The 144,179-nt window shown below is 38.6% G+C and overlaps 1 protein-coding gene across 2 annotated transcripts; it reads right to left on the bottom strand.

Annotated features, from left to right (window-relative positions):
- Nucleotides 1–24,547: 24,547 nt before the first annotated feature.
- On the bottom strand, nucleotides 24,548–137,477 carry TAB3 (TGF-beta activated kinase 1 (MAP3K7) binding protein 3). Of its 2 annotated transcripts, XM_036839521.1 has the most exons (10): nucleotides 137,241–137,477; nucleotides 93,941–94,046; nucleotides 90,346–90,468; nucleotides 53,374–53,565; nucleotides 47,203–48,664; nucleotides 46,160–46,320; nucleotides 40,353–40,446; nucleotides 36,867–36,950; nucleotides 27,603–27,704; nucleotides 24,548–24,732 (listed from the first exon to the last, which is right to left on the bottom strand). In XM_036839521.1, the coding sequence occupies exons 4-10, from the start codon at nucleotides 53,473–53,475 to the stop codon at nucleotides 24,584–24,586; spliced, it is 2,154 nt and encodes a 717-aa protein (XP_036695416.1). In that variant the 5' UTR covers nucleotides 53,476–53,565; nucleotides 90,346–90,468; nucleotides 93,941–94,046; nucleotides 137,241–137,477; the 3' UTR covers nucleotides 24,548–24,583. The 2 variants fall into 2 exon arrangements, with proteins under 2 accessions (XP_036695416.1, XP_036695417.1); XM_036839522.1 differs by lacking the exons at nucleotides 90,346–90,468; nucleotides 93,941–94,046.
- Nucleotides 137,478–144,179: the final 6,702 nt, after the last annotated feature.

Below are 144,179 nucleotides of genomic sequence, written 5' to 3'. Positions count from 1 at the left end.
CATGTCAACTTAGAAAATATTCACAACCTAAAAGTTGAAAGTTATGTTTTATTCGGTGGGAATTTTTAGCACTTCAAGCCCGGGAGGCAGCATCTCAAGTAACCCTGGGAGAACTACTCCGAGGCGGGGGCGGGAAGGTTATACAGACGTTTTGCAACAAAGGGGCAGGTAGTTGGGAACGTTAAAATATTGTTAAAGAAAAGCAGATATCCCAAGTTAAGGAATTTAGTGCTTTTCTATGTATGGGAAGATGCAAGAATCTGGGCTCACTGAAATCATTCCTTTGATCTGCACCTCAGCTATCTGCAGCCAGTATCCTGTGTTTTCACAGCCTGAGTTTCCTCAGGGCTCACCAGCTCACGTTGGAGGGCTGCAATCGCTGATGAGTGTGAAGTCCTTTGTTTACTGATAATGGCAGGAAATATTCCATTTTTTACCTGCAATATGCCCAGTACCATTTTAAACCCTTGGGACTCATTGGTACAGAGTGGACATCCTGATTATAAAGGGTTCTCGGTCTCCACTCACACATCACAGCAACTGTCTTAATCTTTCTAGCTTTTATTGATCCCACTTGCCTCTGCAGATCGATCTATGTTGGACTGAAATATTAAATAGTCAGTCTCCTCCAATGGGACTATACTCATGACTAAATCCCTCTTGTCATAGAAACAGTGTTTCCCTTTGCAACTGCTATGAGAAGGGTTTTATAGCTCACCCTGGCTTTTTTGGTAGGAGGAGAACACTCCCAGAGTGAGTTAGACTTGGAAAGGGACTCCTTATACTCTACATTTGTTTGTTTTTGTTTTCGCTTCTGAATCCCACCATTAAATGTCATCTGGGCTATAGCAACCTTTGTTAAAAACTGTCCTCTCCTCCTCCCTGCCTTCCCTATCAAAAACAAAAAACAAAAAACTGTCCTCTCCACAGAAAACAAACAACCATTCCACAGATTGTATGATTCCTTTATATAAAGTTTAAAATTGGCAAAACTAGTCTGTGATGATAAATTAAAATAATGGTTACCTTTGGGGACAACCAACATGCAGAGGACACAAAGAAGTCTTCTAATATTCCATACCATGATGTGGTTGATGGTTACAAGAGAGTCTACATATATAAAGTTTTTCAGGCTGTACACTTAAAATTTATGTACTTTTATGTACCATTAATAAGTTAAGGAAACAGTCCCTTATTCTCTCTCATTAAAATAATTCTTTTCTTTTTTTAAAAAAATATGTATTATTTATTTTGGCTGCTCCAGGTCTTAGTTGCAGCATGTGGGGTCTTTAGTTGTAGCATGCGGGCCCTTTTAGTTGTGGCATGAGGACTCTTAGTTGTGGCATGCATGCGGGATCGAGTTCCCTGACCAGGGATTGAACCCGGGCCCCCTGCGTTGGGAGTGCGACGTCTTACCCACTGGACCCACCAGGGAAGTCCCAATAATTCTTTTCTTGCTATCTGTGATGTTATGATTTACAATGAGAAATATATATTTAGTCTTTGTCCCTTTGCTGGCACAGAGCTCCTAAAACCCTTGGAACTTCCTAAGTAATGAGAGTGATAAAGGTGTCTTTGTTATGTTAATGGTAACTTTTGGAAAGCCCCTTTTTCTCCGAAAATGGGAGCTGGTTGCCAGGGGAACCAACCCAGTGCTGAGAGGGTTGGAACTTTCAGTCCCACCCCCAGATCTCCAGGAGGGGAGAGGGGCTGGAGATTTAGTTCAATCGCCAATGATTTAATCAGTCTTGCCTATGTAATGAAGTCTCCATAAGCACTCAAAAGGACAGAGTTCATAGAGCTTCCGGGTTGGTGAACACATGGAGATTTGGGAGAATGGTGTGCCTGGAGAGGGCATGGAAGCTCTGCACCCTTTCCCCATGCCTTGCCCTACGCATCTCATCCCTCTGGCTGTTGCTGATTGTATCCTTCTATCATATACCCATGATCTAGTAAGTAAAATGTTTCTCTGAGTTCTCTGGGCTGCTCTAGCAAATTAATCGAACCTGAGGAGAGGGGGTTGTGGGAACCTCTGATCTGTGACTGGTGGGTCAGAAGAACAAGTGACAACCCGGACTGGTGATTGGCATCTAAAATGTGTGTGTGTGTGTGTGTGTGTGTGTGTGTGTGTGTGTGTGTGTGTGTGTGTGTGTGTGTGTGTGTGTATGTTGGGGGGGAGGACAGTCTTGTGGGACGGAGCCCTTAACCTGTGGCATCTGATGCTGTCTTCGGGTAGATAGTGTCAGAATTGAGTTGAATTGTAGGACACCTGGTCGTTGTCCACTGAAAATGGAATGGTGGTATGAAAAAAAAGACAGACATTGGTGTCTCTCTTTTCCACTTAATCTCCTCATGTTTATTTACACATGTATGTGTATTTTCAAATCTCCTGTATATTCAGCTCTTTCTTTAGCTTTGCATCATAGAACATTAGTAAAATCCCTGGTATGGTAGTGTGGTAGGGATTCTGGAGTTGACTGGAATAATGTGGAGAATTAAAATTTTTCATTAAATAACAGAAACCCTCATATATACCACAAACAGAAGCCATATACTTATATGCCATAAACTAGAACTCAGGGGGTTCTAGAACTAAGAGGAAGATGTGGAAAATGAATCCTGCAGGACAATTAGGAGGCTGTAGAGACCAAGTGTTTCTGGGGATCCCAAACCCTTTACATGTGTCCACAGTTCTGGTGGAGAAGGCCGTTTTGGCTAGAGCAGCTGGGGCTTCAGTGCTGAACCTCCACGCCACTGGAGCTGAAGTTCTCAGCTGTGCCTTCTTGTTCATTCCTGATAATGTAAAAATTTTTCCACCAGTTATGCTCCTAAAAAGAAACGGCACAGGACCCTCGTTCCCTCTGTGTTTTTCTCAGTAAGAGAAGGGTGCCGGGACCTGGGAACATTGCGGTTAGTTCAGCTCATGCCTGCAGGCTTTGTTCTCAGGGCATAGCACACCTCCTTGGAGGTCAAAATTATCACTTCCTTTCAACCCTCAGCTGAGATTGGCTTGCTGTACCAAGCTTCTCTTTCCCTTATGACAAAATCTCTCTCAGTGGTCCCATTGTTTGTTCATAAAATATGACTCTTGTCAGTTGCTCATCCCCACTCCCGGCAGCGCCCCCTGCTCATTGACCCAAGTATCCCAAACATTCCTTCAACTAAGTCTTTATTAAGCGTTTATTACTTACCAGGCAATGTACACACTTCATATGTATACATAAAACATCACTAGGGACATGGGTTGACTTGCTTTTGTCCTGAGTTGCTCCTCAGCAGTGCATAAATCAGGGGATAGAATTAGGAGGTAGGAAGGTGTTGCTTAAATCTACCTACCAGAGAAGAAGATTCAAGTCCCAGCCCCAAGTCAGCCAAAATGCTCAGTTACATTTTCTTATAAGTGAGAGAGAGAATTAAGAATGTTACACGTGGAAAGCCTGTCCATTACTCAAAGTTAATGTGTTTATAGTAGTCCCAATAACTAGTAGGCAGAAAACAAGCCAGAATTCTGAATCTAATATTGCAAAGTAAGCCTCTGTGTGTGTGTGTGTGTGTGTGTGTGTGTGAGTGTGTGTGAGAGAGAATGTGTGAATGAGAGAGTTCTTTCAATTTGACATTTTTTCATGCCAAAAACAGCATAAAATTTGTCAGAGTTGAAAAAGAGTTAACGATGCAAGGGTACTTCAGGCCAAATATATTTTGATGAGCATTTGATTCAACCCAATCTATGAGTCACTTCCAATGAGGATACACTTGGAAGTCCCACAGGGAAAGAACCCCACTCCCACAGGATTGGCAAAGTCAAATTGTTGAGACACTTGCTTCAAGCACACAGGATCTCAGGTATTTCACTTAAGCAGGTGGTATGTCAGGAGGACAAATCCTAGTGCTCGGACATTTTTTTAGTTTTAATTTTTATTTATTTATTATTTATTTATTTATGTTTGGCTGTGTTAGGTCTTCGTTTCTGTACGAGGGCTTTCTCTAGTTGCGGCAAGCGGGGGCCACTCTTCATCGCGGTGCATGGGCCTCTCACTATCGCGGCCTCTCTTGTTGCGGAGCACAGGCTCCAGACGTGCAGGCTCAGTAGTTGTGGCTCACGGGCCCGGTTGCTCCGCGGCATGTGGGATCTTCCCATACCAGGGCTCGAACCCGTGTCCCCTGCATTGGCAGGCAGACTCTCAACCACTGCGCCACGAGGGAAGCCCACTCGGACATTTTAAAGTAAAGAGGCTAGTCTAGTTCAGTGGTTCTAATCCTTGGCTAGAGATTAGAATTACCTAGGGAACTTTGTTAAAATACTGATCCCTGGGTCCCACAATCCATACCTTCTGACTCAGGGGGACTGGGATGCGGTCTGAGTGAGATCTAATCCTGTGGAGCAACACTGTGCCTTAGAAGGTTGGGACATAAATTTCTGTTATCCACATTGGTTTAAAAAGATAGTAAAGGGAATAAAACAGCAATCCATCCATCAACTGAAATTCCAGAACTCCAGCAATCTTAAGGGAACCAGTCATCAGGTGTCATGCTCCAGGCAAATGTCCTTAAAGACCAAAACGAGGACAAAGGTCATCTGCTCAAAGCTGGGGAATAAAACTTAATCTCATCAAGTTTCTAAAATAGAGATGGGCTAGTTCCATCCTGTTGTTGGAGATGAGACATGGAGCTCCCTCAGAGGAGACCTAGAGATCAGAAATGAGATCAGCAGGTGCTTTTGTCAAAATACTCATTTGTGAGTTACATCAAACTCAGGAACATACAAAAAGCAGTCCATTGGAGAGTCCTAACTTCAAAAGTTGTGAACTCATCTGCTGCCAAAGATTACCTAATCCCCCTTCTGTGAAAAATTGTCATCATTTTTAGCTTGGTTTTAAAACTGTGGACTTCAGTTACAGTTTTGTAAAGCTATTTTTTTGGTGTGTGAAATAATTCAAAAGCCTTAAAAATTAGACACATTTTAAGTGATGATAGCACTTTGAGACACACACACTTTTACACCTACAATACCCATTGCTTCATTTATTTCATTTCAGCTCCCTGGGGGAGAGAGTATGTGGAATTAATTTCCAATTGGGGAAGTAAGGCATGATCTGTAAGAAATTCTTTTTAGGACACACACAATGATCCTGGGGGAAAAGTAGAAATCTAAGCAGACAGGGTCCATCTTTTTGGTGTCCTGTATTTCTCTATGAATGGACAAAGTTGCACATTCCCAGCAGCACAAGTTCACATAATTTTTAAAATTGAGGTAAAATTGCCATACATTATATTAGTTTCAGGTTTACAACATAATGATTCAATATTTGTATATATTGCAAAATGATCATTATTAAGACTAGTTAACATCCATCACTATACATAGTTACAGAATTTTTTTTCTTGTGATTAGCAGTTTTTAGGTCTACCTGCTTAGCAACTTTCAAATATGCAATACAGTGTTATTAACTATAGTCACCATACATTACATCCCCATGACTTACTTCTTTCATAAAGGGAAGTTTGTACCTTTTGACTTCCTTCACCCATTTGGCCCGCCCCTATTGCCTCCACCCCCGTCTCTGGCAACCACCAATATGTTCTCTGTAACTTTGAACTTGGTTTGCTTGTTTTTGTTTTTTTAAGTTCTGCATAAATGTGAGATCATACAATATTTGTCTTTCTCTGACTTATTTCTTTAGCATAATACCCTCAAGGTCCATCCATGTTGTTGCAAATGGCAAAATTTCCTTCTTTTTTATGGCTGAGTCGTATTCTGTTATGTGTGTGTATATATATATATATATATATATATATATATATATGCCACATCTTCTTTATTCATTCATCTATCAAAGGACACATAGGTGTTTTCATATCTTGCTATTGTAAATATTACTACAATGAACATAGGGGTGCATATATCTTTTCAAATTAGCATTTTCATATACTTCAGATAAATACCCAGAAGTGGAATATATGGGTCAGAAGGTAGTTCTCTTTTTAGTTTTTTAAGGAGCCTCCATACTGTTCTCCATAGTGGCTGTATCCATTTACATTCCCACCAACAGTGCACAAGGGTTCCCTTTTCTCCACATCCTCACCACACTTGTTATCTCTTGTCTTTTTGATAATAGCCTTTCTAACAGGTATGAGATGATAGCTCATTGTTTTGATTTGCATTTCCTTGGTGATTAATGATATTGAGCATCTTTTCACATACCTGTTGGCCGTCTGTAGGTTGTCATTAGAAAAATGTCTATTGAGATCTTCCGCCAATTTTTAAATTGGATTGTTTGGGTTTTTTGCTAGTTATATGTATGAGTTCTTTATGTATTTGGGAAATTACCCCCTTATCAGATATATGAGTTGCAAATATTTTCTCCCATTCAATAGATTGCCTTTTCACCTTGTTGCTGGTTTCCTTTACTGTGCAGAAGCTTTTGAGTTTGATGTAGTCCTATTTATTTATTTTTGCTTTTGATGCTTTTGCTTTTGGTGTCAAATCCCCCAAAATTATCACAAGACCAATGTCAAGAAGCTTACAAGCTTTGCCTTCTTTTAGGAGTTTTATGGTTTCAGCTCTTAACATTCAAATGTTTAATCCATTTTGAGTAAATTTCTGTGTATGGGGTAAGATAGTGCTCCAGTTTCATTCTTTTGCATATGGCTGTCCAGTTTTCTCAACACCATTTATTGAAGAGATTGTCCTTTTCCCATTGTATATTCTTGGCTCCTTTGTCATAAGTTAATTGATCATGTATGCATGGGTTAACTTCTTAGCTTTGTCTTCTGTTCCAGTGATCTATGTGTTTTGTTTTTCTGCCAGTACCACACTGTTTTGATTACTATAGATTTGTAATATAGTTTGAAATCAGGATGTGACAAAGATTCACATCCCCAACAGCAAAAGTACATGCAAATTTTAATGCCATAGTTTTTTTTAAATGAATTTAAACAGTGTTTTCCTTATTTTAAAAAAATATTTTTCTTTTACTTATTTTTTATTGAAATATATTTGATATGTGATGTATAAATTTAAGGGGTAAAACATGTAAATTTGATATATTTATATATAGTAATATGATAGCCATTATAGCAGTAATTAGCACGTCTATCATGTGACATAATTATTCGTTCCTTTTGTGGTTGGAGTAATGCTACAGTTTTTTTGTTTTTGCTTTTTTTAAATTTTCAGGTCAACTTTTAAAAAAATTTTCAGGTCAGTTTTTTTTGGTTAATATTCAAGTATAGTTGATTTACAATATCATGTTAGTTTCAGGTGTACAGCACAGTGATTCAGTTATACATACACACATTCTTTTTCAGATTCTTTTCCCTTATAGGTTATTACAAAATATTAAGTATAGTTTCCTGTGCTATGCAGTAGGTCCTTGTTGATTATCTATTTTATATATAGTAGTGTGTATCTGTTAATCTCAAACTCCTAATTTATCCCTCCCCAACCCCTGTTTCCCCTTTGGTAGCCATAAGCTTGTTTTCTATGTCTGTGAGTCTCTTTCTATTTCATAAATAAGTTCATTTGTATCATTTCTTAGCTTCCACATATAAGTGATATCATATGATATCTGTCTTACTCTGTTTGGCTTACTTTGCTTAGTATGATAATCTCTAGGTCCATTCATATTCCTGCAAATGGCATTATTTCATTCTTTTTTATGGCTGACTAATATTCCATTGTATATATACCACACGTTCTTTACCCATTCATCTGTTGATGGACATTTAGGTTGCTTCCATGTCTTGGCTGTTAAAATAGTGCTGCAGGGACTTCCCTGGTGGCGCAGTGGTTAAGAATCTGCCTGCCAATGCAGGAGACACAGGTTTGAGCCCTGGTTCGGGAAGATCCCACATGCCACGGAGCAACTAAGCCTGTGCGCCACAACTGCTGAGCCTGCGCTCTAGAGCCCGTGAGCCACAACTACTGAGCCTGTGTACCACAACTACTGAAACCCACGTGCCTAGAGCCTGTGCTCCACAACAAGAGAAGGCATTGCAATAAGAAGCCTGCGCACTGCAATGAAGAGTAGCCCCCGCTCACCGCAACTAGAGAAAGCCTGCGTGCAGCAACGAAGACCCAACGCAGCCAAAAATAAATATAAAAAAATAAATAAATTTATTTTTAAAAATGCTGCAGTGAACATTGGGGTGCATACATTTTGTTGAATTATGGTTATCTCTGGATATATGCCCTGTAGTGGGATTGCAGGGTCATATGGTACCTCTACTTTTAGTTTTTTAAGGAACCTCCATACTGTTCTCCATAGTGGCTGTACGAATTTACATTCTCACCAATAGTGTAGGAGGGTTCCTTTTTCTCCCCACATTTTTCCAGCATATATTATTTGTAGACTTTTTGGTGATGGCCATTCTGAGCGATGTGAGTTGATACATCACTGTAGTTTTGATTTGCATTTCTCTAATAATTAACAATGTGGAGCATCTTTTCATGTGCCTATTGGTCACCTGTATGTCTTCCTTGTGTTTTTTTTTTTTAATTTGAGTCTTTTTCCTCTTCTGTCACAGTTTTTTTTTCTTTTTAAAAAATTTTTATTTTATATTGGAGTATCGTTGATTTACCGTGTTGTGTTAGTTTCAGGTGTATGGCAAAGTGATTCAGTTATATATGTATGTGTGTGTGTGTGTATATATATATTCTTTTTCAGATTATTTTCCCACTTACATTATTACAGAATACTGAATACTGTTCCTGTGTGATAAAGTAGGTCCTTGTTGATTAAAAATTTTACATATAGTAGTTTGTATTTGTTAATCCCAAATGCCCAATTTATCACTCCCCTTTGGTATCATAAGTTTGTTTTCAAAATCTGTGAGTCTCTTTCTAGTTTGTAAATAAGTTCATTTGTATCACTTTTTAGATTCCACATATAAATGATATCATATGGTATTTGTCTTTGTCTGACTTACTTCATGTAGGATGATAATCTCTAGGTCCATCCATATTGCTTCAAATGGCATTATTTCATTCTTTTTATGGCTGTGTAATATCCAATTGTGTGTGTGTGTGTGTGTGTATACACACACACACACACACACATCTTCTTTATGTATTGATCTGTTGATGGACACTTAAGTTGCTTCCATGTCTTGGCTATTGTAAATAGAGCTGCTATGAACATTGGGGTGCATGTATCTTTTTGAATTAGAGTTCTTGTCTTTTCTGGATCTCTGCCCAGGAGTAGGATTGTGGATCGTATGGTAACTCTATTTGTAGTTTTTTAAAAGACCTCCATATTGTTTTGCATAGCAGGTACACCAATTTACATTTGTACCAACAGTGTAGGAGGACTCTTTTTTTCTCTACACACTATCCAGCACAGTAAATGGAGGGTTGCCTTTTCTCCAGACCCTCTCCAGCACTTATTATTTGTAGACTTTTTGATGATGGCCATTCTGACTGGTGTGACGTGATACCTCAGTGCAGTTTTTTTTTGTTTGTTTTGTTTTTTGTTTTGGCTCAGTTGGGTCTTCGTTGCTGCACGCAGGCTTTCTCTAGTTGCGGCGAGCGGGGGCTACTCTTCATTGCGGTGCACGGGCTTCTCATTGCAGTGGCTTCTCCTGTTGTGGAGCACGGGCTCTAGGCGTGCAGACTTTAGTGGTTCCAGCACGTGGGCTTGGTAGTTGTGGCACGTGGGCCCTAGAGTGCACGGGCTTCAGTAGTTGTGGCATGCGAGCTCAGTAGTTGTGGCTCGCAGGCTCTAGAGCACAGGCTCAGTAGTTGTGGCTCGCAGGCTCTAGAGCACAGGCTCAGTAGTTGTGGCACACGGGCTCAGTTGCTCCGCGGCATGTGGGATCTTCCCGGACCAGGAATCAAACCCATGTCCCCTGCATCGGCAGGTGGATTCTTTTTTCTTTTAAATAGGATCAAACTCTATATATTCTTTTTTTTTTTTTTAATTTTATTTATTTATTTATTTTTGGCTGTGTTGTGTCTTAGTTCCTGTGCAAGAGCTTTCTCCAGTTGCGGCAAGCGGGGGCCACTCTTCATCGCGGTGCGCGGGCCTCTCACTGTCGCGGCCTCTCCTGTTGCGGAGCACAGGCTCCAGACGCGCAGGCTCAGTAATTGTGGCTCACGGGCCCAGTTGCTCCGCGGCATGTGGGATCCTCCCAGACCAGGGCTCGAACCCGTGTCCCCTGCATTGGCAGGCAGATTCTCAACCACTGTGCCACCAGGAAGTCCCCCGGCAGGTGGATTCTTAACCACTGCGCCACCAGGGAAGTCCCTCAATGTAGTTTTGATTTGCATTTCTCTAATAATTAGTGATGTTGGGCATCTTGGCATGTGCCTTTTGGCCATCTGTATGTCTTTTTTTTTTTTTGAGGTTTTTTTTCTCTCTTCTCACAGTTTTTTTTCCTTTATTTAAAATATTTATTTTGTATTGGAGTATAATTGATTTACAATGTTGTGTTAATTTCAGGTGTACAGCAATGTGATTCTGTTATATATATATACATACACCTTTTCTTTTTCAGAATCTTTTCCCATATAGGTTATTAAAAAATATTAAGTAGAATTCCTTCTGCTCTATAGGTCCTTGTTGATTAACTATTTTACATATAATGTGTATGTGTTTTCCCAAACTCCTAATTTATCCCTCCCCTTACCTTTCCCCTTTGGTATCATAAGTTTGTTTTCTAAATCTGTGAGTCTGTTTCTATTTTGTAAATCAGTTCATTTGTATCATTTTTAAGATTCCAGACATGTGATATATATAGTATTACTCTTTCTCTGTCTGACTTACTTCCCTTAGGATGATAATCTCTAGGTCCATCCATGTTAACTGTAAATGGCATTGTTTTGTTCTTTTTATGGCTGAGTAGTATTCCACTGTATATATATACCACCGTCTTCATACATTCATCTGTTGATGGACATTTAGGTTGCTTCCATAGCTTGGCTATTGTAAATAGTGCTGCAGTGAACATTGGGGTGCATGTATCTTTTCGAATTATGGTTATCTCTGGATATATGCCCTGTAGTGGGATTGCTGGGTCATATGGTACCTCTACTTTTAGTTTTTTAAGGAACCTCCATACTGTTCTCCATGGTGGCTGTACAGATTTACATTCCCACCAGTAGTGTAGGAGGGTTCCTTTTTCTCCACACCCGCTCTAGCATTTATTATTTGTAGACTTTTTGATGATGGCCATCCTGACTGTGAGTTGATACTTCATTGTAGTGGTGATTTGCATTTCTCTAATAATTAGTGATGTTGAGCATCTTTCACGTGCATTTTGGCCATCTGTATGTCTTCATTGTGTTTTTTTTAATTTGAGCTTTTTTCTCCTTTGTCACAGTTTTTTTTTTTCCTTCTTAAAAAATCTTATTTTATATTGGAGTACAATTGATTTACCATGTTGTGTTAGTTTCAGGTGTACAGCAAAGTGATTCAGTTATACATATACATATATCCTTTCTCAGATTATTTTCCCATTTAGGTTATTACAGAATATTCAGTAAAGTTCCCTGTGCTATACAGTATGTCCTTCTTGTTTACCTATTTTATACATAGTAGTGTGTATATGTTAATCCCAAATTCCTAATTTATCCCTCCCTCCACCTTTCCCCTTTGGTAACCATAAGGTTTTTGTTTTGTTTTTGATCCCAGCAGGGTACTCCTCTCTGTTCACTAGAGCTGTGTGCTGTAGGGGTGCCCCCTACGTGGGTTGCACAGCCCCTTCTGTTTTGTCGGGTAACTGCTATGGGCAGTCTTGTAGGCGCGGCTGGCCACTGGTCTGCCTTGTATAGAGGCTGCTGGTCACTGCTTGCCTGGCTGGGTCACAAGGTGGCTGGCTGCACAACCCCGGGGGTCGGGGGGGGAGGCGGGGGCAGAGCACTGAGCCTAGTGCTGGCCTACTGGCAGGCACAGCCAGGTCCTAGGGTCTGGCTGCAGCATTCAGGGGTCCCAGATCTGGTGTCAAACCACTCGTGATTGGGGCCAGTTCCTGACCCAGCTGGCTGTGGGGTCCAGGGTGTCCCAAAGTTTGTGTTCACCTGCTGGTGGGCTGGGCTGGGGTCCAGCTGGTCCCAGGGCTAGTGCTGGCCTGCTGGTGGTGGGCCTGGTGTGCAGTTTTACTGGGGCTGGTGTCTGCCCGCTGTTGGGTGAGGCTGGTCCCTAGGCTAGAGCAGGCTCCCTGGTGTGCAGGACTGGCAATTATAAGGTTGATGCCTGCCCACTGGTGGGTGGGGCTAGGTCCCAGGGTCTCTGGCTGCAGGGCTCTGGGGGTCCTGGATCTAGTGCCTGTGCACTGGTGTGTGGGGCTGGGTCCTGGGCCCTCTGGTGGAAAGGGCTGTGTCCAGGGGCGGCTGTGGGCTCAAGGGGTCTTAGGGCAACCTCTCTGCCAGTGGGTGGGGCTGTGTGGCCACCTGGCTAGTTGACTGGCCTGAGGTTTCCCAGTGCTGTTGCCTACAGGCTGATAGGCGAGGGCAGGGCTGGGTCCTGAGGCTCATAAGCTAGATGGAGGATTCCAAAATAGCCCTTGCCAGCACCAGTGTCCACATGGTAGAACAAGCTCCCAGAATGGCTGCCACCAGTGTGTATGTCCCCAGGAATGTTGCCTCCTGCCTCTCTGGGAGACTCACCAAGATCAGCGGGTGGGTCTGACCCAGGCTCCTTTCAAATTACTGTTTCTGCCCTAGGTCCCAGAGTGTATGTGTTTTTGGTCCTTTAAGAGTGGGGTCTCCATTTCCTACAGCCCTCTGGGACTCCTGAAAGTAAGCCCTGCTGGCATTCAAAGCCAAGTGTTCTAGGGTTTAATCTTCCTGGTGCAGCACCCTCGGGCTGGGGAGCCTGATGTGGGGCTTTGACCCCTTGCTCCTTGGAGGAAACATCTGCAATTGTAATTTTCCTCGCATTTGTGGGTCAGCCACCTGGGGGTTTGGGTCTTGACTATACTGTGACTCCACCCCTCCTACCCATCTTGTGGTTTCTTCTTTATGTCTTTAGTTGTAGAAGATCTCTTCTGGTAGGTTCCGGTCTTTTTCACTGATAGGTGTTCTCTAAATAGTCATAATTTTGGTGTGCCTGTGAGAAGAAATGAGCTCACCATCTTCCTACTCCACCATCTTGGCCAATCTCCTTTCCTTAGACTTTTTTTTTTTTTTTTTTTTTTGGCTGTGTTGGGTCTCCGTTGCTGCGTGCGGGCTTTCTCTAGTTGTGGTGAGCGGGGGCTACTCTTCATTGCAGTGCGCGGGCTTCAGTAGTTGTGGCACATGGGCTCAGTAGTTGTGGCTCACGGGCTCTAGAGCGCAGGCTCAGTAGCTGTCACGCACGGGCTTAGTTGCTCCGCGGCATGTGGGATCTTCCCAGACCAGGGATTGAACCCGTGTCCCATGCATTGGCAGGCAGATTCTCAACCACTGCGCCACCAGGGAAGTCCCTCCTTAGACTTTTTGATACTTGTGATTATAAAATTATTACATGGTCATCATAAAATAAGAATAATTCTAAAAATTCAGTCAAGGTTTAGAAAATAACGATTATCTGTAATTCCATCAATTGGATATTATATAAACTAAACTATGACTTTTGACAAAAATTAATAATATCACGTAGTTCTTACACAGTTTACTTAACCAACCCCATTAGTGATAACTTGTTTCTAATTCTTCACTGTGGCAAACAGTACCTTGACTGGATGATACATGCTTCTTTGCACACCTAATGATGTCTTTGTGAAAATTTCCCAGGACTGGACCACATTTAGACTTTGATTAAATGTTGCCAAATTGATCTCTAGCAGTGTGAGCCAGGTCCCCGAGCACTGGGTATTATCATTTTTCACATTTTTACTGTAGTATCTGTTCAAATAGATTCCTGTTGAATTCAAGCTAGATTAGATTAGTTCAGCATTTTATAAATTCATGAATTTTATTTAAAGCCAGCATATTAAGTTAATAAACACGTATGGTTAGATTTCTTAGACAAATAATTAAATACTAAGTTTAATGTGTATTATACAAAGGCAATATTTCAAATTCCTTCTTCAGTGAAGTCAATCCCGCTGGTGGTACTTTCTTGTGAAAATGCTGAACATGCTGTGAAATAGTGAAGATCTCTACAAGAACTGAGTAGTTATAGTAATTACTATATTTTCTTTAATTGATTCTTATGACCTGGACCTCTAAACAGAGGAAATTACAACGAAAGAAATCACTACCAATAGAAAATACATTAACAATATTACAGGCCTAGTTTAAAAGTAGGAAATAAATAAACCACAGGTAATGCAGGGCAGAAATAAGAAATAATGTCACCAGTCGGTTCTGTCAGCAGTATAGGAACTGAGTTTGTGGAACTGATTACTTAATGACCAAAGATGAAACAGTGAAATAAATCAATGCAAGAGCAAAGAATAAAGGGGAAGGGTAGCAGTTAACATCAGGTAATCCTAAATTTTTTTTATATCCATTAAGCAAGGAAAAGGACCCTGTTAAACTATAATAACCAAATGCTATGTTTTAATATATGAAAAAAAATTAAAATACACAGCTTATAGACACTCAAATATAAAATAAATGTGCCTTCTAGTAGCTCAAAATATCATAATTGAAGTTAATTTCTCATTCTTTATGTAAGATAATACACCAAATTCAGAAAACAAGGGATTTGCAGTTATGCATTGTTTATATTCAGTAAATCTTTTAGATTTTAATATTCATTTTTAAAAAGTGCATAGCAGGTACACCAGAGGATTCTCAAAAAATTTCAAAACTCAGTATATTTTCCATATCTTCAGCAAATTAATCTATTAAAAATGAATCAGGGACTTCCCTGGTGGCACAGTGGTTGAGAATCTGCCTGCCAGTGCAGGGGACACGGGTTTGAGCCCTGGTCCGGGAAGATCCCACATGCCGCGGAGCAACTAAGCCCATGTGCCACAACTACTGAGCCTGCGCTCTAGAGCCTGCGAGCCACAACTACTGAGCCCACGTGCCATAGCTACTGAAGCCCATGCCCTAGAGCCCAAGCTCTGCAACAAGAGAAGCCACTGCCATGAAGAAGCCTGCGCACCGCAACGAAGATCCAACGCAGCCATAAATAAATAAATTTAAAAATGAAACGAGTTGAATTGAATTTTGAAATTCTCTTTTGGCAAGATAAAAACACCAAATACCTACTTAAAATTAATTTTGAAAATGTAGTCTCAAAGCAAAACACTGCCCTTGAGTTTCCTCCATAATACTGAGTTCTTCTATACAAACATATCCATTATACTTCAATAAATTAGTTTAAAAAATTATATACACTTTAGTTTTTATGAGAAGCTTCTATACTTTATTAGAAAAGTTATCTCCAGTCGAATATGTTAAGAAGAAAGATAGCTCAAATATCCTAGAAATGTAAAATTTCAATTTTTTCCCCATTGCTTACATATTGGTCTATGGGGCTTACAAACAGCAACACTCTTGGGCTGATACTGTTAAGAACTTTGCTTAAATTTTGAGGACAGAAAAATAAAAATTTCACAAGTCAAAAATGAATCATGAATAGATTATATGCTGATGCACACTGTAAGATAGATTCTACTTAAATAAATGAAAGGCAATAGTTAATGCAAAATAAAAATGGAATGAAGGCAACTTGAAAATAAACAACGTATATTAAAAAGTAAAATAGCACTCTATTTAAAAGTACTGTCATATTCATTCCTTAAAAAGCTGTGTGTATATCTAGACTTCAAAAGCGAAAAGTCGGAACGAGCACTGCACAGTGAAGATGCAGAAAGTTTTACCAGAGATATTTTTGTTTACTAACAGAGACATATAAGCAACGTTCTATTCCTCACAGTCAGTTAACTGTTCTCCCCAGCCCCCAGTACCCAGCAAATCAACTCTAGTCCCAGCTAACCACAGCAAGCATCTGATGGGGGACACTGATTATCATCTGGTAAAGTCATTTCAGAAAGCCTCAAATCCATAGCTTCCAATACAGGACGTTTCCACATGGAATCTAGCACTGGAATCTCGAGTTTTGCCTAGACTGGACTTGCATTTTATGATTCTTTACATTTTTAATAGCTTTGTAAGTACTTCTACATAATAAATGACCTTTCTTATTGATGAGATCGGAAGTTTTTGAGCTGAAGTTTTCCCACAGACAACCACCTTTGTATGGTTTCCCCCTGCGTGTGTGAGATAAGAGAACTAGAGACAGCACATGCCTCCTTGTGGGTATGACACCTGTAAGGGTTTCCTTCAGTAAACCTGCGACTGTGAGAGATCAACGTGCTGGGATGGGCAAATCTTTGTCCACTCCTATCTTAGACATATGACTTCTCTCCACTATCTGTCCATGTTGTGAATCTTGAAATTGTGGAAGTTGTAAGTGGTCAGTTACATACATCACACTTAAAGGGTTTTTTCTCACCACAGTGAATGCGACTGCGGATGAGTACTTGGCGTTTTTGAGCAAAAACCCTCTATCACATAATTCATTTATGTGGCTTTCTTACATGAGTTTTCAGCTGGTTATACTGGGTGAACACCTTTCCACACGTGTGGCAGAGGTAGAGTTTGACTCCCTTGTATGTATACTCACGTGCCTTCTCAAGCTGCTGGCTTGTAAAACCACTTTTCCATACATGTTACCCATCAGCTTGCCCTTGGAAGACCTCTGATCCAGCTCTTTCCTGGAGCTTTCCAGCTCGTAAGGATTCTTGACACTGGCTGTATTAAATACAGTGTGTTTTCTCTCAGAGTATAGTTGAACTGTGATTTTTCACATTTTCGTTTCACTGTTAAGAGTTTGCACAAAGACATCTAGCACTGGAAATGTATTTCATCAACTCAAGTTCTGAATTATTTCTTTGTGCAACTTGTTCTGTTACAAGTGTGGACAATTTATTTGCATCTAGAAATATTTCAACAGATGCATTCTCTAAAACATCACTGAGATATCATACTCTTTTATTCTGCCCTGTTTTCTGGGAGTTGAAAGCTTTCCTTTGAGTTTGAGATAACATCTTTGCTAAAGCCTCCTGTTGAGGATTTGCCTGAACTAAATCTGACTTTGTTTTTAATTCCAGTTTTTAATCAAGAGCTTTAGAAGTTTTTCTTCTTCCCCTTTTAGGTGGCTTGATTTGATTCAGTAATTTTTAAAGATTTAATGTCTTGCAATTAGAAAAATGTGGCCTGTATAATTGTTTTAAAAATTGAGGTTTTCTGGATATCTTTTTTTTTTTGTTAATGTTTGGTGGACATTTGAAAAAACATTTAGTTCACATGAGATACAAAATTTTATTATATGGAGATTTAACTGCCGATTATATTATTTCCTATTTTGTCTGTTTTGCATGTCAAAATTAGACAGATGTGTTCAAGTTTTACACACAAAATTTAGGAGAATTCTGATGTCACCTTTGTTTATTATCTTGATAGGTGATATTTTTAAACCCTCTCATCCCCATGTTTCTTTTTTCTATATTTCTTGCTTCTTCCCTATCTACTGTGTTCGTTCCTTGTGGTATGCCTTATTGCATCTCCTGGATCTAGAATTCACATTTCTTATGTGTTAGCTCTTCATCTCTATCCCTTTCCTCTGAATTCTAGAATAGTTTCTCTATTGACTCAGTTTTGTGAAATCTCACTACCTATATTTTTAGTTTACAATTCCATAAAAATTTTCATTTGAAAGCAACCATCCCTGATCTGATTAATCCTTTTTGAGAGATATGACATAGCTGTAAATTTTTGTTTGGCATTAAAATTAGAAATCAAAGTTTGCTCTTCTGCTCTGATTCTGTAGAATGAAGTCCTTTTTTCAGGAGGCTTAACGTTTCCATACGTTCACTGATTTTTAAGGAATTTTTAAAAAGGTTATGTGGGTCACGCTGCTTTAATCTTTTAATCCTTAACGAAAAAGCAAGCATAAAGCTTTCTACTTTTTTCTGTAGCTTCTTCTCAGTTAGAAAAATACTTGATTACAGAGTATAGGAAAGACAGGGAGGTTGAATGTTTTGCTAAGCATTTGTTTCTAGCCAGTCAATAAGCAAACAGCAGTGGCTGCTGCTTTTAGGTATTCACAGCAGGGTTGCAAATTGCTCCCTGGAGTCGTGAGCTAGGCCACGGAAGTGTTTCCTCCATGCTCCTATGGCAGCTTCAAGTTACTGGGTGCATCACGCTCCTTATCAATGTGGCCAAACCAGTTGTATTAAGTACCTTTCTTATTTAGTCATCTGTGGTGCAAGTGAGAGAGAGCGCAGTTGCCGCAGTCTCCCTGCTTTCTGACCGTCACAGATCCTTCTATTTGCCTGCTGCTCAGAATTTGGGGGTCTTCATGGCCTCCGTTGGGGAGCCCAATAGACTTGATTTATAGGTTAACCTTCACTGGCAGCTAGAACTGTGGGTTTGTGATATTGGTTGCTACCGCCCTCAGTACACACACCCCCCCCATCTGCATCCTGTCATTTCCTACCCCCTGAGAGCACCCTTCCCTGTTCTCCAACCCTTAAAAATGTTTTCATTAGTTATTTCAGTAGAATTTGGGAAAACTCAAATTCTAATCTTGAAATAGCAGTACCCCTGCCAGCTGTGACCATTTCATTCGTTGTGAAAGTGTAGGAAAGTGTAGAGGGAATGCAAGCTATTTCAATACACTAATCCAATTTTCTCCTCCCCCAACCCCAAATGCCTTTCAAATAAAGACCTTTTTTTTGAATCACGTACACCCAAAGCAGACTATTTTTAGTGACTTAAAAGAAGTCATAATTGGGGGATGGGATTTAGAAATGGCTATGTTAGTGGTTCTTGATCAAGGGAATAGAACTACCTCAAAACAGATTCAGTCCCCAAGAGAGTAAATGCATAAACAAGTCAAAAGGAAGCAAAGTAATATAATATATAGTAAGTAGCATTTTGCTCCCGAATCACAGTGCAAAACCGAAGGAAGCTAGGCTGCATCACCTGATTTTCCTGCATTCTCTTTTTCTTACCACTAGAACATCATGAGAGGCTGGTCAAAAGCACACCCACCACTTTTCCAAAGGCAGGACTAGTGAGATGATTTGACAGCTCTAAGAGTATGGAACTGGCGAACCAGAATCTCACCCACATATTATATACCCTATTAAAACCTTTGAAACCTCCGTCACGAAACACCACCTGGATAGTGTCCTAGAAAAAGGCCAATAGGCCAAAGTCAAGTCAGGAAGTCTTTGGAGGAATTGGGGTAGGAGACAAACCACACCCAGCACACTTCCGTGTGGGCAACTGCGCGGTCAGTGCCTGAAGAGAAATCATTATATGGGTAGTGGGATTACAGACAGATGATGCAGTTCTCACAGATGCCTAATGAACAAAATGAGCAGCACAACGAATCACCATTGTGGTAACCAGATTTGAAGTAATTTTCTATTTCAAAACAGATTGTTTAAAAGGGACGACACAGGATGTGAGAAGTGATGAGAAGGGAAGGAAGACAATAAAAAAATACTTCACATACTATTTTTAAAGTTATCTTTGATGTTCTTTCTATGTGTTACTTTACACTAAGATGTGGTGGAGGGTAACCAAGTACTTGATGAGGTGAAGTTTCCTTGTAACTTCTGAGAGGGAAGGAGGGAAAGTATATATGCACGTTAAAGATGTAAGAAACATAACAATCAATGTCAAGTATTCTATTTAGACCCTAATTTAGACATGCTTATAAAAAAAACTGTGAGACCAGTTGGGAAACTTAACACTGGATATTTGATATTATCTTGTAAGGTGTGATAGACGGTGCTTTTTAATAAACGTAAAAAATTTTATTTACAGATGAGTTGCTAGGATGTCTGGGGGGTTTGTTTCAAAATAATGGTGGGGGTGGTGGATGAGAATATAGATGAAATAAGTCTGCTTATATCTGGATAATTTTGGAAGCCGGGTAATGAGTGAGTGGGGGATTACAGGATTCTTCTGTACTTCTGTATGTTTGCAAATTTTCTTATATTTAAAAAATGTAGTGGGAGTGATTTTGACTTTAAATATGCCTAATCATTGAAAATACTATCTACCATAATTCATCTGCAGTATTTTCTGTGCACAAGTTGGGAAGGGTGACTACAGACCCTAGCAAGAGGAAGGTGATTATTTCCCTTTGAAAACCTAACTACAGATGACATAAAGATATAAGAAAATCACTCATTCTTTGGTAAGTGACATATATTAAAGTGGAATGAAAAATGTAAATTTTTAACATATCCCACTTTTATATAAAATTTGCTTATTTATACTTTCACCCAATTTTTAAGTTAGAGTAATGGACTAATACTTAATAACCCAAATCTAACATTACTACATGTTCTAATAGAAGAACAGAAAAGATTAGGTTTCTAAGACAGCATATTTCAGTCCAGAAATATATGAGTATTGGAACTAGGACTGGTTTGATATTGTAAATCATTTCTAATTACACAGAAAGGATGCAGAATGTAGTGTTTGCTTTTAGTTTATTAATTTATTTCTCAGGAATCTTTGACTTTCCGAATATGTTCTGTTTGGAGGTATGATGCATGCATAGCCTTTTAAAACGCCTTTGTACAATTTCGCCTCAAAATAATTAAATTCACAGCACACACAGAAATCTAAGAGAGACATGGTATTTACAAGATTTAATAAGTTCTTGCTGTTTTAGGGAAGAAATTGAGCAAATCTTTTACAGTGGGGAAACATGGACAACTGGGTGTCATTATAAACAAAAATTCAGAATTGTTCAGTGTCAAAGCCACTTTTCATGGCTTTAGAAATTAAAATTGAGTCGTCATTCTATTAATCTCTGAATGCTCAAGCCATGCAGAATCTACTTGTATTAAATAATATTTGGGGACGCAAATAACAGAAAAAAATACGCACATCTGGTGAATGAAATCATCATCAGAATTACCTTTTACAATAAGAAAATACTGTTAATAATTCTTTCAGAAAGATACAGTAGTGGTGCAACAGACAGTGCCAAATTTATTTTGATTTTAAAGTAACATTTCAATTGTCATTTTTCTCTACGGATATACAGACACACACTGTAACAACTCGTTCAAAGTCTGGACAATGACTACAATATTAAAATAAATCAATTTAAACTATAAGGGGACATCTTCACATTCCAGGATACATCACTGATATTTTCAAAGGACAATTTTTCTATGCCTTATATTCTTGCTTTTTGTTTATACTGTCAAAAACATTACAATTACCTTTTAAAATACTATATAAAATCGAGTTGCCACAGAAAGTTGGAATATGAACCCCCTAGATAACTGGGACAAAGCAATGTCAAAACTGAAGGAAACATTGATCTCTTATAATAAGTACTGAAACTGAGACCAGCTCCTTAAAAGTTATTAAACTGCTCATCACACTCCCATTTCTTCAGGGAAATAAACAAATTAGCAACACTTTCCCCACCATCATTAATCTGCTCTAAAACTACCTTTTCTACAACGCATTTCTTTTGTTTATTTAAATTGCCGTGCCTCTGTACTCTCTCAAACAAGGTCATTATTTGAAACATTTTACAATGCTTAGAAAGTTTCTGACTCCTCTTTTACCACTTTAAACTTTTAAGAACTACTTCACAATGTAAGGGGCAATGTACTTTAACAAAATGACAAAGGTGCTTTCTAAAAACCCAGTTTACAAAACAGTGAAATAATGTAAAATGTACAGTCAGCTCTGTGTGTTCCCAGATACATCAAACTGGTTGTATTTTAAGAAAAAACCTTTTTTTTTTTTTTTTTTTACTAGAAACAAGAAGTGCACCAACTGATCCTAAAAGCATAGGCACCTCAGCAGCCAGATCCTTTTGAAAAGGCATCTTGAAAGTTGACTGAATTCTTGTTCAAACTTGTCATAGGCAAGAAGTAGTCTATATATGGGACACAGTTAAATATATCAAATTTATCAGTGTCAAATAATTTTGCTTATTTTGAAAACTGAATACAGCCTATGTTGGCGCATGAAACTTGAGCACAACCAGAAATGAACATATACAAAACTTCCTTAAAAATCAATCTCTGATGTCTCAGACCCCACCCTCTACACCTATCAAATAGACTGATTTCTCATTTTTCCTGGCAGGTGAAAACAATGATTTACTAGATCTATCACCAAAGGACTGGAACCATGCATCTACTGTGTGATAGCAGTTCAGTAATCTGGATGTATGTTCATGCAATAGTTTTAAAGTCATCTACATGGTTTTAATAAAGCATCAAACTGTTTTCATACATGCTACTTTCATTCTCAACTGACAACTGCCAAATTAATTGCTGCCACTTCAGCATATCACTAAGAATACTGGGTAAACCTTTAGCTAGAACATCAAGCAATATATGTATTTTTCCCCTAAATTGTTACTTAATACCAAGTGGGGTTGACCATCACTAAAGAGATACGAAACCATACAAAGGCAAAAGCATCGGCATATTACAGAACAGGAGGACTGACAGACTTATTGGAGACTGACAGACACCAGTGCTACTACGAAAGCCTTTAAAGAATGAATGCTGTTTTCGGGTCAATGCTTTTAAGCCCATCTGCTTTCTCACCTTTATTTTCACAGTTTTGCCACAGTTGTTATATGAGAGATGTTTTATCAGTGTAATTACATAGCCATGCTGACTTTGTGAAACAAGTAGATATTCTTCAGGACATTTTCCACATATGAAAAAATGTTTTCAAAGCTGCAGGTACAGTGTGAAATTATGATTTTGATGATAAGCTATGATAAGTTATTATGCCTTTGGTTTCATTATGCTATTAAGTGCAGCTTGTTTTTCCAGGTCTGCCAGAGATTACTGCTAAATTAGCATACAATGACAGCTTGAAGCGTGTGTGTGTGTGTGTGTGTGTGTGTGTGTGTGTGTGTGTGTGTGTGTGTGTGTGTGTGTGTGTGTGTGTGTGTGTGTGTGTGTGTGTGTGTGTGTGTGTGTGTGTGTGTGTGTGTGTGTGTGACAGAGGGAGGGAGAGAGAGGAGAGAAAGAGAGGAGAGAGAAGGGGGACAGCTGGTATGGGAGAGTATATACTCCTCAGGTTATAACCTGAGGTAAAATACTTTAGGATTAGGAAACCTACCAATTTTATTGCTGTTTATATTTACCCAAATAGGGGGAAGATTCCAAAATCCAATTCTGAGCTTGGAAGAAAAGTCAACGATGGTAAAGACCTTAATTCAGTGTCCTATTAATAATTTTCTAGTGGTGCACTTTAGTAAGCGATTTTATATGTCTTCAGTTATTTACACCCTAAAGTTCTAGTTTCATAAATAAGGAGTGCTTTAGTATCACCTGAACTGTCTGAACAAACTCAATATCATCTCTGAATACAGTATTGTTACATTTTAAAAGTTCTTAGTTTCAAAGTCCGTTGTATTCACCTTTCTCTCAGTCGTATTTCTTGACTAGCCTTCTCTTCCTCCCCAAATAATGCAGTGTGCAACTTTATATTGGCCAACTATAATTTTCCTCACACTATTTTGTTAACATATGTGCAAATATATCTTTATTGAACAACTAATATTAATTTTTTTCAGCTAAGTTAGGGTTATGGCACAAAGTATCATCTGTGCTGTAAACATCATGGACTCATCGCAAATTGGAAGGAGGGGGAAAAAGGCTCTAGGGACTGCAAACATTTCTTATAGAACCACAGCTGAGCTCAAGATTCCAAGTGGATTTTGGAATGGATTTACATTCAGCATACATTCACTGTGCTATTGGCAAAGCGCAGTTTTACCAGAAGGTCATTCATAAAATCATAATTTGTAAGGACTTGTTCGTTATTTTAAAAACCAGTGGCCTAATAAAAGCATGCAGTAACTTAAAAAATATATCTATTATGCGGCGTAATTAGGTCTTAGTTACCAGTGTTGGTATAGCTTGATGAATCACTGTACAAGCAAAAGGGATCTTATTACCTCCGATTGTACTTTCGAACAAAGGGCACGATATGCCTAATTCCTGACTGCTACAAATCACATTTTAAAACATTTTGTTTGTGTGTTTGAAATTACCCCTGAAAAAAGCAGCAATTACAAATACCCTTGTTATTTTGCCCCCCCAGAAAACATCCTCTGGTTGCTTTTCCCTGTCCTTCTCTTCTGTCGGAAGCAACAGGAAGAAGCCTGGGGAGCCTGGGTTTTCCAGAGAGCTGGGACCAGGTAAGTCTGCTCTGGCAATTCACAGTTTGTCTGCATAAACTGTAACATGTCACATCATGAATCAAAGTTCTAGTTTATAAAATAAGGGTAACTTATTTTATAAGTAACTTTAACAGCAGTAACTTTAACAATTGGGGTTGCACAGAAGAGCTCTTGACTTCTCTGTGTACATTCTTTCAGGAGTGAATCCTTTCCCCATTTCAAGTATCCCTTTCTATCTCTAACTCTGCAGTGAGTTAAGAAAGGGGGAAAAAACCCTCCCCATTTTTCCTTTATTGAGCACAAGTGGCTGCCTTGTCACCCCCCCCCCACCCCATGTTATCTGAAATGAAAAGGCTGGGCAGATGTACAGATTCCCCAGGTCTCCTTTGCTTCTAATGGGTGCTCAAAGTTTCACTCTCAACCTAGTGCAGACTCTTGGGAATTCAAGTGTACCGTGGCATCTCACACTGCTCACAGCGATTTAGTGCGGGGTGGTTCAGAAAGGTGCAGCTATCACAATTCCATGGAGCCCCTTCATAGTCTTCATCTCGGGGTTGTGTCCGAGGACTCTGTTTGGAGCTACTTGGATGCTCTGAGAGCAGTTAGGAATAAAAGAGAGAAAACAGAAAATACAGTGAATTTTTTTCTAAGTATAATCCAAACGGAAATTAAAAATTACCCCCCAAAAGCAAGGAAAGTGGTATTGTGAAATGAGAAACCCAAGTAGTATACGTAGCTACTAGAAATGTAGAACTAAATAGTAAGTTTATGATATATTTTCTACTTTGTTCTCAACAATTTACTTTTTTCCTACAAGAAGTAGACAGAAGTCCAGCACAGACTACCTTCCAAGTTCGTTATCTCTAGATAGTGGATAGTTATGCTATATTCCAGCCAAGTGAAAAAAATGAGAACTGTTATATAGCATGTTAAATTAGTTCTACCTCCTAAGTTTTCCCTCACAAGTTCAGCCCGCCCATGACTCCCACCCCCCCCGTAGTACTAGCCATACTATATCAAACATTGATTAAATGTGTGCCTTCTTCCATGAGACTTTCAGCTCCACAATATGCATGTTTTTAATCATAATGACTTATAAGTGGTGTGACAGTTCATAAAAAACATTCTATCATAGGGTGGATGGGTATGTCGATCCTTTGATATCATTAGGGTGGCCACGCCATTCTTTGAGAAATTAAAAACAGCTGTCCCTGTTTTACAAATCAGGTTTTTCCAGGACCAGAGGTGTAGCTCCAGGAACAATCCAAAGCCCACAGTCCTTTACCATTCCCAAATCCCTCCCCTATTTATCTTAAGAGGCTTGTAGTAGTGGCGGGGGCGGGGTGGATCTGGCCTTAAGGAACAAAGTCCACCTAGGAGAAGCTTGCATTTCTCCTCCTATGCCTTTGAGATGCCAAAGTTCTAGCTGGTCTACTCCAGGAATGCTTATCTAGGCCATTTTTAAAATGCAAATTTCAAAGGTAACTAACTCTTACCAATAAGAAAAAATAAAGGGGGGGGCTAGGTAACTTGGAATTTGGCTTGTCAAGGACAAATACAAATCTTAAGTGTCTTCTCTATAAATATTAGTAAAAAAGGTTTAACCATCTAAATAGGTGACCTTGATTTGTTCAATCTGCCAGAAACCCAATTTGAATCCAAACTCTTTTGTAAGTGGTGGGTTTCATATTATCGTACCTGGTTCCTGGCTGAAATTTTGGCATGGGAAGTACTGGGTCGCTGTGTCTGTTTGGATGTATGTATATATGTACTGATTTTGGTAACACCACATACCTACAATCTATAAAAGAGCTCTATTTAACTGGCTTCAATGAAATTAAGTGCTTATATAAATACTCAGAAATATAAATGAAAACAAACCAAATGAATTTCAGGACCATGAATTTCAGGACCATGATCTAGGATTAATTTTAATGAATGAAAACAAGTTTAAGTTTGTTGGTTTAATGAATACAGACCATACAGTCATCAACATGAACTTTTATTGTACCTAGGTTGACTAGAAGTCAAATAAGATGTTACTATTCCTGTTACAAAATTTGTCAGCAAGAAAATAAGTTGATATGATGAAACTTTAAAGGTAAATGAGATGAGAGTTTTTAGGTGAACTCTTTAGGAATAATGTTTTAGGACTGCCTACACGGAACAGTTTCTCCAGATTTTTGGTAACTTGAAACTGCTAAATTAAGCGATGGGAATTCACTGAATATTCAGATCATTTACAAATAAGATACTAGAACATTAGCTGCTAAACAAGTCTGTTTGAGTTCACTGGACATGTCTTGGGACCCACTAAAGAAAGAAATTAATTAGGTTATTAAAGAAAGAGATTAGGGTATGTTCATAGTTCATCATACCAGCATTTCCTGATTGGCAAACAGTTCATAATTATTTCTTAGCTTTTGCTAGAAACTAAGGCTTTAAGGTTAAGAATTCTAATTAAAATATGTAAGTACTAAAAACTAGTAAGGAAAAACATCCTTGTATGCAAGGAAAAAGAAGGTGCATAAAGAATGAAAATGGGTTTTGTTAAGGGAATAGAAAGTAATTTTGTCATAAAGCTGGTTATTTCTAAATGGGAAAGAAAATAAGGGAGAAATTAATACGAATATAGAAAGTTGTAGAAGGTTTGTGAGAAAAAAATCTTTAGAAAGGAATTCTATGGGTGGTCAGGACTAAGATTAAATTTAATTGAGTGTGGGAGGGAGACGCAAGAGGGAGGAGACATGGGGATATATATGTATATGTATAGCTGATTTGCTTTGTTATAAAGCAGAAACTAACACACCATTGTAAAGCAGTTATGCTCCAATAAAGATGTTAAAAAAAAAAAGTACACTAAGAGGAAATCTTAAAAAAAAAAGAAAAAATTTAATTGAGTACATAAACTTTAATGTTAAAGGGAAAGTGGTGCAAAACCTGAACTTGGTTATCTCTCTGTTAAGAGTACAAAGTTTTCTTATAATATTAATCTGCGTTTGATAACATATTGTAAAGTCCAGAACTCTCAAGTTCAAGTTGTTTTTTATTTATTTACTTGGCCTTGTTTTCTAGATACTGTTAAAGGAATCTGTCCCATATGGTGGCCACTAGAAATGCAGCCACTCTGAATTGAGATGTGCTCTAAGTGTAAAATATACACCATATTTGGAAGATTTAGTATGAAATAAAGAATGTAAAATAAAATACCTCACTAATTTTATATTGATTTCATAGTGAAATGTTATTTCACTTTTCTCTTTTACTTTGGCTAATAGAAAATTTAAAATTATGTACGTGGCTTCAACTGTATTTCTGTTGGACAGCACAGCCTTAGAAACTCAGTAGAGAGTAATTTCTTAAGGGAAAAAAAAGGTTGGCCTTTACTTATGAGAACTCTACGTGGGTTAACACACGTGTGTTTGGACATTTTGCACAAACTCCAGACACACAAGTACAAACCATCTGCAGGTGCTGCCTGGGTGTCGTGGATGTCCTCCTGTACTTTGGAGGTCACGCTAATCCTTCGGGCTTTCCTCTCAACTGTGCAGGTGTCTGATGAGTCTGCATGAGAAGAAGCAGAGCCAGGAAGAAGGGATCAAGCTGTTCATTAGAAGAGCGGACAGGCTCACAAGGACCTTTCACAGAACACACACAGTTGAGTATTTACTCTATTACCTCATGCTACCTTTCGTTCTCCCATGAAGGCAAGTGCCATATTTAATACTGCTTTTACAACCTATCCAGAGCAGTGGATAAGGTTGTATCCACTTTTTCCATCCTCTCTAATTACTTGGAATAAATGACTTATTTCACCAGTTTCCCACTTTCTAGTGAGTTAGGGGTGCAAACTCAGTATAATTAAATGTCAATATGAACCCAAAATTTGGGAGATTATACTTTAGCAATTCCCTGATTAAGCAGTAGTTACTAGAAAATTATGGGTTTCAAGTACACTACCCATATAAGGCTAACCAAAGAACACATTGCATTAATGTTAACAGTAAACCATAGCATTTTATAAAGAACAAAAATAGCAGTAATTGAAAAATCAGAACCAACTCAAAGTAATACTATATACTGATAATACACACTCCCCAATCTTTTCATAAATTCCAGTTACCTGTGTGTGCAAAAGCCCAGTAGACACTTCACAACATGGACTGCAGGCACACCAATTTCTTGCTAGAATACTGTTTCTATTAATTTATAGGTAGTTAGTAAGTAGTGTTTTGTATTAAGTAAAAACAAAAAAATGGCAGACTTCATATGATTTACCCTTAAGAACCAAAGAAAGATCTTATATTTTGTAATCAGTTCTGAGCCCATAAGCAGTCCTCTAGTACAACCTACCTTTGGAAATCAGTGCTCCACAATCCTAAGCATGGGGCTTAGGCATTTAAACACTGTTATCAGAGTAAAACAAAAGCAGAGTGAACATCTTAGGCTCCAGAGAATAGAATAAGGTAAAGTTCTACTTCTTAGATCTGTTAACCACTTTTATAGCATCACATACCTCCTCCTCACTGACTCTTACAACAACCCTGTACAGAAGCACCTCTCTGGATCTGAACAAGGTCAGGTGGCCAAGACAACCAGGACCAGTGCTCAAGTTGTACCACACCAAGGTCAGTGCTCTCGCCACTATGAGTTACCAATGTCAAGGTTGGGGGTGGGGGGTGGGGGGACGGCAACGACTTTCTGAATCAGCTGAGGGAGCTTATTACACACACACTTGCGTTGCTTAACTACAAAGTCTAGTCCAAAAAGATTTCTCAGTCTCCCTTTCTGTCTTTCCTTCTTTCTCTCACTCTAATTATCACACTTATTATTCAGATAAACATCTATATTCCACTTGGATATTCTAGGTCTTCTGCATTTCCATATGAATTTCAGAATCAGCTTATTAATTTCTACCAAAAAAAAGAAAAAAACAGTTAAATCTGGTATTGCATCAATATGAAAAGAATAGGTACCTTAATAAAATTGATTTATTAACAGATATGGTTTATTACTATTTATTTAGGTCTTCTTTGGCAGTGTTTTATAATATTCAATGTACATATCTGGTTAAATTTATTAATAAGTGTCATTTTTTGGATGGTATTGTAATTATCCTTTTATTTCCACTTTCCAATTGTTGGCTAATATGGTTTTTGGATCCTGACCTTATATCCCAAAACCTTGTTAAATTCACTTATTAGTTCTAACAGTTGTTTTTTGGTATCCTTAGATTTTCTTTGCAAATAATCATGTCATCTGAATTTTATCAGATGTTTGTTTTTCAGTTATCTAATGAAATGATCATATGCTTTTTCTCCTTTACTTTCTTAATAATTGCATTCCTGAGGCTAAACCCAATTTGGTCATGATGTATTATCTATCTATCTATCTTTTTTTATATAGTGAGTACTTTATTAAGTTTTTTATGTTATGAGGGTTATTGATCTGTAACTTTGTTTTCTTTCGGGGAGGTAGGTGATGTCTATCGGGTTTTAGAATCAGGGTCCTGCTGGCTACATAAAGAAAATCGGAAGCTTTCCTTCCTCCTCTATTTTCTCAGAGTTTGTATGATTGATTGATTGATTGGCATTATCTCTTCCTTAAATAATTGATAGAATTCACCCACTGGTGCAACCATCTGGGTCTAAAGTTTTCTTTCTGGGAAAACTTTTGATAATGGATTCAATTCCTTTAATTACATATATAACTAGTTATATTTTCCCTTTTCATCTTGTTCTCAGTAGTGGTAGGATACATTTTTTCAAGGAATGTGTCCATTTCATCTACAGTGTTGAGTTTATTGGCATAAAGATGTTCACTGCATTCCCTTAACAGAGAGAGAATCTTTCATTGCTGATTTTGGTAATCTGTTATTCTTCTTCTAGATCAGTCAACCTGAGAGTTTACTGATTTTCTGTTTATTTGTATTTTCTGTCTCATTGATGTTTCTTATATTTTCTTTCTTTCACTTACCTTGTTCTTTTCTATATTCTTAGGGTAGAATTTTATGTCACTGACATTAGATCTCCTTGTCTTATATGAGCATTTAAGGCTATAAATTTCCTTCTAAGCACTACTTTAACTGTTGTAAAGAAAAGAATTTGGCCTTGCTCAAAGAAAGCTCTAGCTTTGTCCCCAGCTCCTGGAAGATAACCTCTAAAATCTTGCAATTTCTCAAGAGACAGGAGTGTCCTTGTTAATTACGGTGGGCCCTTCAGACCACAGAGTTTATGCTAATAAGGTGGCTCACAGTGGACATATCCCTTAAACAGGGTGATTCCTCCCACAGCCCTTGAATCAATTAACTGGATTACCACTAGGTAATGCTTCCTTAGTAGATACAAATCTGGTACTTGGTAGTCATCCACTAAGATTCTTCTTTGTACCATTTTTAGACAGCAGTAGGCTATTTTAAATGCAGAGCAGTCAAAACATCCATAGTATTGGCTTGGCCGAACAGTTCGTTCGGGTTGTTCTGTAACATCTTATAGAAAAGCCTGAACGAACTGTTTGGCCAACCCAACAGTATTAAACAATAAAAAGAACACGTACTGCATTGCCACCTATAAATGAAATACTTAAAACACTCTGTACCGAGTGTTGAACACAAAGCTGTTCAACCAAACTAAGTAATTTAGGTTAGGTAACATTATTTGTGTAGAATTTTAAATTCTCTGATTAATCAGTTTGATGTGATTTTAAAATGTTACACCCTTAGGTAACTTTTTTTTAAGTAAGGCCTTCTCCAATATTGTATGTCCTCATGATCAACCTACCTTGAGTTCTTTAAACCAAAGAGGATTAAGATATGAAATGCATACTTCATCTCAGTCTTGAGAATTATAAGAATGGAGAAGAAAAAGATTAATTTTTTAAGATACTGAAATGCCAGTTATACATTTGGTACATAAAACTCAAAAGAAGAGATTTGATATCTTTAATACTACACAGAAATGATTTAATAACAACTATGCAAAAGTGATTCCTCCAAATCTTGGTTATGTAGGATTTACTTTGTCCTTGATGAGAAAACACGTAGTCCCAATCTAATTGTTATGCCTGCCTGTTGAGTACACAAGGATTCTTTTGTGGCCTGGCCTGTCAGTCAATTATTAAATAATCGTAGATCTACTGCAGATCAAACTTCCCATTCTAAAATAAGACCTTTAAAATTCCCATTACACCGTAAGAATTATCTTTTAGGACTATGGTTTTTATAATGCTGAGTAAATTTATAATGTTAACTATATTATATACAGTTTCAACTTATTCTGGGGGAAGGGAGACAACATAGCAGAGTAGAAGGACTTGAGCTCACCTGCTCTCACCAAGACACCAAAATCACAACAAACTGCTGAACAACAATCAACAAAAAACAAACACTGGAACCTACCGAAAAAGATATTCTACATCCAAAGGCAAAGAAGAAGCCACAAAGAGATGGTAGGAGGGGCACTTTCACCATATAATCAAATCCCATACCCACCAGGTGGGAGACCCACAAACTGAAAAATAATTATATGGCAGAGGTTCTCCCAAAGGAATGAGGGAATGTAAATTGGTATAGCCACTGTGGAAAACAGTAAGAAAGATTTCTCAAAAAACTAAAAATAGAGCTACCCTATGATCCAGCAATCCCACTCCTGGGCATATATCTGGAGAAAACCATACTTCAAAAAGATACATGTACCCCAATGTGCATTGCAGCACTATTTACAATAGCCAGGACATGGAAGCAACCTAAATGTCCATCGACAGAGGAATGGATAAAGAAGATGTGGCACATATATACAATGGAATATTGCTCAGCCATTAAAAAGAATGAAATAATGCCATTTGCAGCAACATGGATGGACCCAGAGATGATCATACTAAGCAAAGTAAGTCTGAGAAAGACAAATATCACTTATATGTGGATTCTCAAAAAAGGGTACAAGTTCACTTATCTACAAAATAGAAATAGAGTTATAGATAGATGTAGAAAACAAACTTATGGTTACCAGGGGTAAGGGGGGGAGGGATAAATTGGGAGGTTGACATAGACACACTACTGTATATAAAATAGATAACTAATAAGGACCTACTATATAGCAAAGGGAACTCTACTCAATATTCTGTAATGGCCTATATGGGAAAGTGGCAAAGAATCTAAAAACGAGTGGATATATGTATGTATAACTGATTCACTTCGCTATACACCTGAAACTAACACAACATTGTAAATCAACCATACTCCAATAAAAATTAAAAAACAAAAACAAAACTCATGGGGATCGGAAACCAAAAATCTACAACAGATACACAAAAGAGGAAGAAAAAAGACGTACAAAAAAATCCAAAACAATTAGTAAAATGGCAATAAGCACATACATATCTATAATTACCTTAAACGTAAAAGGACTGAATGCTCCAACAAGGAGACATTGAATGGATACGAAAACAAGTCCCATGTATATGCTGTCTATAAGAGACCCAATTCAGATCTAGGAACACAAACAGACTGAAAGTGACAGGATGGGAAAAGGTATTCCATGCAAATGGAAATCAAAAGAGAGCTGGAGTAGCAATTCTCATATCAGACAAAATAGCCTTTACAATAAAGACTGTTAAAAGAGACAAAGACACTACATAATGATCAAGGGATCAATCCCAGAAGAAAATCTAACAATTGTAAATATCTATGCACCCAACACAGGAGCACCTCAATAAGGCAAATGCTAACAGCCTTCAAAGGAGAAATTAACAGTAACACAATGATAGTGGCAGACTTCAACACCCCACCTACATCAATGGACAGATCATCCACACAGAAAATCAATAAGAAAACACAGGCCTTAAAATGACATATTAGACCAGATGCACTTAACTGATACTTATAGAGCATTCCATCCAAAAGCAGCAGAATACACATTCTTCTCAAGTGCGCATGGAACATTCTCCAGGATTGATCACATGCTGGGCACAAAGTGAGCCTCAGTAAATTTAAGAACGTTGAAATGATATCAGCATCTTTTCCAACCACAACACTATGAGATTAGAAATCAACTACAAGAAAAAAACAGCAAAAAACACAAACACGTGGAGGCTAAACAACATGGTACTAAACCACCAGTGGATCACTGAAGAAATCACAAAATGCCTAGGGACAAATGAAAAAAAAAGCACGACGATCTAAAACACATGGACGCAGCAAAAGCAGTTCTAAGAGGGAAGTTTATAGCAATACAATCTTACCTCAGGAAACAAGAAAAATCTCAAATAAACAACCTAACCTTACACCTAAATTAACTTGGAAGAGAACAAACAAAACCTAAAATTAGTAGAGAAAGAAATAATAAAGATCAGAGCAAAAATAAATGAAATAGAGACAAAGAAAAAAACAGAAAAGATCAATGAAACTGAAAGCTGGTTCTTGGAAAAGATAAGCAAAATTGATAAACCTTTAGCCAGACTCATCAAGATAAAGAGGGAGAGGGCTCAAGTCAATAAAACTAGAAATGAAAAAGGAGAAGTTACAATGGACACCACAGAAATACAAAGGATCATAAGAGACTACTACAAGCAAGTCTATGCCAAAAATATGGACATCCTGGAAGAAAGGGACAAATTCTTAGAAAGGTACAATCTCCTAAGACTGAACCAGGAAGAATTAGAAAATATGAACAGACCAATCACAAACACTGAAATCGAAACTGTGATTTTAAAACTCCCAGCAAACAGTCCAGGAGCACATGACTTCACAGGCAAATTCTATCAAACATTTAGAGAAGAGCTAACACCCATCCTTCTCAAACTGTTCCAAAAAATTGCTGAGGAAGGAACACTCCCAAACTCATTCTATGAGGCCACCATCACCGTGATACCAAAACCAGACAAAGATGTCACAAAGAAAGAAAATTACAGGCCAATATCACTGATGAACATAGACGCAAAAGTTCTCAACAAACTACTAGCAAACAGAATCCCAACAACACATTAAAAGGACCATACACCATGATCCACTGGGATTTATCCTAGGGATGCAAGGATTCTTCAATATACGCAAATCAATCAGTGTGATACACCACATTAACAAATTGAAGAATAAAAACCATATGATCATCTCAATAGATGCAGAAAAAGCTTTTGACAAAATTCAACACCCATTTATGATAAAAACTCTCCAGAAAGTGGGCATAGAGGAAACCTGCCTCAACATAACAAAGGCCATATATGACAAACCCACAGCAAACATCATTCTCAATGGTGAAAAACTGAAAGCATTTCCTCTAAGATCAGGAACAAGACAAGGATGTCCACTCTCGCCACTTTTATTCAACATAGTTTTGGAAGTCCTAGCCACCGCAATCAATCAGAGAAGAAAAAGAAATAAAAGGAATACAAATTGGAAAAGAACAAGTAAAACTGTCACTGTTTACAGACAACATCATACTATACGTAGAAAATCCTAAAGATGCCACAAAACTATTAAGAGCTCATCAATGAATTTGGTGAAGTTGCAGGGTACAAAATTAATACACAGAAATCTGTTGCATTCCTATACATGAACAATGAAAGATCAGAAAGAGAAACTAAGGAAACAATCTCATTTACCATCGCATCAAAAAGAAGAAAATACCTAGGAATAAACCTACCAAAGGAGGCCAAAGACCTTATACTCTGAAAACCATAGGACACTAGTGAATGAAGTCGGAGATGACACAGAAAGATGGAAAGACAGACCGTGTTCTTGGATTTGAAGATTCAATACTGTTATAAATGACCACACTACCCAAGGCAATCTACAGATTCAATGCAATCCCTATCAAATTACCAATGACACTTTTCACAGAATTAGAACAACAAATTTTGAAATTTGTATGGAGACACAAAAGACCCTGAATAACCAAAGCAATCCTGAGAAAGAAAAACGGAGCTGGAGGAATCAGGCTCCCTGACTTCAGACTATACTACAAACCTACAGTAATCAAGACAGTCTGGTACTGGCACAAAAACAGAAATATAGATCAATGGAACAGAATAGAAAGCCCAGAGAAACTCACACACCTATGGTCACCTAATCTATGACAAAGGAGATAAGAATATACAGTGGAGGAAAGACAGTCTCTTCAATAAGGGGTGCTGGGAAAACTGGACAGCTACATGTAAAAGAATGAAATTAGAACATTCTCTAACACCATACAGAAAAAGAAACTCAAAACGGATCAAAGACCTAAATGTAAGACCAGATACTATAAAACTCTTAGAAGAAAAACATAGGCAAAATACTCTTTGACATAAATCACAGCAGTATGTTTTTGGATCCACCTCCCAGAGTAATGAAAATAAAAACAAACAAACAAAAAAACTCCCAATGGAATCGAATTCAACTTAAAAGCATTTGCACAGCAAAGGAAACCATAAACAAAACAAAAAGTCAACCCCCAGAATGGGAGAAAATATTTGCAAATGATGCAATCGACAAGGGATTAGTCTTCAAAATATACAAACAGCTCATGCAGCTCAATATCAAAAAACAAACAACCCAATCATAAAATGGGCAGAAGACCTAAATAGACATTTCTCCAAAGAAGACATACAGATGGCCAAGAGGCACATGAAAAGATGCTCAACATCAGTGATTATTAGAGAAATGCAAGTCAAAACTACAATGAGATATCATCTCACCCCAGTCAGAATGGCCATCATGAAAAAGCCTACAAACAATAAATGCTGGAGAGGATGTGGAGAAAAGGGAACCCTCCTACACTGTTGGTGGGAATGTCAATTGGTACAACCACTGTGGAGAATAGTATGAGGTTCCTTTAAAATCTAAAAATAGAACTACCATATGTTCCAGCAATCCCACTCCTGGGCATATATCTGGAGAAAACCATACTTTGAAAAGGTACATGCACCCCAATGTTCATCGCAGCACTATTTACAATAGCCAAGACATGGAAGCAACGTAAATGCCCATCGACAGAGGAATGGATAAAGAAGGTATGGAAGATGTGGCACATATATATATACAATGGAATATTACTCAGCCATAAAAAAGAATGAAACAACCCCATTTGCAGCAACATGGATGGACCCAGAGATTATCATACTAAGTGAAGTAAGTCAGACAGAAAAAGACAAATATATGGTATCACTTACATGTGGAATCTAAAAAAATAATACAAATGAACTTATTCACAAAATAGAAACAGACTCACAGACTTCAAAAACAAACTTACAGTTACCAAAGGGGAAAGATGGTGGGGGAGGAATAAATTAGGAGTTTGGGATTAACATATACACGACTATATATAAAACAGATACTCAACAAGGACCTACTTATAGCACAGGGAACTCTACTCAATATTCTGTAATAACCTACATGGGAAAAGAATCTGAAAAAAGAATGGGTATACGTATATCATAACAGAACCAAATTCACTGTACACCTGAAACTAACATAACAGTGTAAATCACCTATACAAAATAACAAGTTTTTCAAGTTATTTTTTAAAAAATAGATTGTATATTGTATTTTAGTTACCTTTGACCTCTAGGAGTTATTAATTTTAGTACTTTTTAGAAATTAATGTTTCGGGACATTTTATTATTGCCACAGTAACATCAATAGGGTAACTTTTAAAATGCTATCTCTAATGGAAATTTCTTCAGCTTTTTAGGTGAACTGCCAAGGAATTTTCATATTCATTTCTATGACGTCTGTGACATTTCCCTACTTACCTTTTTTAGGTGGCTTGGGTGGTACAACTGGACCAGGCTCTATGTTGTCATAAAAATTATTCATAGCTTTTGGATCAAAGTTACCTATAAAGAAAATAAAATCAGCAGGCATTTAGGACTCTCTCTCCTGTTATTTGAATTTTTTGTTGAAAATATGGAAATAAAACATGTAAAAAGGGGAACTGTTTTTCCAGGGTTTCAAAACTCATTATACTATCCTACCCTTCTCCCACTGAAATTGTTTTACCATTTTGAGAAAATACCCAAGCAAACTACCACTTCAGTTTCTTTCTACAATGTATCACCTAAAGGAACATTTTTCTAACTATAAAGCTCATCTCTTTACACAGGATTAAGTATGTGGCGCACATAGGGAGGTAAATGAAGAAGAGAAATGAAAGGATGACTGAACTGTTTTCTCTGTTTGTTTTGATTTTAATGAACAAAACCATGAGAAAGCTCACGTTTATGTCTTTCATATTAACCTTAAAATTTTATCCATTATAAGTTCAAGTATGGAAGAAGCTAAACATAAATTTACAAAGATTAATCAAGTTGTTATGATATCAGCAGCTCAGGGATTCCTATCTTCAAGAAAAGGAGTATCTTAAATGTTGCCTACAGACTTATCAATAATAAAAGATGATATGCTGCCAATTTCAGAATAACAGAACAATCTCACCTCTCTCAAAATGTTCACTCTCTGATACAGTGTCTGTTTCAGCCCCTTCTCCTGACATGACTCCTGCAAGGTCAGTTTTGATCCAATGCCAACTTTGGGTCCTACCTTCACATCTGTGAACCCATCATTGCAATCTGCCAGTTCTGCATAATTCCAGTTAAGCTTTTAAACTGTATACATGTTTATTTACAGAGGATGGTATGTGGTACTGATAGTTCAAATATATTGGATCTCTTGATTTCTAGAACTAATTTTCTCCCCCAACAAAAGTTTTCCTCACCAAAACCAACAACGAAGCTGCTTTTCATCAACTCGCGCACTGATCTGTATCTAATCTAAATGCCCTGCCCCCCAAAATGTCTAGATTCCTTCTCTGGCTTAAAAATTTAGGCTGAAAACTCAGTATAAAATTTTTCCAGAGGATGGAGGAGTAGAATTTAGTATAAAATGGATATATTTGGACCCCTTATGAAGGGAGATTTAGAACTGCTTAAGCACCAAAAAGAGCTCTTTATTGCCCAACAGAGACCAAAAACACAGGTCTTCGTTTATAAAACCTCAATAACGAACAGTTTTCCTTGCAGGTACTATACACACATGTTTTAATCCATTTAGATATGCTATTTTTAAATAATTTTCTGAAAATAATTCCTATAATGGCTCATGAAAGCCACAATGCTATTTAATTTATTAATTAGATCTTTTTATGCTTTAAGATGCTGCATATGTATTTCTTCAATTACTTAAGTTACAGCTGATGATGATCTAATTTCTAGATCCCATAAGGCTTACTAAAAATATCCTAACTAAATGTTTTAGTGTTTCTTGTTTAGCTTCAAAGAACACATTAAGCAAAAAAACTGATGCAACCTTCTAATATCCTAGCAATAGTTTGTCTAACCCCCACACAGTAGTTCTTTCATTGCTTAAAGCTACTAGGCTGTAGAGTCCCCTAGGCTTCTGAAAATAAAACTTCAAGGGTACCCAACCAGATTGCTCAACTTTCACATGGAAATGTGCTTCTGTCTATTGTTCACAGAGTTCCGTATCTTTTTGGTTCCCCCACTTCTACTGTATAATCTTGCCTTAAAATGGCAACGGGGTACTTTACAGTAGAAGCTCTCTTAGCTGCCATAATTAAGAACAGTAAGTGGCAGTGGGGGAGGGGTGGCTGACTAAAACGGAATTCTTAAGAAAAATTACACGCCAACTTTATTATTTATTTATTTAATTTATTTTTGGCTGCGTTGGGTCAGTTGCTGTGTGTGGGCTTTTTTCTAGTTGCGGCGAGCGGGGGCTACCCTTCCTTGCAGTGCGCGGGCTTCTCATTGCGGGGGCTTCTCTTGTTGCGGAGCATGGGCTCTAGAGTGCAGGCTCAGTAGTTGTGGCGCACGGGCTTAGTTGCTCCGTGGCATGTCGGATCTTCCCGGACCAGGGCTTGAACCCGTGTCCCCTGCATTGGCAGGCGGATTCTTAACCACTGTGCCACCAGGGAAGCCCAGGCCAACTTTAATGTAACGAAACATATAAACATAGCAATATTTTAATGTTGGACCAAGACCTTTTCTTTATGTATCTGTTGACCAGACTTCTATATTGTCTTTCTTAAATTAACTACACCCATCATGATGATCTAAAGTGGGGATGGGCAAACTTTTTCTGTAAAGGGCCAGATAATAAAAGTTTTAGGCTTTGTGGACCTGTAATACAGTTGTAAGCCCTCAACTGCTGTTGAAACACAAAAGCAGCCCCAGACAATATGCAGACAAATAGGTCTGGCTATGTTCCACTAAAACTATTTACAGAAACAGAGAGCAGGCTAGTTTGCTGCACCCTGATCTATAATTCCCTGTTTTGATTTTAGAATGGAGCAAAAAAGATACTTTAAGAACATTTAATTTGAGAATAGAATCCTCTTAGATTTTTGATTTACCTCTGCAACCCTTTTCAGTTGTTTTCACCCATATCTAATTCACAGTCCCTATATGTATTTTTTAAGTGTTTGCCTTTGAGTCTTTAAAAAGCAGTTGCCTATGGCTTTTATAGAAAGAGCAGCTTCTCCTGCATTCATGTCAGTTTTGAAAACATTATGCCAGTTACAATACTTCTGTAATTTAAAGGGGTTTAAAAACAGGCACAACTGACTCTTGGTAAGCAGACAATTCAGCTGATGCGAGCAACAGTACAGAGACATGCCAGAATGCAGCCTCCTGGCTGTGTATTTTACAGAGGGAAATGAAGAATATCTCTAACCTGGTGAGTTGGGTAAATCAAAGTCAATTAAGAGAGCTTCTACTGTAGTACACTTCTATAAGAGAGCCAAAAAAAACCCAAAAACAAAATATCTAAGATAGAGTTGAATGTTTTCATGTAACAGATAACATAAAAAACCGCATATGAAATTTATTTTTAAAATGAGAAATCTGATGTTCTGATTTGGGATCCCTATTTTTACAGATATCTTCGATGACTATCACATAATATAAATCTACTAAGTTTTAGAATTAAACCCCAGCAATTTATAAAATATTCACAGTAAATGACTAAAAGAGGATAAATACAGAGTAACAACATAAAACAGTCTAAATGGTAAGAACTTAATGATGAAGTTGCCAAAGTAATACTATTTTTTGATCACCCAAATCTGATCTATGACCATGGAGTAAGGGATCTCTTTACCAGGACTGTGATCTTTTAAGAGAGAGTTTTTATCCATTATTTCTGTAAAACCAAAATGATTGCTATTTAAGCAGCTTAAAACACCACACTATTACTTATGGTTTACCAAATAATCAAGTCTATACCTCTAGATTGAAGGAGGTCAACTTCTTTCAGTGTACAGTCAACATTTATCTGGAGTTGTCTGTTCATGCTTCTCAATCTTGTCATTTCCTCAGGCTAGTAAGAAAGGACCCAAAATAGCAATTGTGGGAAAGTCATTATCAAGCCCAACATTTAAGAACTGCTATTCACGTTAATCGTTCTGACTGGTTATTACCAAGAAAATGGCCCTAATCCATTAGAGGACATGTTTAAGAAGTCCTGTATGTTTTTCAAGGAATAGTCAGGTAAAGTGGTGACATCAATATGGCCACATATAAACAAAATCTGCATATAATGTGGGGGGGCTATAATACTACACTATGTTCTCTCATACAAATACTACCATATTTTAATCACAAAGCATTGAGAATATTTTATTTCTACGTTTTCATGGTAAGGGAAACTAAGAATCAACCTTTTAAACAAGCAATGTCCACGACTTTAGTCTCGTCAAGGCTGGTAAAAATTACAACAGTACTAATTTTAATTAATGCTTATTAATTGTCAGGCACTATGTTCACCAGAATTCTCTCATTCTTTCCTCAAAACAATCTTCCCAGGTAAGTACTGATATCACCCCCAATTTATACATGAGAAAGCTGAGGCACAAAGAAGTTATATAATTTTCCCAAGGTTATAAGAAACATAATTGATAAAGCCAGGATTTATATAGAGGTCTTCTATATAAACTATATAGAAATCTTTTTGTCTTTTTTTCTAGATCAAAGGAAGCTATTAACCTAGTACATGAAAATTTCAGAAACAAATGGATTCCATTCTTCCTCCAACTCTGTTTCCTTCTGCCTTGACCTTTCCAGCCCAGCCTACTCCCTCGGTCTTTCAGGGGCATACATGAGACTCTGAAATGTGAAGAGAGCCCTATTTTTCAGTTAAATAAAGCTTTTTGGAAGCCGCTACTTCCCTTGAGATTCTGAATTTCCTTACTATTTACATATATGTACAGTAAAAAATAGAGTTTAGACTCCAGACGCATGGGTACTGAATCTTTCAGCACAGCTATTAACCCAGTTACTCAGGTGATTTCAACTACATGAAGTAAAAGATAAATATCTGCTATGATAGGAAGACAATAAAATCCTATTCTGATAAAAACATGTTGTTTTGCTAAAAACTAAATACAAAAGTGATGAAAAATAAGCAAAATGGGTTATTTTAATTACCAATAATGCAAGATATTATGCTGTTAGGACATGTTATCAGAATAACTGGGAATGCCCATTAAATTAGCAGGTGTCAAAAGTTTTTAAAATGATATAACAGGCAGAATATAATAAGAGCTAACAATCCCTTAGAATGCTAGGGGAACAAAAAAGTCATTGAGAAATATTTATTAGGGATTGCTTTTCTTTTCTCCTTCCTAGGGGCAAAGCATGTGATGTCAACATGCAAAATGTTTACACCTTGTAATTAAATATTAAAAGTTTAAAACACATCTGAGCATTTATATTAAAGATAAAGCACTTGGTCAAGGGTTTCAAAGAGTGATGCTGTCTTCCTAGGAATATGTGAAAGAACCTATTCTTTTCTTTGTAGAATCACTGGGAGAGTCAAGTACCTAAAGGAGCAAATCCTTCCTATGTATTTGCGGGGGGAAGGGAATGTTTCAGCCACAGCGGTCCTGAATAGTGAAGCTCTGTAACTAAGTATGGAAATATTATAATACACTTTATACTCAAGAGGCTATTATACATGTGCTTATAACAACAAAAAAACTCTCGTCAACACGCTCATTTCCAAAGACAGTAGAACCACTGGAACTCACTAAAACTAAGAGTTTATCTGTAAGATTCCTATGTCCATCTTCATAGCTTCTGATTGAGGGGAAAAAAGCTGTTTCTGAAACATTACTACCATTTGTCCAAAAGTATACTGTATTTTCATGGGGGAGGGGGTTTCAAAATTGGTTGTGTATAATTTAGACTTGTTTGTAAAGTACCAAGATGTTTTATATCTGACATTTCCAAGTAAAAAATTCTAAGCTTTTTTCCAAAAGGTGGCAGAAATACCTTGAGTCACCTGTTCCATCAGTTTAAGAAGTTGTCTCAAAGAGACCAAGGTTGAAGACCACTAATGTTCTTTCATAGTTTGGCCCCAATTACGCATCTGGGATTGTGGGTTGATCCAAAAACCCAATTAATCAGGACAAGATGAATGAAGGGGAAAAACTTGTGGGAGGGAGTAATTGGAAGCTCTCCGATTATTAAAATCTTATTTTTCCTTCAAGGTATAACTTAAATTTCTCCCTTCTCCATGAAAGTGTCCCATCTTTGAACACTACTAGCAAAAACTAACATTTCTATCTCAGAACTCTGAAAGTACTTAATATCACTACCATTTAGTTGGCCAGCACTTCTGATTTACTGTCTTACATTATCTTTTCTCTCTCTCTCTCTCTCTCTCACACACACACACACACACACACACACACACACACGTACAGGTTCATAGACAGATATATGTATGTCTTTTCACATACAGATGTTGTTAAGAGATGACATCTCCCACAGCATTTAATACAATGCATTGCAAATAGGAGACTGAGAAAAATGACGGCCGTTACGCATCCTTCACTTCTGCCCTCCTTGGAAAGGTTATTTCACTGCTCCTCTAAGCATCTGCAACTGCACATATCGCTGGTCACAAACCTGCATTTCAGTTTCATGAGGCACACAGGTTTCTAACCAATTTTTTAATATACTACTTGGTAAGAAATTAGTTTGAAACGTAAAGGAGGCAATATGTGCTTAGCAGCAAAAAAGTTAATTCTCTTGTATAATCCTACACGAGTGGGACAATGATAGTGATACCCATTTATTGAGCACCCACTTCACACCAGGCACTTTACATATACTGCCTCTTTATCTTGACAGTAATATTAAAATATACCTCTTATGATTCCCTTTTATAGATAGGGAAAATCAGATACAGAGAACTTAGAACCAGTGAGTAAGGAGTTACTCTGGCTCCAGAGCCTATGTAGGCACCCTTTCAACTACATCATGGTGCCACGAATGAGCCTCTATGAACAAAAAGGGAATTATGACTAAATGCTTTATTTCTTAATTAATTTTCTACATAATATATACCCTTGTTATACATGTTCCTAAAGTTAAAAGGAAATCAAATTTTTTCAGAATATTTCAGATTTGTGTTATGTATATACATACCTAAAGCAGATTTCTCCAGTATCTTGTAAACAACATTTACTGTTGGGCATTGTATAAATTGTTTAATACATTGTTTAATGTATATTATCTTACTTAATTCTAACAAAAATCCCATGAGATGGGTACTCCCCAGAAAACAAGCATAAAGGAAGTTGCTTATCCAAGGATATATGAGTGACACAGAAGGAGCAGAAAGAAGTAGGATTCAAATTCACACCTGCATTGAGAGCCCAGATCATAACCACCACGTATAACTGTTCTTCAGCCACGCATTCCTATTAGTCTTCTATTTTACTCTAGGTCTGGCAGTGGAAACACATGGGAATCACACTCAAATTTCTCACCTCTCAGATATTATCACCCACATGAGCCACTAATCTCTGAAGCTGGGTGATGGCTACACAGGAGTTCACTATACTATTCTGCTTATTTTATGTATGTTTGAAATTCTCTATAACAAAAAGTTAAAAATAAATTATAGCGTAGGGCAGCAGTTTGACTAACTTCCCTCTTTTTCTAAAGAAGTCTCATCAATAAAAGCTCTCGTGTAAAATCTTTTTTTTTTTTTTTAAGCACTGATCTATGCTACGTTAGACAATTCTCTACTTCCAACAACAACAAAGAAATCAATAGGGCTTTAGCAGGGATTATTATACAGCAAGAAGTTGCTAAACAAAGTTTATATGGTTATTTTAGAGAAATGACTTCTATGCTAAGAAAATTTGTTTATACTCTACAAGTACCTAAAGGACTCCGAAGTGCCCACCCACCACTGGTGGATTCCCATTTGGGTTATGTTCTTCAATATCTCCCCCAATCAGAGGATATAATTAAGATTTCGAGTGGGGAAAAAAATGAGGCACAGATGTGATTTACATTAGTATCATCTTTCAGTTAAAGATAGCTTTGTAATTTTCCATGTGTCTTAATTAAAACCCTTCCTTCTCACTTCTGATACTGACTATAAGGTATTTAGTCAATATTAGAAAAAATTTCATTACATTATTAAATAGGCCTTTTTCTCAACAGTTAACTTCTCAAAAACTTCCACTGGTTCCCCATTACCAGCAGAATACAGTTCAAACACCTCCACTATTCTACCTATGCACATTAACCTGTTAAGACATCAGAAATCTCAGCTTAAGTGAGGGAACTGTAAAGACTCCTTAAAGTCTGTCTTGACTTCAAGCCTTCATTACCTCATGCTCTTTTTCCCTTCTAAAATGCCTTCCCCTTTCCTCTATGCCTACATAGCAATACTGTACTGTTTAGTATTTTTAGGTTATGCTGTAATACTGATTTTCATACAGTTATTAAGGAAAAAAGGTTAGTTCTAATAACCTTATGAAAATCAGATGAAAGCTATAGACCTGCTTCCCATATAAACACACATATGAAACTCTGCATATAATTTCAGGGACTCACGGATCTCCTTTGAAGCCACGAACTTCAGTTAAAAACTTCTCTATGAGGGCATAGCTGCAGACATCCTGTCTGCAAGAGGCCTGACATATACACTAACTTCTCTAAACTTGTGCACTCTGAGAAAGAGATTACCCTTAGTTAAGAGACGGTAAGAACATGAGGAATGGCTCCATGAAAAAGTAGAGATTAAGTTGAGCCCTGAAGAACAGACAGCATTTATACACACAGGGCTTCAGAAGACCACTCCAGCAGGAGCATAATGTGAGAGAGCAAAGTGTATTGAGTATACACGGATAAACTAGCTGATGTATGAGTTCTCTCATTACCCGTGAGCAGACACAGCACTTACCATACTGTATTACAGTTATCTATTGATGGGTCTATTTCTCCCACCAGCAGGTATACACTAAGCTCCTAGCATAGGACCACATTCATAAACTGTAAAAAAAAAATGCTTGTTGAACGAATGAATGTTGAAAGATGAAATGATAGGTTGGATCACAGAAAGCTTGTGATGTCACAGGATTTTAGGACACTTGTTTCAAATTTTTTGGAATTTTTAAAGAACTTTAGAACTCACAAATATTAACCAACATGTTAAAAATATATTACCGAATCTTTTCATGAGAGCAGTTCCTGTTAGGACCGCTGTTAATACTATTATCTTAGTTTCTACAATTATTTACACTAACAAAATTGCTCTGCTTTAAAATATTCTATAGTCAACACTTTCCCAAAATGCATATTCATCTTGATCTAACTCATGTGCATTAATGTACTTAGAAAAATAACTTTTAAATGTTGGAAAAATATATATACAATATGCTTAAAAGAATAAATGAATACATGAGAACAATGTATAAGATATTTGGTCAAGGTGTACTTTTCATTTCTATTCGGACAGAAAGCAATTTACAGTGAATGAGGTGCTTTACCTTGATTATAACTGTCAGTGTTTGAAAATAGTGATGAGTCTATGGAATTCACACAAGAAAAAAAAATAAAGCATCAAATTATTTTGATGAGAACAGAAGGCAGAAGTCCTTCATCCATTGTTTAAAAAACAGAAACAAAACCAAAACTGTGCCAGGAACAGAACCTAAAAGAAAAACAAACAGCCTGGACAGCCAACATGTCCACCTTCCTATCCATGCATCCTAATAGATCGTACTTACCGTTGGGATCGCAGTGGTGCAGCTGACCCTTCTGAGCCGTCTCTGCATCAGGTCATGCTCCATACTGTTAACTTCAGCCTTCAATTGCTCTAGCTCCTCTTTCTCAAGTTTCAATTGCTTTGCTAACCTCTCCATCCTTGCTCGCTGATGTAACAGCAAGGCTATAGCATTACAGATAAAGTCATTGCAGAAAGTAACATTGAACAAGTGACTGGGAAATTTCTATATGCATTGCTAATGTATGAAATACCTGTAAAGAACCCTGTCATTCAACTTCAGGTGACATTTACTCTCATGTCTTTCTAATGCTATTCTGCCTTCAAATCTGCTTTAATTTAGCTCTTGTAACTTCTGCCAAAATGACACCATCTACACATTCCTCTTGTTCTATTGTCCTTCATTTCCCCAAGATTCTCTTTAACTATACCTGTGTGCGTTTTAAACAGGCTCAAAACCAGGCATATTGAATTACAATCATAATTACTTCCCTTCTTATATACTGAAAGTATACTAAATTATCACATATCTTGAAACAAACTTTTAAAATACTCTATTCTCCTTATATTTAGTTAGGTCCACTGTGAACTAATCCAATAATGTTCTTCATTACCAATCCCACTTTTTGTAAATATATATTACTCATAAATATTACACCCTTCAGGCCATCCTCTTAGAAAATATTCAAATTTTTCACCTTGGTAAACTTTACTCCACCCTCTATGAATCTTTTTTTCCCACTCTGTAGTTTATATTTTTGACAGTATTGATTTCACTTGTCTATATTTTTCTCCCAATGAATATTCTTCCTAAAAAAGAAGTCTTTTAGGTCACTATTATCATGCCTATATTTTTATATTTTAAAGCAAAGTCTGTAGATGATTCTGAAGCACTAACCCTATTCTTAATAGCAATGCTAGTGCCCAATATTTAATAAATACTAAATATTTAATTAAAATTAAACAGCTAATATAAATTATTTTATTTTGAATAGGAGATTGCCACCTCACCACAAAGATTAAATTTCAAAAAAGGGGTAAAATTACCTTGTGTATAGGCATAGTCATCTGATCCAGAACTAGAACTTCTCTGATATTTGTGGCTTCCCTTTTCTCCCCCAGAGCCTGGTATCACTGAAATGGGCTGAATAGGTTCTGGGGCTGCAGAACGTTCTTCTTGGTCCACTAAATTTAAAAGATTTTCAGTTGTTGCTCGGCCTACAGTAATTTTAAAAACTGTAGTTGGGTTTGGTATCATCCGAGGAGACGGTGATGGAGCGCAAGAAGGTCCAGTTGGCTGTGTATATGTAATATACACAGGATTGACACTAAATGGAGGTTTTGGTTGACTGGATATCCCTCTTGAAGGAGAACTTGAAGGTGGCGTGCTGGCTGTGTACAATGAGTGCTGATTCCGTGGAGACGGCTGATTACTGATAGGTGAAGGACTCCTATTAATTGCTGTCCCAGATCTCTGAGAGGGTTCGACTGTAATTTCTATCTTCTTCATGGATCCTTTGGGTAAGCTAGATGGTGTATATGGGAGATAGGCTACTGAATGACTTCCCTGTTTCTGATAGCTAGGAGGTCCTTGTTGATATGGATGGGGTGGAGTAGTTGAAGGACTCGGTGGCATGAAGACATGGGAACTAGGGTGGCCCAGCTGGGATGGTTGTACTTGATGCTGTGGAGAGCTGAAGGGTGAAGGACATTGAGAAGGTGGTGGCGAATGGTAAGCAGGTTGAGGGATCTGCTGTTGTTTGGGAGAATACTGAGAAGGTTGATAGTTCTGTTGATGTGGATAAACAGGTAAAGGACGCTGGCTATAATGAGGCACTGGGCCCTGTGGTGAGGACTGCCATGGCGTACTCTGAGGAGTTTGTCTTCCTGATGAACTCTGAGATGTCTGTCTAATATAGATAGAACCAGGAGACCCATAAAGATTGCTTGGAATTTGTGGAAGAATTTGTAAAGCTCTTGGTACAGTCTGTCCAGAAGGGAGGTTCTGGGATACTGTAACAGTAATTGGATTTGTACTATACCGAGGTATGTGCATGTATGAAGGAGGTGGCGGTGGTGGTGGTGAAGGCCCTTGCATAGCAGATGGAGTCATTCCTGTTTGAATGGAAGATGGCTGTTGAGGTGGCTGTGAAGGAGGAGTAGCTGCACTTCTGTTCTGTTCATTCATAAAAAATGGATTGTAGTTGGGAGTAGCAGCGACAACAGCTGGAGCTGAGTGTGGTTCCTGAACTAAACATATCAGCTGTTTGCCTGCTGCATGCTGTGGATCAATATGTCCATCACTTGAGCTATGTACCAGTGTTCGACCACCGTTAAGTTGCACTCCATCTCCTGGGTGGTAGCTACTAGGAGAATGAATACCCAGGTTAATATGCAAAAGGCGATTTCTATTCATCCTGTTGTCATCTGGACTGTGGTATTCCATATATAAGTATTTGCTACTCTCCTGGGAAAGTGCTCGGCAACAGGCTTCAAGATTGTTGTTGTTCTAGGGGGAAGAAATGGTAAAAATAACATTGGCAAAATGGACAAATCCTAATAGTGGGAAGTCAAGCTTTGCCACAGAATTATGTAAATATAATTGTCATAGAATAAGTAGAGAACAGTATTTTAAACACAGAAAGCTTTATGGTCATCGACCCTGAAAAGGAGATCCCAAACAATCCATATTATTTTACAGACATTTAGCTCACGTAACTAGTACTACCGCTACTGCTACTGCTACAGAAATGTAAAGTACCTACTAATGAACATTGTGACTCAACCCCAACTTTTCTGACTCCAAATCCAGGACTCATCTTACACTTGTTGCATCTCAACAAATTAAAATGCTGGGCTAATCTTGGATTCACCACACTTGCTGTAATATATAAGTAATATCCATCATTAATATTTAAACTGATAAACATGAAAATAACCATGCGTTAGTTTTCAAAAGGTAATGAAACCCCAAACAGAAAGAAGTTATAATAAAATTCCTAAAGACTCAAAGCAACAAAAATTCTAAAGCAGCCTTTACTTTTCGTTTAACCAAAGTTAACCCTATCTAACTTCAACTGTCTGTTTCATTATGAAAGATTAAGTTAAAAAAAGATATCAGTATAAAAACAAAACCACTTTTTGAATTATGCTCCCATGACTTTGCCAAGTTATGGTAATTTAACACAAAACCAGGTCTTGACTGCCTTAATGAAATTCATTCACACTCCCACAGTCTCAAAAGTTTTTACCTGCTCAAACGTAGCTTGGTACACTTCCAAAATCTTTTAAAGATTTCAATTTTTTGAATTATATACACACACAAAGATGGTAAACAGCAAACTGACATTTTAGATGTTCCAACTGACAGTAATCAAACTAATAAAAGGTTTCCTCTTTTGAAAATTTTAAGGTACTATAAGATAGTTTTCCATTAAAATACAGAATTCAGAACTATTTTATTGGCCTAAAACACAATTATTCACTGCCTTTGAGATAATCTATTGAAGTTTCTCAATTATCACGACCTTCTCCGTATTTCATAAATATATATACCGATATGCACATATACACATATAACTATATTCTAGGGAAAAGTACATTTTATATAAAAATGAAAGCAAACACTTCACTTCTGCTGAGAACCAAATAAAGTTAAATGTAAAACAGGACATCAAATGTTTTAATTTTAGAGCTGAGAGAACTCTTAGGGTTCCCATCTACTCCAACTCAACTCATTTACAGATGAGCAAAGAGACGCCTGGGAAGTTACATGACTTGACAACAAGAGCTTAACTAGTTAACTGGAGAGCCAGTTCTAGATTCTTGGTCTTCTGACTCCCAGTGCTCTTTCTACTATAACACAGTAATTTCAAGGGACAGGATGTTAGGCCAAAAGTACATTACTATACTGAAACTTTAGGAAGTAAAAGAAAATTCAGTCAAGCAAACCTTTGTAAAATGAATTCTCAGAAATTCAAAGAATTGGCTTTATCAAAAACTCCACAATAACTTTTATCCTTCTCCTTATATAAAACTTTTTTTTTTTAAGGTGTAGGCTTATTTATTTATTTATTTTTGGTTGTGTTGGGTCTTCGTTTCTGTGCGAGGGCCTTCTCCAGTCGCGGGGAGCGGGGGCCACTCTTCATCGCGGTGCGCGGGCCTCTCACTTGTCGCGGCCTCTCTCGTTGCGGAGCACAGGCTCCAGACGCGCAGGCTCAGTAGTTGTGGCTCACGGGCCTAGTTGCTCCGCGGCATGTGGGATCCTCCCAAACCAGGGCTCGAACCCGTGTCCCCTGCATTGGCAGGCAGACTCCCAACCACTGTGCCACCAGGGAAGCCCTCCTTATATAAAACTTTTGATACAAAAATTCAAATACTTTTAAAAATACTTTCTGAGCCAAAGAAAAAAGTAATTGTTGAAATATAAGAAAACAAGTTAAGTTTGGGCTTTTTCTTATCCTGCTTGAAACCATGCTGATGAAGGGAAGGAAGATAGATATTAAGATAGAAGACAGATATTGTTAGATACTAAGCAAATTTGGAGCCAAAGGATTCAAATTGATTGCCAACAAGACAGTGTCACTGACAGATATCTGAAGGCGAAAAAAAAAAGATTATTAGCTCCTTCAAGTTTTTTAATAAACCTATGGATTAAAAGGAGAACAAAAACTAGAGTTTTATTTGAAACCTAAGCAGTAACACTTTACTATTTGACATTTTTATTAATTATACTAAAATTTCATGTTTTCTACATTGAATTAGGTTGCCTAATTCAGTACTGCCACAAAAAAGATACAAATTTAAATGATGCAAAGTTGGAGTTGTCAGCCTATTCAAATGTATGTCTACAGTGACAAGCTGAGTACATTTTCTTAGGAAGAAAAATTTAAAGACACAAATACAAGATATTTAAGTATTATCTTTATGGAAGTATTTTAAAAATACCACCACAATAGATTCAAATGTCATATCTGACCTGCTAAATGTCTTAAAAAGAAAAAAAAAAGGATAAAAAATTTATCAAACAGTAAATATGAAGAATAAAGAAATAAAAATTGTTTAGCTGGATAAAGAGGTCAGAAGTTTTAAGAAGACATATGTGAACACTCATGAAAGGACTGAGCCAATAAAGCATCATATCCCTAAAAACTGGTCCTAAACTGGGGGATGATAACCTAGAGAGAGGCTTTAAAGCTTGTGTATTAAATGCAAACTACTGGAGAGAGAGGGAGGGAGGGATAAATAAAGAGTTTGGGATAAATAGATAAACAAGGACCTACTGTATAGCACAGGGAACTATACTGTATTCAAAATCTTGTAATAACCTATAATGGAAAAGAATCTGAAAAAGAATGGATGTCTATGTATAACTGAATCACTTTGCTGTACACCTGAAACTAACACAACATTGTAAATCAACTATACTTCAATTAAAAGGAAAAAAAGGGGCTTCCCTGGTGGCGCAGTGGTTGAGAATCTGCCTGCCAATGCAGGGGACACGGGTTCGAGCCCTGGTCTGGGAGGATCCCACATGCCGCGGAGCAACTAGGCCCGTTAGCCACAATTACTGAGCCTGCGCGTCTGGAGCCTGTGCTCTGCAACAAGAGAGGCCGCGATAGTGAGAGGCCCGCGCACCGCGATGAAGAGTGGCCCCCGCTCGCCGCAACTAGAGAAAGCCCTCGCACAGAAACGAAGACCCAACACAGCCATACATACATACATACATAAAAATAAATAAATAAATAAATTTTTTTAAAAAAAGGGAAAAAAAGGCAAACTACTGAGTCTTATATATTTTAATGCAAAAAGAGAAACTTTCCAGAGCCAGCAGGTGATAAGTGTCCATACCGATAAACAATATTAATCCCAAAGGAACAAAAAAGTAAAAGACTTAGGACAATGTAAGTTATCAACAAATGTTCACTGAGTTGAATTTAAAGTTCCATTCTTTCAATTTAGTAAAACGAAGACAATAAGCCTTGAAAAAATAAAGGGCTAAATAAAATTAAGTTAAAAAAACAAGGTGGGGCCCTAGAATAAGTTAGGAAGGTAACTGCTAGGAAGTTGGTTTAAACTAGAAGGGTTTCACTCCAGTGGGAAGTACCTTTGCTCTACCAGAGACCAAAATGGGGCTAAAGTAAAGAGTGGAGATTCAGACTGGAAATGTTATGTTAGAAAAAATAAAGACAAGCTATAACACAAAAACGAGACCTAGTAGAAGGGCTTGCAAACAAAGGAAGCACCTCTGTTACCACCACTGATCTATGAGTCTCTATTTGCAATTAACCTCAACTATATATAGGTTTACATTATATCCTGAGCAGCTCACACTGTAAGGGAGAGCTTGCATATTATGCAGTAACATAGAGTTTGAACTGATTGTGTAAGGAAGTCCAGTGGGCAGGACAGAAATACTGCTCCCAAAAGTCAACCAACTAGGGAAGTGCTGTAACCCAAAACACACTGCGATTCTGTGAAGGATGATGCAAAACTCAACAGGGGGAGTGTTAGGCCTATTTCTCTGTGGCCCCTTAAGTGGGAAGACACGTTCTATCAGAGATGAAAGATTTATTTCAATAGAAGACAACAAGACAAAAGTAATGTGATTAAACTAAAGAAAGTAGCCTTCCACTTAAAATTAGATATTAGTAAGCATTTACTAACTAGCAAAACAGTAAGAAAGGGAGGGAACTTTCTAAAAACTTTAAAAAATAGGCTAAAAAAGTATATAGTTTAAGAAATTATAATGATAAATTTGAACTTCAGAATTCAATTCTAAGGATTTGGGGACTGATGACACAACCCCCAAAATTTAAGAAGTGAAATGCATGAAGAATCTTTCTTTTTGCTACATGCCTTTATTCTTTTCTCTAAATCACTGGTTCTCAATGGGGGAGACTGTGCCTCCCATGGAACATGGAGATTTTGTCTCCCATGGAGACATTTTTGGTTGTCACAACTGCAGGGATACTAATGGCGTTTAGTGGGTGGAAGCCAGGGATGCTACTAAACATCCTACAACGCACAAGGCAGACCCCACAACAAACAATACATCCAGCCCAAAATGTCGACAGTGCCAAGGTTGAGAAATCCTGCTCTAAATGTTCCCCCAACATAAACAAGAAAACTTAACTGAGTTCTAGTCACTACAACACAAAGTCACCTCTAATAAGGAAAACTGTAACTTAATATCACTATCATTGGTGGGTAATCTACCTGTAACATGCACTGAGACACCACACCCTCCGGAATCTCAGGGAAACGTTGTCGGAGGTCATGGAGAACCTGCATATCAAGCTGTGGACTGTTTTGCGCCATGCCAGAGCAAATGGTGGTCAAGCTTCTCTTATGAAATGGATGCTAATCGGTCTTCCAATAGTAATGATCTTCCAATACTGCAGTCATTTTCTATTAAAACAAATTAAAGTATGGTTAAATTTAATTACATATTTCACTTTATTCAAATAGAAACCATCAATACATTAAAATGAGCAATCTAAAATAAGTATACCAAATTCTAAAGTTGGAAAATAGACAAATTCTACTTAACCAAAGATTTTTCTGATGTAATATATAGCTTAATCACTGGTTTAAAAACAACAACAACAAAATTCCCAAACCTTCAGTTCCATTTTAATGCTTCAAAAATGAAAAAAGCAGCAGCCAGATTAAAAATACAGAGTATTATTATTTGGCAACCATATTTTTCTAAGTCTTGGGAAATCCTACTTATGTATAATCACTCATGTTTTCCTAAGGGCCATCACATCACTCCTCTAAAGTGGGATAATCATTTTGATGTCTGAAGTAATAAAATCAGGCAACAGGAATTGATAATAACACCACAAACCACACATGTCCTGTTTGCCTTACATTCTCCCTCTACTCTGAAGCCAAAAGGCTTGAATTTGAAGTCTGAGTAAAGCAAACCCAATGTCTAAATGAAACTACTGGGCAAACAAAAATGGAAATGCAGAATCCTTTGTTTTCAAAGATGATGCTGGTGGTCCATCAGTAGCCAGACTTGCCTAGCTAAGGTTTCACCTAGTTCTGGTGCAACTGGCACAGGTGCAAAGATGTCAGGATTTGGGGGCACAGTTTGAGTAGAGGCAAGTGACCCCCAATCTCACTGGTATTAGTCAAGTTAAGCACCCATGTAAATAAAGGCAGCTAGTGAAGTAATAATGAAATCATAGATCAAGTGGCACCATCAAGGATCAATTAACTGACCCATTTTTTAATCTATCGCTCCCATTTTTATAAGGGGAAAAAATGTACAGTGTATATACCATATAATCTCATAATATTTCTGCTGTGATCACTCATGAGATGGTAAAATATTTTTAAGACTGAGAAGTAAACACCTGCATCTTCATAAGATGCACGGAAATCATGATTTTAAGATGCAAGTCTAAACCACACACAATAAGGGGGGGGTCATCCCACACCAAATCCGTTTCTTGCAAACAGGCCCTGAAACTTTAAATAATACCATTACCTGGGGCAATGTACAGAACTACAGAGAATATTTTAAAACCTTAAAATGCTGCAGGAAAATACTGAATTACTTTCGCTGCTTTATAATTAAGTATATAATTAAAAAATAAATACCATGTAATCTCAAATTTGACTTTCATTATAAGCAGGGAATATCATTTTGCAAGCAATCTCTTGACTTTTACTGGGCATCGAGCTCTCTCTTTTCTTCCTTCTAAGCCAAGACTGTCAAGAGTAATTACACTCTTTGTGTCTACAAGGTGGCAACAAAGCCCCTATGGATAAGACTCTGCCTAACCACAGGTAAAAATAGCTATTAGGGACTGCTTTAGTGACTTCCAACATCAACATGGAGGATATCTAGTGAATCTAAAGAAAAATCAAAATATGGGAAAAGAATAAAGATAACTTGCAATACGCACATACATATATAGGCTTTCTGGCCTCCGTATACAATTCTGCTCCCTGCAATGCATTCCTTAGTCTGCTCTAATCTGGCTCAAATCACTGTTCCACTGAAATACTCTCTTCATCATCTCTCTGCTGCTAAATTCAGAGGATTTATCTTCTGGTTCCTATGCCCCTTGACCTTTGCAGCATCTGACACTACAGATCATTCCTTCCTTTTTTCAGCCTCTATGACATCACACTAGCCTGGTTTCTTCCCACCTCTCTTGTCACATTAATGTTTGCCTGGTTTGGGCCCTAAGCCGCCTCCTCTTCTCATTCTACATCCTTGTGCCCAGTGATGACGTCCACTACTAAGGTTTCAAAAACATTTAAAGGCTGATGATTCCCAAATTACTATTAAGCACCATGCATGCTCTCTCTTAAGACTCCAGACACATAGAGTCTACTGCCTACACACAGCACCATCTGGATAAACCCAAAGACATTAGTCAATATGTACAAAAGGGAACTCCTTGCCACAATCCTTCCCCAAACACTGTGTTCTCTCTATGAATGTTACTACTATTCACTCAGTTAACAAAACCAGAAACCAGAGTGTGCTCCTTGACTTCCCATTCTTGCACAACCAACTAAACAAGAATATTAAAACAAATGGGTGATGGTGTGCACCCTGGTTCTGCCATTTAGTAGCATCTAGGAAAGATACTCAACGTTTAAGCCTTTGAAGCTTCATATTTAAAATGGAAGTAATTGTAGGGTTGTAGTAAAATTTAAAAGGCAAACAGTAATAAGTCAGGAAGCATTAGTTACTATTATTCAGGGCATGTCTGAATATTGTTCTCATCAACATTATACCAGCAACTTCCTGCTGCTCTTCCCACCTCAGGTCTTGCCTTCCCCCACATCACAGCCAGAGTATCTGTTTTCTAATCTCAACCAACAGAGCTATGTGTGATCCTGTGCATGGATGTCCCACACTGCCTCCTCTCAGGGCATTAGCCCATGATCATCCATCTGCCTGAGATACTTTTCTATCTTCTTCCCTCCCACTGCTTCTCCGAGCCATATTGATACCGTACATGTCAGTATTGGTGGCACGTCCTCCTCTAAGGAGGCTTCCACTGACAGTCACCACCACCCCCCAACTTAGTCCGGCTGCCGTAACTCTCCTCCACCTACTCTGGGCTAAAGGACCCTCCACTATGCTTCCACAGCAGGCTGTGCTTATCCTCACAGGAGCACCAAACACACTATACTGGAGCCACCTGTGTATCTGAAGGTCTCACATATAGAACTGTAGCTCCACCTAGAATGTGTTATGCCAGAGAGTGGGGACGTACTCAAAGAATGATGGGAGCTTGTTACAAGGACCTGAAAGTCAGCTTGAAGAGGCTCCCACTGACCAAATCTGTGACAATTTGAGCACCAAAACAATTAAGGACAGTAATGAATTATAGGCCTGTAGAAAAGCGGAACCCATGAGTCCTTAGCCCAATAATAAATAGTTAAATACACACATACACAAATAAAGGCGAAGGGAGGGCTTTTGCTTAGTGGAATCCAACTGGTAAATGTGTGCAGGAAGTGCTGCAGCTGGAAAAATCATCATTTTGCAGCCATCACAGTACAGACTACTTCAGTAAAGAATCATCAATGGATGCTAAATCTAGGGGGAAATTTGGATGAAGTTAGGCTATATTAATGGTCTTAAAGTGTCTCCCCAGAGAACTGCTTATTAGCTGCAAGGGAAAATTTAACTATGTAGTGCATAAATCAAACAACATCTTGGATAATCAAAATTAACATCACCAATGAGGGACAGATGGACAGCGCACACCTCCAGATGTGATACCGTGAGAAGAATATATCACTTTATAATATTCCAGTTAGGAATACGTAATCTGAAACCATTCATGAAAAAAGACAAAACCAAAATGAGAAATGTTCTATTAAAAATAAAAAGCAGGGAGTGGGAAGGTGAAAATGTCATCTTAAAAAAATGCCAATGTCATAAAAGACAAAGCCTAGAAAAATCAAAGATTAAAGGAGATACTAGAACCATGACAACTAAATCTAATGACTGATCTCAGACTGGATTCTATACTAAATGGAGAAAATGTTATAAAGAAATGAATGGATCAATTGACAAAATTGAAATGTGGACGGTACATTAGGAAAAGTATTCTACCAATGTTAAATTTATTGAATTTAATAAATTTACTGACTTGGTAATTGTGCTGTGGTTATATACCAGAATATTCCTATTTTTAGGAATTAGGCAATGAAGCATTTAGGAGTAAAGGGCAACTTTACTTTCAAATGGTTCAGGAAAAAAAATCAAATGTATGTATATATGTGCATATATACAAACATGCACACACACACATGCGCACAGAGAGAGGGAGCAAGTTACAAAAGCACAAAGGGAAAGGACTTACAACAAGATGGCAGAGTAGGAAGGCCCTGAGCTCACCTCCTCTCATGGGCACACCAAAATTACAACTATTTACAGAGCAACTATTGATAAGAAAGTCACGAATCTACCAGAAAAGATCTACAACTAAAGATATAAAGAAAGAACCACAACAAGATGAGTAGAAGAGGTAGAGTTGCAGTATACTCAAGATCCAAATCCCCAGGTGGGCAACCCACATATAGGAGGAGAATTACAACTGCAGAGATTCTCCCCAAGGAGCAAGGGGTCTGAACTCCACATGGGGCTCCCCAGCACTGGCATCCTGCACTGGGAAGACGAGCCACCAGAACATTTGGCTTTGAAGGCCAGCAGGGCTTTCCTTCCGGAGAACCAAGGGCAGTGGGAAACAGAGACTCCACTCTTAAGGGCACACACAAAATCTCACACGCTCCAGAAACCAGGGCAGAAACAGTAATTTGAAAGGAGCCTGGGTCAGACCCACCTGCTGACCTTGAAGAGTCTCCCAGAGAGGCAGGAGGCAATTGGCACTCACCCTGGGGACATAGACACTGGTGGCAGTCATTTTGGGGAGCTTGTTCTATCTTATAGACACTGTTGTTGGCAAGCATCACTTTGGAATCCTCCATCTAGCTTATGAGCCACAGGATCCCACACAATCCCTGCACCAGTACTGGGATGCCTCAGGCCAAGCAACTAACCAGGTGGGGATGCAGCCCCACCTACCAACAGAGCAGCAGTAGCCACAGGACCCACTAGGCCCCTTCCCCACCCACCAGCAGGTCAACAACAGCTCTGAGACAACTTGAGCCCCTCAGCCAGCCCCACTGGGATCCAGCCCCACTCACCAGTGGGCCAGCACCAGCTTTGGACACCACAGAACCCGCAGCCAGTCGAGTCAAGAACCGGCCCTACTTACCAGCAGGCTGACACTAGATCTGGGAACCCCGGCCCCACAACTACCCACCCCTGAACATGGATCTGCCCACCAGTAAGCCAGCACTAGCCCTAGGACACCTGGGATTCTGTAGCCAGTTGCCTCATGACCCGGCCCACCCAACCAGCAGCTGGCAACCACTGCACAAAGCAGGACCTGGTGCCCAACCAGACCAGGAGCCAGCCACACCTAGCAAAATGACATAGTCAGCCTGCCACAACAGAAGGACCCACACAGCCCACACCCCTAGAGAATAATAACTCTGGTAACCAGAGGGGAGTGCACTGCTGGAACACTTAGGATGTCTCCTACAAAAGGCCACTTCTCCAAGGTTGGGAAACATAACCAACCTACCAGATACATAGAAATAAAAATGGCAGTCAACAGAGCAACATGTTCCAATCAAAGGAATAAGATAAAACCCCAGAAGAAAAACTAAATGAAGTGGAAATAAACCATCTACCTGATAAAGAGTTCAAGGTACTGACCATAAAGTTAATCAAAGAATCGGGAGAAGAATGGATGAACACAGTGAGAAGTTTAACAAAGAGTTAGAATACATAAAGAACCACCAACAGAAATGAAGACTACAGTAACTGAAATGAAAAATACACTAGAAGAAATCAATAGTAGACTAAATGATACAGAGGAATGGATCAGCGAGCCAGAAGACAGAGCAGTGGAAATAACTGAGCTGAACAGATTAAAAAAAATAAAAATAAAACGAAATGACAACAGTTTAAGGGACTTCTAAGATATCATGAAGCATACTAACATTCGTATTATAAAGGTCCCAGAAGGATAAGACAGAGGGAAAGGGGCAGAGAACATATTTGAAGACATAACAGCTGAAAACTTCCCTAACCTGGGAAAGGAAATAGATATCCAGATCCAGGAAGCAAAGAGTCCCAAACTGGATGAACCCACAGAGGTCACACCAAGACACAATGTAATTAAACTGGCAAAAATCAAAGACAAGGATACAATATTAAAAGCAGCATGGAAAAAGCAAGAAGTTACATTCAAGGGAACTCCAATAAAGCTATTAGCTGTTTTTTCAGCAGAAACTCTGCAGGCCAAAAGCAAGTGGCATGATGTATTTAAAGTGACGAAAGGGAAAAACCTACAACCAAGAATACTCTACTCGGCAAGCCTCTCATTCACGTTTGATGGAGAGATCAAAAGTTTTACAGACAAGCAAAAGCTAAAAAAGAGTTCAGTACTACCAAACCAGCTTTACAAGAAACATTAAAGGGCCTTCTCTAAGAGAAAAAGAAAAGGCCACATCTAGAAACGTGAAAATTATGAAAAGGTGGGATCAGATCAAGATGGGCAGAGGAGTAGGACGTGGATCTCACCTTCTCCCAAAAATACATCAAAAATACATCTACGTGCAGAACGATTATCACAGAACATCTACTGAACTCTGGCAGAAGACCTCAGACTTCCAAAAGGACAAGAAAATCTCCATGTAACTGAGTAGGACAAAACTAAAAAAGAAAAAAAACAAAAGAGAGAGAGAAAGGAATCAGGAGGGATCCTGAGCCCCTGGGAGGGAGCTGTGAAAGAGGAAATGTTTCCAAACATTGGGAAGTCCCCTCACTGGCGGGAAGATCATCTGGGACAGAGGTGGAGCTTTGGAGCCTCAGAAGAGAGCGGAGAAACCAGTTTGCAGAAGGCAAAGCGGAGTGAGACCTGCAAAGACGGTCAGTGCCAACACCCAGCACTCCCCAGCCTGAGATGCTCGTACACTGGGGCAGGCGGGGGCTGGGTGCTGAGGCTCGCAGTTCAGAGGTCAGACCTGGGGAGAGCACTCAGGTTGGCTGTGTGGAGACAGCCTGAGAGGGCTAGGGTGTGATATGCCACAACCAAGGGAGTATGGGAAGAAGACTGGGCCTGCCACAGAGGCAAGGTGCTATTGTTGGGGGGCACGCAAGGAAAAGGGCAGGACCACCATAGGAGCTTCTTTCTCCGTGTGTACTCTCAGGCAATAGGGCACTGCCTGCACAAGCTTTGGGGTGGGCACGAGCCACCGCTGCCACATCAGACTCCAGAGGTGGGTGCTGATTGCTGCCACTACCGAAAATTCCGTGAGCAGACACCAACCACTGTCCCCGCATTCCTGGGAGCATGCGCAGGCCACTCACCTTCACACCCCCATCAAGGGAATAACAGCTAGCACATACTGAGGAAAGAGACAGCAAGCATCCAAAGCAAAAGCAGCCCTCACGCCAAAAAAATATTAAACCCACACAAGCTTCACGGGGATACTGCCACATATAAATAGACCTCCAAAACTACAGTAGATAATTGTTCTCCTAAACTCATAGAGTAAGAGAAATATAAGCAAAATGAAGAAGCAGAGGAACTACTCCCAGTTAAAAGGCCAAGAGAATTCCCCTGAAAGAACAAACAATGAAACAGTCCTCTTCAGTCTAATAGACACTGAGTTCAAAAAAACAGGTAAGAAAAATACCAAAGGAATTAAGAAAGGCTATCAACAGAAATGCAGATTACTGTAAAAAGGACCTAGAAACTATAAGAAGGAGCCAAGAAAAATTAGAAAATTCATCTGCCAAGACAAAAGCTGAACTAAAAGCAACGAATAGCAGAATGAATAATGCAGGAGAAAGAATAAGCGATCTAGAAGATAGAAGAATGGAAATTAATCAAAACAGCACACAGAAAGCCAAATGAAAAAAAAGAAAACAATATAAGAGACCTATGGGATAACATAAACATGCCAATCTAAGCATAATAGGGATTCCAAAAGGAGAAGAAAGAGAAAAGGGGATTGAAAATGTATGTGAAGAAATTATGGCTGAAAACTTCCCAAACCTAAAGAAGGAACCAGATATCCAGCTATAGGAAGCACAGAGGTTCTCAAACAAGATGAACCCAAACAAACCTACACCAAGACATATTGTAATAAAGATGGCCAAAGTTCAAGAGAGGATTCTAAAGGCAGCAAGAGAAAAACAAAGAGTCAATTACAAGGGAACCCCCATAAGGCTATCAGCTGATTTCTCTACAGAAACAATGCAGGCCAGAAGGGAGTGGCAAAATATATTCAAAGTCTTGAAAGAGAAAAATCTGCAACCTAGAATACTCTACCCACCAGGATTATCATTTAGAATAAGAGGTGAGATAAAGAATTTCTCAGACAAGCAAAAACCAAAAGAATACAGCAATACTAAACCTATCCTAAAAGAAATAATGAAAGGTCTTCTCTGAATAGAAAAGAAGCAAGAAGATATTAGGAAGGAGTAAATCACAATTGGAAACTAAATTACTTAAATAAGCCAGTATACAGATCAAAAAGGGGAAAAAAAACCTATTTGTGAAAGTGTTGATAAACAGAAGGAATGGCAAAAGGGTAAACATGAAGATGTAAAAAAGGACATCAGAATCATAAAATGTGGGGAAAGAGAGTTAAAAAATGTAGATTCTTTTTTTTCTTAGAATGTGTTTGAGCTTATATGACTATCAGTCGAAAAGAAGCAGATATAGGAAGGGATTAACATACCTGAAAAACAGGGCAACCACAAATCAAAAACATACAGTAGATTCACAAAAACCAAAAAGAAGAGAACACAAGCAAAAAATCAAACCACAAAAAGAAAAACAGAAAGAAAAAGAAAGGAACAAAGCAGAAACATAGAATCCACTGGAAAACAAGGGTTAAAATGGCAATAAACACATATGTATCAATAATTACCTTAAATGTCAAAGGACTGAATGCTCCAATCAAAAGACATAGGGTGGCAGACTGGATAAAAAAAACAGCAGCCTACAATATGCTGCCTATAAGAGATCCACCTTAGGGCAAAGGACACAGAGATTGAAAGTGAGGGGATGAAGAAAAATATTTCATGCAAACGGAAATGACAAGAAAGCAGGAGTCGCACTACTCATATCAGACAAAATAAACTTGAAAACAAAGGCCATAAAGAAAGATAAAGAAGGATACTACATAATGATAAAAGGATCAACAAAAGAAGAGGATCTTACACTCATGAACATATATGCACCTAATATAGGAGCACCCAAACACATAAAACAAATACTAACAAACATAAATGGAGAAATTGAAGGGAATACAATAATAGTAGGAGACTTTAACACCCCACTCATATCAATGGACACGTCTTCTAGACAGAAAAATCAATAAGGCGACAGAGGTCCTAAATGATACAACAGTTAGACTTAATTGATATTTTCAGGACATTACATCCAAAAAAACAGAATACACATTCCTTTCAAGTGCACATGGAACATCCTCTAGGACTGGGCACATACCAGGGCACAAAACTAACCTCAACAAAGTTAAGAGTATAGAAATTACTTCAAGCATCTTCTCTGACCACAATGGCATGAAACTAGAAAAAAACCGCAAGAGAAGAAATGACCAAAAAAAGACTACATGGAGACTAAACAACATGCTACTAAAAAAACCAATGAGTCGGGACTTCCCTGATGGTGCAGTGGTTAAGAATCTGCCTGCCAATGCAGGGGACACGGATTTGATCCCTGGTCTGGGAAGATTCCACATGCTGCAGAGCAACTAAGCCCATGCACCACAACTACTGAGCCTGCGCTCTAAAGCCCGCGAGCCACAACTACTGAGCCCACACACCGCAACTACTGAAGCCACACGCCTAGAGCCCGTGCTCTGCAACAAAGAGAAGCCACCGCAATGAGAAGCCTGCACACCGCAACAAAGAGTAGCCCCCACTTGCTGCAACTAGAGAAAGCCTGCACACAGCAACGAAGACCCAACACAGCCAAAAATAAATTAATTAACTAATTAAAAAATACCAAAAACAAAAACCAGTGAGTCAATGACGAAATGAAAAACAAAATTAAAAAATACCTTGAGACAAATGACAATAAAAACACAATCATACAAAATCTTTGGGATACAGCAAAAGCAGTTCCTAAGGGAAGTTCATAGGGATACAGGCCTTCCTCAAAAAACAAGAAAAATCTCAAATAAACAACCTAACCTACCACCTAAAAGAATTAGAAATAGAAGAACAAACAAAACCTGGGGGGATTGGTTCAAGATGGCAGAGTAGAAGGACGTGCTCTCACTCCCTCTTGCGAGAGCACCGGAATCACAACTAACTGCTGAACAATCATTGACAGGAAGACACTGGCACTCACCAGAAAAGATACCCCACATCCAAAGACAAAGGAGAAGCCACAGTGAGATGGTAGGAGGGGTGCAATCACAATAAAATCAAATCCCATAACTGCTGGGTGGGTGACTCACAAACTAGAGAACACTTATACCACAGAACTCTACCCACTGGAGTGAAGGTTCTGAGCTCCACATCAGGCTTCCCAACCTGGGGGTACGGCAACAGGAGGAGGAATTCCTACAGAATCAGCCTTTGAAGGCTAGTGGGATTTGACTGCAGGACTTCAACAAGACTGGGGGAAACAGAGACTCCACTCTTGGATGGCACACATAAAGCAGTGTGTGCATCGGGACTCAGGGGAAGGAGCAGTGACCCCAGGGGAGACTGAACCAGACCCACCTGCTAGTGTCAGAGGGTCTCCCGCAGAGGCGGGGGGTGGCTGTGTCTCACCGTGAGGACAAGGATACTGGCAGCAGAAGTTCTGGGAAGTACTCCTTGGCATGAACCCTCCCAGAGTCTGTTATTAGCCCCACCAAAGAGCCCAGTAGGCTCCAGTGTTGGGTCGCCTCAGGCCAAACAACCAACAGGGAGGGAACCCAGCCCCACCCATCAGCAGACAAGTGAATTAAAGATTTACTGAGCTCTACCTACCACCAGTCCCTCCCATCAGGAAACTTGCACAAGCCTTTTAGATAGCCTCACCCACCAGAGGGCAGACAGGAGAAGCAAGAAGAACTACAATCCTGCAGCCTGTGGAACAAAAACCACATTCACAGCAAGATAGACAAGATGAAAAGGCAGAGGGCTATGTACCAGATAAAGGAACAAGATAAAACCCCAGAAAAACAACTAAATGGAGATAGGCAACCTTCCAGAAAAAGAATTCACAATAAAGATAGTAAAGATGATCCAGGACCTCGGAAAAAGAATGGAGGCAAGAAACGTTGCAAGATGCAAGAAATGTTTAACAAAGACCGAGAAGAATTAAAGAACAAACAGAGATGAACAATACAATACCTGAAATAAAAAATACACTAGAAGGAATCAATAGCAGAATAACTGAGGCAGAAAAACGGGTAAGTGACCTGGAAAACAGAATGGTGGAATTCACTGCCAAGGAACAGAATAAAGAAAAAAGAATGAAAAGAAATGAAGACAGCCAAAGAGACCTCTGGGACAACATGAAATGCAACAACATTTGCATTATAGGGGTCCCAGAAGGAGAAGAGAGAGAGAAAGAACCGGAGAAAATATTTGAAGAGATTATAGTCGAATACTTCCGTAACATGGGAAAGAAAATAGACACCCAAGTCCAGGAAGTGCAGAGAGTCCCATACAGGATAAACCCAAGGAGAATCATGCCGAGACACATAGTAATCAAATGGGCAAAAATTAAAGACAAAGAAAATTTACTGAAAGCAAAAAGGGAAAACCGACAAATAACATACAGGGGAATTCCCATAAGGTTAACAGCTGATTTCTCAGCAGAAACTCTGCAAGCCAGAAGAGAGTGGCATGACATATTTAAAGTGATGAAAGGGAAGAACCTACAACCAAGATTACTATACCCCGCAAGGATCTCATAACCATTCGATGGAGAAATCAAAAGTTTAAAGACAAGCAAAAGCTAAGAGAATTCAGCACCACAGCAAATGCTAAAGGAACTTCTCTAAGTGGGAGACACAAGAGAAGAAAAGGACCTAAAACACAAACCCATAACAATTAAGAAAATGGTAATAGGAACATACATATCGATAATTACCTTAAACGTGAATGGATTAAATGCTTCAACCAAAAGACACAGACTGGCTGAATGGATACAAAAACAAGACCCATATATATGCTGTCTACAAGAGAACCACTTCAGACCTACGGGCACATACAGATTGAAAGTGAGGGGATGGAAAAAGATATTCCATGCAAATGGAAATCAAAAGAAAGCTGGAGTAGCAATACTCATATCAGATAAAATAAACCTTAAAATAAAGAATGTTACAAGGACAAGGAAGGACACTACATAATGATCAAGGGCTCAATCCAAGAAGAAGATATAACAATTATAAATATATATGCACCCAACATAGGAGCACCTCAATACATAAGGCAACTGCTAACAGCTATAAAAGAGGAAATCGACAGTAACACAATAATAGTGGGGGACTTTAACACCTCACTTACACCAACGGACAGATCATCCAAACAGAAAATTAATAAGGGAACACAAGCTTTAAATGACACAACAGACCAGATAGATCTAATTGATATTTATAGGACATTCCACTCCAAAACAGCAGATTATGCTTTCTTTTCAAGTGTGCACGGAACATTCTCCAGGATAGATCACGTCTTGGGTCACAAATCAAGCCTCAGTAAATTTAAGAAAACTGAAATCATATCAAAAATATTTTCTGACCACACGCAGTGAGATTAGAAATCAATTACACGGAATAAAATGTAAGAAACACAAACATATGGAGGCTAAACAATACGTTACTAAAAAACCAAGAGATCACTGAACAAATCAAAGAGGAAATCAAAAAATACCTGGAGAAAAATGACAATGAAAACACGACGATCCAAAACCTATGGGATGCAGCAAAAACAGTTCTAAGAGGGAAGTTTATAGCAATAAAATCCTACCTCAAGAAACAACGAACATCTCAAATAAACAATCTAACCTTACACCAAAAGGAACTAGAGAAAGAAGAACAAAACCCAAAGTTAGTAGAAGGAAAGAAATCATAAAGATCAGAGCAGAAATAAATGAAACAGAAACAAAGAAAAGAACAGCAAAGATCAATAAAACTAAAAGCTGGTTCTTTGAGAAGATAAACAAAATTGATAAACCATTAGCCAGACTCATCAAGAAAAAGAGGGAGAGGACTCAAATCAATAAAATTAGAAATGAAGAAGGAGAAGTTACAACAGACACCGCAGAAATACAAAGCATCCTAAGAGACTACTACAAGTAACTCTATGCCAATAAAATGGACAACCTGGAAGAAATGGACAAATTCTTAGAAAGGTATAACCTTCAAAGACTGAACCAGGAAGAAATAGAAAATATGAACAGACCAATCAAGTAATGAAATTGAAAGTGTGATTAAAAATCTTCCAACAAACAAAAGTCCAGGACAAGATGGCTTCACAGGTGAATTCTATCAAACATTTAGAGAAGAGCTAACATCCATCCTTCTCAAACTCTTCCAAACAACTGCAGAGGAAGGAACACTCCCAAACTCATTCTATGAGGCCACCATCACCCTGATACCAAAACCAGAGAAAGATACTACAAAAAAAGAAAATTACAGCCCAATATCACTGATGAATATAGACACAAAAATCCACAACAAAATACTAGCAAACAGAATCCAACAACACATTAAAAGGATCACACACCATGATTAAGTGGGATTTATCCTAGGGATGCAAGGATTCTTCAATATACACAAATCAATCAATGTGATATACCATATTAACAAAATGAAGAATAAAACCATATGATCATATCAATAGATGCAGTAAAAGCTTTTGACAAAATTCAACACCCATCTATGATAAAAACTCTGCAGAAAGTGGGCATAGAGGGAACCTACCTCAACATAATAAAGGCCATATACGACAAACCCACAGCAAACATCATTCTCAATGGTGAAAAACTGAAAGCATTTCCTCTAAGATCAGGAACAAGACAAGGATGTCCACTCTCACCAGTATTATTCAACACAGTTTTGGAAGTCCTAGCCACAGCAATCAGAGAAGAAGAAGAAATAAAAGGAATACAAATTGGAAAAGAAGTAAAACTGTCACTGTTTGCAGATGACATGATACTATACATAGAGAATCCCAAAGATGCTACCAGAAAGCTACTAGAGCTAATCAATGAATTTGGTAAAGTAGCAGGATACAAAATTAATGCACAGAAATCTCTTGCATTCCTATACACTAATGATGAAAATTCTGAAAAAGAAATTAAGGAAACACTCCCATTTACCACTGCAACACAAAGAATAAAATACCTAGGAATAAACCTACCTAGGGAAACAAAAGACCTGTATGCAGAAAACTATAAGACACTGATGAAAGAAATTAAAGATGATACCAACAGATGGAGAGATATGCCATGTTCTCAGATTGGAAGAATCAATATTGTGAAAATGAGTACACTACCCAAAGCAATCTACAGATTCGATGTAATCCCCATCAAATTACCAATGGCATTTTTTACAGAACTAGAACAAAAAATCTTAAAATTTGTATGGAGACACAAAAGACCCCAAATAGCCAAAGCAGTCTTGAGGGAAAAAAAAAACAGAGCTGGAGGAATCAGACTCCCTGACTTCAGACTATACTACAAAGCTACAGTAATCAAAACAATATGGTACTGGCACAAAAACAGAAACACAGGGCTTCCCTGGTGGCGCAGTGGTTGAGAATCTGCCTGCCAATGCAGGGGACACGGGTTCGAGCCCTGGTCTGGGAGGATCCCACATGCCGTAGAGCAACTGGGCCCGTGAGCCACAACTGCTGAGCCTGCGCATCTGGAGCCTGTGCTCCGCAGCGGGAGAGGCCACGATAGTGAGAGGCCGCGCACCGCGATGAAGAGTGGCCCCCACTTGCCACAGCTGGAGAAAGCCCTCGCGCAGAAACGAAGACCCAACACGGCCAAAAATAAATAAATAAATTTAAAATTGAGGTTATTAAAAAAAAAAAAACAGAAACACAGATCAATGGAACAGGATAGAAAGCCCAGAGATAAACCCACGCACCTATGGTCAACTAATCTATGACAAAGGAGGCAAGGATATACCATGGAGAAATGACAGACTCTTCAATAAGTGGTGCTGGGAAAACTGGACAGCTACATGTAAAAAAATGAAATTAGAACACTCCCCAACACCATACACAAAAATAAACTCAAAAAGGATTAGAGACCTAAATGTAGGACCAGACACTATAAAACTCTTAGAGGAAAACATAGGAAGAACACTCTTTGACATAAATCGCAGCGAGATCTTTTTGATCCACCTCCTAGAGTAATGGAAATAAAAGCAAAAATAAACAAATGGGACCTAATGAAACTTCAAAGCTTTTGCAAAGCAAAGGAAACTACAAACAAGCCAAAAGGCAACCCTCAGAATGGGAGAAAATATTTGCAAACGAAGCAACTGACAAAGAATTAATCTCCAAAATATACAGGCAGCTCATGCAGCTCAATGTCAAAAAAACAAACAACCCAATCCAAAAATGGGCAGAAGACCTAAATAGACGTTTCTCCAAAGAAGACATACAGATGGCCAAGAAGCACATGAAAAGCTGCTCAATATCACTAATTATTAGAGAAATGCAAATCAAAACTACAATGAGGTATCACCTCACACCAGTGAGAATGGGCATCATCGGTAAATCTAGAAACATAAATGCTGGAGAGGGTGTGGAGAAAGGGGAACCCTTTTGCACTGTTGGTAGGAATGTAAATTGATATAGCCACTGTGGAGAACAGTATGGAGATTCCTTAAAAAACTAAAAATAGAATTACCATATGACCCAGCAATCTCACTACTGGACATATACCCAGAGAAAACCATAATTCAAAAAGAGACATGCACCCCAATGTTCACTGCAGCACTATTTACAATAGCCCGGTCATGGAAGCAACGTAAATGCCCACTGACAGACGAATGGATAAACAAGATGTGGTACATATATACAATGGAATATTACTTAGCCACAAAAAGGAACGAAATTGGGTCATTTGTACAGACGTGGATGGATCTAGAGACTGTCATACAGAGTGAAGTAAGTCAGAAAGATGAAAACAAATATCGTATATTAACACATATATGTGAAACCTAGAAAAATGGTACAGATGAACTGGTTTACAGGGCAGAAATTGAGACACAGATGTAGAGAACAAACGTATGGACACCAAGGGGGGAAAGTTGCAGGTGGTGGTGGTGGTGTGATGAATTGTGAGATTGGGATTGACGTATATACACTAATATGTATAAAATGGATAACTGATAAGAACCTGCTGTATAAAAAAATAAATAAAATTCAAAAATTCAAGAAAAACCAAAAAACAGAACCTTAAGTCAGCGGAAGGAAGGAAATAATAAAGATCAGAGAGGAAATAAATAAAATAGAGATTAAAAAAACAATAGAAAAAAAAATCAAGAAAACCAAGAGCTGGTTCTTTGAAAGGGTAAACAAAATTGAGAAACCTCTGGCCACGCTCACCAAAAAGAAAAGAGAGAATGCAAATAAAATAAGAAATGAAAAAGAAGGAATCTCATCTGATACCACAGAAATACAAAAAACCATAAGAGAATACCAAGAACAATTATATGTCAACAAATTTGACAACCTAGAAGAAATGGACAACTTTCTTGAAACATATAGCACACCAAAACTGAATCAAGGAGAAACAGATAATTTGAACAGACCAATCACTAGAAGTGAAATAGAATCTGTAATTTTAAAAAACTCCCTACAAACTAAAGTCCTGGACCAGTTGGCTGGACTGGGGAATTCTTCCAAACATACCAAGAAGAAGTTATACCAATCCTCAAACTCTTCCATAAGACTGAAGAGGAGGGAACACTCCCAAAGACATTCTATGAAGCCACCATCACACTGATAACAAAACCAGACAAAGATATCACCAAAAAACAAAATTACAGGCCAATAACTTTGATGAATATAGATGCAAAAAATCTCAACAAAATATTAGCAAACCGAATCCAAAAATACATTAAAAAGATCATACACCACCACCAAGTGGGATTCACCCCAAGTTCACAAGGATGGTTCAACATCTGCAAATCAATCAATGTAATACACCGCATTAACAAAAGAAAAGTCAACAACCACATCATCTCAATAGATGCAGAAAAAGCATTTGACAAAATTCAACATCCATTCATGACAAAAACTCTTAACAAAGTGGGTATAGAGGGAACATATCTCAACATAATAAAAACCATTTATGAAAAACCCACAGCCAATATAATACTCAACAGTGAAAAGTTGAAAGCCTTCCTGCTAAAATCTGGAACAAGATAAGGATGCCCACTCTCATCTCTTCTATTCAACATAGTATTGGAAGTCCTAGCCACAGGAATCAGACAAGAAAAAGAAATAAAAGGTATCCAAATTGGAAAGGAAGAGGTAAAACTGTAACTATATGCAGATGATATGATACTATATATAGAAAACCCTAAGGACACTACAGAAAAACTACTAGATCTGATAAATGAATTCAGCAAAGTAGCAGGATACAAGATTAACATTCAGAAATCAGTTGCATTTCTTTACACTAACAATGAAATATCAGAAAAGGAATGTAAAAAACAGTATCTTTCAAAAATCACACTAAAAACAAAAACAAAAAAGAAACCTAGGAATAAACCTGACCAAGGAGGTGAAAGACTTATACACTGAGAACTATAAAACATTAATAAAGGAAGTTAAAGAGGATTCAAAGAAATGGAAAGATATCCCATGCCCTTGGACTGGAAGAATTAATATTGTTAAAATGGCAATACTACCCAAAGCAATCTACAGACTAAACACAATCCCTATCAAATTACCCATGACATTTTTCACACAACTAGAACAAATAATCCAAAAATTCATATGGAAACATAAAGACCCAGAATTGAAAAAGCAATCCTGACAGAAAAAACGAAGCAGGAGGCATAACCCTCCCAGACTTCAGACAATACTACAAAGCTACAGTAATCAAAACAGTATGGTATTGGTACCAAAAAAACACATACATATCAATGGAACTGAACAGAGAGCCCAGAAATAAAGCCACACACCTATGGTCAATTAATCTTTGACAAAGGAGGCAAGACTATACAGTGGAGAAAAGAGTTTGTTCAGCAAGTGGTGTTGGGAGAGTTGGACAGCTGCATGTAAATCAATCACGTTAGAACACACCCTCACACCATGCACAAAAATAAACTCAAAATGGCTTGAAGACTTAGATATAAGACATGACACCATAAAACTCCTGGAAGAGAGCATAGGCAAAACATTCTCTGACATAAATCGAATCAGTGTTTTCTTAGGTCAGTCTCCCAAGGCAATAGAAATAAAAACAAAAATAAACAAATGGGGCCGAATCAAATTTACAAGCTTTTGCACAGCAAAGGAAACCATATAAAAATGAAAAGACAACCTACGGAACAGGAGAAAATATTTGCAAATGATGCAACTGACAAGGGCTTAACTTCCAAAATATACAAACAGCTCATATAACTCAACAACAACAAAAACAAACAACCCAATTGAAAAATGGGCAGAAGACCTTAATAGACATTTCTCCAAAGAAGACATACAAGGACTTCCCTTGTGGTCCAGTGGCTAAGACTCCACACTCCCAATGCAGGGGGCCCACGTTTGATCCCTGGTCAGGGAACTAGACCCACATGCTGCAACTAAGAGTTCGCATGCCGCCACTAAAAAGATCCCGCACACTACAACGAAGATCCCACAGGCGGTAACAAAGATCTCGCATGCCGCAACTAAGACCTGATGCAGCCAAATAAATTAGTTAATTAAATAAAATAAAATAAAATAAAAAAGAAGACGTAGAGATGGCCAGTAGGCACATGAAAAAATGCTCAATGTCATTATCAGAGAAATGAAAATCAAAATTACAATGTGGTACCACCTCACACTGGTCAGAATGGCCATCATTAAAAATTTTACAAATAACAAATGCTGGAAAGGGTGTGAAGAAAAAGGAACCCTCCTACAATGTTGGTAGGCATGTAAGTTGGTGTAGCCACTATGGAAAACAGTATGGAGGTTCCTTAGAAAACTAAAAATAGAATTACCATATGATCCAGCAATCCCACTCCTAGGCATATACCCAGACAAAACTATAATTCAAAAAGATACATGCACCCCTATGTTCACAGCAGCACTATTCACAATAGCCAAGACATGGCAACAACCTTAATGTCCACTGACAGATGAATGGATAAAGAAGATGTGGTACATATATACAATGGAATACTACTCAGCCATAAAAAAGAATGAAACAATGCCATTTGCAGTGACATGGATGCAACTAGATATTATCATACTAAGTGAAATATGTCAGAAAGAGAAAGACAAATGCCATATGATATCACTTATATGAGGAATCTAAAATATGGCACAGATGAACCTATCTACAAAACAGAAACAGACTCAGACATAGAGAATAGACCAGTGGTTGCCAAGGGGGAATGCGGGAGGGAGAGGGATGGACAGGGAGTTTGGGGTTAGTAGATGCAAACTATTACATTTAGAATGGATAAACAACAAGGTCCTACTGTATAGCACAGGGAACTATATCCAATCTCCAGGGATAAAGCATAATGGAAAAGAATATAAAAAAGAATGTATATATGTTTATAACTGAGTCACTTTGCTGTACAGCAGATATTAGCACATTGTAAATTAACTATACTTCAATTAAAAAAAAGAAAATTATGAAAATAAAAAGCTCATTGGTAAAGGCAAATATGCAGTAAAGGTAGTAAATCAACCAAGTACAAAGCTAGTAGGAAGTTCAAAAGGCAAAAGTAGTAAAATCATCTATATCCTCAATAAGGGATACAAAAACAAAAAGATGTAAAATAATATGTCAAAAACAGTAATTATGGGGGGAGATGAGTAAAAATAAAGGGTTGTTAAGATGCATTTGAAATTAAGAGATCAGCAAGTTGAAACAATCATGTATATATATAGATAGCTATATATAAACTTCATGGTAACCACAAACCAAAAACTCTATAACAGATAGAACACAAAAAGGAGAAAGGAATCCAAACATAACACTAAAGATAGTCATCAAATCAAAGGGTAGGAGAAAACAAGAAGGAACAAAAAATAACCACAAAAATAACCCCAAAACAACTTACAAAATGGCAGTAAGTATATACCTATCAATAATTACTTTATTTCATTTTATTTATTTATTTATATTTTTGGCTGCATTGGGTCTTCGTTGCTGCGTGCCGGCTTTCTCTAGTTGTGGCAAGCGGGGGCTACTCTTCGTTGTGGTGCATGGGTTTCTCATTGTGGTGGCTTCTCTTGTTGCGTGTGGATCACGGGCTCTAGGCATGCGGGCTTCAGTAATCATGGTGCATGGCCTCTAGAGCACAGGTTCAGTAGTTGTGGCGTACAGGCTTAGCTGCTCCGCAGCATGAGGGATCTTCCCGGATCAGGGCTCGAACCCGTGTCCCCTGCATTGGCAGGCGGATTCTTAACCACTGCACCACCAGGGAAGCCCCTCAATAATTACTTTAAATGTAAATGGACTAAATTCTCCAATCAAAAGACACAGAATGGCCGAACAGATACAAAAACAAGAACCATATATATGCTGCCTATAAGAGACTCACTTCAGATTTCAAGACACACAGACTGAAAGAGAGAGAATGGAAAAAAGTGTTCCATGCAAATGGAAATCAAAAGAAAGCCAGGGAAGCAACAGACACATAGATCAACAGAACCGAAGAGAGAGCCCAGAAATAAACCCACACACACATGGTCAATTAATCTATGACAAAGGAGAAAACACAGTTTCTTCAATAAATGGTATTGGGAAAACGGGACAGCTACATATAAAGGAATGAAATTAGAACATTTTCTCACACCATATATAAAAACAAACTCAAAATAGATTAAAGACCTAAATATAAGACCGGAAACCATAAAACTCCTGGAGGAAAACATAAGCGGAACACTTCTTGACATAAATCATAGCAACATTTTTCTGGATCTGTCTCCTAAAGCAAAAAAACAAAAACAAAAATAAATAAATGGGACATAATTAAACTTAAAAGCTTTTACACAGCAAAGAAAACCATCGACAAAAGAAAAAGACAACCTACTGAATGGGAGAAAATATTTGCAAATGATACGACCGATAAGGAGTTAATATCCAACATATACAAAGAGCTCATACAACCCAATATCCAAAGAAACAAATAACCCAATTAAAAAATGGGCAGAAGACCTGAATAGACAATTTTGCAAAGAAGACATGCAGATGGTCAACAGGCACATGAAAAGATGCTCAACACTGCTAATCGTCAAAGAAATGCAAATCAAAACCACAATGAGATATCACCTCACACCTGTCAGAATGTCCATCATCAAAAAGACAACAAATTAACGAGTGCCAGCAAGGATGTAGAGAAAAGGGAACCCTTGTACACTGTTAGTGGGAATGTATATTGGCACAGCCACTGGAGAAAACAGTATGGAGGTTCCTTAGAAAGCTGAAAATAGAGTTACCATGTGATCCAGTAACTGCACTCCTGGATATATATCCAAAGAAAACAAAAACACTAATTTGAAAAGATACGTGCACCCCAATGTTCACAGCAGCATTACTTACAATAGCCTAAGTGTCCATCAAAAGATGAATGGATGGGCTTCCCTTGTGGCGCAGTGGTTGAGAATCTGCCTGCCAATGCAGGGGACACGGGTTCGAGCCCTGGTCTGGGAAGATCCCACATGCCGCGGAGCGGCTGGGCCTGTGAGCCACAATTACTGAGCCTGCGCGTCTGGAGCCTGTGCTCCGCAACAAGAGAGGCCGCGATGGTGAGAGGCCCGCGCACTGCGATGAAGAGTGGCCCCCGCTTGCCACAACTGGAGAAAGCCCTCGCACAGAAACGAAGACCCAACAAAGCCATAAATAAGATAAAAAAAAAAAAAAAGATGAATGGATAAAAATGATGTGAGATATAAATTATATCTATATCTATATATAGATAGATACATAATGGAATACTACTCAACCATAAAAAAAGAAAGAAAATTTGCAATTTGCAACAACATAGATGGACCTGAAGGGTATTATGCTTAGTGAAATGAGTCAGACAGAGAAAGAGAAATATGTATGTTATCACTTATATGCGGAATCTAAAAAATAAAACAAACTAGTGAATATAACAAAACAGAAACAGACTCACAGATATAGAGAACGAAGCAGTAGTTACCAATGGGGAGAGGAAAGCGGAGAGGGGCAAAATAGGGGTAGGGGATAAGAAGTACAACAAACTACTATGTATAAAATAAATAAGCTACAAGAATATATTGTACAGCACAGGGAATATAGCCAATATTTTATAATAACTATAAATGGAGTATAATCTATAAAAATTTGAATCACTATGTCATACACCTGAAACTAATATAATATTGTAAATCAACTATAACTCAATTTTTTAAAAAAGCACACAGGAAAAAATGTTAACAGTACATGAATCTGGATAAAGGGCATACAGTGTTCTTTGTACTATACTTATTATTACAACTTCTTTAAGTTTAGAATTATTTTCCAAATACAAAGCCAAAACAAGACAAAAACCAAACAGAAAGCCTGTAGTTCTATTCAGGGATTATCCCTTGTTCACCACTGCATTTCCAGAACCTGACCTAGTACCTGCTCAAATGTTTGTTAAATAATGAAGAATTGATTTAATGATACTGAACCAGTCTAGCTAGTAAGACAGAAAAATATATAGATGGACCTTGCCCGCTACCTTCTGCACACCCCACCCCCCAATAAAATATTGGGGGATCAGAGATCAACTATATAATGACTTGTGAATGCTTAGAGAAATGAGAAATAGGTTTAGGTTACTGAATCAGTGGGTATATTTTTCTAGTTTGCCCCTTTTATTTTTTATTTTTATTTTTTATTATTATTTATTTTATTTATTTATTTTTGGCTGCGTTGGGTCTGTGTTGCTGTGCGCGGGCTTTCCCTAGCTGTGGTGAGCAGGGGCTACTCTTCGTTGCGGTGTGCGGGCTTCTCATTGCGGTGGCTTCTCTTGTTGCAGAGCACGGGCTCCAGGTGCCCAGGCTTTAGGAGTTGTGGCTCATGGACTCTGGAGCGCAGGCTCAGTAGTTGTGGCACACGGGCTTAGTTGCTCCGCAGCATGTGGGATCTTCCTGGACCAGGGCTCGAGCCTGTGTCCCCTGTATTGGCAGGCAGATTCTTAACCACTGCGCCACTAGGGAAGCCCCTAGTTTGCCCCTTTTAAAGCACCCCAAATCTGAAATGCGAAGCGATTCTACCAGTTTAACAATCTAGGCTTTAATTTAAAATGTAAACTGTTTAAAGTCCTTAGTGTTTAACTTTTTTCTGAAACAAGGTTTGAATTTTCCACCTTTTTGATCAAAACAAACACTACCTGCCATTTTCACAGTAAGGCGATCTATAGTTTGCACTAGCCACAGGAGTCCTAACTGGACGAGTAACCTTGCCAAGTCACTGAAGCACTGCCTTACAGTGCAGTCCAATAAAAACATAATGTGATTCATTTTAAATGTTCCAGTAGCTACACTAAGAAAGTAAAAAGAAACAGGTGAAATTAATTCTAATATATTTTACTTAATCCAAGATAGCAAAAATACTTTTGTTTTTAACATGAATTCAATATAAACATCAATATGATATTTTACATATTTTTTTTTCAAACGAAGTCCTTGGAGTGCAGTGTGTGTTTTATATTTACAGCACATCTCAATTCAGACTGGCCACGTTTCAAGTGCTCAGCAGCCACCTGTAGTCAGTCATGACTACCTTACTGGTCAGGGCAGCTCTAAGGCTTAGGATTTTCATTTAAATTAGAGGCTAAGAGCTACAACTTTTAGATTCCCTAATTCAGTACCTCCTTTGACGGTATACAATTGACTGGGTATAGGGCCTAGCACAGACTAGGTGTTTTTACTATGAGTATTTGCTAGGTGACATGAACAAAATGCAATTCATTGAATTTAATGATAGGAATGACCTTAGGTGATCAAATCTGCTTGTATTTATTTATAGAAACAATAACACCTTTCCTACCAGGAAACAATTCCTCAATATTTGAGGGACTAACCACATTCAGAACACTTGATGGCTATTTAATCATTGTCAATAAAGAGCTTCTGAAGCATTCAAAGTCTTAACTCAAGCTTTCCTAGTGGCTTCAAAGAACAGTTTTTATTCATTTCTCAACCCTAATTTCAAGTCTTTAAAATATAAGGGCAATACAGTTGCCTTCTTATGAGAAAGAAGAAAAAGCGACAAGGGTCAATAAGAACAAAGATGTTTCAGATGTCAAGAGCCTAGGATCCATAGGTTACTGCAGAGCTTTTGGGAGTTCCTAGCTCTCGGCTAGCTTTATTAGCCTTCAGAACCTCGGGCGCTACTAAGACCAAAGTTACTATTAATTTTATCACTATTGTTATCAGCTACCATTTACTGAACAACTATGCCCTGAAAGGTAGCTATAATTACCTCCATTTTACAAAGAAGAAATTAAACTCAGAGAATGGGCATATGGCAGAATCGTGACTCAAATCCAAGCCTGCCTTCTCCGAAGTCTTTTCTTTCCACTATGTCACTGGTAGGTATCAAGGACATTCCCAGCAGAGTGATGATAAGCACCCTGCTTTCACTAGCTGGGGGGAAAAAAGACAGGAAACCCTCATCAGTTTATCATCCAAACAGAGGGTTACAGGTGTGTGAGATTTGGAGGGCTGAGAGGGGAGGAAAGAATCCTTTTACAAATAAGCTGTTTTTGGACATACAAGAAACAGAGCTGAGGGGAAAAGTTGCCATTTTCTTTTTTAGTGGTTACAAATACTTGCCTTTGGAAAAACATTAAAAAGCATCTTTAAAATTGAAGCCAACAACTTACACACCCACAAAGATGGCTACCATCTGAAAAGATGATTAATAGTAGACCTACTTTTCACAACAAGTAGGAATCTAAACTGATAAAAACTTATTCTCCTCAAGGGATTATGACAGCGATCTTAAAAGTGATTAGCACTCTGCTCTGTACAAACATTCACTCACATAAGCACTAAGTGATGTGGATAATCATTAAGTATTGTAAGTATTTCACAATATACAATACTCTCAAATAAATTTAACTTTTTGAGGATTATAAAATACTAAAATACTTTTTAAAAAGTTATTTCCTAGGGGGTCTGGGCAAGATGGCAGAAGAGTAAGACGCGGAGATCACCTTCCTTCCCACAGATACAGTAGAAATACATCTACACGTGGAACTGCTCCTACAGAACACCCACTGAACGCTGGCAGAAGACGTCAGACCTCCCAAAAGGCAAGAAACTCCCCACGTACTTGGGTAGGGCAAAAGAAAAAAGAAATAACAGAGACAAAAGAATAGGGACGGGACCTGCACCAGCGGGAGGGAGCTGTGAAGGAGGAAAGGTTTCCACACACTAGGAAGCCCCTTTGCGGGCGGAGACTGCGGGTGGTAGAGCGGGGAAGCTTCGGAGCCACGGAGGAGAGCACAGCCACAGGGGTGCGGAGGGCAAAGCGGAGAGATTCCCGCACAGAGGAGCGGTGCCGACCAGCACTCACCAGCCCGAGAGGCTTGTCTGCTCACCCGCAGGGGCGGGCGGGGGCTGGGAGCTGAGGCTCGGGCTTCTGAGGTCGGATCCCAGGGAGAGGACTGGGGTTGGCTGCGTGAACACAGCCTGAAGGGGTTAGCGCACCACAGCTAGCCGGGAGGAAGTCCGGGAAAAAGTCTGCAGCTGCTGAAGAGGCAAGAGACTTTTTCTTGCCTCTTTGTTTCGCGGCGCGCAAGGAGAGGGGATTCAGAGCGCCGCCTAAATGAGCTCCAGAGACGGGCGTGAGCTGCGGCTATCAGCGCGGACCCCAGAGACGGGCATGAGACGCTAAGGCCGCTGCTGCCGCCACCAAGAAGCCTGTGTGCAAGCACAGGTCACTATCCACACCGCCCCTCCCGGGAGCCTGTGCAGCCCGCCACTGCCAGGGTCCCGTGATCCAGGAACAACTTCCCCGGGAGAATGCACGGTGCGCCTCAGGCTGCTGCAACGTCACGACGCCTCTGACGCCGCAGGCTCGCCCCGCACTCCGTACCCCTCCCTCCCCCCGGCCTGAGTGAGCCAGAGCCCCCGAAGCAGCTGCTCCTTTAACCCTGTCCTGTCTGGGTGGGAACAGATGCCCTCAGGCGACCTACACGCAGAGGCGGGTCCAAATCCAAAGCTGAATCCCAGGAGCTGTGCGAACAAAGCAGAGAAAGGGAAATCTCTCCCAGCAGGTTCAGGAGCAGCGGATTAAAGCTCCACAATCAACTTGATGTACCCTGCATCTGTGGAATACCTGAATAGACAACAAATCATCCCAAATTGAGGAGGTGGACTTTGGGAGCAGGATATATTAATTTTTCCCCTTTTCCTTTTTTTGTGAGTGTATATGTGTATGCTTCTGGGTGAGATTTTGTCTGTACAGCTTTGCTTTCACCATTTGTCCTAGGATTCGGTCTGTCCGTTTTTTGTTGTTTTTTTTTTTTACCATAAAAAATTTTTTTTCTTAATAATCTTTCCCTTATTTTCTATTTTAAAAAATTAAAAAAATTTTTTTCTTATTTTTTATTTAAAAAAATTTTTTCCTTAGTAATTTTTCTTAATAATTTTTTTCTTATTTTGTATTATAAAAAATTAATAAATTTATTTTTAAAAATTAAAAAAAATTTTTTCTTAATAAATTTTTTCTTAATATTTTTTCTTATTTTTTAATATAATAGCTTTATTTTATTTTATTTTATTTTATCCTCTTTCTTTCTCTCTTTCTATTTTTTCTCCCTTTTATTCTGAGCTGTGTGGATGAAAGGCTCTTGGTGCTCCAGCCAGGCATCAGGGCTGTGCCTCTGAGGTGGGAGAGCCAACTTCAGGACACTGGTCCACAAGAGACCTCCCAGCTCCACGTAATACCAAACAGCGAAAATCTCTCAGAGATCTCCATCTCAACATCAAGACCCAGCTTCACTCAATGACCAGCAAGCTACAGTGCTGGACACCCTATGCCAAACAACTAGCAAGACAGGAACACAGCCCCATCCATTAGCAGAGAGGCTGCCTAAAATCATAATAAGGCCACAGACACCCCAAAACACACCACCAGACGTGGACCTGCCCACCAGAAAGACAAGATCCAGCCTCATCCACCAGAACACAGGCACTAGTCCCCTCCACCAGGAAGCCTACACAACCCACTGAACCAACCTTAGCCACTGGGGACAGATACCAAAAACAACGGGAACTACGAACCTGCAGCCTGTGAAAAGGAGACCCCAAACACAGTAAGATAAGCAAAATGAGAAGACAGAAAAACACACAGCAGATGAAGGAGCAGGGTCAAAACACACCAGACCTAACAAATGAAGAGGAAATAGGCAGTCTACCTGAAAAAGAATTCAGAATAATGATAGTAAAGATGATCCAAAATCTTGGAAATAGAATAGACAAAATGCAAGAAACATTTAACAAGGACGTAGAAGAAGTAAAGAGGAACCAAGCAACGATGAAAAACACAATAAATGAAATTCAAAATACTCTAGAAGGGATCAATAGCAGAATAACTGAGGCAGAAGAACGGGTAAGTGACCTGGAAGATAAAATGGTGGAAATAACTACTGCAGAGCAGAATAAAGAAAAAAGAATGAAAAGAACTGAGGACAGTCTCAGAGACCTCTGGGACATTAAACGCACCAACATTCGAATTATAGGGGTCCCAGAAGAAGAAGAGAAAAAGAAAGGGACTGAGCAAATATTTGAAGAGATTATAGTGGAAAACTTCCCTAATATGGGAAAGGAAATAGTTAATCAAGTCCTGGAAGCACAGAGAGTCCCATACAGGATAAATCCAAGGAGAAACACGCTAAGACACATATTAATCAAACTATCAAAAATTAAATATAAAGAAAATATATTAAAAGCAGCAAGGGAAAAACAACAAATAACACACAGGGGAATCCCATAAGGTTAACAGCTGATCTTTCAGCAGAAACTCTGCAAGCCAGAAGGGACTGGCAGGATATACTTAAAGTGATGAAGGAGAAAAACCTACAACCAAGATTACTCTACCCAGCAAGGATCTCATTCAGATTTGATGGAGAAATTAAAACCTTTACAGACAAGCAAAAGCTGAGAGAGTTCAGCACCACCAAGCCAGCTTTACAACAAATGCTAAAGGAACTTCTCTAGGCAAGAAACACAAGAGAAGGAAAACACCTACAATGGCAAACCCAAAACATTTAAGAAAACGGGAATAGGAACATACATATCAATAACTACCTTAAATGTAAATGGATTAAATGCTCCCACCAAAAGACACAGACTGGCTGAATGGATACAGAAACAAGACCCGTATATATGCTGTCTACAAGAGACCCACTTCAGACCTAGGGACACATACAGACTGAAAGTGAGGGGATGGAAAAAGATATTCCATGCAAATGAAAATCAAAAGAAAGCTGGAGTAGCAATTCTCATATCAGACAAAATAGACTTTAAAATAAAGACTATTACAAGAGACAAAGAAGGACACTATATAATGATCAAGGGATCGATCCAAGAAGAAGGTATAACAATTATAAATATTTATGCACCCAACATAGGAGCACCTCAATACATAAGGCAAATACTAACAGCCATAAAAGGGGAAATCGACAGTAACACAATCATAGTAGGGGGCTTCAACACCCCACTTTCACCAATGGACAGATCGTCCAAAATGAAAATAAATAAGGAAACACAAGCTTTAAATGATACATTAAACAAGATGGACTTAATTGATATTTATAAGACATTCCACCCAAAAACAACGGAATACACATTTCTCTCAAGTGCTCATGGAACATTCTCCAGGATAGATCATATCTTGGGTCACAAATCAAGCCTGGGTAAATTTAAGAAAATTGAAATCGTATCAAGTATCTTTTCCGACCACAATGCTATGAGACTAGATATCAATTACAGGAAAAGATCTGTAAAAAATACAAACACATGGAGGCTACACAATACACTACTTAATAACGAAGTGATCACTGAAGAAATCAAAGGGGAAATCAAGAAATACCTAGAAACAAATGACAATGGAGACACGACGACCCAAAACCTATGGGATGCAGCAAAAGCAGTTCTAAGAGGGAAGTTTATAGCAATACAAGCCTACATCAAGAAACAGGAAACATCTCGAATAAACAACCTAACCTTGCACCTAAAGCAATTAGAGAAAGAACAAAAACCCCCCAAAGTTAGCAGAAGAAAAGAAATCATAAAGATCAGATCAGAAATAAATGAAAAAGAAATGAAGGAGACAATAGCAAAGATCAATAAAACTAAAAGCTGGTTCTTTGAGAAGATAAACAAAATTGATAAACCATTAGCCAGACTCATCAAGAGAAAAAGGGAGAAGACTCAAATCAATAGAATTAGAAATGAAAAAGGAGAAGTAAGCACTGACACTGCAGAAATACAAAGGATCATGAGAGATTACTGCAAGCAACTCTATGCCAATAAAATGGACAATCTGGAAGAAATGGACAAATTCTTAGAAAATGCACAACCTTCTGAGACTGAACCAGGAAGAAATAGAAAATATGAACAGACCAATCACAAGCACTGAAATTGAAACTGTGATTAAAAATCTTCCAACAAACAAAAGCCCAGGAGCAGATGGCTTCACAGGCGAATTCTATCAAACACTTAGAGAAGAGCTAACACCCATCCTTCTCAAAATCTTCCAAAATATTGCAGAGGGAGGAACACTCCCAAACTCATTCTACGAGGCCACCATCACCCTGATACCAAAACCAGACAAAGATGTCACAAAGAAAGAAAACTACAGGCCAATATCACTGATGAACATAGATGCAAAAATCCTCAACAAAATACTAGCAAACAGAATTCAACAGCACATTAAAAGGATCATACACCATAATCAAGTGGGGTTTATTCCAGGAATGCAAGGATTCTTCAATATACACAAATCAATCAACGTGATACATCATATTAACAAACTGAAGGAGAAAAACCATATGATCATCTCAGTAGATGCAGAGAAAGCTTTCGACAAAATTCAACACCCATTTATGATAAAAGCCCTGCAGAAAGCAGGCATAGAGGAAACTTTCCTCAACATAAAGGCCATATATGACAAACCCACAGCCAACCTTGTCCTCAATGGTGAAAAACTGAAACCATTTCCACTAAGATCAGGAACAAGACAAAGTTGCCCACTCTCACCACTATTATCCAACACAGTTTTGGAAGTGCTAGCCACAGCAATCAGAGAAGACAAAGAAATAAAAGGAATCCAAATTGGAAAAGAAGAAGTAAAGCTGTCACTGTTTGCAGATAACATGATACTATACATAGAGAATCCTAAAGATGCTACCAGAAAACTACTAGAACTAATCAATGAATTTGGTAAAGTAGCAGGATACAAAACTAATGCACAGAAATCTCTTGCATTCCTATACACTAATGATGAAAAATCTGAAAGTGAAATTAAGAAAACACTCCCGTTTACCATTGCAACAAAAAGAATAAAATATCTAGGAATAAACCTACCTAAGGAGACAAAAGACCTGTATGCAGAAAATTGTAAGACACTGATGAAAGAAATTAAAGATGATACAAATAGATGGAGAGATATACCATGTTCTTGGATTGGAAGAATCAACATTGTGAAAATGACTCTACTACCCAAGGCAATCTATAAATTCAATGCAATCCCTATCAGACTACCAATGGCATTTTTCACAGAACTAGAACAAAAAATTTCACAATTTGTATGGAAACACAAAAGACCCCGAATTGCCAAAGCAATCTTGAGAACGAAAAATGGAGCTGGGGGAATCAGGCTCCCTGACTTTAGACTATATTACAAAGCTACAGTAATCAAGGCAGTTTGGTACTGGCACAAAAACAGAAACATAGATCAACGGAACAGGATAGAAAGCCCAGAGATAAACCCACACACATATGGTCACCTTATCTTTGATAAAGGAGGCAAGCATATACAGTGGAGAAAAGACAGCCTCTTCAATAAGTGGTGCTGGGAAAACTGGACAGGTACATGTAAAAGTATGAAATTAGAACACTCCCTAACACCATACACAAAAATAAACTCAAAATGGATTAAAGACCTAAATGTAAAGCCAGACACTATCAAACTCTTAGAGGAAAACATAGGCAGCACACTCTATGACATAAATCACAGCAAGATCCTTTTTGACCCAACTCCTAGAGAAATGGAAATAAAAACACAAATAAACAAATGGGACCTAATGAAACTTAAAAGCTTTTGCACAGCAAAGGAAACCATAAACAAGACGAAAAGACAACCCTCAGAATGGGAGAAAGTATTTGCAAATGAAGCAACTGACGAAGGATTAATCTCCAAGATTTACAAGCAGCTCATGCAGCTCAATAACAAAAAAACAAACAACCCAATCCAAAAATGGGCAGAAGACCTAAATAGACATTTCTCCAAGGAAGATATACAGATTGGCAACAGACACATGAAAGAATGCTCAACATCATTAATCATTAGAGAAATGCAAATCAAAACTACAATGAGATATCATCTCACACCAGTCAGAATGGCCATCATCAAAAAATCTAGAAACAATAAATGCTGGAGAGGGTGTGGAGAAAAGGGAACACTCTTGCACTGTTGGTGGGAATGTAAATTAATACAGCCACTATGGAGAACAGTATGGAGGTTCCTTAAAAAACTAAAAATAGAACTACCATACGACCCAGCAATCCCACTACTGGGCATATACCCTGAGAAAACCATAATTCAAAAAGAGTCATGTACCAAAATGTTCATTGCAGCTCTGTTTACAATAGCCAGGACATGGAAGCAACCTAAGTGTCCATCAACGGATGAATGGATAAAGAAGATGTGGCACATATATACAATGGAATATTACTCAGCCATAAAAAGAAACGAAATGGAGGTATTTGTAGTGAGGTGGATGCAGTTAGAGTCTGTCATACAGAGTGAAGTAAGTGAGAAAGAGAAAAACAAATACAGTATGCTAACACATATATATGGAATCTAAGGAAAAAAAAAAGTCATGAAGAACCTAGTGGCAAGACGGGAATAAAGACACAGACCTACTAGAGAATGGACTTGAGGATATGGGGAGGGGGGAGGGGTAAGATGTGACAGGGTGAGAGAGTGTCATGGACATATATACACTACCAAATGTAAAATAGATAGCTAGTGGGAAGCAGCCGCATAGCACAGGGAGATCAGCTCGGTGCTTTGTGACCACCTAGAGGGGTGGGATAGGGAGGGTGGGAGGGAGGGAGATGCAAGAGGGAAGAGAAATGGGAACATATGTATATGTATAACTGATTCACTTTGTTTAAAGCAGAAACTAACACACCATTGTAAAGCAATTATACTCCAATAAAGATGTTAAAAAAAAAAGTTATTTCCTTTTTGCTCACTGGGAGGTTAAGCCAACAGGTAGTTTACAAACAGAAAATATTCCGACCAATAAGATCAGCCTGTTTCTTAAAAAAAAAAAAGTTTTACAGTAAAATACTACACTGTACTTTTGTATTTAATCCCATAGAATACAACTAAAATGAAACATTGCCATATATGATCTCATATTATAGATTTGAAAGTGATGCATATTAAAACATACAATCTATTCTTGCCCATATATATTAATGTATTCAACAACTATGCAAAATACATACAGACTTTGTTACTTAACAATATTATAATGGGCTGCTACTTTTTATATAATATGAAAGTGATGAGTGATGACTTGACACCTTAAAACCAGCCAGAGCAAGTAGTACCTGAACTGTACTGGCTAGGCTAGGATGTGACCAAACTCCTGGGACACCCTTGAAACACCCCCACTAAACCACAGATGGCCACAGCTGTGGACTGTGGAGCTGAGTAGGCAGTAACCCTAGATCAAGAAGGAAGAAATATTGAAGGTATAAACCCTACGAATGTCACACTGTTCGAAAGCCACATAAACCAGGAGATTTTGTAGCGCTGAGCCTTTGTTGCCTGTTAGCTTTGCGGGAACTCCTAATTTCTGAAGGCAGTAGTACTGAGACTGGGGGCTGGGGTGGTATGCTTAGCAGTGGAATCACTCTAAGGCTTCCTCCAGTGGTGCAGCTACCCTCCTAATTCAGGAGTGTCAGCATAAGGCACAGTGGGATCTCTTCCTCAAAATGCAGGTGCTGGGATTTCTCTCAACAGAATTCCTCCTTCCAACCAGAGGAAGCTCCCCTAGAGCTCTGCTCTGATGCCACGATTCTCTACGCTCTAGAAAATGACCTCAACACCTAGTGCTTTGTTTCCACAGCCTTCTCTGAGCTCAGCAAATATTCAGGGCTGTTATGGCCCTGACTGTTTACCTCTGCCAAAACTTTAGCTCACTTTCTAAAATAATTACATCACAGGTTATAAACCAGTGGTCTCTGGGCCAAAACCAGCCCACCAATCTGTTTGGTTTGGCCTTGGCATATTAAAAAAAAAAAAGGTTGAGCCACACTTTAAAATAGGAAAATTTGACATAAAAATTTGGATATCTAGCTTTTCTCTGAAAAATCAGATCCAGCAATAGTAGTCAACAACTAGCTGAAGCTGAAGCATGGCTCACCTGTTTAGGAAGGACACATGCTCTCCAGCTTGCCTAGTCCCTACACTCCCTTGCGTGTCCCAGACACGGAGGCCTGGCCTTGCTCTTATTCACTGACATACTTGCTGGGTCTGTGACACCTGAAATGTGTTCAACAGAGAGGTTTAAAGATAGTACTGTACATATTAGTCTAGTCTAGTGTGTCTCAACAGTATGCTATTGCTGTGGTAATTTTCTTGTTGAGTGGAGGTTTTGATTTTAGAGCATACTTATTGAGCCATATCTATGTACCAGGCACTGTGCTAAGTGCTTTATCTCATTTAATCCCCATTATCATCCCATGGGAGAGGTAATATCATCATTCACATTTTACAAATGAGGAAATGCAAGGCTCAGAAAGGGTAAATAATTTGCCTGTGGTGACAAAGTTAACAAGCAGAAAGCTAAAACACAAACTTGAAGTCTATGCTTTAGCCATTATTCTCCTGTACTACAGGCTACATGGTAAGATTCTGATGATGTCATAACTCCTAAAGACATTGTAAAGTTTAAACCAAAACTTGCTTTTAAAAAAGAAGAGTTTCTGCACCAGATTGTGAATTCTTCAAGGTAAACAGCCACAAGAAGTGACTGATATTGGAGCATAACAAATGATCTTTTACTGGAGGGGTAAGAGTTCCAATTTCTGGATTTTTCACACATATATGTAAAGATGCTACCAAACAATAAGTGAGAAATAGGAATATGATAGTTATTATTTCCCTTAAATTAGAGCCTTCCAAATAATTTCTAAAACTATCATCCTACAGGATTTTCATTACAGTAGAAACCACCATTTTGAAATAGTCACATATTCACTTCATCTATCTCATATTCTGTTATATTCTCAAAAGAGACTATGGACCAAAATAATATTCATATTAAAAGACTCATCAAAGGCATTTTCAAGTTAAGTATAACCCCCCACCGGAAATAAACAGACGCATATTCAGATAAAATTTAAGCGTAATACCCCTCCCCACAAGTGAGTATCTATTTGCCAGCTGCTACCTATACAGGACGTACCATACCATACAGGGCCACTCCCCCTGCCTTCCCCCACCAACCGCCCCAACAAAAATAAAGGTATTTGGCATCTCCTCCCAATTCCGAGGTTGGTAACAAAGAGGTAGGATATTAAAAGATAAACAAAGCTGAATGACCTTATATAGTGGTAACTGAGAAAAGAAATGGGAACGCCTTGATTCTTACTTACTAGAAATATTTTGTTCAATTAAGAATGAATTGGGACTTCCCTGGTGGCGCAGTGGTTAAGAATCCACCTGCCAACGCAGGGGACACAGGTTCGAGCCCCGGTCCGGGAAGATCCCACATGCCGTGGAGCAACTAAGCCCGTGTGCAACAACTACTGAGCCTGTGCTCTAGAGCCCGCAAGCCACAACTACTGAGCCTGCGTGCCACAACTACTGAAGCCCACGCACCTAGAGCCCGTGCTCTGCAACAAGAGAAGCCACCGCAATGAGAAGCCCACGCACCGCAACGAAGAGTAGCCCCCGCTCGCCTCAACTAGAAAAAGCCCGCGCGCAGCAACCAAGACCCAACGCAGCCAAAAATAAATAAATAAATAATTTTTTAAAAAAAAAGAATGAATTGGTGGTGGGAGAAAAAATGGTATCTAGGTTAGAGAAATCAAAGGTTTCCTTTAGAAAGTGACTTTAAAAATATCTCAAGAACATTCTAGAAAAGGCAAAATTATAGAGACAGTAAAAAGATCAACGGTTGCCAGAGGTTTGTGGGGAGGAAGGGAGGGTTCATAGGTGAAGCATAGGAGATTTTTAGGGCAGTGAAATTATTCTGTATGATACTATAATGGTAGATACATGACATTATGCACTTGTCAAAACCCACAGAACTTTATAACACAAAGAATGAACCTTAAAGTATGCAAATTTTTAAAAATCCTTTAGAAAGTCAGGGGGTTCCAGGAAGGAATGGAGACCATATAACAGAATCTAACTGTATTACAAATGTATGAAATAGTATCACTGCAGGGGATGGGGGGAAAGGTGCTGATTGAAATAACTCTGGAAATGAGTGGAGTCTGTAAGACTACAGGTAAAAGGAACTGTACATAAGCATTGTATTCTAGCTGATAAAGCTGTTTCCCATGGGGGTACAGGTTAACAATTCTGATATTGTTACCCATCAGGGTATCAGGTTAACAAAACTGATATACAACTATACATGTACACTGGGACTGAACAATTAAGTAAATGGATGGTGAATGGTGGGAGCCAGATTTCTCACTGTTGGAGTGGGAGGTTACAGAAAAGCAAGGGGAGGAGGCTAGAATGACCTGTGTAGTAATGGATTAGAACTAGAGACATCAATATGAACTCATGTTTACCTTAATACTGACAGATATATATACAGAAATGAATGCATAGAGATACTTATAAATATGCATAAATATACAGGTAATATATACACGGGATTTCAGCTAAGAAGGCCTAGAAACAGCAAAACTCTAGTAGCAACAAGCACACCTAGCACCCAGACCTTGATTTCCAATAGCGTTCTCTAATAAAAGAGATCTGGACTTTGTGGAGAAACTGCTGATTCTAGAACTGGGATAGGGGATACACAGGATGAGCCTGGAGAATCTTGTATTACCAGAAAGTAAGGAAGTGTCCGAAAAAAACCAAAAAAACCAAAAAACACCCCATGACGATGGGGGCATGTCAGAGTGACACAGGAGCCAACCAAAAGAGCTCCCAATGGCCAAAACAGCAAAAATTTGAGCAACAAAATAAATAAGGTAGTATTGGATTATGACCCAAAATATAAAACAAATATCTGTAAGCCCATACTGACATAAAGAAATGACTGAATAAATAAATAAATAAATGGGGGAGAAGAGACAATCTCCCATGGAGAATTCCCAGTAACTTATGTAGAATAGCCTCAAGGAGATGGAGCAGAACTTCCCACTCCTTAAGTGTGGACTACACTTAGTGACTTATTTCCAAACAACACAGCATGGAACAGAGTTTTTACCAAAAATAAAAAAGTAACTTTACAGTGGAGAAACCTGACAAACATATTCTCAGCCAGGTGACCAGAGTCAACATTAACAGTGATAAATCATGATGATAGTATGTACCCTTGATATAATGTAATGAGAATGGCACTTTACCTCCGTGGTCTTCCTCCTAAAAACCCATAACCCCAGTCTAACCATGAGAAAAACATCAAATAAATCCAACTGAGGGACACTCTACAAAATACCTGATCAAATTGTCCTCAAAACTGACAAGGTCATCAAAACAAGGGAAGTCTGAGAAACTGTCACAGTCAAGAGGAGCCTAAGGAGACGTGACGATAACTGTAATACAGGGCCCTGGTGGGATCCTGAAAGAGAAAAAATACATTAGGTAAAAACTAAGGAAATCTGCATAAAGTATAGATTTTAGTTAATAACACTTTTAATATTGGCTAACTAACTGTAACAAATATACCATGCTAATGTAAACTGTTAATAATAAAGGAAACTGGGTGCAGGGTATAAAGGAACTGTCTGTATTATCTCCTCAATTTTTCTGAAAAATTAAAACTGTTCCAAAAAAATAAAGTCTATTTTTTAAAAAATTTAAAAATTACCCTGGCACTGGACTCTTATTCACATCTCCAGCTCTCAAAGCATCTTCTTTTCAGTAGACTGGAAATCTTACAAAATGAGGAGCTAAGTTATCCTTTAATTAACTTCCTAACTCAATACGGAAAAATGACAAAAACTCATAGACTTCTGGTGACTTAAAGTAACAGCAGACAGGATGCTAGACCACACTTTTAGGGCAAGCAGTTCCTTCCCAAGTATCATCACAAACGGAACCTTCTTTTCCTTTAGGTCACAAATATCTTCTACAGTAATTAAAATCTACATTTGTCTTTCTGAGAGCACTTCAGAAAGACAAAAAGTCCACTGCCTGTTTTCTTAAGGCTTTTGTAGCACACCTGGTTGTGACTTACCATCATGAGCCCTCCATTCTATCTAGAGAAGAAAGGATGAAGCCCAGGACTACCAAGCATGTACAAAATTTTCAATTGCACAGCCAAAATAGTATACAACTTTTTAAAAACTGCTACTTAAAAAAAAAAAAAGCCCTTATTGGCTTATTTTGACAGATGAGCACTCTCTCTCTCCACCATTTAGAAACTATCTTTGTTCTCGGTAAACCTAATAATTCAATGTTAACCTTATCATTTTAGGGCAAATATTGGCTTGTATCAGAGCCATCATGCATACAAGTTTCTAATTAATCTACTGACTCAACCTCATTTTATAACCACAGTAGAGCTAAAATAACATAGCTTGTTTATAATGTATTTTTTTAGCACTTTACTATACTTTTTCTTACTTTTTAGCTTCTCAGTTACTTTATCTTAAACAGTACCTGAAAAATGAACTTCAAGTATGAGCAAGAAGTACTTGCACCTACATGAAGGCTGTTTTGACCACGTGAAACAGCCTTTTCTGATCTCTGATATGACAATGCAAAATCCACCCCACATTCATGTTAACCTTCTCCCCATCAACTTGAATCAGAACAGTTTTCTCTCCTTCCTAAATGCCTACAAAAGTTATTGTCTGTTTGTTACTACCAGCACTTGAAATAATGTTTATCAACTTTTTATTTTCCTCTAGGTTTTATAACTGTAAACCTTGAGAATGAAAACCAAACATGTTCTTTGACCTATAGTGCCTTGTGCACACAAAATACTTTGTATAAATGAAAAAATATAGGACTTTCAAATGACTGCAAATCTAATTTGTTCTGGTTGAGGTATTCCAAGGTCTTTATTAGGTCAATTATTAAATGACATTTTCTAAGAAGACACAGTACAGCCTATTGGTAACATATGCCAGAGGCAAATGATCTTGGCATTTTATTACTTAAAGAGATTTCTTAGAACAGTGTTTTACAAATGGTGGGTTGTAACCTATTAGTAAATTGTATGATAAACTTACTAGGTGATGACAAGTATTTAAGGAAAAAAAAAAAAAAGAAACATAACAGAAAATATCAGAGTACTTCACACATAGTACAGTAAATACTGACTCAAAAAACTTGTATGTATGTACTAGATCATGATTAAAATGTATTTCTTACTATGCGTTGCTTTGAGAAATACTGACTTAGAATATGGTGAGATATTCTGGGTTATGTAAGAAAAATATTTACTACCTTCCATTTTTACTATTACCTGAATAAATGGCACCTTTCTAATTAACAAAGTGGAGTTATTTGAGAAACATCTGAATATGAAAGCTGAAACAACTCTCTGTTATGAATTTTTGTGTGACTTTATTTTTCTCAAAAGCAACCTCGATCTGTTTTGTGTAGCTCCCTCACATACTTTAGGAGGCTCCTGCCTTCTAAAAGATAAAAAAAAAGAGTCATCAGTCTCACTAACCCAGAAATTCAAGATCACAAACTGTGGGAATTTCCAACTGGAAGGGTTTGAAATATTAACAAAAATGCCATTTACAATCATATATTTTAAAATGTCTAACCTTCAATACTCCTGAACCCACTGTTCATCCATTTAATAAGATCTGAGTACTCGGCTTGGAGATACAGAAGGCCCATGCCCTCAAAGTGAGAGAAATGCACTGAGAGATATAATAGAGTAGGATTAAGTCCTGTAAATTCTCAGAAAAAGAAATAATTAATTAAGGTAGGACCATAAAAAGGAGTGCGGGGGAAAGCTTCATGGAAGCTGGGTTGCAAAGAGCAGGATTTTTAAAAATAAAAACAATAGGATTATAAACCTGGAAGGAAATCTACACATCATCTAATGTAGTGTTTCTCAACTGGGGATGATTTTGTCCCACAAGGCACATTTGGCAATGTCTGGAGACATTTTTGGTTGCCATACTGGGGAGGGGTGCTATTGGGATTTGGTGGGCAGAGGCCAGGGATACTGCTAATCATCCTACAGTACACAGGACAGCCCCTGACAACAAAGAATTATCCAGCTCAGTATATCAGTAGTGCCGAGGCTGAGAAACCCTGAACCCAACCTCAGTACAATCCTCTTGTTTTACACAAGACGATAACTGAAGGTTAGATGGATTTTAAAACTTGCTAGAAAGCCAGGACTACAAAACAGGCCTCATAACATCTTGTCCAGTGTTTAATTCACAACACACACCCACATATGTTATTATAATAGAAAACAGATGTTAAAAAGAATGGGAACATTATTATAAGGTGGAAAAATAAACTATCTAGAAATCAAAGCTGATACTGCTATATAGTCTTTCTTGACATAGATCTACTAATGGAATTATACCACAATACAATTTTAAAAATTATACCCTTATTTTTTCATAATACTAAACTTTTCATCTATACTACTCATTTACTGATCATGTATCTGAGACTAAGAAATATTACAATAAAAACCAGGAAGTTGGAAGATCAGCATATGCATGCACACCCCGTTACTCTTTGGGGCAGGTCTTTCAAACTCCACCAGCTCCAACCACTGGGGGTCTGGGACCTGGGTGGGATTAGCCCCTTATATTCAAAATCAACTGCTAAGTTACTCTTTCATTTGCTGATAAAGTTTCTAATAGTAAATAAACTGTACAAAGAACTTGCTTTGGGTCCTGATTTAGGGCCTAAATTTAAACATACGAAACTACCTGGACATCTATCTTTTATTTTTTCATCCTAGCTCTTATATGTACAAGAGATGGGGGCGAGGGGGTGGAGTAAACAAACATGTTAACAGCAATACAGATTAGTTTTCAAAAAACTAATCTGCTCTAATATAACTACAAAAATAGACAAACACACAGATAAACATTCCTTACCTCCAATGTTTCAACTGGTGAAACTTCAACTAAAATACCTTGTCCAGTTTGACACGCAGCAACAATTCACGGTAAAAAACTTGAAGAAAAGGCTGAAGACACTGTCCTAGGTAAACGAAAGACCAAAGTGGTAATATTCAAACTGTGAAAGGCTTAAGGAAGGCCGTATGAGCAAGCGATACAGTATACAAATAAAAGGTCACGAAAAAGGAAAGCAGCCATTTGTATACCTTTACCACCTGAAATTTCAGTGAATGAAGTTTATGCTCAGTCAGTAACAAAAAGTTCCCCTGACTGCCTGAGCCACCCTGCTCCCCTTCCTAGTCAGTCACCTCTAATCCCTAAGGCAGAGCTGACAACAGCAGAGGGGATGGCCAAAGCTTTTCTGAGGTTTTGGCTTCAGAGAAAGCTGGCAAGAACTTTAGCTGCATCCCTGGCAAACCATCAGGGGTCCTTGCAGCTCCGCATGAAATACTAGTCATTAAATTTGAATGGGTTTGATTACAAAACTGTGCTAAGCCCCTTTAAGGGCCATACGTCCTTAAATTTAAATGACTCTATACTGCATCTATACGGAATCTATATTGAGTCTAATTTATTCTCTGGGAAAGTAGAAGAATGTTTGAAACTTCCACACCCCAAGTGAGCACCACACCCTCAGTACAAAGCCCAACAGTGAAGGGGGTATATTTTTTTTCCTTTGTATTCCTTTCCTTTCCCCACCATCCACCCCCCACTATAGCTTCTCAAGAGAATTTGAACTGCTCACTCAGGACTGGGAGGCCCTCCCCATAACCCAACCCACAAAATCACTAATCTACCACTCAAGAATAACTTTAACTTCCTCAAGAAGGAAAAACAATACTTTACTATAGGCCTTAGTGAAATAATATAAAGAGTCTTACTAGCTAAAAAAGAAAGCAGAGTCTTCTTTCCCCAGTAGAGGGTATTAACAACTCAAGAACTAACTAGATATTTTAGGTTAACCAACTAGCCTTAGTGAATGAGGCAAAAGTTCTTCCAGAGAGAAAAGTTTCAGCTAATAATGGCAGAAGTAACCAAATTAGAACGCTCACAATTTGGCTCAAATTTTTAATTTCATAACTAATCCATGCAATTGTAATCGATGAATGGTAAAAGCATTAGGGTGAAAAGTGGGGCTTCATGAAGGGATCAGGCTGTCAACACCTGAACTCTTGCATAAATCAAACAAACCAACTACAAAACAAATTTTTTTACACAACTGGGAAAATTTGAACGTGGACTAATAAGTATTATATAAGCAATTAAGGAATCATTACCAGGTGTGTTGTATATGACAATGCATTGTGGTTATGTAAGAAAATGTGTTGTTTTAGATACATGTCATTTAGGGATGAAATAATGTCTTGGATACGCCATAAATTCTCAGCAAAATAAAAAGCAATAGGGGGAAGATGAAACAAGTATGGAGAAATGTTGATGTCTGCAGCATAGAGGTTCATGAACTTTTTGTGTACATTTGGAAATGTTCACAAATAAAAATTTAAAAATAAAACCAATCAACTAGGAGTCACTACAGAGTCCTTTAAGGAGAAAAAAAACCAATGTATTCAAAATAATACTTAAAAGCTGATGATTTTCATTCTTTTGTACAGAGATCACAGGAAAAGAAGCTAAAGATATAAAACTACTGAGAAGGTTCTTAAGGCAGTCCAGAGATAAAATCCTTAAAGAGCCAAAACCATTATATTTAAACGTCAATTAACATTAACTAATATTATGATTAATAATTATATTAATTTGTAATTATAATTATCAGCATAACTTATAATTAATTATAATGTTAAGTATAAACTTAAATATTTACTGAATCTTATTATATGCAAGGTCCTGCAATAAGTGATAAAGCAGGGATTCCCTGGTGGCGCAGCGGTTAAGAATCCGCCTGCCAATGCAGGGGACATGGGTTCGAGCCCTGGTCAGGGAAGATCCCACATGCCACAGAGCAACTAAGCCCGTGCGCCACAACTACTGAGCCTATGCTCTAGAGCCCATGAGCCTCAACTACTGAGGCCCGCATACCTAGAGCCCGTGCTCCACAATGAGAAGCCACCGCAATGAGAAGCCCGCGCGCCACAATGAAGAGTAGCCCCCGCTCGCCGCAACTAGAGAAAGCCCGCATGCAGCAAAAAAGACCCAACTCAGCCAAAAATAAATAATAAATAAATTTTAAAATTTATTAAAAAAAATAAGTGATAAAGCACAAGGGTGAAGCCCATGCCCTGACTTTTTTTTTTTTAATTGCCCATGCCCTGTCTTAAAGCTTACTCTTGAGCTGGTGAAAAAGAACATATGTACTCTGTACCCTGATAACAAAAAGAGTTCAAAGAAGGGAGAGATGAATTCATGTAAATCAAGTTTACTGAAGAAAAATAAAGTGGACAACAGAAAAGATGCAGGATTAAAAGAGAAGGAAAAGGGAAAAGTGCAAAGGTTTGAAATAGGACATTCAAAAGATACTGGTACCACTCACAATTCTACCAACATTTTAAAGCATGACAGTTTTGTGAGTGAGATGGGGAGAAAACTAATGAATAAACTTCCAAGAAAAGAATCCTTGGATAAGGGATCAATCCAAGAAGAAGATATAACAATTATAAATATATATGCACCCAACATAGGAGCACCTCAATACATAAGGCAACTGCTAACAGCTATAAAAGAGGAAATCGACAGTAACACAATAATAGTGGGGGACTTTAACACCTCACTTACACCAATGGACAGATCATCCAAAATGAAAATAAATAAGGAAACAGAAGCTTTAAATGACACAATAGACCAGATAGATTTAATTGATATATATAGGACATTCCATCCAAAAACAGCAGATTACACGTTCTTCTCAAGTGCGCACGGAACATTCTCCAGGATAGATCACATCTTGGGTCACAAATCAAGCCTCAGTAAATTTAAGAAAATTGAAATCATATCAAGCATCTTTTCTGACCACAACGCTATGAGATTAGAAATGAATTACAGGGAAAAAAACGTAAAAAGGACAAACACATGGAGGCTAAACAATACGTTACTAAATAACCAAGAGATCACTGAAGAAATCAAAGAGGAAATCAAAAAATACCTAGAGACAAATGACAATGAAAACACGACGACCCCAAAACCTATGGGATGCAGCAAAAGCGGTTCTAAGAGGGAAGTTTATAGCTATACAAGCCTACCTAAAGAAACAAGAAAAATCTCAAGTAAACAATCTAACCTTACACCTAAAGAAACTAGAGAAAGAAGAACAAACAAAACCCAAAGTTAGCAGAAGGAAAGAAATCATAAAGATCAGAGCAGAAATAAATGAAATAGAAACAAAGAAAACAATAGCAAAGATCAATAAAACTAAAAGTTGGTTCTTTGAGAAGATAAACAAAATTGATAAGCCATTAGCCAGACTCATCAAGAAAAAGAGGGAGAGGACTCAAATCAATAAAATCAGAAATGAAAAAGGAGAAGTTACAACAGACACCGCAGAAATACAAAGCATCCTAAGAGACTACTACAAGCAACTTTATGCCAATAAAATGGACAACCTGGAAGAAATGGACAAATTCTTAGAAAGGTATAACCTTCCCAGACTGAATCAGGAAGAAACAGAAAATATGAACAGACCAATCACAAGTAATGAAATTGAAACTGTGATTAAAAATCTTCCAACAAACAAAAGTCCAGGACCAGATGGCTTCACAGGTGAATTCTATCAAACATTTAGAGAAGAGCTAACACCCATCCTTCTCAAACTCTTCCAAAAAATTGCAGAGGAAGGAACACTCCCAAACTCATTCTATGAGGCCACCATCACCCTGATACCAAAACCAGACAAAGACACTACAAAAAAAGAAAATTACAGACCAATATCACTGATGAATATAGATGCAAAAATCCTCAACAAAATACTAGCAAACAGAATCCAGCAACACATTAAAAGGATCATACACCACGATCAAGTGGGATTTATCCCAGGGATGCAAGGATTCTTCAATATACGCAAATCAATCAATGTGATACACCATATTAACAAACTGAAGAATAAAAACCATATGATCATCTCAATAGATGCAGAAAAAGCTTTTGACAAAATTCAACACCCATTTCTGATAAAAACTCTCCAGAAAGTGGGCATAGAGGGAACCTACCTCAACATAATAAAGGCCATATATGACAAACCCACAGCAAACATCATTCTCAATGGTGAAAAACTGAAAGCATTTCCTCTAAGATCAGGAACGAGACAAGGATGTCCACTCTCACCACTATTATTCAACATAGTTCTGGAAGTCCTAGCCACGGCAATCAGAGAAGAAAAAGAAATAAAAGGAATACAAATTGGAAAAGAAGAAGTAAAACTGTCACTGTTTGCGGATGACATGATACTATACATAGAGAATCCTAAAACTGCCACCAGAAAACTGCTAGAGCTAATTAATGAATATGGTAAAGTTGCAGGATACAAAATTAATGCACAGAAATCTCTTGCATTCCTATACACTAATGATGAAAAATCTGAAAGAGAAATTATGGAAACACTCCCATTTACCATTGCAACAAAAAGAATAAAATACCTAGGAATAAACCTACCTAGGGAGACAAAAGACCTGTATGCAGAAAACTATAAGACACTGATGAAAGAAATTAAAGATGATACCAACAGATGGAGAGATATACCATGTTCTTGGATTGGAAGAATCAACATTGTGAAAATGAGTATACTACCCAAAGCAATCTACAGATTCAATGCAATCCCTATCAAATTACCAATGGCATTTTTTACGGAGCTAGAACAAATCATCTTAAAATTTGTATGGAGACACAAAAGACCCCGAATAGCCAAAGCAGTCTTGAGGGAAAAAAATGGAGCTGGAGGAATCAGACTCCCTGACTTCAGACTATACTACAAAGCTACAGTAATCAAGACAGTATGGTACTGGCACAAAAACAGAAACATAGATCAATGGAACAAGATAGAAAGCCCAGAGATTAACCCACGCACCTATGGTCAACTAATCTATGACAAAGGAGGCAAAGATATACAATGGAGAAAAGACAGTCTCTTCAATAAGTGGTGCTGGGAAAACTGGACAGCTACATGTAAAAGAATGAAATTAGAATACTCCCTAACACCATACACAAAAATAAACTCAAAATGGATTAGAGACCTAAATATAAGACTGGACACTATAAAACTCTTAGAGGAAAACATAGGAAGAACACTCTTTGACATAAATCACAGCAAGATCTTTTTTGATCCACCTCCTAGAGTAATGGAAATAAAAACAAAAATAAACAAATGGGACCTAATGAAACTTCAAAGCTTTTGCACAGCAAAGGAAACCATAAACAAGACGAAAAGACAACCCTCAGAATGGGAGAAAATATTTGCAAATGAATCAACGGACAAAGGATTAATCTCCAAAATATATAAACAGCTCATTCAGCTCAATATCAAAGAAACAAACACCCCAATCCAAAAATGGGCAGAAGACCTAAATAGACATTTCTCCAAAGAAGACATACAGATGGCCACGAAGCACATGAAAAGATGCTCAACATCACTAATTATTAGAGAAATGCAAATCAAAACTACAATGAGGTATCACCTCACTCCTGTTAGAATGGGCATCATCAGAAAATCTACAAACAACAAATGCTGGAGAGGCTGTGGAGAAAAGGGAACCCTCTTGCACTGTTGGTGGGAATGTAAATTGATACAGCCACTATGGAGAACAGTATGGAGGTTCCTTAAAAAACTAAAAATAGAATTACCATATGACCCAGCAATCCCACTACTGGGCATATACCCAGAGAAAACCGTAATTCAAAAAGACACATGCACCCGAATGTTCATTGCAGCACTATTTACAATAGCCAGGTCATGGAAGCAACCTAAATGCCCATCAACAGACGAATGGATAAAGAAGTTGTGGTACATATATACAATGGAATATTACTCAGCCATAAAAAGGAACGAAATTGAGTCATTTGTTGAGACATGGATGGATCTAGAGACTGTCATACAGAGTGAAGTAAGTCAGAAAGAGAAAAACAAATATCGTATATTAATGCATGTATGCAGAACCTAGAAAAATGGTACAGATGAGCCAGTTTGCAGGGCAGAAGTTGAAACACAAATGTAGAGAATGGTCATATGGACACCAAGGGGGGAAAACTGCGGTGAGGTGGGGATGGTGGTGTGCTGAATTGGGCAATTGGGATTGACATGTATACACTGATGTGTATAAAACTGATGCCTAATAAGAACCTGCAGTATAAAAAAACAAACAAAACAACTAATACTAAACTTTCATTGGGTTATTTGTATGGAAATATGTTAATATAAATGTTTCAGACATTACATGAAATTTCTAAAAATCTTATATTTGTATTGGTATGGAAATATGTATGGAAATATGTTAATATAAATGTTTCAGACATTACATGAAATTTCTAAAAATCTTATATTTGTATTTGTATGGAAATACGTATGGAAATATGTTAATATAAATGTTTCAGACATTCCATGAAATTTCTAAAAATCTTATATGTTCTGGTATAATGTTATAAGTAATAATCCTAGTTATTACTTTAAAATGTATATCTCAGAAATAACTAATTTTCTTGTCAACTGCATTATTATGAACTTTCATCAAATCTTTAACCGTGGTCATTTTTAAGTCTTTTGTCATTTACAGACAGTTCTGGGTGTACTCTGATGATTTTGCAAATATGTTCCTATAAAAGGGTTTCATCTTCAAGAAATTCATGGAAAAGACTCTGACAAGTACAGGTTTCTGGTAACTGACTGTACTGCTGAACTGAATGAATAAGCATTTTCAGAACTCTAATGAAAAACTGATGAACTCATAAAAGTGCTAACAAAAGATCAAGATGAAAAAAAAAAATTAATTACATGGGACTGAGTGAACTGATGAGGATGAGTATAATTTTTGTGACTTTCTGTCTGAATTTAAAAAAAAAAAAATCCCACAAGGACTCAGAGGCAAAGAATATACAAATCAATTTTCACTGCAAAGTAAAGGAGCTGTTACAGTGGAGGATTACTGGACTGAATGTCAATATTATGACATAGTATGAGTGTGTTTCATGTTTGGTAATTGCAATCATTGTTGCTTTTGTTGTGGTCATCCATGTACAATGCTTGGTGTCAGTCTATGTCTTGTAAAAATAAAATACAGTGTGTGTGTGTGTGGAAAAAAAAAAAAAAAAAAAAAAAAAAAGAACGCATAGAGTATGATTCCATTTACATAAGTTCCAAACTTAACTACATATTGTTTAGGATTACATATATATGTAGCACAACTATTAAGAAAAAAAAAAGGCAATGAGATGATAAATATAAAATTCAAGATAGTGTTCACATTTTGGGAAGAAGCAAGAAATGGGACTAAGGAGAGACATAAGGAGCTTTATATTTGTTCTGCTCTGTTTCTTAAGCTGAATGTAGTACACAGATGTTAATTTTATTGTTCTACAAACTGTAGCTATGGTTTCTCTTTTGTATGTTATATATAATTCATAGTTTCTTAAAAACAATGATGTTAATGGAAAACATCAGCAATCCCATATAGACAACACTACCAAGAGCTCAGATCCCTCCAGAACAAACATTTGGGCCACCCAACCAATTAAGAATCCTAAGCAGATGAAGTATGGGTTGGTCAAAAAGTTCGTTCGGGTTTTTCCATAAGATGTTACAGAAAAACCCGAATGAACTTTTTGGCCAGCCCAAGGTTAATTAAAGGTAGGAAGGAGGGTAGAAAAGGAAATCATGAATACTATCTCTAGTCTCATGATTCTCTGAAGAAATACCCTATTTCCTTCCTTGTGATGTCTTGTATATCTTGGATATTGTCTATAACTAATATCCTTCCCCCCCCCCCTTATCTCACTGACTTATATGAGGTAATAATAATTACATTTATACCAAAATATTGAGTTGGGATAGCAGCAGAACTAGAAGAAGAATAGACCTCACCCAGAGATCCTGACGTGGAACAAGATACAATAACTAAGGTGACAATGGGTAACCTCCTTCTGAGGAAGAGGATGAGTATGACTTCAGAGGTAGCAGAAATGTTAGCATTGACTTTGGCAGAAAGATGTGTAATAAATATTTGTCAGATTTTGGCTTTCCGGCATCTGAATGCATCTTCCATAGGAACAGAGTTCCCATCACATGAAGCTTGGGGAGAAGCAGATCCTACCACTAGCCACAGAAGGTTAAAAAGGCCGATGTCCACTTTATCAGCCCTACTGTAAGCTAAACCATCAGAACATGACCTTTGCTTGGCCCAGGAGTCCCATCCAGGGCTTTAACACCAGTTCCAGTGACACAACAAAACAGAGAAGGTAAAAGTGCTACCATCAGTAGCAATGAAGCCCAGTTTCTGGGGGTAGTGTTTACCACACCTACTGTGAAAAGTTTGCGGCAGTGGCCTGAGAAGCTGAATGTCTCCATTGATCAATGGTGGTGGCAGTATCATCCTTAATGGCCTGGTCCTGTGGCATAATGTGGTCTGGATTCTAGCTGCTTCAATTCCCTTGTGACTGCTCATTCTCTGAGCTCAGTTCTGCAGCTCTATCAGAAGTTTTAAAGGATATCCAATATATTTTTTTAAACTCCTTTTCCACTAAAATAAGACACAGACATTTTCTTTTCCTTCCTGACAATATCCTGACTAAGTCAAGTGTATATTTTTCACTCTCTATATATCTCAGTCTTTGTGAAATTATGTAAAGCCTCAATATTTGAAGAACAACTCCAAGATTCAGTGTCACACCCAAGTTTACTGTATGCTACTTTATTTACTAATGTATTTCCTCTTTCATGTATTTATATAATAATAATCTCAACCATTTATTAAACATCTAATCTATGGTCACCCCAAAAAAAAAAAAAAAAAAAAGAATCCTTGGATAGGGACAAAATAAAAAAACAAACCACACACTGACACAATAGTTCTCAAGAGAAAATGGAGTATTACTAAATTTGAGGAGGTGGCATCCTCATACCCTTCAACAAGTAGTAACTGAACACTATGTAATTGAACATGCTCCAAGCAAACAAGGGCATTTGACATCCACAGTCCTAATGTAAGATAACTGTTCAAGGTTTTCATTACAAGGATGTTGACAATGAGATGTGAGTACCATTCAGAAGCAGAAGCACCACCAGATATATAGCAGCACTGACTCTACTGCTAGGAAAAGGGTCTGAGGCAGAAAAGCTTTTTGCTCTCCTTAAGATTCAGAGGATCAGACCAAACAAGACTTTGGCTAGGATCTTATAAAGAGCGATTAGAAAAGAAAGGAAGGCTTACAGAAAATATCCAGTAAGGAAGTTAGAGAGTTTGAGTCTAACCATAAGAGTGACAAGAAAGATGGCAAGTGCATTGGAAAGAAAAGAGGCATCTTTCTTAGAATCAGAAAAATTGAGGCATGCATAGAGGGAAAGGGACTGACTATACATGTGGGGTGAGAAAGGACTAGTGACAAAGCAAGCTTTCCAACAGGGCAGAGGAGGTGGCAAATTCCAGGGCTGGTGTGACCATATTCTAGAAATGGGGTGGGCTGAGAGGCAGTGAGGATGGGATATGAAGGAGTAATATCCCAATTGTCTCAATCTTCAGGACATGAGTCATGAGGTCATTATATTACATGGTGTACAGAAAGAAGAAAGCATAACGTGACAAAACTGGGAAGTCAGTGAGCATCTACAGGCAAGCATTAACAGGCCACAACAGCTGAAATAAAACACTGTAATAATCATAGACGACATAAGCCACTCACCAGATGTGGAGCCACAGACAAGTTACTTAACCTCTCTTAGGCCCTGTTTCCAAAGCCTTTGCTTAATACCACACCTCACAAGATGTTGTAGGAATTAATTTACATAGAAGGAAAATGTCTGTAACTTGTAAAGCATCATATTCATTCAAGAGGATGCTCGAGAGCTTTCATAATACAGCAAACAAGAATCTCAGCAGAACTGCCTCCTTTTTTTCTATTTCACAAGGACAGATATATATTATGTCTACAAATATGTACACTAAAACAGAAGTCATGACAGTTATAGTATAACTACAAAAGCATTCTTTTCTATGAGAGGAAAATAAAACTTAGTTGATATTGTACATCCCAACTTCAATAGTAATTAAGAGGGATTTCATGTTCTAAAAGTCATTCCAGAGACTTATTTTTAACTGAAACTTAAATACAATAAACCTGTCCACTGTCAAGGACTAGAAACTGCCCTAGGTGGAAGAGACTAAAATCCTGAATCCTGAATAATCAGGTAACAACTTATTTATAATTTCACACACACACACAATGTAACCTTTTAATTAAAATGTGCAAAGTTATCCAAGTGAGTACAGCTACATAAAACAAAATAAAACAAAATTTAAAGTGAACTAGGGGCTGAGTCTGACCTAGAAAACAAGACAAAATCATGTTCTGCCATAAAGAGCCAATGGGAAGACTCCTTCTCTTGGTTATGGCATATTAGGTAATTTGAACCAATCTTTCCACTTTAGACAAATAATAAAAGTTGGACAAAATGTAAGAAATGACTTGCTTAAAGGATCAAAGAGCCAACAGGATAGTGCTTTCAGATCCATTAAAGGACTGGAATTCAGAGAGGTGAGCAGAACAATCCAGAAGAAACCAGAAGTTAAACCGTATCTGACAGCTGGGTAGGCCCAGAGGGACAAAAGGAAAATCCTCTTCACTACCCTCATGTTAGGAACCTAAAGGGCTGCACCTTAGAAATATGGGTGAACCGGAAATTAAACAGTCCATAAATTGAAAGCAATTTAGCCTTGAGTCATCCAGTTGGCCCAGAAAAATCTCAAAAGCTGAGATTTGACTAAGTAATCCTAGATTCCCTCAAGCAGATGCCACCACCCCCCCAAAAAAAATCCTTCCTGGAAGATATCATCCTGGTCTCAAATGATTTCTCAAGTAATTTTTCAAATCCAATGCCCAGCAAACAATTAAAGACAACTGGGCACATGGGAAAACAATAAACATAAGATCAAAAGCCACAGAAACATAAAACAATAAACACTCACAGAGACTCCAAATATTGGAATTATGAAACAAACACTTTGGTTCAAGGAAATGGAAACCAAACTTAAAAGTCTCAGCAATGAACTAGAAACTATAAAAAGTGATATACCAGGTTTTTATAAGAAGCAAACAAATTTTGTTACTGAAAAATACAAAAACTGAAATTAATCATCCAATGAACAGGTTTAACAGCCAATGGACACAGTTGAGACACTGAATCAGAGACAAGTCAGTGGAAAAAAAGCTCAGAATAAATACAGGATAAGCAACATGGGGATATGGTATGAAGGTATAACATCTGACACAGTTAATTGGAATTCCAGAAGGAAAGGAGAGACAGTATGGGGTAGAAGCAAAATTTGAATGGCTGAAAATTTCCAAAAAAGATTAAAAAATGTCAAACCACAAATTTAAGGATGTCAATGAATTCCTAGCTGAAAATCAGCAGACAAAGAAAAAGTTAAAAGCATCCCGAGGGGGAAAAAGATTACTTCCAAAGAAGCAACAGTTTACATGGATAGCTTAATTCTCAACAACAAAAATGGAAGCTAAAAGACATATGTAATGGAATCCCTAAGTAGCAGAAAGAAAAACAACTGCCAACCAAGTATTCCACGGCAGAGAAAACACCCATCAAGAATGAAAATTAAGGGGGCGGAGACACAATGGTGCAGTAGAAGAAAGTGAACTGACCTTTTCTTACGAAAACACCAAAATCACAACTAACTGCTGAATGACCATCGACAAAAAAATGCTGGAACCTCCCAAAAAAGATATCCTACATCCAAAGACAAAGAAGAAGTCACAGTGAGATGGTAGGAGGGGCACAATCGCAATAAAATCAAATCCCATACCCGCTGGGTGGGTGACCCACAAATTGGAGAATAATTATACCACAGAAGCTCTGCCACAGGAGTGAAAGTTTTGAGCCCCACGTCAGGCTCCCCAGGCTGAGAGTCTGGCAACGGGAGGAGGAGCCCTGAGAGAATCTAGCTGTGAAGGCCAGTGGGGTTTGATTGCAGGAACTCCACAGGACTGGGGGAAACAGAAACTCCACTCTCAGAGGGGGAACACAAGGTCTCGTGTGCACCACCCAGGGAAAAAAACCAGTGACCTCATAAGAGCCTGGGCCAGACCTTCCTGCTGGTATTGCAGGGTCTCCTGCAGAGGTGGGGGGCTGCTGTGGCTCAATGCAGGGAAAAAGACACTGGTGGCAGTAGTTCTGGGGAGTACTCATTGGCATGTGCCCTCCTGGAAGCTGCCATCTTCTAACCAAGACCTGGCCCCACCCAACAGCCTATACGCTCCAGTGCTGGGATGCCTCAGACCAAACAACCAACAGAGCAGGAACACAGTCCCACCCATCAGCAGACAGGCTGCTTAAAGTCTTCCTGTGCCCACAGCTGCCCCATAAGCACAACCCCTGACATGGCCCTGCCCACTAGAGGGACAAGACCCAGCTGCACCTACCAATGGGCAGGAACCAGTTGCTCCCACCAGGAAGCCTGCACAAGCCTCTGAGACAGGCTCATCCACCAGGGGGCAAACAGCAGAAGAACTACAACTCTGCAGCCTGCAGAATGGAAACAGTAATCACAGAAAGTAAGACAAAATGAGACGGTAGATGAATCTGTCCCAGGTGTTGGAACAAGATAAAACCCCAGAAGAACAACTAAGTGAAGTGGAGACAGGCAATCGACCCAAAAAAGAATTCAGAGTAATGATAGTAAAGATGATCCAAGATCTCAGAAAAAGAATGGAGAAACAGATCGAGAAGATACAAGAAATGTTTGACAAAGACCTAGAAGAGCTAAAGAACAAACAAACAGATTAATAATACAACAACTGAAATAAAAAATACACTAGAGGAAACCAATATCACAATAAGTTAGGCAGAAAAAAGGATAAGTGAGCTGGAAGAGAGAATGGTGGAAATCACTACTACAGAATACGATAAAGAAAAAAGAATGAAAAGAAATGAAGACAGTCTAAGAGACCTCTGCGGAAACATTAAACGCAACAACAATCACATTAGAGGGGTCCCAGAAGGAGAAAAGAGAGATAAAGGACCTGAGAAAATATCTGAAGAGATGATAGCTGAAAACTTCCCTATCTTGGGAAAGGAAACAGTCACCCAAGTCCAGGAAGCACAGAGAGTCCCAGGCAGGATAAACCCAAGGAGGAACATGTAGAGACACATAACAATCAAATTGAGAAAAATTAAAAACAAAGAAAAAATATTAAAAGCAAAAGGGAAAAGCAACAAATAATATACAAGGGAACTCCCGTAAGGTTATCAGCTGATTTCTCAGCAGAAACTCTGCAGGCCAGAAGGGAGTGTCATGATACATTTAAAGTGATGAAAGAGAAGGACCTACAACCAAGAACACCCAACAATGCTCTCATTCAGATTCAACAGAAAAATCAAAAGCTTTACAGACAAGGAAAAGCTAAGAGAATTCAACATCACCAGACCAACTTTGCAACAAATACTAAAGGAACTTCTCTAGGCGGAAAAGAAAAGGCCACAACTACAAACAAGTATATACAAATGAGAAAGCTCACTAGTAAAGGCAAACATACAGTAAAGGTAGGAAATCATCTACACACAAATATATTATCAAAACCGGCAATGGTGAGGAGAGCACAAATGCAGGAAACGGGAAATACGTTTCAAATTAAGAGACCAGCAGCTTAAAACGATCTTGTTTATATATACAGACTGCTATAGCAAAACTTCATGGGAACCGCAAACCAAAAACCTACAACAGATACATACACAAAAGAGAAAAAGCAGGGAATTCCCTGGCGGTCCAGTGGTTAAGGCTCCGTGTTCCCACTGCAGGGAGCACAGGTTCGATCCCACATACCATGTGGCGCAACCAAAAAACAGGAGAGAGAGACAGAGAGAGAAAGCTATCCAAACACAACACTAAACAAAGATCAGAGCAGAAATAAATGAAATAGAAATGAAGAAAAAAACAGAAAAGATCAATAAAACTAAAAGCTGGTTCTTGGAAAAGATAAAAAAAATTGATAGACCTTTAGCCAGACTCATCAAGAAAAACAGGGAAAAGGCTCAAGTCAATAAAATTAGAAATGAAAAAGGAGAAGGTACAACAGACACCACAGAAATACAAAGAATCGTAAGAGACTACTACAAACAACTATATGCTAATAAAATGGACAACCTAGAAGAAATGGACAAATTCTTAGAAAAGTACAATCACCCAAGACTGAACCAGGAAGAAATAGTAAATATGAGCAGTCCAATCACAAGTACTGAAATTGAAACTGTGATTTAAAAACTCCCAACAAACAAAAGCCCAGGACCACATGGCTTCACAGGCAAAATCTATCAAACTTTAGAGAAGAGTTAACGCCTATCCTTCTGAAACTTCTCCAAAAATTGCAGAGGAAGGAACACTCCAAAACTCATTCTATGAGGCCATCATCACCCTGATACCAAAACTAGACAAAAATAATACAAAAAAAAGAAAATTACAGGCCAATATCACTAATGAACATAGACATAAAAATCCTTAACAAATTACTAGCAAACTGAATACAACAACACAATAAAAGGATCCTACACCGCGATCAAGTGGGATTTATCACAGGGATGCAACGATTTTTAAATATCCATAAGTCAATCAGTGTGATACACCACATCAACAAACTGAAGAACAAAAACCACATGATCATCTCAATAGATGCTGGAAAAGCTTTTGAAAAAATTCAACACCCATTTATGATAAAACTCTCCAGAAAGTGGGCACAGAGGGAACTTACGTCAACCTAATAGAGGCCATATACGACAAACATATATACAGCTAACAACATACTCAACAGTGAAAAGATGAAAGCATTTCCTCCAAGATCATGAACAAGACAAAGATGTCCACTCTCACCACTTTTATTCAACATAGTTTTGGAAGTCCTAACCACGGCAATCAGAGAAGAGAAAAAATAAAAAGAATACAAATCGGAAAAGAAGTAAAACTGTCACTGTTTGCAGATGACATGACACTACATATAGAAATCCTAAAGATGCTACCTAAATCCTAAAGAAAACTACTAGAGCTCATCAGTGAATTCGGTGACGTAGCAGGATACAAAATTAATGCACAGAAATCTCTTGCATTCCTATACACTACTGATGAAAACTCTGAAAAAGAAATTAAGGAAACACTCCCATTTACGACTGCAACAAAAAGAAGAAAATACCTAGGAATAAACCTACCTAAGGAGACAAAAGACCTGTATGCAGAAAACTGTAAGACACTGATGAAAGAAATTAAAGATGATACAAACAGATAGAGAGATATACCATGTCCTTGGATTGGAAGAATCACCATTGTGAAAATGACTATGCTACCCAAAGCAATCTACAGATTCAATGCAATCCTTATCAAACTACCAATAGCATTTTTCACAGAAGTAGAACAAAAAATTTCACAATTTGTACGGAAACACAAAAGACCCCGAATAGCCAAAGCAATCTTGAGAAAGAAAAACGGAGCTGGAGGAATCAGGCTCCCCAACTTCAGACTATACTACAAAGCTACAGTAATCAAGACAGTATGGTACTGGCACAAAAACAGAAATATAGATCAATGGAACAAGATAGAAAACCCAGAAATGAACCCAAGCACCTACGGTCAATTAAACTAAAACAAAGGAGGCAAGACTATACAACAGAGAAAAGACAGTCTCTTCAATAAGTGGTGCTGGGAAAACTGGACAGCTACATGTAAAAGAATGAAATTAGAATATTCTTTGATACCATACACAAAAATAAACTCAAAATGAATTAAAGAGCTAAATGTTAAGACCTGATACTATAAAACTCTTAGACAAAGACATAGGAAGAACACTCTTTGACATAAATCACAGCAATATCTTTTTCGATCCATCTACTAGAGTAATGGAAATAAAAACAAAAATATACAAATGGGACCTAATGAAACTCAAAAGCTTTGGCAAAGCAAAGGAAACCATAAACAAAACATAAAGACAACCCACAGAATGGCAGACAATATTTGCAAACGATGCAACTGACAAGGGATTGATCTCCAAAATCTACAAACAGCTCATGCAGCTCAATATCAAAACAAACCCAAACAACCCAATCAAAAAATGGGCAGAAGACCTAAATAGACATTTCTCCAAAGAAGAAATACATACAGCCAAGAGACACAGGAAAAGATGCTCAACATTGCTAATTATTAGAGGAACGTGAATCAAAACTACAATGATGTATCACCTCATACCATTCAGAACGGCCATCATCAAAAATTCTACAAACAATAAATGGTGGAAAGGGTGTGGAGAAAAGGGAACCCTCCTACACTTTGTGTGGGAATGTCAATTGGTACAGCCACTATGGAGAACAGTATGGAGGTTCCTTAAAAAACTAAAAACAGAGCTACCATATGATCCAGCATTCCCACTCCTAGGCATATATCCGGAGAAAATTATGGTTCGAAAGGATACAGGCACCCCAATGTTCACTGCAGTGCTGTTTACAACAGCCAAGTCTTGGAAGCAACCTAAATGTCCATCGACATATGAATGGATAAAGAAGACGTGGTACATATATACAATGGAATATTAATCAGCTATTAAAAAGAATGAAATAATGTCATTTGCAGCAACATGGATGGACCTGGAGATTATGATACTGAGTGAAGTAAGTCAGACAGAGAAAGACAAATATATGATATCGCTTACATGCAGACTCTAAAACAAATGATACAAATGAAATTATTTACAAAACAAACAGACTCACAGACTTAGAGAACGAACTTATGGTTACCAGGAGGGTGAGGGTGAGGGTGAGGGTGAGGGTGAGGGGAAGGGATAGTTAGAGAGTTTGGGATTGACATGTACACACTGCTATATTTAAAATGGATAACCAGTACTTCCCTGGTGGTCCAGTGGTTACAACTCCGTGCTTCCACTGCAAGGGGTGAAGGTTCAATCCCTGGTCAGGGAACTAAGATCCCACATGCTGCCCAGTGCAGCCAAAATAAAAGGGTAATCAACAAGGACCTACTGTATAGCACAGCAAACTCTGCTCAATATTATGTAACAACCCAAATAGGAAAGGAACTTGAAAAAGAATAGATACGTGTATATGTATAACTGAACCACTGTGCTGTACAAGTGAAACTATCACAACACTGTTAGTCAACTGTACTCCAATATAAAAGAAAAAGTTTAAAAAAATTCAAAGTTTGAGATTGACATATACACACTACTGTATTTAAAATAGATAACCAACAGGGACACACTGTATAGCACACGGAACTCTGCTCAATATTCTGTAATAACCTAAATGGGAAAAGAATTTCAAAAACAATACATACATTTAAGAAAAAAAGAATGAAAATGAAATATATTTTCTGACAAATAAAAACAGAGTTCACATCCAGCAGAATTCCACTAAAAAATCATAAAGCAAAAAAAACTGACCCAAAATGGAAGGTCACAGATGCAGAAATGAAGAACCATGAAAGTTTAAGTAAGCATGTGAAAAATCTAATGGGGCATTGATTGTATAAAATAATAATGTTCTGTGGGGTTTAAAATACGTACAGAAACTTATCTCCCAACCCATTAAATTATATACATGGAATATGTACAGCTTTTTGTAAAAAAATATACATACAGAATATTAAGTTACAGGACAAGAGCATGAATGTCAGGAGATCGGTAAATGGAACAGAGGTATTTTAACGTTCTTGCTTCAACCAGGAGGAAGATAAAATTATCAGTTAACACTAGACTTTGATAAGTGACCTATGCATGCTGTAAGTGCGAGTGCAATCATGAAAATAATTAAAATGAATATGTGATATCTGAACCAATAAAGGAAAATTGATATAAAAATAATCAAATCAAAGGAAGAGAAAAATAAAGAACAGGTGGGACAAAAATGTGCTGCTGTATTTAATCTCAAAATGTCAGTACTTACATTAAATACAAATGGACTAAATGTTCCCAAAAAAGAAAAAGATTATCAGACTTAAAAAAACAATCTACAAACATATGCTGCTTTCAAGAGACCCATTTAAACATAAGAATACAGAAAGGCTGAAAGTAAAAGGATAAAAAAATATATCATGGGCTTCCCTGGTGGCGCAGTGGTTGAGAGTCTGCCTGCTAATGCAGGGGACACGGGTTCGGGCCCTGGTCTGGGAAGATCCCACGTGTCGCGGAGCAACTAGGCCCGTGAGCCACAATTACTGAGCCTGTGCGTCTGGAGCCTGTGCTCCGCAACAAGAGAGGCCGCGATAGTGAAGAGGCCCGCGTACCGCGATGAAGAGTGGCCCCGCTTGCCGCAACTGGAGAAGGCCCTTGCACAGAAACGAAGACCCAACACAGCCAAGAATAAAAATTAAAAAAAAAAAAAATATATATATCATGCAAACACTAGCCAAAATAAAGACGGTATAGCTAAATTAGTTTCAGAAAAAACAGACATCAAAGAAAAAGTATTACTAGAGTTAAAAGAGTCACTTCAAGGATGATAAAATGTTTAACTCACCAGAACATAATTAACTAAATTTATATGCACTTGGGACTTCCCTGGTGGACCAGTGGTTAAGAATCCGCCTTCCAATGCAGGGGATGCGGGTTCGATCCCTGGTCAGGGAACGAAGATCTCACATGCTACGGGGCAACTAAGCCCACGCACCGTAACTACTGAGCCTGTGCGCTCTGGAGCCCACATGCCAGAACTATAGAGTCCACACACCACAACTAGATAGAAGCCCATGTGCCAAAAAGAAGAGCCTGCATGCCACAACGAAAGATCCCACGTACCCCAACTAAGAACCAACACAGCCAAATAAATAAATAAATAAATAGTTTCTAAAAATTTAGATGCACTTGATATCATGACCTCAAATTATATATACAGGAAAAGTTGACAGAACTAGTAGGAGAAATACACATACATTAGTATCATAGTGGTGGATTTTAAGGTATCTCTCAGTAGTTGAAATAAGCAGACAAAAAAATCAGTAAGGATAACACAACACAATTAACAAATTTGATCAATAGGCATATATAGAACTCTGCATCCAACAGCTGCAGAATATATTCTTTTCAAGATCTTACATATTTACAAAAACTGATCACATGTTGAGCCATAAAGTAAATCTCAAGAAATTTTAAAAGACTGAAATCACTCAGAGAAACTACTCTAAACCAGAAAGCAATTATAAAATATGCAGTTAGAAAATTCTTATATTACTGGAAATTTAAAAATCCACTTTAAAAATAACCCATTGATCGAAGAAATTACAATGGAAATTAAGATATGTTGTGAAGTTATAATGGAAATACTACATATCAAAAATAATGGGATGCAAGTAAAGACATACTTGAAAGTGAAATGTGTAGTTTCAACTGCATATGTTAGGAAGGAAATAAGGGTGCAAATTAATACCTAACCACCCTTGTTAAGAAGTTAGAAAAATAAGAGCAAAAGGAGTCCTAAAAAAAAAATAAATATAAAAGCAGATATTAACAAAATAAAAAAACACCAACACAGCTGGTTCTTTGGAAGAATTACTGTAATTGCTAATCCTCTAGTAAAATTATTTTTAAAAAGAGGAGAAAAAAAAGATACATATACCCAGTATCAAGAATGAAAAAGGCCCAAGAGAAATGAAAACATGTCTGCACAAAAACTTGTACATGAATGTTCATGGTAGCATTACTCATAATAGCCAAAAACTGAAAACAACTCAAACGTCCATCAACTGATGAATAAATTAAATAAGGTATATCCATACAGTAGCATATTATCTGGCAGTAAAAAGAAATGAAGTACAGTTGACCCTTGAACAACACAGGGATTAAGGTTGCTAACCCTCCACACAGTTGAAAATCCGAGTATAACTTATAGTTGGCCCTCCATATACATGATTCCTCTGTGTACACAGTTCCTCTGTATTCACGGTTCCACATCTGCAGATTAAACCAAATGCAGACTGTGTCGTACTATAGTGTTTACTACTGAAAAAAGTCCCCATATAAGTGGATCCACACAACTCAAACCCCTGTTGTTCAAAAGTCAACTGTACTGATATATGCTACAACATAAGTGAACTTAGAAAACATTATGCTAAGTGAAAGAAGCCAGTGACAAAAGACCACAAATTGCATGATTCCATTTATGTGAAAATTTCAGAAGAAGAAAATCTACAGAGGCAAAAAGATTTGTGATTGCCTAGGGCTGATGGGGCGAGAAGGAGCTCGGGGAAAATGGGGAGTGATTGCTAATGGGTGCAGCATTCCTTTTTGTTCTGAAATTGATTATGCTGATGGTTGTACAACACTGTGAATGTTATAAAAACCACAAAGTTGTACACTTCGAATGGGTGAATTGCATGGTTATACCTCAAAACTATTAAGAAAAGAAAGGAGGAACATTCAGTAAGGAATCTGTAGACAATAAATGATAAAAGAGCATAACTGTAATGCCAATAATTTGAAAATTCGGATAAAATAGACAAATTTTTAAAAAAGATAACTTACCAAACAGTTGTAAGAAGAAATAAATTCATACCAAGCATCTTTTCCAACAATGGTATAAAATTAGAAATCAATTACAAGAAGAAAACTGGAAAATTCACAAATATGTGGAAATTAAACAACATGCTACTGAAAGACTAAAAGATCAACAGAGAAATCGAAAAATACCTTGAGCCAAATGAAAATGAAAATACAACACACCAAAAATTATGAGATGCAGCAAAGCAGTTCTAAGAGGGAAGTTCATAATAACTGAGGCCTACCTCAAGAAACAATAAATATCACAAATAAATAACAAAACATTACACTTCAGGGAACTAGAAAAAGAACAAAGTTCAAAGTTAGTAGAATGAAGGAAATAACAAAGATCAGAGTGGAAACAAATAAAATAGAGGCCAAAAAGACAATAGAAGAGATCAATGAAACTAAGAGCTGGTTCTTTAAAAAGTAGACAAAATTAACAAACAGATACCACAGAACTACAAAGGATCATAAAAGACTACAATGAACAATTATACACCAACAAATTGGACAACCTAGAAAAAATGGATAAATTCCTACAAACACATAACCTTCCAAGAATGAATCATGAAGAAATAGAAAATGTGAATAGATCAATTACTATTACGGAGACTGAATCAGTAACCAAAAATCTCTCAACAAACAAAGGGTCCAGGATCTGAGAGCTTCACTGGTTAATTCTACATTCGAAGAAGAATTAATACAAATCCTTCCCAAACTCTTCTAAAAACAGAAGAGGAGAGAACACTTTCAAACTCATTTTACAAGGCTAGCATTAGGCTGATACCAAAACTAGACAAGGAAACCACAAGAAAATTACAGGCCAATATCCTTAATGAACACAGATGCAAAAATCGTCAACAAAATATTAGCAAACCAAAGTCAACAATACATTAAAAGGATCATACACCATAATCAAAGGGGTTTATCCCAGGGAGGCAAGGATGGTAAAACACCTGCAAATCAGTCAATGTGATACATTACATTAACAAAATGAGAGGTAAAATCATATGATCATCTTAACAGATGCCGAAAAAACATTTGACAAAATTCAACATTCATTCATGATAAAAATTCTCAACGAAGCAGTACAGAGGGAATGGACCTAAACATAATAAAAGGATGTATGTAACAAGCCCACAGCTAACACTGTATTCAACAGTAAAAAGCTAAAAGTTTTCCTCTAAGATCAGGAACAAGACAATGTCCACTCTCATCACTTTAATTCAACATAGCACTGGAAGACCTAGCCACAGAAATTAGGCAAGAAAAAGAAATAAAAAGCATCCAAGCAGGAAAGAAAGAGGTAAAACTATCAATTTTTGCAGACAACATGAGATTATATATAGAAAACCCATAGGATTCCATCAAAAAACTGTTACAACTAATAAACAAATTCAGTAAACTTGCAGGATACAAAATCAATACACAAAAACCCTGTTTCTTTACACAAATAATTAACTATCAAAAAGAGATATTAAGAAAATAATACCATTTACAACTGCATCAAAAAGCATAAACTACCTAGGAATAAATCTAACCAAGGAGGTTAAAGACCTATATACTGAAACCTACAAGACACTGACAAAAAAACTGAAGACAGAAATAGAAAGATAGTCTATGCTCATGGATTGGGAGAATTAATACTGTTAAAATGTCTATACTACCCAAAGCAATCTAAAGATTCAATGAAATCCCTATCAACATTCCAATGGTATTTTTCACAAAAAGATAAACAATCCTAAAATTTGTATGGAATCACAAAAGACCTCCAATAGCCAATCTTGAGAAATAAGAACAAAGCTGGAGGCATCATGCTTTCTGGTTTCAAACTATATTACAAAGTTATACTAATCAAAACAGTATGGAGGGAGACCTTCAAGATGGCAGAGGAGTAAGACGTGGAAATCACCTTCCTCCCCACTAATATATCAAAAATACATCTACATGTGGGACAACTCCTACAGAACACCTACTGAATGCTAGCAGAAAACCTCAGACTTCCCCAAAGGCAAGAAACTCCCCACGTACCTCAGTAGGGCAAAAGAAAAAAGAGACAAAAGAATAGGGACAGGACTTGCACCTCTGGGAGGGAGCTGTGAAGGAGGAAAAGTTTCCACACACTAGGAAGCCCCTTCACTGGCGGAGACGGGGGTGGGGGTGGCGGGGGGGGGGAAGCTTCAGAGCCATGGAGGAGAGCGCAGCAACAAGGGTGGAGAGGGCAAAGCAGAGAGATTCCCACACAGAGGATCGGTGCCGACCAGCACTCTCCAGCCCGAGAGGCTTGTCTGTTCACCCACCGGGGAGGGTGGGGGCTGGGAGCTGACGGTCGGGCTTCTGAGGTCAGATCCCAGGGAGAACACTGGGGTTGGCCGCGTGAATACAGCCTGAAAGGGGCTAGTGCGCCACAGCTAGCCAGGAAAAAGTCTGGAACTGCCTAAGAGGCAAGAAACCATTGCTTTGGGGTGTGCGAGGAGAGGGGATTCAGAGCACCACCTAAACGAGCTCCAGAGATGGGCGCGAGCCGCAGCTATCATTGCAGACACCAGAAATGGGCATGAAATGCTAAGGCTGCTGCTGCAGCCACCAAGAAACCTGTGTGCAAGCACAGCTCACTCTCCACACCTCCCCTCCCGGGAGCTTGTGCAGCCCGCCACTGCCAGGGTCCCGAGATCCAGGGACAACTTCCCTGGGAGAACACACGGCGTGCCTCAGGATGTTGCTATGTCATGCTGGCCTCTGCCGCCGCAGGCTTGCCCCGCATTCCATACTCCTCCCTACCACCGGCCTGAGTGAGCCAGAGCCCCCTAATCGGCTGCTCCTTTAACCCCGTCCTGTCTGGGAGAGAACAGATGCCCTCAGGAGACCTACACGCACAGCCGGGGCCAAATCCAAAGCTGAATCCCAGGAGCTGTGAGAACAAAGAAGAGAAAGGGCAATTTCTCCCAGCAGCCTCAGGAGCAGCAGATTAAATCTCCACAATCAACTTGATGTATCTTGCATCTGTGGAATACCTGAATAGACGAGTCATTCCAAAATTGAGGTGGTGGACTTTGGGAGCAACTGTAGACCTGGGGTTTGCTTTCTGCATCTGATTTGTTTTGAGATTTATGCTTATCTTAAGTCAGTATTTAGAGATTATTATCATTGGTAGATTTGTTTATTGATTTGGTTGCTCTCTTCCTTTGTTTTATATAGAGAGAGACATTTCTTTTTCCTTTTTCTCTTTCTGTGAGTGTGTATGTGTACATTTCTTTGTGTGATTTTGTCTGTATAGCTTTGCTTTTACCATTTGTCCTAGAGTTCTGTCTGTCCATTTTTTTTCTGTGTGTTTTTTTTTGTTTTTTAGTATACTTTTTAGCACTTGTTATCATTGGTGGATTTGTTTCTTAGTTTAGTTTCTCTCTCTTTTTTTCTCTTTTTTTTATTACTTTTTAAGTTTCTTTTATTTTTAATAATTATTTTTCAATTTTTACCTTAATAACTATTTTATTTTATCCTTTTCTTTTTTTTATTTTTTTCTCCTTTTTCTTCTGAGCCGTGTGGATGACAGGGTCTTGCTGTTCCGACCGGGTGTCAGGCCTGTGCCTCTTGAGGTGGGAAGGCCGAGTTCAGGACACTGGTCCACTAGAGACCTCCCGGCTCCACGTAACATCAAATGGCGAAAGCTCTCCCAGAGATCTCCATCTCAACGCTAAGACCCAGCTCCACTCAATGACCAGAAAGCTACAGTGCTGGACACCCTATGCCAAACAACTAGCAAGACAGGAACACAATCCCACCCATTAGCAGAGAGGTTCCTAAAATCATAATAAGGACACAGACACCCCAAAACACACCACCGGACACAGTCCTGCCCACCAGAAAGACAAGATCCAGCTTCATCCACCAAAACACAGGCACCAGTCCCCTCCACCAGGAAGCCTACACAACCCACTGAACCAACCTTACCCACTGGGGGCAGACACCAAAAACAACGGGAACTACGAACCTGCAGGCTGCAAAAAGGAGACCCCAAACACAGTAAGTTAAGCAAAATGAGAAGACAGAGAAACACACAGCAGATGAAGGAGCAAGGTAAAAACCCACCAGACCAAACAAATGACAAGGAAATAGGCAGTCTACCTGAAAAAGAATTCAGAGTAATAACAGTAAAGATCCAAAATCTTGGAAATAGAATGGAGAAAATACAAGAAATGTTTAACAAGGACCTAGAAGAAATAAAGAGCAAACAAACAATGATGAACAACACAATAAATGAAATTTAAAATTCTCTAGAAGGAATCAATAGCAGAATAACTGAGGCAGCAGAACGGATAAATGACCTGGAAGATAAAATAGCGGAAATAACTACCACAGAGCAGAGTAAAGAAAAAAGAATGAAAAGAATTGAGGACATTCTTACAGACCTCTGGGAGAACATTAAACGCACCAACATTCGAATTATAGGGGTCCCAGAAAAAGAAGAGAAAAAGAAAGGGACTGAGAAAATATTTGAAAAGATTACCATTGAAAATTTCCCTAATATGGGAAAGGAAATAGTTAATCAAGTGCAGGAAGCGCAGAGTCCCATAAAGGATAAATCCAAGGAGAAACGCCAAGACACATATTAATCAAACTATCAAAAATTAAATAAAAAGAAAAATATTAAAAGCAGCAAGGGAAAAACAACAAACAACATACAAAGGAATCCCCATAAGGTTAACAGCTGATCTTTCAGCAGAAACTCTGCAAGCCAGAAGGGAGTGGCAGGACATATTTAAAGGGATGAAAGGGAAAAACCTACAATCAAGATCACTCTACCCAGCAAGGATCTCATTCAGAGTTGACGGAGAAGTTAAAACCTTTACAGACAAGCAAAAGCTAGAAGAATTCAGCACCACCAAACCAGCTTTACAACAAATGCTAAAGGAACTTCTCTAGGCAGGAAACACAAAAGAAGAAAAAGACCTACAATAACAAACTTAAACAACTAAGAAAATGGTAATAAGAACATACATACCGATAATTACCTTAAATGTAAATGGATTAAATGCTCCCACCAAAAGACACAGACTGGCTGAATGGACACAAAAACAAGACCCATATATATGCTGTCTACAAGAGACCCACTTCAGATCTAGGGACACATACAGACTGAAAGTGAGGGGATGGAAAAAGATATTCCATGCAAATGGAAATCAAAAGAAAGCTGGAGCACCAATTCTCATATCAGACAAAATAGACTTTAAAATAAAGACTATTACAAGAGACAAAGAAGGACACTACATAATGATCAAGGGATCAATCCAGGAAGAAGATATAAAAATTGTATATATTTATGCACCCAACACAGGAGCACCTCAATACATAAGGCAAACGCTAACAGCCATAAAAGGGGAAACCGAGAGTAACACAATCATAGTAGGCGACTTTAACACCCCACTTTCACCAATGGACAGATCGTCCAAAATGAAAATAAATAAGGAAACACAAGCTTTAAATGGTACATTAAAAAAAAGAACTAAATTGATATTTATAGGACATTCCACCCAAAAACAACAGAATACACTTTCTTCTCAAGTGCTCATGGAACATTCTCCAGGATAGGTCGTATCTTGGGTCACAAATCAAGCCTCGGTAAATTTAAGAAAACTGAAATCATATCAAGTATCTTTTCCAACCACAACGCTATGAGACTAGATATCAATTACAGGAAAAAAATCTGTAAAAAATACAAACACATGGAGGCTAAACAATACACTACTTAATAATCAAGAGATCACTGAAGAAATCAAAGAGGAAATCAAAAAATACCTAGAAACAGATGACAATGAAAACACGGCGACCCAAAACCTATGGGATGCAGTAAAAGCAGTTCTAAGACGGAAGTTTATAGCAATACAATCCTACCTCAAGAAAAGAGAAATATCTCAAATAAACAACCTAACCTTACACCTAAAGCAATTCAAGAAAGAAGAACAAAAAACCCCCAAAGTGAGCAGAAGGAAAGAAACCATAAAGATCAGATCAGAAATAAATAAAGAAGAAATGAAGGAAAGGATAGCAAAGATCAATAAAACTAAAAGCTGATTCTTTGAGAAGATAAACAAAATTGATAAACCATTAGCCAGACTCATCAAGAAAAAAAGGGAGAAGACTCAAATCAATAGAACTAGAAATGAAAAAGGAGAAGTAACAACTGACACTGCAGAAATACAAAGGATCATGAAAGATTACTACAGGCAACTATATGCCAATAAAATAGACAACCTGGAAGAAATGGACAAATTCTTAAAAAAGCACAACCTTCCGAGACGGAACCAGGAAGAAATAGAAAATATAACCAGACCAATCACAAGCACTGAAATTGAGACTGTGATTAAAGATCTTCCAACAAACAAAAGCCCAGGACCAGATGGCTTCACAGGAGAATTCTATCAAACATTTAGAGAAAAGCTCTATCAAACATTTAGAGAAAAGCTAACACCTACCCTTCTCAAACACTTCCAAAATATAGCAGAGGGAGGAACACTCCCAAACTCATTCTACAAGGCCACCATCACCCTGATACCAAAACCAGACAAAGATGTCACAAAGAAAGAAAACTACAGGCCAATATCACTGATGAACATAGATGCAAAAATCCTCAACAAAATACTAGCAAACAGAATCCAACAGCACATTAAAAGGATCAGACACCATGATCAAGTGGGGTTCATCCCAGGAATGCAAGGATTCTTCAATATACACAAGTCAATCAATGTGATACACCATATTAACAAATTCACGGAGAAAAACCATACGATCATCTCAACAGATGCAGAAAAAGCTGTTGACAAAATTCAACACCCATTTATGATAAAAACCCTCCAGAAAGTAGGCATAGAGGGAACTTTCCTCAACATAATAAAGGCCATATATGACAAACTCACAGCCAACATCGTTCTCAATGGTGAAAAACTGAAACCATTTCCACTAAGATCAAAACAAGACAAGGTTGCTCACTCTCACCACTATTATTCAACATAGTTTTGGAAGTTTTAGCCACAGCAATCAGAGAAGAAAAAGTAATAAAAGGAATCCAAATCAGAAAAGAAGAAGTAAAGCTGTCACTGTTTGCAGATAACATGATACTATACATAGAGAATCCTAAAGATGCCACCAGAAAACTACTAGAGCTCATCAATGAATTTGGTAAAGTAGCAGGATACAAAATTAATGCACAGAAATTTCTTGCATTCCTATACACTAATGATGAAAAATCTGAAACAGAAATTAAGGAAACACTCCCATTTACGACTGCAACAAAAAGAAGAAAACACCGAGGAATAAACTCATCTAAGGAGATGAAAGAACTGTATGCAGGAAACTATAAGACACTGATGAAAGAAATTAAAGATGATACAAACAGATGGAGAAATATACCATGCTCTTGGATTGGAAGAATCAACATCATGTGAAAATGACTATACTACCCAAAGCAATCTACAGATTCAATGCAATCCCTATCAAACTACCAATGGCATTTTTCATAGAACTAGAACAAAAAATTTCACAATTTGTGTGAAAACACAAAAGACCCTGAACAGCCAAAGCAATATTCAGAAAGAAAAACAGAGCTGGAGGAATCAGGCTCCCTGACTTCAGGCCATACTACAAAGCTACAGTAATGAAGACAACATGGTACTGGCACAAAAGCAGAAATATCGATCAATGGAACAGGACAGAAAGCCCAGAGATAAACCCACGCACATATGATCACCTTATTTTTGATAAAGGAGGCAAGAATATACAACGGAGAAAAGACAGCCTCTTCAGTAAGTGGTGCTGGGAAAACTGGACAGCTACATGTAAAAGAATGAAGTTAGAACACTCCCTAACACCATACACAAAAACAAACTCAAAATGGATCAAAGACCTAAATGCAAGGCCAGACACTATAAAACTCTTAGAGGAAAATATAGGCAGAACACTCTATGACATAAATCACAGGAAGATCCTTTTTGACCCACCTCCTAGAGAAATGGAAATAAAAACAAAAATAAACAAATGGGACCTAATGAAACTGAAAAGCTTTTGCACAGCAAAGGAAACCATAAACAAGACAAAAAGACAACCCTCAGAATGGGAGAAAATATTTGCAAATGAAGCAACTGACAAAGGAGTAATCTCCAAAATTTACATGCAGCTCAATATCAAAAAAACAAACAACCCAATCCAAAAATAGGCAGAAGACCTAAATAGACATTTCTCCAAAGAAGATATACAGACTGCCAACAAACACATGAAAGAATGCTCAACATCACTAATCATTAGAGAAGTGCAAGTCAAAACTACAATGAGGTGTCACCTCACACCATTCAGAATGGCCATGATGAAAAAATCTACAAACAATAAATGCTGGAGAGGGTGTGCAGAAAAGTGTACCCTCCTGCACTGTTGGTGGGAATGTAAATTGATACAGCCACTATGGAGAACAGTATGGAGGCTCCTTAAAAAACTAAAAATAGAACTACCATACGACCCAGCAATCCCACTACTGGGCATAGACCCTGAGAAAACCATAATTCAAAAAGGGTCATGTACCACAATGTTCACTGCAGCTCTATTTACAATAGCCAGGACATGGAAGCAACCTAAGTGTCCATCCACAGATGAATGGATAAAGAAGATGTGGCACATGTATACAATAGAATATTACTCAGCCATAAAAAGAAACTAAAGTGGGTTATTTGTAGTGAGGTAGATGGACCTAGAGTCTGTCATACAGAGTGAAGTCAGAAAGAGAAAAACAAATACCGTATGCTAACACATACATATGGAATCTAAAAAAAAAAAAGGTTCTGAAGAACCTAGGGGCAGGACAGGAATAAAGATGCAGACATAGAGAATGGACTTGAGGACATGGGGAGAGGGAAGGATAATCTGGGACGAAGTGAGAGAGTGGCATGGACTTACATATACCCCCAAATGTAAAACATAACTAGTGGGAAGCAGCCACATAGCACAGGGAGATCAGCTCGGTGCTTTGTGACCACCTAGAGGGGTGGGACAGGAAGGGTGGGAGGGAGGGAGATGCAAGAGGGAGGAGATATGGGGATATATGTATATGTATAGTTGATTCACTTTATTATAAAGCAGAAACTAATACACCACTGTAAAACAATTATACTCCAATAAAGATGTTAAAAAAAAAAAGTAATACACGTCCTGAAAAATGGCTTAGGCGCTCCTCCACTCCCACCCTGTGACCTCTGTTTCGGACTTGGGTCTTTGTGCTGTTTTTCAGGGACTGTTTTGAGCTTAGCTGTCCTGATATACATAGTGGTGGTACCGTTGAAAAGGACCTCAGAGTTGAGGACAGGATGAATATCAAAGTCATAATTTAATTTAAAAAAAAACAGTATGGAATTGGCATAAAAACAGACACATAGATCAATGGTACAGAACAGAGTCCAGAAATAAACCCACACATATAGGGTCAGGTCAACTAATTTATGACAAAGGAGCCAAGAATATACAATGGGAAAATGAGTCTCTTCAATAAATGGTGTTGGGAAAATTGGACAGCCACATGCAAAACAATAAACGGACCACTATGTTACACTATACCCAAAAATTAATTCGAAATGGATTAAAGACATGACTGTGAGACCCAAAACCATAAAACTCCTAGAAGAAAACATAGGCAGTAAGCTCCTTGGCATAGGTCTTGGTGATCATTGTTTGGATCTGACACCAAAAGCAAAGGCAACAAAAGCAAAACTAAACAAGTTGGATTACATCAAACCAAAAACGCTTCTGCACAGTGAAGGAAACATCAAGAAATGAAAAGGCAACCTACAGAGTGGGAGAAAATATTTTCAAATCATACATCTGATAACAGACTAATATTCAAAACATACAAAAAAACTCACACAACTCAACAGGAAAAAAAACAATCTGATTAAAAAATGGGTAGATGTGAATAGACATTTTTCCAAAGAAGACATATAGATGGCCAAAAGGTACATGAAAAGGTGCTTAACATCACTAATCATCAGGGAAATGCAAATCAAAACCGCAATGAGATACCACCTCACACCTCTCAGAATGACTATTATCAAGAAGACAAGAAATAACAAGTGCTGGCAAGGATGTGAGAAAAGGGAACCCTTGTGCACTGTTGGTGGTAATGTAAATTAGTGCAGCCACTATGGAAAACAGTATGAAGGTTCCTCAAAAATATCAAAAATAGAACTACCATACAAATCCAGCAATTCCATGTTTGGGTATTTATCTAAAGAAAACAAGAACACTAATTTGGAAAGCTGTATGCACCCCCATGTTCACTGCAGCATTATATAAATTATAAAATAGCCAAAATATGGAAACAACCTAAGGGTCCATCAAGGAATGAACGGATAAAGGAAACTGTGGTGTATTATTCAGCCTTAGAAAAGAATGAAACCTTGCCATTTGTGACAGCATGGATGGACCTCAAGGGCATTATGCTAAGTGAAAAAAGTCAGAGGAAGAAAACATCATATGGTCTCTATTATATGCAACATCATATGGGCTCCATTATATGCAGAATCTTAAAAAGAAAAAAAAAGCTCATAGATACAGAAAACAGATTTGTGATTGCAAGAGGTGGGAGTGGAAGAAATGGGTGAACTTGTTTTGTTTTAGTTTAAATAAATAGAAAAAACAAATTTTTTTTAAAGAAAGAGCAGGTACATTCCTTAACTCATTTTACAAGTCCACCAAAACTGGACAATAAAACAAAATTAGAGGCCAATCTCACTCAAGAACAAATATACAAAGTTCCTATGTTAAGTAAGAGGAAAACGTGATAATGACCAAATTCGGTTTATTCCTGGAATGCAAAGTTGATTTGGCATTAGGAAATCTATCGATATAATTTGATTCAAGAAGCAAAATAATATATTAACAATAGGAAAAGCATTTGATAAAATCGAGTATCACTCATGATATGAGCTCTTACCAAACCAAGAACAGAATGAAACTTTAATAGAGTAACAGGGAAAAAATTACACCAAGTATCATATTTAGAGAAGAAATGTTGAAAGTTTCCCCTTTGAGAAAGGGAACTAGACAATAGTGCCCTCTACTACCACTTCTATTCACTTAGTTTATGTTATAATCTAAGTACTAGTCAGAACACTAAGAAACAAAGGTGTAACAGTTTGAAAGGAAAAAACAAGATTCTAAAAGATAAATTCCTAAAAGTAATAAATGTTTAGCACAACTGATAGATACAAGCTTGATATACAAAAGTCAATCGTATTTTTACAAACAAATGAAATCTATAAAAACTTACAATATCAAAAAATATCAAGATCTAGGAATAAAACTCTCAAAAGCTGTGAATGACTTTTGGAGAAAATTATAAACATTATTGAGAAAAATTAAAGAGGACCTAAATAAATGGAGTGGTATATCATGTTCATGAATTAGAAAGCAACATGATAAAGTTGTCAATTCTTCCTAAATTGCTCTATAGATTCCATGCAAATTCAGTCAAAATCCCTTGGTATGTTGTGTCAGTGTGTGTATGTGTGATGTGTGGGACGTTCCAAGATGATACTAAAATTCACATAAATGTGCAAAGGGCCAAGAATAGCCAAGATGCTCTCAAAGGACAATTGGGTGGAAGAACTTGTTCTACTGAACATCAAGACTTACGATAAAGCTACAGTAAAGAAGACAGTGTGGTATCAGTGCAAGGACCAATGGAACAGAACAGACAGCCGAGAAACACAACCAGAGACACAGGAATATCTGATTCCTGACAATAGTAGGGAAAAGACAGTGTGCTGGGCCAATTAGCTATCCATGTGGAAAAAAGTAATATTGTCCTCTTCCTCACACAATGCACAAAAATTACTTTCAGGTAGATGTTAGACCTATATAAGAAAACTAAAACAATAAAGTTTCTGGAAGATGACAGAGAATATCTTCAAGACCTTGGGATAGGAAAGGATATTTTAAACTGAACCTGATGTCTAGTTTAAACATAAAAGAAAACATTGATAAATCAGACTACATTAAAATTAAAACCTTTGGTTTATCAGAAGACACATTAAAAATGAAAAAGCATGCCCTTGCAGTGAGTGAGGGCTCATTTCTAGCATACAGTAAAGAACTTCTACAAGTCAGCAAGTCAAAATAGGCAAGGGAGTACGTGACACATTTCTGAAGGAATACCACCCAAAACAGTTATAAAAGCACAAACCTCAGTCACCTAGATCTAGTTTTAAATCTGACACTTTCCCTAAGATTTACAGACTAAAAGATTTTTACTATATATTAATATTTTCAAAATTGTTTAGATGCCCATATTAAAGTAAGCCAGTTTTCTCATTCTTTCTCTAGTCACAACTCTAAAACAAATACGTATCATTGAAAAAGTCGTGTTTAAGAAATCTTTGCCCACTCCAAGGTCAACAAAGACATTCTCCAAAAACTGAGACCCACCTACATACCCGTCAACAACAGAATGATATATAATGATATATTCACATAATGAAATACACAGTAATGAGAAGGAACAGTTAACAACTATACACAATATAGATAAATCTCACATTCATAATGCTGCAAAAGAGAGTACAGTAGGATTCCATTTATATAAAATACAAAAGTAGGCAAACCTAATCTTTGATGTTAAAAGTCAGGGAAGGGCTTCCCTGGTAGTGCAGTGGTTAAGAATCCACCTGCCAATGCAGGGGACACGGGTTCAATCCCTGGTCCGGGAAGATCCTACATGCCACGGAGCAACTAAGTCCGTGTGCCACAACTACTGAGCCTGCGCTCTAGAGCCCGCATGCCACAACTACTGAAGCCCGCGCGCCTAGAGCCCGTGCTCTGCAACAAGAGAAGCCACCGCAATGAGAAGCCCGCGCACCGCAACAAAGAGTAGCCCCTGCTCACCGCAACTAGAGAAAGCCCTCGCGCAGCAACAAAGACCCAATGCAGCCAAAAATAAAATAATAAATAAAATTAAATTTTAAAAAAAAGTCATGGAAATGGTGGGGGGATGATAGGGCGGCAAGTGACCAAAAGGGCAAACAAAAGGGGCTTCTGAAAGTGGCTGGTCATGTTCACTTTCTTGATCTGGCTGCTGGTACACAAGTGTGCTCAGTTTGTGAAAATTTACTAAACTGTTCACTACTGATGTGTACTTTCTGTACATATATTAAATTTTAATAATTTTTTGATGTGTGCTTTCTGTACATATATTAAATTTTAATAATTTTTTAAATGTGAAAGAGTACCTATTTTTCAAAATTGGTTAGGGGATATGAGAGCAAAAAGGTTTGAAGTCCACTACCTCAGGTCAAAGCACAGAAATTAAATAACTAACAAAAACTAAAAAAGCAGGTATTAGACAACATGCTAATTACCAAAAAATATTGATAGAGCTGTCAAACCAACTAGAGACTCTCAAACTTACAGTAACAATGGTTTGAAACTATTTGAACCCTGAAAGATAAACTGATTTATATCTAGATTAGTGACTAATGCTGATTCATAAAGATCCAAGACAAGCAACTTGATCTTACAGGTTTTTTTAAAATTTTATTCAAGTACAGTTGATTTACAATGTTTTGTTAATTTCTGCAGCACAGCAAAGTGATTCAGTGATATATATATATATATATATATATATACACACATACATTCTTCTTCACATTCTTTTTTTTCTTTTTTTCCCACATTCTTTTCCATTATGGTTTATCACAGGATATTGAATATAGTTCCCTGTGCTATACAGTAGGTTTTTATTAAATAAAAGGGTCTTTCAAATCTTAGAAATGAATAGATTCACACATCTAGTCAAATCTCCTAATTTTATATACAAACGGAGAAACCAACGTCCTTTGAAGTTGGGTGATTTGTCCAAGGTCATAAGCAGCTCTTGATAAGTAGAAACAACTGAAACTATTTAATTAAGTTCTGCCCTCGGCCAATTTTCTCTAAGTTCTAGGGGATTTCCACCCACCAAGAGTACTTGTTTACTGACAGTGTCCCTCAATACATACCATATTCAATTGAAACATTTTCATCCAAATTTTACCAACTCAAAATTAATTTCTTTGCCATCCATGACTAATAGCCAAAAGCTATTTCTGGGGCAGAAAAGATAAGACTTTCTAAAGTAAAGCTCATGATGTGCAACCTAACAGATAACCTTCTGTTTACACTAAGTGATGACTGTGACATCAATCTTAAGGCATATGTCACAATTTAGAATGACAATGGCACCTATAGCATACTATACCCTGAAAAAGACAAAATAAAATCAATCATGACCACAAACTGAAGCCAACACATACAAATGTGCTAAATTAGTAACAAATTATTGTACTAACTTAATATTAATTTCTCAATCAAAATTATAAGTACTTTCTGCAATTCATTCCAGTTAGCTTCTACATCCAATATGAAGTATGCTTTTTATATATCTTTAACATTTTAAAAAGAATGTCTTGTCATTCTGAAGCTAAATCCACCAAAAGTGAACAGTACATAAAACCCATTTAGTCCAACATATTTTTAAATTATAAAAATGCTTTAGTCTCCACCCTAACACCATAGCATTCTTTCCTCTATCATAGGACTCCTCTTATTTCAAACTATAAAGTTCAGTGCCAAGATGAATCCCTGAACTTGCCAACCCCAGGCGAAACACCTGGCCTTTTGAGGACCTGCAGAAAGCTTACATCAGAAAATGGTTTTATGGCCACAGAAACTTATTCACTAAAGATTAAAAATGACCTAACAACTAAATGCAACATGGCACCCTCGAATGGATCCTAAAACAGAAAAGGACATTACAAAGCTTCAGTAATCAAGACAGTTTGGTACTGGCACAAAAACAGAAATATAGATCAATGGAACAGGATAGAAAGCCCAGAGATAAACCCACACACATATGGTCACCTTATCTTTGATAAAGGAGGCAAGCATATACAGTGGAGAAAAGACAGCCTCTTCAATAAGTGGTGCTGGGAAAATTGGACAGGTACATGTAAAAGTATGAAATTAGAACACTCCCTGACACCATGCACAAAAATAAACTCAAAATGGATTAAAGACTTAAGTGTAAGGGCAGACACTATCAAACTCTTAGAGGAAAACATAGGCAGAACACTCTATGACATACATCACAGCAAGATTCTTTTTGACCCAGCTCCCAGAGAAATGGAAATAAGAACACAAATAAACAAATGGGACCTAATGAAACTTAAAAGCTTTTGCACAGCAAAGGAAACCATAAACAAGACCAAAAGACAACCATCAGAATGGGAGAAAATATTTGCAAATGAAGCAACTGACAAAGGATTAATCTCCAAGATTTACAAGCAGCTCATGCAGCTCAATAACAAAAAAACGAACAACCCAATCCAAAAATGGGCAGAAGACCTAAATAGACATTTCTCCAAAGAAGATATACAGATGGCCTACAGACACATGAAAGAATGCTCAACATCATTAATCATTAGAGAAATGCAAATCAAAACTACAATGAGATATCATCTCACACCGGTCAGAATGGCCATCATCAAAAAATCTAGAAACAATAAATGCTGGAGAGGGTGTGGAGGAAAGGGAACACTCTTGCACTGTTGGTGGGAATGTAAATTGATACAGCCACTATGGAGAACAGTATGGAGGTTCCTTAAAAAACTACAAATAGAACTACCATACGACCCAGCAATCCCACTACTGGGCATATACCCTGAGAAAACCATAGGTCAAAAAGAGTCATGTACCAAAATGTTCATTGCAGCTCTATTTACAATAGCCAGGACATGGAAGCAACCTAAATGTCCATCGACAGATGAATGGATAAAGAAGATGTGGCACATATATACAATGGAATATTACTCAGCCATAAAAAGAAATGAAATGGAGGTATTTGTAATGAGGTGGATGGAGTTAGAGTCTGTCATACAGAGTGAAGTAAGTCAGAAAGAGAAAAACAAATACTGTATGCTAACACATATATACGGAATCCAAGGGAAAAAAAAAAAGGCCATGAAGAACCTAGTGGCAAGACGGGAATAAAGACACAGACCTACTAGAGAATGGACTTGAGGATATGGGGAGGGGGGTGGGGTGAGATGTGACAGGGTAAGAGAGTGTCATGGACATATATACACTACCAAATGTAAAATAGATAGCTAGTGGGAAGCAGCCGCATAGCACAGGGAGATCAGCTCGGTGCTTTGTGACTACCTAGAGGGGTGGGATGGGGAGGGTGGGAGGGAGGGAGATGCAAGAGGGAAGAGAAATGGGAACATATTGTATATGTATAACTGATTCACTTTGTTATAAAGCAGAAGCTAACACACCATTGTAAGGCAATTATACTTCAATAAAGATGTTTAAAAAAAAAAAAAAGAAAAGGACATTAGTGGGAAAACTAGTGAAATCAAATAAAATCAGTTTAGCTAATAATAATATACCAATGTTAGTGTCTTAGTTTTGACAAATGTACCATCACTACGTATACCTGGATGAAAGGTATATGGAATTCTGTACTATTTTTGCCTATTTTTAAAAAAATAACTCAGCGAGAATTACCAAAAGTCAAAAGTTTGCACCTCAATTCTGACCCAATCACATGTCCACAGTCAGTATCTTCAAGCAATGTTGTCTCCACATCCCTACAAAGCCTAAAAAGGGGATGAGGAGAGGTTCCCAGAAGGAACCCAGAAAAGCCACAAACACACATACAAAAAAAGATGCTTACTTTAGGCAGGGATGAAAATGAAAAACTATGAAACTATTTCTCAGTGGAAAGGGAAGAGAATAATCCTTTTTAAGTACAAAAGAGGGACTTCCCTCTATTGGTCCAGTGGCTAAGACCCTGTGCTCCCAATTCAGGGGGCCCGGGTTCGATCCCCGGTCGGGGAACTAGATCCCACATGCCGCAACTAAAGATCCCGCATGCTGCAACTAAGACCCGGCGCAGCCAAATAAACAAACAAACAAATAAATAAATAAATATTAAGTACAACAGATATGGGCAGTGGACAGCCAAGTAGAGAGGGGTATTCTAGCAGTCCTAAAACAGTAAAGCTTAATAATATATATATAACATTTCTCATGCACTCACCAATGGGCCAGGTACCGTTTTAACTGCTTTATATATATTAACACATTTAATCCTCCCAAGAACCTTGTAAAATAGGCAGTACTTATATCTACATTTTACATATGAGAAGTTCTGTAAGTGATGGAACAGAGACTGAGGGCAACCACTACACTACACAGCTTTCTGAGGAGCCAAGCCAGGAAAAAGCTCCTGCCTTCTAGAGACCAGGTCCCACTACTTACCCTGTCCTTAGCCTCCACCAGAAGAAAGCCCTCTGCCCAAGGCTTGGGAGTTCTTGCTGGAATCGTGAAGGAATGTGACCCCACCACGCCATCTTCAAGATTGTGTTCATAATCTTTCAGTACCTGATGCACTCAGTGCATATTCTTGTTGAGACACTGTTATACGTAGAAGTTAGTTTTTATAGTACTATCAGTCTTCAAATTCAGATATGCTGGGCTGGCCTGGGAATCTAAATGCCATATGTGACATTATTTCTGTGGGAAAATGGTGCTGACTTCCTAAAAGAAAGTCTTATAAATGAACCATTTAGAAATTAAGGCTCTGTCTACACAGACTCTGGCCTTATAGTTAAACAAATTTTAATAAAGATTACGATTACTAAAATAATCCAGTTTTGCTCATAACGTCAAGGTGGCACAGTTCCTTATACCTAACATAATAGAAATGGTGTTACTGAAAAAAATTAGTTTAATATTTTATGAATTTCCTGCACTATGGCCAATTTTGGTTGTATCCAGCAATGAATATACTGCTCTCCCTGGCCCCCCCTAAGCTTTGCATTTAAAAATTATTAACAAATAAATAAATATATCTTACACACACACAAACACACACCCAGAACAGAAGGGGTGTTATATCAGAAGGTAGCCAAAGTAGTAATAGCAGCAGTAATAATGATGATGACAAAGTAATAATAATAGCAAGAAGAACTAACTCTTTTTGAGCATTTACCATTGCTAGGCATGTTCTAAATACTGTACATCCTCTGGCTCATTTAATCCTCATGAAAATCCTGTGAGGTAGATATTACACTATCCCAATTTCAAAAATGAGGAAACAGGTCAGAGATTAAGCAACTTGCCCAAGATCACAGAGCTAGTTAGTGTCAAAAGTAAGATCTGAACATTTGAGCATTTTACCCCTAGAGATTTTATTTTTAACCACTGCAATCTGTGTGTAATTAAATAATCTAGTAAACTCTTAAAATAAACAGTACTTAACTCAAATTCATTTTGAAAACAAGATTGGTTTGGAGACAAAGAAAAAAAGGTCCCATCTCGCCTTTTATTAGAAATATGTCCTTCAACCAAGCTAAGACTGAACACATTTATGGATAACAAATTCTAAATGTATTTTGCTTTGCTTTTATCACTTTGAAATCCCTCAATTGTTTGAACCATACAAACGGTGGTAACAGCATGCAACTTCAGCAACAAACTAATAAAACTTTACTTTAAAATCTTTTGATTAAAAAAAAAACACTGTCCATGTTTACCACTAAGTAAACTTGGGTAAAATAACTGCAAGAGTTCCAATACCCTTGAAAAGTTTTAGAACAGCAGCAAGAAATAGCGGGAACAACATATCCCTTTTATGACAAAGAAAAATTCTGTTTTTTCCACAACACTGTAACATCTGCTCTAAGGACAAACATTCACCACAAACATTAACCTGGGATAGACTGAACTTCAATTGTATTTCAAAACATGTGCCTAAATTCAGAAATTCTCCACTGACCATCTAAAAAGACTAACAGTTTATCTCCCAGAAGGGCCACCTGATCCACATAACAGATCACTTTGGATAGCTTAACCTGTGCTCCCTACCATCCCATGAGTAATTAACAAAAAGCATGCAACCCCTAACAACTTCTGGAGCACAAGCTGTTTTTTTCAATCACCTACTTGAACCTCAGAACTTGCCTTCCCAGGAAACAAAGATCTAAGGTGCCAGGTTTCCAAGCTAGTCCACTAAAGCTTAAACACCCATAAGGTTACAGGTATAAAAAAATACCGAACCTGCATGGGCAATGTTTCTATGGGAAAACCCATTTAACAGCCAACTTAGAATAAAAGAATATCCCTGCCCCACTAAGCCTTGGAAGTAAAAAAGAATTCTTCCCTCCTCTAACTGGGAGTCAGCTCCCCTAGGACCACAGGCCTAGGCTTCCATGATCAAGGCCAAGGAGGAGGAAAGGCATGAAAGAGGGCAGTCGACAGTGTATCAGGCTTCAGAGTTAGAAGGACAAAAAGGCAGAGCTGTAGTGGAAGGAGATCCTGGGATGAGGAAGGCACGACCTACTTGGGAACAAAGGATGAAGGGTGGGATGGCAGCTGAAAGGAGCAAGGAAGAAGTGTGTGAGGGTCGGGGTGGGCTGCAGAAGACAATGAGGGAAGTGGCTACTCCTGCAGCAGACGTGCTTTTACAAACTTTCCTCCTTAATGCTTCAGAGAGAGAAGGAAAAGAAACCGTGGCAAGGGTCTTGACACTGTCTCCCTCTCTCGGCTACTCTCATTCTCCTTTGCAAGAAAGAATGGCGTGGGTAAAGGGCTCTTGTCCGGGTCCCTCTTGACCTCCTAGAGCACACGGGTTTGGAGAAGGGGAGTGGACTCAGAGTCGTTTCCTTGCCCTCCTTGTCATCATTCATTCTGCCGAAGACTTCAGTGTCAATTGAGAACTAATGGAAAGCTCCAGATACCAGCAGGAACAGCATCAGAAAGAGAGGAAGGAAAGGAAGGAGAGAAATTTGAAGCAGGAGAGAAGTGGGATGTTAGAGGGTCAGACAAATAAATTAATAGAACTGCCAATAAATTAAACTATAATAAATGTTCTTAAATGTTTAGGATTAATTCATTTTGATAGTCTCAAAAATTTCATAGGACCATTTCACTTCTAGACAAATGAATATTTGTGGTCATGGTAATAAACTGAGGCTTATTGTAAGGAAGGTATGAAAATAAACTTCTAAATACATGAGACAATCTCCTGGTGTCTTTTCTTTATATAGTGGCAATATAAATCATTTCAAAAAGGCTTTTTTATTTACTTGGTGAGCACTCAGTTACATTATCATTTGTTGATTTTTTCGCCTCAGTAGCCCAAATACGGTAATTACCTTCACAAGTAAGGAATATATTTAACCCTTTCTTGGGAGTATAACTATTATGAAAAACTTGCTCTTTCATTACCAAACATTGCCCACGAGGACTTCAAGATATTATATTTCAAGCAAAGCTCCAAACTCCATAAAACATAAGCAGATGCGTCCTGAGGAGCACAGGACTTTTTTTTCTTCTGGCCTCTTATGCCCATGTTTCCGGAACTTCAAGCCAGGGATAATTAATTCGACAGGTAAACCTAACCAAATGACCTGGTAGAGGATGAGTGCCAGCACTTAGCATTCTGTTTTTTTTTTAATTTCAGCTTTCAGCGGCTACTCTTCCAGTTGAACTCTCTCTTGAGCAGAGATAATGCCCAGGTAGGCAAGTTCAGCATCAAGTCAAAGATGCAAGAGCAGAGACCAGTGGGGGACAAAAGTGACCAATGACCATGCACTGGGAAGATGTTTCTACTGTTTCACCAGCGTCTCAGGTCTTTCACTCCCTAGCCCCATAAAAGATTATGCTGGATCCCAGAACAGCTGCTGTATTTTCTGCAAACCACAAACTGGGTCCAAAACCTCTGTACTAAATTAAAGAGAAGAAAAACATCTGCTATCAAGTACTTCACTTGCTGGAGAAGGTGGGTGGGTGGGTATGTGTGCGTAAACCTCCAACTTATGATAAAGCAAATTCAAATCTTTATAAACAGTTCATATTTTATTTTAGTAATATAATTTGAAAAGCTACTCAGGACCAGAATAAACAAGATATCTGATCTTTGAAGTATCTTGGGCATGCTGAAACTGAAGGCAAAGATACTGAAAACATTTGAATTTCAGATAGGTCACTACCGACTACTAGGAATCCTCACTAATCAGCAGACTTCTGCTAAAATGTTAACCTCTGGCTAGAAAATGGAAAAATCTGCAAAGAAAAAAAAAATGAGATTATCTTCAGCCACGGACACAGAAAGCTTTTAAGATTACCAACAGAATTGAAAGGTTTCTTTGTAACAAAAATTTCCATTTTCATAAAATGTATACTAATCAGCACATACACTTATGCAGAGTATAGTAGAAAAATCACATATTCTAGAATCAGACACACATGAGTTTGAGTTCTAGCTCCACAATTTACCAGCTATATGACCTACTCAGAAAAGTTACTGAAGAATACTGGAGGTTAGTGTTTATCTGTACAACAAAGATAACATCTTTAGCACAGGGTAGCTATGAGGATTAAATGCAAACATACATAACCCACCAAGCCCAGTGCCTGAATACTCAATGTTAGCTCCCTTTGCTCCAACACAAACTGTACAGAGTGTGTTGACAGTGTGTCAAAGAAACATGTGGAAGAAAATTCAGAGTGACAGAACACAGATTATTACGTTCGGTCAAATATAAAGATAAAAATCACATATGTAATATTTACCTTCACTAAAGTGTGGAAAAGAAGCTAAGTTTGTCAAATTGTTTTTCTTTCCCATTCATTCTTGTTCTTTTACAAACCAGAAATAAATACCTCACATGCCAAAATTGTTGTCTGGTTGACAAACGTTGCTGATGAACATGGAATTGATAAGCCCCGTCTGGACCAAAGGTGACAAGTTTTCTTAAGCAATTTAAATAAATTACGTTTCAATAAGGACATAAATGCTTTGCATCAACGGTATGAACTTCTGACTTTATATGCAGCTTACTTTATAACCCACCTTGTCCCTCATCCCATCCCCCCAAATCCTGCTTTTAGGCACCTTAATAAGCCGGCACACAGCACTAAATTATAGAATTCCAACTGGGAATAACTCTAATCTGTTGTTGGACCTCAGAGGACTGCTTGTGTGATCTTCTTTAAATGAACGTCGACAGTATTTTCTCCTTACTCCACACCTGCCAACAATCATTTGTAAACCTCTTTCAGAACAATTACTACTATCACTACTGACCGTCCCCAGGTCTCTCAACACCCTCGACAACCCCAACCTTGGTGCTGCTAGTCTTCATTCCCAAACGCTTTGCTGGGGCTTGAAACCAGTCCACAGAGGTTCACTGCTTGCAATGCCCAGGGTCCGGCGAGGAAGGACATCATCCCTCTCGGCTCGGGGGGCGAAGGCCAACCCAGGCCCCCGGCCACTCCCTCTCTCCTCGGCCTCCAGGGGCGTCCCGGGAGGGCGCGGGCGCGCCAGGCCCTGCGCAAACCTCCGGCAACTCCGCAGTTCCCGGAGTCCGCCGCAACCCCAGGCCGAGACGAGCCCTCGGGACACCCGCAGACCAGCACACGCCCAGCGCCCGGGAGAGGGGTCACCGGGGCGACCCCAGGGCCACCCCCGACGTCCCGGCTCGGGCAGGTGCCGGGCCTCCTCGCGGACACTCACCCGCAGCCGCTGCTCCCCGTCCGCCGCTGCCGCCGCCTTGCCCTCACGCCAGTCGCCAGCTCCCACGGGGGGTCCGGCCCCGGCACCGCTTCTCCGCCCGACCCCCCCCTTGGGTGCGCGCTGCGCGGGGCCCGGGTCCGGTGAGAGGAGGAGCAGCCGCCGCCGCCGCCGCCCCCTTTCCTCCCTCCTCCTTCAATGCGTCCCTCCCACCGAGACCCGCCTCGTGTTTCCTGGATCCGGTCTCGGCGAGAGCTTGGCAAGCGAACCTCCGGCTTCAGGGTTCGCGTCGAGCGCCGTCGCTCGCCAGGCACAAAGATGGCGCCGCCGGGGGACTGCCGATGGCGATCTCGCGAAGCTTTCCCCACAGCCACGAGGGGGCGGGGACCCACAGGAAAGGCGGTCAATGAGGGTAACCTAAGCTGACTTCACAGCAAACGCTACCCCATATCGGAAACGTGCAGCACCAGGCGAAAGTAATTGCGCCTGCGCGCGGAAGGACGAGGACGCATGCCCAGAACAGCCCCTGAACTAGGACCCAGTTCTCCGTGTTTTACCTGTTTCCTCTGGAAGCGCGGGGCGGAGAAGGAGGGGGCGGAGCAACCAGGACCGAAACCAGGGAAAGGATTGGGCGGGACCCGGAGGCGAAGTGAGAGACGTCCCGTAAGGCTTGGTCATCCTTCCAGAGCACGGACAGCCTACACACTTTGGCGTCTCCGGGAGTCCTCCAACCCCTTGTTCGCCCTACTCTCCCTGTCACCGAGTATTCTTTGCAAAGCCTCAGCTGCCCCTTCATCCTGTTGTCGGTTCGCTTGCTGTATGCAACCACAGCCCTTCTGTTTCTCACATCACCAGCTTTCTCTTTCATTTTGGCACTACATGAGCCTTCCAAATCTCATACTAAAATAGCTGCTTCTGCTGCTGATTTATTTTTCCTCGCTCATTCACTTATTCATTCATTCAAACTCTCTGTTTTTCAGAGTTTCCTATGTGCCAGGTACTGAGGAAACAGATGTGCTCTGACCTCAGGGATCTGTTGGCCTAGGATGGAGATGGGTGAGAAAAAAACAATGATGACAGTTCAGTACAGTGAATTCTGTGATAGAAGTGAGTACAGAGAGGAGTGACAGATATTGGAGGCGGGGTGTCATGAAATACTCTATCAAAGAGAAAATTCTTGAGGGGAGTCTCACAGTCATGGGATTTAGTCCAGTGAATCAGTCGGGGTGATGTCAGGAAACAAACCACCCCCAGTATTTTCACGGAGAGAATTTAATATAAAGAATTGATAATTATATAACCAAAAAGGCAAGAAGAGAACCCTTAACATACTGTTGAGGTAGCAACTGCAGGAAGCAGCTACTATGCCTAGAACTAGTGGAACCAAGGAAAGCAGTTGGGATTATTACAGTCATTACAATTTAGATATTTAGACCAGGGGCCTTGTGGAGCTGAAACTCAGACCTCTGCGGAGGAAGCAGCATCTGCCAATGCTGGTGTCTCCGAGGGAGGCTCCAGATGCTGTGTCTGCAAGTGTGGGGAAAACTGCAAACTGCATCCAACTGCTGCTATGGGAAGGAACTGCCACTGTCCTGAGAGCTTCCAGTCTCCCTGCAGCCTGGGAATGAGAATGAGACACATAAAGCAGAGCTGAACCCGGCCCACATTCTGAAGCAGAGCAGCTCCAGTGTTGAGAACCACTCATTTTAGAAGCTGGATGTGGTCAGAAAGGGAGCCATTCGCTCCTGTCACACACCCACGCATAGTGGGAACCAGTGTGTTAAAACATTTGTAGAAAACCTGCTTCAAGTTCAGGGTTTCGTACCAAACAGAGCTGCCCCAGCCAACTCACAAAACCATGAGTGAGCAATAAATGTGTATTGTAGTGTGGCACTGAGACTTTTGCTTATTACATGGCAAAAGTGGAACAACAGCTCTAGCCACAAAGTGAGCAGGAGTTAGTCTCCTTCTGTCTTCTTGCTCCGCCATCCCTAGATTGCCATCCTAGTACATTTGGTCCAGAATGGCTCAGCACCACATGACATTGCAGTCATTAGGAGAAGGCAGGCCTACCCATTTTCTTTAAGGGCACTATCCATGGGTTGTTAACATCACTTAATCATATTACTGTATCTACCTGCAGGGTAGACTGGGAAATGGGGTCTCATTCAAAGCAGTCTTGTCCCTAGCTAAACATTCTATGACTTTGGAAAAAAGGTTGGGAGGACAACCAGCAACCCCATAAAATAATCAAAACTCAGATCTTGACTTAAAATTATTTCTTCCCTCGCCCAATTGGGTCCTGCCCCCAGTGAGGAGCTTGAAGTCAAGGAAGCAGGTATAACCCTTATCTTTCTGTTTCTTGGGCTTCTATTTCTCCTCCCCTGTTTTGCTAACCGCAGTTTCTTCTCCTCTAGGGAATAAGAGGGTGGGAATGGAGGTGGGCAAATTATTGCTTTACAGGTACAATCATAAGATAGCTTTGTCCTCTCTGGATATGACAGGTGTCTAAAGTCAGCTCTCTCTCTCTCTCTCTCCCGGTTTCATTTGGGGGTTCTTCTTAGGCTCCCACTGGGAAGATTTGATAGCACATCCTAGGACACAAATGATGCTCTTTCTTCTATCTGGCCTCTCTCTCCTCAGCCCCTTGTCTCTTTTACTTTTTGATGCTGCTGTAAGTCCTCTCTAGGCTGTCAGTGCTTTCTATGTGATAGGCATCCAAATGCTGGCTCTCTCATGGGGTGAGTGTGATTCTTCAGCACGTTCCTCATGGCACAGTTGTTTGATATGAATCAAGCTTTTCTAACTTCTTCTCGGTTCCTGCCGTTTGTAGAATACCCAGAACTTCTTACTTCTGGTATCTCCTCATCCATTGGCAGGGCACAAGCAAGAGGCTCAAGCTTTTTTGCTTTGTGCGAAAGTCACTTGATCTGTGGGAAACTCACAGATCGTGGCCATGTTGAACAACAGACATGCTACCCTGTCATTGCTGCTCAGCAAGCTTCCTGCCTTCAGAATTCTTCTGGCAAGAAGCAGGCAGCAGTGTCTATATCAACACAGCTCTCCAAACTCCAGAGATACGTGGTTGGCTCTCCCTAATATTCTCTCTCTAGATTGGACCTATAGGTAGCTGCAGTTCAGTAACCAAGCAGCTGGAGAGTGATACGTCTTGAAGACACTCCTCACTCAGCTCAGAAGCCCCCTCACTTGGCTTTGCCTTCCCCAATGGGAGAGAAAATCTACAACAACACTCTCTCAAAGATGATAACTAATAAAAATCTCCCTTCTAGTCTTCTCTTTTTTAAGCTGGAGGAAGTGTTTGAGTGATACAAAGTCGCACAGCCAGTTTTGCCACCTCCTGATGAGCCTTTAGGGAAGGCCCTAGAAGCTCTCTCCCAGAAGTTCACTGCAGCACTATTTACAATAGCCAGGACATGGAACCTAAATGTCCACTGACAGATGAATGGATAAAGAAGATGTGACACATATATACAATGGAATATTACTCAGCCATGAAAAGGAACAAAATAGTGCCATTTGCAGAGACGTGGATGGACCTAGAGATTGTCATACACAGTGAAGTAAGTCAGAAAGAGAAAAACAAATATTGTATAATATCTCTTATATATATGTGGAATCTAGAAAAGTGGTACAGATGAACTTATCTGCAAAGCAGAAATAGAGTCATAGATGTAGAGAACAAACTTATGGTTACCAAGAGGGGAAGCAGGGGGTGGGATGAATTGGGAGATTGGAATTGACATATATACACTACTATGTATAAAATAGATAACTAATGAGAACCTACTGCATAGCTCAGGGAACTCTATTCAGTGCTCTGTGGTGACCTAGATGGGAAAGAAATCTAAAAAAGGTGGATATATGTATACGTATAACTGATTCACTTTGCTGTACAGCAGAAACTAACACAACATTGTAAAGCAACTATACTCCAATAAAAATTAATTTAACAAAAAGAATGTGGTAGAATTTGAAATGTATCCTCTTCAGCTGTATCAGACACATGTACCATTTCAGATATTTTTGGCTTCACTTGTTGAATTAATAAACTATCGCCATGTAACCAAACCACTTTAAAACATAATAGTCTAATATAATAAACATTTTATTTGCTCATTATGCAATAGATTCTCAATTTGTGTTGGGCTCAGCTGGGCAGCACTTCTTCTGGTCTCACCCAAGGTTACTTATGGTGATAAGAATAGAGGCGATTTGGGGACATTCCTGGTGGTCCAGTGGCTAAGACTCCACGCTCCCAATGCAGGGGTCCTGGGCTCGATCCCTGGTCAGGGAACTAGATTCCACAAGCTGCAACTAAGAGTTCACATGTCACAACTAAAGATCCCGCACACAGCAACGAAGACCCCCACGTGCCGCAACTAAGACCCGGCACAGCCAATTAAATAAATAAAATAAATATATATTTTTTAAATGTTAAAAAAAAAAAGAATAGAGGCAATTCATGGCACCAACAAGGACTCCCTCTCACCAAGTCACCTCAGCTCTACAGAGTATGGTCTAAAATCTAAAATGTTAGCTGGGCTTTTAATGGGCCATTCATTAGACTGTCTGCTTCTGAACGATGAGGTATATGATGAGACCAGTGATTCTCATGGTCATGTACAACTCCTTTGCAGTAACACAGGTCCATTGGTTTTAGGCAGTACTGTGTGGGATACCACATCAATAGGTGACCGTTTTGTAAACTCTTGAATGATGGCGCTGCTGGAGGAACTGTGAATAGGAAAGGCAAACTCATAATGAGAGTCTGAATCAGTTCTGGAAAGAATGAATTTCTGCCCCACTGTCACACACACCCCCCCTGTGGAAGGGATCCAAAGTAATCAATTTGCCCAAGTGGCTGGCTGGTCTCCTTGAGAAACAGTGCCATAATATGGCTCAGTGTTGGTTTCTGCAGGTGGTGGATTGGGCCAGTAGTAGCTAATTGTGCCTTAATGAGAGGGAACCCTTGTTGGACCTGCAGGGCCAGCCTGGGTTCTGTTGGCAGGATCACTTGCTCTGCCTTCTTGTAGAATAAGCCTACGAGGAAACTTATTGGTGACAGGCTGCTTGGTGCTAGGAAATCTGGATTTGGGGTGCCAGCTGTTTATAGGCATTATCTGGGACTCTGAGGCTGATAAGATGTTACAGGCCTTCTGTGAGGGAAGGAAGTCCCACAGGAAGCTGAGCTTGGGTGCAACCCACCCCTCTGGGAGAAGGGCAGGTCTCTGGTTCCAGTTAGCTTTTTGCCTGCAACCCAGCATGAATTTTCAGGATCAACTTCAGACAAATTTGTACTAAAAATACTATATTTAAATTATGTTAATTTTCACTTCTGTGTAGACCCCTTGATTTATTTTTACCTTGTGATTTGGTGATTCTCAATGGGAAAGGGGCTCCTTATAATCTAAAATTTCCCCTATAATCTACTTTGCTTCCCACCTAAGCTTCATTTAGTACTTGCCCCTGTACTGGCCAGTACCCTAAATAATGAGTGTGTCAGAATGCCTTCTGAGCTTGCTGGAAGAACTAAAGGTAGCCTCCCCTCACTTTCCCTATCATAACGAACAACAGAATTGAGCCCCTTTATACAAAGACACCTAAAGAGGGAAAAAATTATTAATTAAGTGCAAAAGACAAAGAAGGAAGAGACACCAGTTGCCCATCACCCCCACCGTTTTACCCTTGGTCCCAGGACAGGACATGCCCATTTTTTCAAAATCCTCCTACTTGGGAGTTGTATATCTGGTGATGGATAATGGGTTAGTGCTCCTCCTGGAACGTGATTCACCTATACTCACCAGGACTCTTTTTGGAACAAGCCAGAGGAATAGGGTTGGGTCTCAGGCTGTCACCCGAACTGGATGCATATAGTACACCAATCTCAGCAACACCAGCTGGTGGCCAGGATCAATCCTTTCACATTCCTCCCTTTCTCTGCTAGACCCCACTACTAAACACCAGTGCCTCCATCCAGTGGGTCAACTCCCGACTGGATCAACTCTACCAAGGCAGTCATCTCAGGAGAGCTAACCTTTCTCTCAGAAGAAAGAGTTTCATTAAAATTGGCCCAACATCTTTTTCCTGTTTGGAGTCAAAAGTCAGTTAATAATAGGGATAGAAACATTTAGGGAGCCAGTTCTCTAAACCAGTACAAAGTAACCTTTAAATTTTTTTCCCCAAAAGTCCATTTCAAATAGACAATATGTTCAATATTTACTGCTAAATAAATGTATTGTGACTTTCCTTAATGCTAGATCAGCTCAATGATGCTGTAAGAGAATCCTCATACACAGGCTGACAGAGCCCACCTTCCTCAACTGTTAAGTTGAAAGAATCACAAATAGATTTCTTTTTTAAAAAAATCTCTTCTCTAGGAAGCCAGCAAAGTAGGTTTGCTACAGATCCAGTGGGTGGATAATGGTGGATGGGACCCCTCCGAGAAGGGAAAGGAAAACACTGTTTTTGGCTAGGCAGGTAGAAGAGAATGAGCGGGTAGGTGAATTAGGAAGAATTCATATGGAGTGATCTCACTAAGATTACAGCAACGGTATAGAACATTTGTAGTGAATACTGTGATGCTCCGCCAAGATCCCCTCTTCAGGGTAATGTATCTATTCCTGAATTGCTGGGGCTACTGATTCTCAACAGCTTACATCTATGTCCCTCGCTGGGAATTGCCTTTGCCTTCAGGCGTATGCCTCACAAAGGTTATGCACTCTCCCAGTGGATGGCCCACAACCAATGACTGGCTGATGTGGAACTATAAAGGCTTGGCATCTTTGCATTAATTTGGGGCAACTCTGAAGGACCATTCCAGCTCCAGCGCTCCATGTGAGACAGGCTGAAGCCTTGGTTGCAACTTCATTCTGGATCAGGGTCTCCCTCTCTCCAATCTTGTTTTCCTCACATCCTTACAGG

This window comes from Balaenoptera musculus, chromosome X, assembly GCF_009873245.2.
Source record: "Balaenoptera musculus isolate JJ_BM4_2016_0621 chromosome X, mBalMus1.pri.v3, whole genome shotgun sequence".
NCBI lineage: Eukaryota > Metazoa > Chordata > Mammalia > Artiodactyla > Balaenopteridae > Balaenoptera > Balaenoptera musculus.
The sequence above is the reverse complement of the archived record's forward strand: the minus strand, read 5'-3'. Positions and strand labels throughout refer to the sequence as shown.

Coding starts and splice junctions, on each gene's coding strand:
- TAB3 (XM_036839521.1), bottom strand. CDS start 53,475: ATGGCGCAAAACAGTCCACAGCTTGATATGCAGGTTCTCCATGACCTC. Junction 46,321..47,202: donor TGACTATGCCTATACACAAG/GTAATTTTACCC, acceptor GTAATGCTATAG/CCTTGCTGTTACATCAGCGA. Junction 24,733..27,602: donor CCAGGCAGCACCTGCAGATG/GTTTGTACTTGT, acceptor AACTGCTCTCAG/AGCATCCAAGTAGCTCCAAA.